Source organism: Nerophis lumbriciformis, linkage group LG34 (genome assembly GCF_033978685.3).
Source record: "Nerophis lumbriciformis linkage group LG34, RoL_Nlum_v2.1, whole genome shotgun sequence".
Taxonomy (NCBI): Eukaryota; Metazoa; Chordata; class Actinopteri; order Syngnathiformes; family Syngnathidae; genus Nerophis; species Nerophis lumbriciformis.
In genome coordinates, this window is record NC_084581.2 from 23,876,392 (window position 1) to 24,009,793 (window position 133,402).

At 40.0% G+C, this 133,402-nt stretch overlaps 4 protein-coding genes across 8 annotated transcripts; 3 read left to right on the plus strand and 1 right to left on the minus strand.

Annotated features, from left to right (window-relative positions):
• Positions 1 to 1,161: 1,161 nt before the first annotated feature.
• On the plus strand, positions 1,162 to 34,117 carry rad51b (RAD51 paralog B). 4 transcript variants are annotated; one of them, XM_061929380.2, is made up of 10 exons: positions 1,162 to 1,353; positions 5,153 to 5,266; positions 9,671 to 9,775; positions 11,301 to 11,437; positions 12,993 to 13,112; positions 15,968 to 16,151; positions 18,678 to 18,720; positions 21,852 to 21,970; positions 25,590 to 25,668; positions 33,907 to 34,117. In XM_061929380.2, exons 1-10 carry the CDS (start codon positions 1,270 to 1,272, stop codon positions 33,996 to 33,998), a joined length of 1,077 nt encoding a protein of 358 aa, XP_061785364.1. In that variant the 5' UTR covers positions 1,162 to 1,269; the 3' UTR covers positions 33,999 to 34,117. The 4 variants fall into 4 exon arrangements, with proteins under 4 accessions (XP_061785364.1, XP_061785366.1, XP_072768294.1 ...); XM_061929382.2 differs by lacking the exon at positions 21,852 to 21,970; XM_072912193.1 differs by lacking the exon at positions 33,907 to 34,117 and having other exon boundaries at positions 25,590 to 25,676.
• A 16,490-nt stretch (positions 34,118 to 50,607) lies between these two features.
• psmc6 (proteasome 26S subunit, ATPase 6) lies at positions 50,608 to 74,220 on the plus strand. Its single transcript, XM_061929024.2, has 14 exons — positions 50,608 to 50,780; positions 51,250 to 51,329; positions 62,605 to 62,644; positions 62,721 to 62,773; positions 62,962 to 63,029; positions 63,169 to 63,283; positions 65,006 to 65,093; positions 65,698 to 65,759; positions 65,820 to 65,943; positions 70,158 to 70,219; positions 72,687 to 72,807; positions 72,875 to 72,955; positions 73,037 to 73,108; positions 73,910 to 74,220. The coding sequence occupies exons 1-14, from the start codon at positions 50,696 to 50,698 to the stop codon at positions 74,026 to 74,028; spliced, it is 1,170 nt and encodes a 389-aa protein (XP_061785008.1). The 5' UTR covers positions 50,608 to 50,695; the 3' UTR covers positions 74,029 to 74,220.
• A 177-nt stretch (positions 74,221 to 74,397) lies between these two features.
• cgrrf1 (cell growth regulator with ring finger domain 1) lies at positions 74,398 to 80,346 on the minus strand. The gene is made up of 6 exons (XM_061929025.2): positions 80,046 to 80,346; positions 78,055 to 78,188; positions 77,815 to 77,983; positions 75,681 to 75,828; positions 75,495 to 75,602; positions 74,398 to 75,387 (listed from the first exon to the last, which is right to left on the minus strand). Exons 1-6 carry the CDS (start codon positions 80,213 to 80,215, stop codon positions 75,079 to 75,081), a joined length of 1,038 nt encoding a protein of 345 aa, XP_061785009.1. The 5' UTR covers positions 80,216 to 80,346; the 3' UTR covers positions 74,398 to 75,078.
• Positions 80,347 to 84,706: 4,360 nt separating this feature from the next.
• ddhd1b (DDHD domain containing 1b) lies at positions 84,707 to 110,659 on the plus strand. 2 transcript variants are annotated; one of them, XM_061929291.2, is made up of 14 exons: positions 84,707 to 85,585; positions 87,152 to 87,328; positions 87,484 to 87,612; positions 90,200 to 90,347; positions 90,428 to 90,537; positions 92,672 to 92,778; positions 92,967 to 93,223; positions 96,288 to 96,363; positions 96,588 to 96,737; positions 103,043 to 103,107; positions 104,887 to 105,065; positions 105,826 to 106,080; positions 109,452 to 109,652; positions 109,917 to 110,659. In XM_061929291.2, the coding sequence occupies exons 1-13, from the start codon at positions 84,937 to 84,939 to the stop codon at positions 109,634 to 109,636; spliced, it is 2,487 nt and encodes an 828-aa protein (XP_061785275.1). In that variant the 5' UTR covers positions 84,707 to 84,936; the 3' UTR covers positions 109,637 to 109,652; positions 109,917 to 110,659. The 2 variants fall into 2 exon arrangements, with proteins under 2 accessions (XP_061785275.1, XP_061785274.1); XM_061929290.2 differs by having other exon boundaries at positions 109,452 to 110,659.
• The last annotated feature ends 22,743 nt before the right edge of the window (positions 110,660 to 133,402 follow it).

Below are 133,402 nucleotides of genomic sequence, written 5' to 3' on the forward strand. Positions count from 1 at the left end.
ATTGATCCACAAGAGAAATTGTTCCACACATTAGCTCAGTTACAAAGGATGGAAAGGATAATGCAGGTATAAAGTAGACTAAAAATGTACCATAGTAGCAATATAAAATATAACACATATGTAATATTTACTAATATAATATATACTGATATCTTATTTTATTATATTATCCATCCATCCATTTTCTACCGCTTATTCCCTTTTGGGGTGGCGGGGGGCGCTGGAGCCTATCTCAGCTACAATCGGGCGGAAGGCGGGGTACACCCTGGACAAGTCGCCACCTCATCGCAGGGCCAACACAGATAGACAGACAACATTCACACTCACATTCACACACTAGGGCCAATTTAGTGTTGCCAATCAACCTATCCCCAGGTGCATGTCTTTGGAGGTGGGAGGAAGCCGGAGTACCCGGACGGAACCCACGCAGTCACGGGGAGAACATGCAAACTCCACACAGAAAGATCCGGAGCCTGGGATTGAACCCCAGACTACTCAGCAACTTCGTATTGTGAGGCAGACGCACTAACCCCTGTTCCACCGTGCTGCCCTTATTATATTATATTTGTATATAATATATACAATTAACAAATTCCAAACAATGTGAACAATGTAGTGAAGTGAATTATATTTATATAGCACTTTTCTCTCGTGACTCAAAGCGCTTTACATATTTGAAACCCAATATCTAAGTTACATTTAAACCAGCGTGGGTGGCATTGGGAGCAGGTGGGTAAAGTGTCTTGCCCAAGGACACAACAGCAGTGACTAGGATGGAGGAAGCGGGAATCGAACCTGGAACCCTCAAGTTGCTGGCACGGCCACTCTACCAACCGAGCTATGCCGCCCCAATGTAGAGTATTAGAAACAGTAGAACATGTTTTATGGAATGTACCAAATAATATAGAAAGACTGGCTATGACGGCAAAACTGAGGGTACTGGGACCTGTGGATGGGTCGCTGAAGAGCCTGATAAATCTTACAGACACTGAAAATGGAAGAAAAATAATATGGGAGATTTTTAATAATACTGGACTCAGGAGAGACTGTAGTGTAATTATAAAATAAAACTGAAGATGGCAGTAATGCAACACATATGGATGACAGCTGCCGTAAAACTGTTAAGAAGAAGAAGAAGAAGAAAATGATAGTTATAGAAGACGAAGAAGAAGCTCGTCACGAACAAGTGGCGGTCAAAATGAAAACAAACCGACCAAGTTTTATTTTTTACCTTTTTTATTCTGTACGATGAATTAAAAAAAGCTAACAATGGCGTCTCGAGCACTGAAGCGAGCTGGTGTGTCCCCTGAGTTATGTCAGCAACTTAAACGAAGTAAAATAGAAAGTTGTAAGGTAAGTTGGAGGCAAAAACAACATTGTCAGTGTTACTGTAAATTGTACGTTTATTCCATTTGCTTACTATTCTACTTCACTGTGTCAATGTAGCTGAGATTTACAAAAAAAATCACTACAGTCAGCACAACCCTTACATTTTAGCAAGCATTTATATATATATATATATATATATACAGGTAAAAGCCAGTAAATTAGAATATTTTGAAAAACTTGATTTATTTCAGTAATTGCATTCAAAAGGTGTAACTTGTACATTATATTTATTCATTGCACACAGACTGATGCATTCAAATGTTTATTTCATTTAATTTTGATGATTTGAAGTGGCAACAAATGAAAATCCAAAATTCCGTGTGTCACAAAATTAGAATATTACTTAAGGCTAATACAAAAAAGGGATTTTTAGAAATGTTGGCCAACTGAAAAGTATGAAAATGAAAAATATGAGCATGTACAATACTCAATACTTGGTTGGAGCTCCTTTTGCTTCAATTACTGCGTTAATGCGGCGTGGCATGGAGTCGATGAGTTTCTGGTACTGCTCAGGTGTTATGAGAGCCCAGGTTGCTCTGATAGTGGCCTTCAACTCTTCTGCGTTTTTGGGTCTGGCATTCTGCATCTTCCTTTTCACAATACCCCACAGATTTTCTATGGGGCTAAGGTCAGGGGAGTTGGCGGGCCAATTTAGAACAGAAATACCATGGTCCGTAAACCAGGCACGGGTAGATTTTGCGCTGTGTGCAGGCGCCAAGTCCTGTTGGAACTTGAAATCTCCATCACCATAGAGCAGGTCAGCAGCAGGAAGCATGAACTGCTCTAAAACTTGCTGGTAGACGGCTGCGTTGACCCTGGATCTCAGGAAACAGAGTGGACCGACACCAGCAGATGACATGGCACCCCAAACCATCACTGATGGTGGAAACTTTACACTAGACTTCAGGCAACGTGGATCCTGTGCCTCTCCTGTCTTCCTCCAGACTCTGGGACCTCGATTTCCAAAGGAAATGCAAAATTTGCATGGTTGGGTGATGGTTTGGGGTGCCATGTCATCTGCTGGTGTCGGTCCACTCTGTTTCCTGAGATCCAGGGTCAACGCAGCCGTCTACCAGCAAGTTTTAGAGCACTTCATGCTTCCTGCTGCTGACCTGCTCTATGGAGATGGAGATTTCAAGTTCCAACAGGACTTGGCGCCTGCACACAGCGCCAAATCTACCCGTGCCTGGTTTACGGACCATGGTATTTCTGTTCTAAATTGGCCCGCCAACTCCCCTGACCTTAGCCCCATAGAAAATCTGTGGGGTATTGTGAAAAGGAAGATGCAGAATGCCAGACCCAAAAACGCAGAAGAGTTGAAGGCCACTATCAGAGCAACCTGGGCTCTCATAACACCTGAGCAGTGCCAGAAACTCATCGACTCCATGCCACGCCGCATTAACGCAGTAATTGAGGCAAAAGGAGCTCCAACCAAGTATTGAGTATTGTACATGCTCATATTTTTCATTTTCATACTTTTCAGTTGGCCAACATTTCTAAAAATCCCTTTTTTGTATTAGCCTTAAGTAATATTCTAATTTTGTGACACACGGAATTTTGGATTTTCATTTGTTGCCACTTCAAATCATCAAAATTAAATGAAATAAACATTTGAATGCATCAGTCTGTGTGCAATGAATAAATATAATGTACAAGTTACACCTTTTGAATGCAATTACTGAAATAAATCAAGTTTTTCAAAATATTCTAATTTACTGGCTTTTACCTGTATATGTTAGAATGGGATGGTTAGGTAAATGTTCCTAGTTAACGCATGTTGGGGGCGGTTTGAGAGAGACACCGTACCGAAAGTGAACTTGGTTAGCGTGTGTAAAAAATGTACCTGCAGTTGAAGTGTGTAATAAAGTTCTAATGAGGAAGTACAGTAAGCAGCTCTAACTGTCCACTCTTGGTTGAGTATGGTATTATAACGCATCTGCACATTAATATAACGTTATATTAAATGTACAATGCCGCGTACATCATGTTTTTTTTAATTAAAGCACACTGGTTTGAGCCCGGGTGCAGCACGGTGAAACAGGGGTCAGTGCAGGGGTCGGGAACCTTTTTGGCTGAGAGAGCCATGAAAGTCAAATATTTTAAAATGTATTTCCGTGAGAGCCATATAATATTTTTTAACACTCAATACAACTAAATGCGTGCATTTTTAAGTAAGACCAACATTTTTAGACTATAGTAAGTCTCTTATTCTTTTTAATAACATTGTTCTGAAGCTCCCACCTCCAAAGACATGCACCTGGGGATAAGTTGATTGGCAACACTAAATTGGCCCTAGTGTGTGGATGTGAGTGTGAATGTTGTCTGTCTATCTGTGTTGGCCCTGCGATGAGGTGGCGACTTGTCCAGGGTGTACCCCGCCTTCCGCCCGATTGTAGCTGAGATAGGCTCCAGCGCCCCCCGCGACCCCAAAAGGGAATAAGCGGTAGAAAATGGATGGATGGATGGATGTTCTGAAGCTAACCAATAATAAATAAAATACTTCTTACCATTAATGCGACTTCTTGAACAGGTGGTAGAAAACGGATGGATGGATTAAAATGCATGAGAATGTTTTATATTTTGAACGTTATTTTTAACACTGTGATTACCAGCGGAATTATTCATTACTTATCGTGTTAAGCAATGTCAGCTAAGATTGATCTGAGAGCCAGATGCAGTCATCAAAAGAGCCACATCTGGCTCTAGAGCCATATGTTCCCTACCCCTGGGTTAGTGCATGTGCCTCACAATACGAAGATCCTGAGTAGTCCTGGGTTCAATCCCGGGCTCGGGATCTTTCTGTGTGAAGTTTGTATGTTCTCCCCGTGTCTGCGTGGCTTCCTCCCACCGCCAAAAACATGCACCTGGGGATAGGTTGATTGGCCCTAGTGTGCGACTTGTCCAGGGTGTACTCCGCCTTCCGCCCGAATGCAGCTGAGATAGGCTCCAGCACCCCCCCCTACCCCCCGCGACCCCAAAAGGGACAAGCGGTAGAAAATGGATGAATGGATGATTTGAGCCCATGGAACACCAGCACCCCCTGCAACCCCAAAAGGGACAAGCGGTAGGAAATGGATGGATGGATGGAACATCATTCATTTTGTTAGAAGGCGGCACAAATTCAAACACCTGCAATTGAATAACTTCATGTTCTGTTAAATACGTTTTAAAAACATGATGACGTCCCACATTTTTTGTGACTTTAAAAACAAAAAGCTCGGTTCTATCTGAAACGTTGCTCGATGCACAAACTAAGTGATTGTTGTAAGTTTTGACTAATTAGATCAGAGGTTCTCAAACTTTTTCTTTTTCTTTTTTACAAAGTACCACCTCAGAAAACACGAGGCTTTCCAAGTACTACCTTAATGACTACCTTAAAATACAGTAGTGTTGTAGGCTCAAGTATTCATTAAAAAAGTATTTATTGTTTATGGCCACTGTAACTATTACACACAATTTGAACAGTAACAATGTGTTTAACAATAGAAAACTAAACCATTTTGATTTTTGATTTTTGGCGTACCATTAGATAGAGCCCGTGTACCAAGCTAGATGAAATGGGAAAATAAATATAACTCTCACGACCCTGATATGACAATGATGTTTGTGCCATTAAATCTACACTGCTACAAAAGCAATACACTGACTATTCTAAAGCATATCAAATTTTACTTTCTATAATATTGTCCCTAGAAATGTTTTGCCCCTGTAAAATGTTCGAACGACACGTCAACCTTAGCTGATAAATCTTTTTTCCCCTCAGGAACTGCTGTCTCGCTCGCCTTTTGAAGTGATGCATGCTGCTGGTTTGAGTTACCAGGATGCTTTAGAGATGTTGGTATCTGTGAGCAGAGTCATCGCTCCCTCACCCATTACGGTATGCGCACAAGCTTCATCACTATATTCTTTACGTCAGTGACCATCAAGGTGAAAGACTTTGCTTTCATACTCTTTCAGATTAGCATGGACACGATTCATAGAGATGTGACATTTTCGAACAACTTATGTCTTTAGAGCGGCGTTTTTAAGTGAACGATGAGAACTGGTTTGCAGTTGTGAGTGGTTCGTTTGGGAGCCGTTTTCTTTGCACATGCAGATACAACGTTGGCAATCGCCCATTGGACTGGTGACTGGACTAGAACATTTGTCAGAGATAACATAACAGCATTTGGATTTACTTTTATTTTTCATTGAACATATATATATATACACATCGGTATACCTTTTTTTTAATCAATTTATTTGTATTTATAAACATTATTTTTGATTCCCTGAGACCTCGAGAGGGACAGGCGGTAAAAGATGGATGGATGGATGGAGGATTCACTTTTATGGTTAATTTTTCTGATAGGTATTTAAAGTTTACACTTATACAATTGTGCATTCACATTTTTATTATGTCCTAATTTTTATTCTGTTACAATAATACTTTTTATATCCATAAATGCACTTAATTCTTACCTATAATGTGTGATCTTTTTTCCCCCTCTATTGTTAAAATGCTCTGGTGATGTCACTGTCAAAGCATGGGGATATGGCGCCACCTTATGGAATGTTTACAATGAAACCATAAAAAATATATAATTATAGCCAATATTTCAGAATATTTTCCACCAATTGTGTGTTATTTGTGTACATTTCTGATCCACAGCTTTTCTTATAACTGATGCAATTGATTGTTTCCTTTATTAAAAAACAAAAACAAAACCAAACCCCCAAAAACTTTAAAACTTAATAACGAGGCAGTTTTTTAACAGCTATTTTAAAGGAATAGCCCCTAAAGATACAAATTCCTTTAAAGAGCCACACGTCCCATCTCTTCACACTTCAGCCTTTCCTCTAGTTTAACAGCTTTGAAGGGGTGCCAACCGTCCTTTGAAAAAGTGAATGGTCCCTTACGTAGAAATAAAAGTACAAGTCCCGTATCAAGCCTAAAAAACCCCAACTTTGTCTGGTATTACTGTGAGAATCACAAATACGTAGTTGTTAAAATTTCAATCAATGGACGACAGGGCGCTTTATCAGAATCAGAATCAGAATCAGATAAACCAATTGTATAGCATTCCCCCAGCTATTTCCTGCTCTGTGAACAATAAGAGAAAAACTACAATTTACAAACTCTTCATGGGTTAATTTACCTGGGGGGCCGATGGAGGTAGAGTCTGGGGGAGGCCAGGCTGCACAAAATATTCACTTCAGAATCTTGTTTTTAACCATATGACTACATAATAATAATAATAATAATGGATTAGATTTTATATCGCGCTTTTCTATTGTTAGATACTCAAAGCGCTCACAGAGAAGTGGGAACCCATCATTCATTCACATCTGGTGGTGGCAAGCTACATTTGTAGCCACAGCTGCCCTGGGGTAGACTGACGGAAGCGAGGCTGCCAGTTTGCGCCTACGGCCCCTCCGACCACCACCTTTCATTCATTCATCATTCATTCACCAGTGTGAGCGGCACCGGGGGAAAGGGTAAAGTGTCCTGCCCATAGACACAACGGCAGCGATTTGGATGTCAAGAGGCAGGTAGCGAACCCACTACGGCATACCGCCCCGAACATTTGTTAACTACTTATACCAACAGTGACCCTAAACTATACTCTGCCTTCAATCATTATAAATGTAAAATTGATTGTAAAAATTATATATTTTGACAGTGTTAAGTTCCCCATGAGAAACTTCAATTTAAATAAAGTTATTGTAGTCAATATTCTTTATAGCAGGACTCGATATTGCAAATTTATATTTAACTATTAGTCGCCCAGGGTGCACAGGCTGCAATTACCCTAAACTCTGAAATTAGGTAGAGGGCTGCAAACTATGCGCCTGCAAATGGCCCATTTCAGACCCCTGTATTAAACTTACTTACATACTTACAGCATGTATATAACACCTTAATGGAGATGTTTGGATGTTTTCTTAAGGGATTTTATAGGCAGAGTAGAGCAGCTCCAATAGGCTCCATTGTAAGTGGACGTTTGATCGCATTTATTTAGTATTTAAAATACATTAAAAAAAAATACACGTGTCGCCATGTCTCTCATAATGATTGTGAACAATAGGCAAAATTCCCAAAAAAGTGCGGTTCCCCTTTAAGCTAAATAAATCATCATGCAGTTGTCTCGTTGTAGTGGCCCTTAATGGTAAAAAACTTGATAGACTTGTTTATTTTATCTTCATAATTTTGTTATTTTGCCCCCCAAAAAATGATAGTTTTCCTGTTTTTTTTTCTTACTCCATAACATGCATCGAATAATTTCTAATTCCAGTCAAATACAAGTAGCATAAAAATTGCCTCACAAATAAAAACAATTCAAACTTTCCACACAGGTGGGGGTTCAGACAATTGTGTCGACTGGCCCCGCCAACAGTGTCCCTTATCTTCTTATTTTTCAATACATTTGCATCACATGTACAAGTGCAAAAATAATCCACTGTTTTGCAGAAAGTTTGTTTTTAAATAATCCATTCATCACAATCTCAACTCAATCAACAATACATTTGCGTTACTTGGCAGTGGTGAAAGTATTATAGAAGTTACAGAAGCATTAGGGCTGCATGATTTTGAGAAAAAAGTAATTGCGATTTTTCCTTCCAAAATTGTGATTGCGATTCGATTTGCGATTTTTATATTTTATACATAAAAATGCATAACATTGCGACAATAGCGAATGGCGGAAAACATGTTACTTTTAGACTCTCAATCAACATATTCTTGTCTCAAGGTGCCACACACAATATGCAAAAAGTTACTTTCTTTCTGCAGACAAACTCAAGCTTTTGTCTACATCAGGGGTGTCCAAAGTGCGGACCAAGTGCGGCCCACCAAAGTCTTCAGTTTGGCCCGGAAGACGTCATGAGTTTAATAAGGGTGTGTTCATATTAATTTTAAATATTTGAATGGGTATTAGATTAGATTGCTGCAAATCTGCAGCCATCTTGTGGACAATGTGGGTAAATCCGGTCAATGAAGAGAACAGAGCACAAAATGACTCAATGCAAACAACCTTCCCGACTCATGGCGCCAAAAAAATGCGATAAACACTAAAAGTCAACACACATGGTCACACATAACACCACCTGCTCACTGAAATTTGTGGGTATTATAAAAATGTCCAAGAACCATAACAAAAATCTAAATTATACATATTTAGTTCCATTTTAATGCATGATTGGAAAAATGCAAAACATTTATTTCCAAATGTGTCCATGTTTGGCGCATTTTAGCTTCTTGATATTTCTGACTGATTATAAAACTGTAAGGAGTTTGTCACGAAAGTAAACAAGGTCAGAGTCAAACTTTCACATACTCTTAATACCTAATTATATTAGTTATTAATAGTATTTCCATTATAATAATATGATATGTACACACACACGTATGTATGTATGTGTGTATATGTATATATATATATATATATATATATATATATATATATATATATATATGTGTGTGTGAAGGGCTGGGCGATTATATGATCGTTGATCGCGATTAATTCATCACGGTGATCAGCTGTTAGCCTATTTCCTCGATCAAACATGGCGGAACTGTCTGTTAGGAGTTATCGCACTAGTATACAGTAGGGAAGCAACAATGCTTGGCATAATCCTGCACGGAACAATCCACCTTTATTGACCGTAATCTGTGTGTGTCTGTGAATTTGGCTGTGTTTTGTACGTTTGCGTGTGTTTTTGTGAAAGTGTTTCTGTCCGTGTATATGCACAACCTCCAGTTCTGCCACGCGAAAAACTGGCTTGTCACAATGTAATACTGCCCTGAATGCGGACTTGCAGGCACTCACAGTAGTTTTTCTAGTCCCGACTGGGAGAATAAACACACCCAGTAATTTAATCAGAAAAAGACATTTTTATATCTAAATATTTTTCAATCAGACTTTTTGTTTATGTGTGGCACACAGTGTGCAATAGAAATAAAGTTGTGCATGTAAACTTTACTTTACAATTATTAAGTTAATTCAACTGTTTTAGTGAAATGTAAACTTGGCGACCCTATCACCTCATCAGTAGAGCAACATTGTTAAAGTCCTAATAAGAACATTTTAATGGTCTTTTTACTCCTTTTAAAGTCAATGACATTAGTAAGTGGATAGACACACTTTCTAGTTACTAAGACCCTGTTTACACTAATCCATTGAATTTCATCCTCTCAGTTAGAAGCACTGCTCATTGAAACAATTAAAAAGGGGCAACATGTAGCAGTAACATATTAATATGTTTGTGTTATACAGTATATGTTCTTTATCATTTCTGATAGGCTTTGGAGTTGTGGAAGCGTCACTCAGACTCTTGTTTCTCAACATCACTACCAGCTTTGGACAAAGTGTTGAGGGGAGGCCTTCCCTGTGGGAATATCACTGAGGTACAACACAAGGAAAACATGTACAGTGGTACTTCGATTTTCATTAGTAATCCGTTCCAGAGGGGCTCTTGAAAACTGAAACAATGTTTCCCATAGGAAACAATGGTTATGGTTATCAGGGCTGCAACCAACAACTATTTTGATAGTCGACTCGTCAACGATTACCTTCACGATTATTCAAGTAATCAGATTATGAAGCATCAACCTGCAATGCAAGTAAATTGCAGTGGCTGCAATTTACCCATTTGCATTTAAATTCAGTTTCAGATAGTTTTGGCTTGTGCTAACTAACAAAGATGACTAATCCATTCAGAAATATATAAATTTACAGTATGCTGTAACTATGTTGCTCTTTTGGCTGTTACAAAAAACTAAATATCTATTCAACTTTGTCCATTTAAAAGCAAGTACAGGACCAGTGCTGACAAAAACAAAGTATATTTTTAAATGAAAACAATGGACAGTAAAAATTGCCACAATAAAAATAAACATCAAAGCTATTTAACTTTCCCAAAACATTTAGTCCTATTTGGTAGTAGTAGGTTATAGCAATTGATCAACATAAGTTTGCTTTTCAACCATGAGAACGGAGAAAGTGCTTTGAAGGACAGTGCTGAGAAGAAAACGCGGATGATAATACATTGAACTAATGAAATATATCATCAAAAACATGACCAGCCGTGTTGCACACTTGGCGAGGCAGTTCGAGCGTAGCACTGCTGGTCTGCAATACATTGAAGCAGAATGAGTCAGCTGATGACATTGAAATAATATATAAACTACAGAGAGTTATCCATTAAAATATCGAGAGGCTGCTGATGGTGTGTTTGACGGAGAAGCAGCTCAAAAGAGATACCGTAAAAGTCCGCTCTTCAAGGTAAATGCGTTATGTTATTATTACATTATTTCATATAACTACTGTAGTCATTTGTAGTACATTCAACTGTGGGGGTTTTTCATACAGTATTTATTATCTAGTTGTTTTCTTTCTAAAAGGCATTATACATGTTAGAATTGTAGTGTTTTTTGGGGCCAAGCACCAATGATGAGAATTTATTTCAACGGCTGACGTTGATTCGAGATATAAGTGTTTTGTCTTGAGAGCTCAGTCATAGAACGAATTAAATTTCAAATATGTTCCATTTGGAGACAAATTGTCACGCATCCAAACAAAACTCCATGGCTTCCTGAGACTGTCTTATGTTTGGAAACTAAAACTAAAATAGAGCTATGCAAACAATTGTTTTGCACACAGAAGGCAATTGTCTGCTGTGACACAGTAGACAGGGTAGACCTTTGTATCTTAGGTTGAGTGAGGTGTCAGTTAAAATTTCATAAGGTGGCACAATGTGGCTAATGTATCCAGGCTAACTGAATTTACGTTCAAAATATGAGCATCTGACGGAAATTATAAAAGTTGTACTGTGTGCATTTGGGTTTTTGTGAGGTTACAAAGGGGAGTTTCAGTCAACTTAGATTTAGTGAGTGCACGCAATAGAATGAAGAAAAGTGCAACTCTTTGCAGGTGGCGGGGCCATCTGGCTGTGGGAAGACACAATTCTGTTTAATGCTGAGTGTTTTGGCCACTCTGCCAAAGGAGCTGGGTGGCCTGGATCGCAGTGTAATCTATATTGACACGGAGTCAGCGTTTTCTGCTGAAAGGTGAGACTCTATTCTACTGCATTACCACATCATCCTACTGGTGTACAACATAGAACTTTACAGACAGAACATTTACCTTTGTTTGCTTATTAAAGCAACATAGTATGCATTCAGAAAGTATTTACAGCACTTAACTTTTTCTACATTTTGTTATGCTTCAGCCTTTTCCCAAAATTGAATACATTCATGTGCGTTTTTTGCAAACCCCAGGCCAGATTTGGCTTTTGTCTGGCCATTCTACCATATTTAATAATAACTGGGATTTATATAGCGCTTTTCTAAGTACCCAAAGTCGCTGTGCCCGGAGACAATCCTGTCTCTGATGTCTGCAGACAATTCTTTTGTCTTGATGCTTAGTTTGTACTCTGAAATATTTTGACTCGGTTGGCCACATTGAGAGAAAAAATGTGTCTGGGGGGCCAAGGTGTATGTGTGTATAAATTATATATACACATTTAGCTGTAAACATCTGCTGTACAGTATGTGTGTTTGGGTCCCTTTTTTTTTTTACAGGAACACTAATACCAAAAGTCACAATGTCCAATAGAATTCTAAAAGAGTTATGACAGACCACCTCAAAAAAACGGAATGGAATTTTACAGTTTTGTACTGAATGGGACACCCAAAATGTGCATTAAAATAAAGAAAGTGGGATTTACAATTATAACTATGAACAATAAAACACTGAATATTAACAACATATAAACATCGCTCCTCTTTTACTTCTCGGACCAGCTCCTCCATAGACATCTTCTACAATCAAGCAAAACACAACAACAATGTAACAAACAGCAAAATATGAATGCAAAGAGTAATAAACACCTACAATATGATATATTATCACTTTTATGCAGAAATTTGTTGTAACAATTTGCTTCCGCATCTGTTCCTCACACATGCGTTTTGGGCTGGCTGCTCTGAAAACAAAAAACCCACCCACTCTGCTTTGTTCCTCGTCTGAGCTGCTGTGACGTAGATTACCGTAATAACTCGTATAACACTCAAAAGCGCAGATTTCAACCACTGAAATACTTTATTTAGTTCAAGACTTATGGTAATTTAAAAACAGCACTGCACATCATAATGGCAGCTACAGTTTTGATGTCAAAGGTCGAAAAAAATTATATAGAACGTCCGGCGGGCCGGATTGAAAATCTTACTGGGCCGCATGTGGCCCGCAGGCCGTATTTTGCCCAGGTTTGCTATACTGTAAAAGTAGGTGTGTGCCTTTCCAACTCCTGTCAAATCAAGTTAATTTAGAACAAGTGGAATCTAGTGAAACTGTTGAAACATCTCAAGAATGGTCAGTAGAAACAGGATTCACTTGGGTTCTTAGTTTATTATTTTCAACACACTTGCAAACATGTATAAGTTATTTTTCACATAGGTATTATGGAGTTGTTTTTTTAGAAGAAGAAAAAATAATTAATTGTATTTTTGAAAATAAAACTGTCTGAACACAACAACATGTGGAAAAAACTGAGGCGCTGTGAATACTTTCTGAATTTCCTTTCGAACTCATTGTTTCTTAAAGTGCGTGTGCATGTGTTACCAGGCTGGTGGAGATCGCACAGAGCAGGTTCAGAGACCGCTTCTGCTCAAAGGAGAAAGTCTTGGAGATGGCAAGCAGGGTCCATGTCTACAGGGATCTCACCTGCCAGGATGTCCTTAACAGGTGTGGTACTACTGGTCTATCAGAATGACATCAAATTTGTCACTACGTAATACCATTAGAAACTGAAGCTTGGTCAAAAATTGTGGGTGCACATCAAAATATAGAGTTCTCTTTTTTATGGTTTGTACTGTAGCTAACTTAGAGGGTTGGTGCTCCGCCGTTTTTTCCAATGACACAGAACATAATTGTATTTTTATCTACAAAAATTACAACTAAATAATCTTTGAATGTACTGCATAAAACTATTACTACTGTTACCTTTAGTATTTCAGTCAGCACCCAATAAAGAATAATATATCAAGTGATATTACACGATAAAAAAAAGTCATAATGTTATGACACTGAAACATAGTCATATTTATAAATGAGAATACAAGTCATTTTTAATGAATTAATGTCTAAATTCCCACTCAACCGTCTGAGACCAGCAACCACTCTCTGTCCTTCTATAAACTGGTAGTCATCTGGTAAAAATGTGAAAACACATCTGCTTGATGGTCAACAGACACGATAAGCGGTTTATACCGATTACGCTGTTGATTTGCCAAAACAAAGAAAACTTGACAAGATCCTTCACATTGATGATGGTGTGGCTCAGACGGTAGAGCAGCCGGCCAGAAACTTGAGGGTTCCTGGTTCAAATCCAGCTTCCGGCATCCTCCTCACTGCTGTTGTGTCCTTGGGTAAGACACTTCACCACCTTTCTCCCAGTGCCACCCACACTGGTGTAAATGTAGATAATTAGTCACTCGAAAAAAAGTGCAATATAAATATAATTTACCTCACATTCCTAATTTTAACCCATGATAAAAATATTTTAAAAAGTGTTTGAATGCGTCCTATACAGATTTGTGCTCGACTTGAAGTCATCCAGTGTTGTAAAGGAAACGTTTAGGAGTTGTGTCATGTGACTATCAGGTAAACTAGCTTATTTCCAAAAGCGTATGTGTTTTTACCATTAAAGCTCATTTTTAAATCCATTTAACTATTTAAATGCTTCAGTAGGGTGTAAAATACCAGTGAAGTTGGCACGTTGTGTAATTCGTAAATAAAAACTTCCGCCCGAATGCAGCTGAGATAGGCTCCAGCGACCCCGAAAGGGACAAGCGGTAGAAAATGGATGGACGGATGGAAAACAGAATACAATGATTTGCAAATCCTTTTCAACTTATATTCAATTGAATAGACTGCAAAGACAAGATATTTAATGTTCAAACTGAGAAACACATTTTTTTTTGCAAATAATCATTAACTTAGAATTTAATGGCAGCAACACATTGCAAAAAAGTTGGCACAGGGGCATTTTTACCACTGTGTTACATGGCCTTTCCTTTTAACAACACTCAGTAAACGTTTGGGAACTGAGGAGACACATTTTTGAAGCTTTTCAGGTGGAATTCTTGCTTGATGTACCGTACAGCTTAAGTTGTTCAACAGTCCGGGGTCTCCGTTGTGGTATTTTAGGCTTCATATTGCGCCACACATTTTCAATGGGAGACAGGTCTGGACTACAGGCAGGCCAGTCTAGTACCCGCACTCTTTTACTATGAAGCCCTGCTGTTGTAACACGTGGCTTGGCATTGTCTTGCTGAAATAAACAGGGGAGTCCATGATAACGTTGCTTGGATGGCAACATATGTTGCTCCCAAACCTGTATGTACCTTTCAGCATTAATGGTGCCTTCACAGATGTTTAAGTTACCCATGCCTTGGGCACTAATACACCCCCATACCATCACAGATGCTGGCTTTTGAACTTTGCGCCTCCAACAATCTGGATGGTTCTTTTCCTCTTTGGTCCGGAGGACACGACGTCCGCAGTTTTCAAAAACAATTTGAAATGTGTACTCGTCAGACCACAGAACAGCCGGCGGCGTTTCTGGGTGTTGTTGATAAATGGCGTTGGCTTTGCATAGTAGAGTTTTAACTTGCACTTACAGATGTAGCGACAAACTGTAGTTACTGACAGTGATTTTCTGAAGTGTTCCTGAGCCCATGTGGTGATATCTTTTACACACTGATGTCGCTTTTTGATGCAGTACCGCCTGAGGGACCGAAGGTCTGTAATATCATCGCTTACGTGCAGTGATTTCTCCAGATTCTCTGAACCTTTTGATGATATTACGGACGGTAGATGGTGAAATCCCTAAATTCCTTGCAATAGCTCGTTGAGAAATGTACTTAAACTGTTGGGACAATTTTCTCACGCATTTGTTCACAAAGTGGTGACTCTCGCCCCATCCTTGTTTGTGAATGACTGAGCATTTCATGAAAGCTGCTTTTATACCCAACCATGGCACCCACCTGTTCCCAATTAGCCTGCTCACCTGTGGGATGTTCCAAATTAGTGTTTGATGAACATTCCTCAACTTTCTCAGTCTTTTTTGCCACTTGTGCCAGCTTTTTTGAAACATGTTGTAGGCATCAAATTCCAAACTAATATTTGCAAAAAATAACGTTTTCCAGTTCGAACGTTAAGTATCTTGTCTTTGCAGTCTATTCAATTGAATATAAGTTGAAAATAATTTGTAAATCAATGTATTTTCTTTTTATTTACGATTTACACAATGTACCAACGTCACTGGTTTTGGGTTTTGTATTTTTCACACCTCTTTAACATTAAGTAGTACAGTAGCATTTTAGAAAACACATTCTCAAATGTTTGCTGTGTATCAATTTACAGTACTTGTTGTGGGTTAAAGAATATATTGTCATAAAATAGTTTTTTTCTTCTCCATTGTGGACCAGATTGTTACAACTTTGTAACATTGAGTTTTGGTGACTTTAGCAAATAATTGTGGTCTACAAACAAACACAATCCTCCCCTAAACATGCTTTTTCTATTTTCACTGTCAGACTGGAGAGACTGGAGGAGATCATCATCTCAACCGGAGCAGGTCTGATCATACTGGATTCAGTGGCTTCTGTGGTGAGAAAGGAGTTTGACACAACATTGCCTGGCAATTTGATACATCGTAGCAACATGCTGGGAAAAGAAGCAACCATGCTGAAATATCTGGCTCATCAATTCAACATCCCTGTAAGTCCTGGCTTGGATGGCTCGACACCACTTTTTCCGATACCTTCTTTTCTATTTTCTTGTTGTAGTAATAGATTTGTATGCTAGTGTTTTATTGGATATAGAATAGGGCTGTCAAAAATAATGAGTTAACTTATCCAATTAATCACAAAAAACTATCGCATTAATGATGTGTGTATGCGGACAAATCACACAACATATTGATCGCACATCCTTTATCTTAACCGTAGCTAATTACCTGAAATATGGCGCAAGTAGCTATACAGTCAGTGATCATGTCGATGTATATGCCAGTGCAAAGATGTGTGAGAAGACTCCGACTGATGGCAAATTTTGCTTCAAAATACACTACAACCGGAGTTTAGGTAAAACTGTTACTAAGTTTTGAGCAAATAATTAACATGCATTCAAGTAAAACATTTTAAAATGTTCCTGTATGACATAGGGACGGCGTGGCGTAGCGGAAGAGTGGCCGTGCGCAACCCGAGGGTCCCTGGTTCAATCCCCACCTAGTACCAACCTCGTCATGTCTGTTGTGTCCTGAGCAAGACACTTCACCCTTGCTCCTGATGGGTGCTGGTTAGCGCCTTGCATGGCAGCTCCATCCATCAGTGTGTGAATGTGTGTGTGAATGGGTAAATGTGGAAGTAGTGTCAAAGCGCTTTGAGTACCTTGAAGGTAGAAAAGCGCTGTACAAGTACAACCCATAATAATAAAATTGCATTTGTGTACAAATATTTGGCTTTTTTTAAAGTTAATTTAAACTATGCCAGTAAGTAATAATCTGGGGTTAATCATGATTATTCCAAATTCAAAAGCGTGATTAATCTGATAAATGTATATTTTTTTAATCATTTGACAGCGCTAATAGAGATTTAAAAAAATCACCGCATTCAAACTGCAACAAATATTCTGCTAGCCTGATGGAAAAAAAGTAATTTTCCAAAACATGACTCAAATTATTGAAAACTGATGCTGCTTTTCATTTAAACTTTAAACACGCATGTCTTTTTATTGGCTTTTAAAATCCTTTTCATTGGTCAACAGACCGAGCAGCACCTTTCAAAGAGTCAAAGTCAAATTGAATAAAGTGAAACTTTGTACAACAATTGAAACAATACTCTTAGAACACATTAAAACTAATTACTAAAATAACCTAAATCATTATGAATTAGCGTAGTATTTATAGTATATCTATTTTAGGGACGTAACGATTATTAATGGTATTTATGTTATTAACGGTATTAATGATAAACTTCTCAGCATAAAATTACGTCACGAGCCCCAGTGTTGCCGGAGGGCGTGTTAAATGTCAAATGAATGCCGGAGGATCAACCCCAAAACATTCGATCTTCTTCGCTAGCATTAGCTTATAACTACAGATCGACATATATTTGTTTCCCGATCATGAGAGCGAAGAAAATGAGTGTGAAAGACTGTGCTGAGAAAAAGAAGAAGAGAATATTCATTGAAATAAAAATAAAAATTAGTATCATGAAAGACTGTGCAGCCGACTTTGCAAGACAGTTAGAGCTTAGCGATGTTAATCGGCAGCTACTGAACTACAAAAGATGCACATTTTACTGTCACTTGTGATGTAATAACAGGGCTAATGCTAGCATATATGCACTCAAGGCAACATGTTTTCTGTAGTTGGAAGTGGAATTCTTGTAGGCTGATATGTGAACATTTCTCCTGACACACTGAATATATATTATAATAGCTATTCTTTTTCCTAGTTTGTAAAGTGAACTTTGAAAAGTTTTGCGGCCTTGTCATGTCACATTTTTCAGTGTGTATTTGAGAGCTAATGCTAATGTGAGAGTGGTCATGTGACTGCCAGACTCTGTTCGATTGGGGAAATGGAGTTGATCGTCCCTAGTGCTTACATTTGAAATGTAGCGATCAGAATGAAACTCAATGTAACCAGGTAGATGTAGCATTTCTTCTTCACAAAAATACTCATGACGGAACTAGTACCCGCCAGGGCAGTAGCAAAGAGTCCAGAAAGAGCAGAGGAAAATGGCTCTGTCTATATAACACATTGAATTGTACATTAACAGCTGGATTATCACTCACCGCAATTGTGTGGACTTTGCAGGCCTTACAGTATGTACAGTATGTAGACTTTTTACCGTGAGGTTAGACTTGATTACCATAACAATAAAGATTATTTTTCTTTTTTAGATTCATGTTTCTTGTAATTAAAATTCATAACTCCATAATTATGTTTTTACGAGTTAGTTTTATGCCATTGGTGTGGATTTAACTCCTACTAAATTAACTCCATTTGATATCAATATAGAAAAAGCTGGTGATTAGTCCATGGTGTTGTCCCTTTGACTCTAAGACAGTCAGTTTTGATTCGGTCTGGCTGTTGTGACCTTAAAAAAGATAAGTGCTGTAGAAAATGTGTGCATAAATGTATGGATTGATGATCTTCTGACCACCGCACAAAGAGGACATGGGTCTCATTCAATGGTTCAATTAGATAACTCTCTGAACTTGCCTTTTTTCTCTCACCAGGTGGTCCTGACCAACCAGATCACCACTCATATTGGACACCAAGGTGAATACTCATCTGGAAAGGGGGGTTGCATAGGTGTCGTAGTCACTAAGGCCCTATCCACGCGGGAATGTTTGTGACTCGTTTTGCCGTTAGGTTGAAAAAGAAACACGTCCAATGGATCAACAGCAAATCCGTCCAGACGGAAAGGGGTGAATGGGTGGAAACAATGTAGTACAATGCCTAGCCATTATTGGTACTGTAAGCAGACAGAGCGTCCAGAAACACCAAAACTACAGAAGGAGAAAAACTTCTCCACACACAAATAATAATAAGACGAACATAGTGGACAGAAAAGAGAAAAAAAACAGACTTGTATGGACAGATAATGAGGAAGCCACAGACTTCCTTTGTGTGCCAAGTGCCATCCCTAAAGCCCATGTCATATTACAAACGTGCTGGGCATTGAATAGCGAAGATATGACAGATGACAATTCTTCATCCACTAAAACTCGCCTTATTCTCCTCCTTCCTTTGAATCCCCTCACACCGGCCTCATGGACTGGTCAACTGACACAGAAATGTGCTTTGGGTAGGTTTGATCATGCTTTCATCTTGACAAGCTATCTGCTGTATGTTATGTTACATCAGAGCTTGGATAGATAGGATAGGCTTTTATTTATCCCACAATGGGGAAATTACGTTGTTGCAGTGCAGGTTTTTTACACACAGTAAAAAATAGAGCTCCTTCTTGCGCTGTGGATGTAACAGTCTAATGCTGAAGGAGCTACTCAGGGCCTCCACAGTGCCGTGCATGGGATGAGAGGGATTGGACATTATGGATGTCAACTTGGTCAGCATTCTTCTGTCAGCCACCTCCTCAATACTGTCTAGTGGGAAGCCTAGGACGGAGTCAGCTCTGTTAATCAGTTTATTGAGTCTGTTCCTGTCTTTGACCGTGCTGCCCCCTAGAACATCGCAGAAGCCACCACAGTGTTGTAAAAGGTGTGCAGCAGTTATCCGCGCACCCGAAAGGAGCTCAGTCTCCTCAAGACGTTTAGGCGACTTTGACCCTTCTTGTACATAATTTTTAAATTGCGAGTCCATTCCAGTTTATTGTTGAGGTGAACGCCCAGGTATTTAAATGAGTCCACCATTTTTATATCTGATCTCTGGATGTTCACTGGTGTGGGTGGTCGAGCTGACCGCCGTAAGTCAATCACAAGCTTTTACTGGCGTTCAAGTGCCGGTGATTAAGTGCACACCAGTCAACGAAGCCTGAGATGACTTCTCGGTATTCCTGCCGGCTGCCCTCAGACACACATCTCACCACTGCGGAGTCTTCTGAGAATCTCTCCAAATGGCAGCAGTTGGAGTCATGCCTGAAGTCTGAGGTATAGAGCATGAACAGGTAAGGTGAGAATATTGTCCCTTGGGAAGCCCCTGTGCTGCAAACTACCACATCGGAAGAACAGTCACGTAGCCTCACGTACTGCGGACTGTCGATGAGGTAATTAATGATCCATGCAGCCAGGTGATGGTCCACTGACGGCCGACTTTTCAACCAAACCCGTCTTAAAGCAAGGACCAAAGTGCGTGAGACAATCATCCAGGATATGCTCTTTGCTGATGATGCCGCCGTCATTTCGCACACTGAACTAGTTAGTGCCTTATGGACAGATTCTCCCAGGCCTGCAAAGACTTCGGGCTTACCATAAGCCTAAAAGAGACCAACGTGCTGAGTCAGGAAGTGCACACCCCACCAACCATCACAATGGATGAGTACCAACTCAAAGTTGTACACCAATTCACATACCTGGGATCCACCATCAGTGATGAGATTTGCATGAGATCAACAAACGTATCGGCAAAGCTGCCACATCCCTAGGGCGCCTTACGACCCGCGTCTAGGAGAGCCGGAAGCTGACAACTCCTACCAAGATGGCAGTGTACAACGCCTACATTGTCAGCACTCTTCTCGATGGCAGCGAAACATGGACAACAAACTCCAAACAGGAGCGCAAACTGAACACCTTCCACATGCGCTGCCTTCGACGTATCCTCGGCATCCATTGGAGTGACGAGGTGACAAATGCCCTGGCCCTCGAACGTGCTGGTCTTCCTACAATGTTCACACTGCTCTGACAACGCGGGCTGCGTTGGCTCGTCCACTTGCGCCATATGGAGGATGGACGTATCCCAAAGGACATCCTGTATGGCGAACTTGCCTCTGGCAAGAAATCTGTTGGCCGACCCAAACTGCGCTTCAAAGATGCAAGCGGGACATGAAAGCCCTGGACATAAACACTGAAAGCTGAGAAGATGCGGCGGCTGACCGCAGCAATTGGCGCAGTGTTCTTCACAAACAGCTGAAGACTGGCGAGGAAAAGATCCATGCCACAGCCAATGAAAAATGAGCCAAGCGGAAGACAAGCACTCTTTAGTGATGTCACTTTGCACATTAGGGAAATCCTTCCGTTAGCTCATGGACCTGTTCTCCTCCAGGACCAGGAGACATGTGGGTCTGATCACAGCTGACTTTTCTCACCCTGGACACAAACTATTCTCCCCTCTCCCTCCAGGCAGGAGACTACGGTCCATCCAGACCGAGACCTCCCGCCACTTGAACAGTTTTTTCCCCTCGGCCATCAGGCACATGAACAATAACAAGATCTGATAGCTCAGTTACAGCTCATGTTATTCTATTCTGTGTTATATGTGTTTTATGTTGCACGATTGCACCAAGTAAAATTCCTAGTTTGTGAACCCGTTCTCAAACAATGGCAATAAAAACTATTCTGATTCTGATTCTGATTATGTCAACCTTACCATCTGTCTATACAAAGGTCTCTTTGTGTGTCCGCTACGCTCATCTTCTTCTTATTTTTGTTTCAAAACAACACCTTAGTTTTGGTGTTTCCTGTGCTCTGTCTGTGTCTGGTTACATTGCCACTTGTTGCGAGACATTGCATTACATAATTTCACCCAGCGGCGCATTTCCGTATGGACGTGAATTGTTGTTGATATGACACCGTGCAGACGCATTAGTTTTTTTTCAACTGTAGCAAAACTAAACACAGCTGTTCGCGTGTGGACAGGACATAAGGGGACAGAGATTATATACAATATATTACCAATTTAACATCTCAATTCTTTAATTCAAAGGCCATGTGAATTCCTTTGTCTTTTTTAAGATTCTCGTCCTACTGCTGAGAAGGACTGTGGCTTTGTGACGACAGCTTTAGGAAACACGTGGAGTCACAGTATCAACACACGTTTTATTGTGCAGTATATGGCTGGATGCCAGAGACAGGTGGGAGACACATTGCAGGTTATTAATTATTGTGCTGTCGTTATGCATACTTGATTCCATGAAATGGTCTTCAGTTATTGTGTTGTTTCTTATACCATTAGTATTTTGGCTGTGACTCTCTTGCCATGAAACCAGGAGTGGTAAAAAAAACATCGATATGGCTTAATATCGCAATACTACAAACCCTGTTTCCATATGAGTTGGGAAATTGTGTTAGATGTAAATATAAACAGAATACAATTATTTGCAAATCCTTTTCAACCCATATTCAGTTGAATATGCTACAAAGACAACATATTTGATGTTCAAACTCATAAACTTTTTTTTTTTTTTTGCAAATAATATTGACCTTAGAATTTCATGGCTGCAACACGTGACAAAGTAGTTGGGAAAGGGATTGTTCACCACTGTGTTACATGGCCTTTCCTTTTAACAACACTCAGTAAACGTTTGGGAACTGAGGAGACACATTTTTTAAGCTTCTCAGGTGGAATTATTTCCCATTCTTGCTTGATGTACAGCTTAAGTTGTTCAACAGTCCGGGGGTCTCCGTCGTGGTATTTTAGGCTTCATAATGCGCCACACATTTTCAATGGGAGACAGGTCTGGACTACAGGCAGGCCAGTCTAGTACCCGTACTCTTTTACTATGAAGCCACGTTGATGTAACACGTGGCTTGGCATTGTCTTGCTGAAATAAGCAGGGGCGTCCATGATAACGTTGCTTGAATGGCAACATATGTTGCTCCACAACCTGTATGTACCTTTCAGCATTAATGGCGCCTTTACAGATGTGTAAGTTACCCATGTCTTGGACACTAATACAACCCCATACCATCACACATGCTGGCTTTTCAACTTTGCGCCTATAACAATCCGGATGGTTCTTTTCCTCTTTGGTCCGGAGGACACAACGTCCACAGTTTCCAAAAACAATTTGAAATGTGGACTTGTCAGACCACAGAACACTTTTCCACTTTGTATCAGTCCATCTTAGATGAGCTCAGGCCCAGCGAAGCCGACGGCGATTCTGGGTGTTGTTGATAAACGGTTTTCCCCTTGCATAGGAGAGTTTTAACTTGCACTTACAGATGTAGCGACCAACTGTAGTTACTGACAGTGGGTTTCTGACGTGTTCCTGAGCCCATTTGGTGATATCCTTTACACACTGATGTCGCTTGTTGATGCAGTACAGCCTGAGGGATCGAAGGCCACGGGCTTAGCTGCTTACATGCAGTGATTCCTCCAGATTCTCTGAACCCTTTGATGATATTACGGACCATAAATGGTGAAATTCCTTGCAATAGCTGGTTGAGAAAGGTTTTTCTTAAACTGTTCAACAATTTGCTCACGCATTTGTTGACAAAGTGGTGACCCTCGCCCCATCCTTGTTTGTGAATGACTGAGCATTTCATGGAATCTACTTTTATACCCAATCATGGCACCCACCTGTTCCCAATTTGCCTGTTCACCTGTGGGATGTTCCAAATAAGTGTTTGATGAGCATTCCTCAACTTTATCAGTATTTATTGCCACCTTTCCCAACTTCTTTGTCCCGTGTTGCTGGCATCAAATTCTAAAGTTAATGATTATTTGTTTATCAGTTTGAACATCAAATATGTTGTCTTTGTAGCATATTCAACTGAATATGGGTTGAAAAGGATTTGCAAATCATTGTATTCCGTTTATATTTACATCTAACACAATTTCCCAACTCATATGGAAACAGGGTTTGTATATGCTCTTATGGTTTTTTGTTTACAAAATGCATCTGTGAACAAGTTACGGACAACCCCTTTATGAATGATTGAATTAATTAATTATTTATATTTATATATCGCTCTTAATAGCAAAAGAGCCACTAAGTCCAATCGGTCAAGGAGTCCATGGTCAATGAGTGTTCACAAACGTTGGGGCCAATCTAAGAAAAAAGAAACGATGAAGAAGGAGACGCATGAGTTGGTCCATCCATCGTTGAGGATAACATTATCAAGAGGATGTGTAAATAATTAAATGAGCATTATAAATATTAATATCTGAGGCTGGGCAGCACGGTGGCGAATGTTGTCTATCTGTGTTGACCCTGCGACTGTCCAGGGTGTACCCTGCCTTCCGCCCAAGTGCAGCTGGGATAGGCTCCAGCCCCTTTGCGAGCCCAAAAGTGACAAGCGGTAGAAAATGGATGGATAGAATATCTGAGGCTAGCTCCTCCTTTCTAAGAATTTAACATTTGTATGAATCTATAGCTATTAAAGACCACATAAACTTGGGGTTACACATTTGGAGCCACTTTTCTTTCAGCCTTGTACCAAATCAAATCAGATAGCAACCCAAAGTCTGCAGATGCAGCTGCATATAAATGTGAATGTATTTTACTTGTATAGTTGTTTTTTTCTACATTTAAAACACTTCCTTGTGGTCTCCATAACACGAAATGGTGGTTCTTTTGTCCAAAATGCTGCATAGATTATGCTTTACAGAGCATCTTCAAGCCACTTTCTGACCGTCTCTTCTCGATGCGCCGTTTTGTGGGCGGTCTTATTTTTGCGCCTTCACTTTGACAGCGTCTTCTCCCGTCACGCTACTTATCTTACAAGTCTCCCGCGTCAAGCCTGTCACTTTTAGCCCCCTCTGCCCTCCTGGATTGCCTTAGCTTCCTTCTAGGCTGGTCGATGGTCTACTCTACTTTTACGATCAAGGCCATTTTAGACGTGTAAAGGAGGAGTGTACTTGGTCAACTGGGAAGGCTTTAGGCCCGAGGAACATTCTTGAGTGTCCAAGTCCCTCATTATCGACCCCGACCTGCTGTCCAAGATTTATCGCTGTTTCCTGGACAGGCCATGTAAGCCACCAGGAGGTGGGGGACTATTCACCCTAACGATCCAGCATTTACCTTTTGTCTGGTTTGCCCAATTGTTTTTGTTTCTTGTTTAGCCCCTGCCTTTTGCAATATGTTATTTTTCCTTTTTCATGGTGTGTAAACTCCCATTACCATTATCACCTTTACTTCTCCTGTTTGTTCCTGCACCAGGAATAAAGGGTTCACACATTTGTTATCTGGTTCCTGCTTATGAGTATTTGGATCCACGCACAAACAAAACGTAATATGTGCATTCAAAGTTAGCTTCAAAAAATTGTATCTCAAGTAAACAACATTTAGTCAGGTTAGATATGTGCATGTGTGTCAATGAGTCACTAAAACTAAGTTAAGAGGAAAAGATACTCTTGCATCCAGCTTGCGTTATATTTTACGATGTGCAGTAAAAATTTCATGAGACAGGTTTCTCAAATAGATTGGATGAGTTTCGTTCTTAGCCAATCAGCAAACCTGGTGAGCATAAAATAACAACCGCTCTTAAATGTTTCCTATGCGTCACTTGGTGACTTGACCACTATATGTTACATCTTACCACATTCAAGTCTTCTTATGGCTTAATTTCATGTTGACATAATGTTCACAATTGTTTTGTCAATCCATCCATCCATTTTCTACCGCTTATTCCCTTTGGGGTCGCGGGGGGCGCTGGAGCCAATATTTCTTTAATTTCATTTTTCATTTATTTCCATCCACACTAATTTTTTTTCAGGTAGCTAATTCTTTTCATCATTTTTCTTTTCAGCTTTTGGTTGCCAAGTCTCCCGTGGCTCCCTTTGCTGTGCTCAACTATGTAATCCAGAAGGAAGGAATCTATATAGTTGGTAAGTAAACATCTGTCTGTGGTGGGGAAAGATAACAAGCAAGAAGTACTGTCGTAATACAAAACCCAGAACCAGTGAAGTTGGCACGTTGTGTAATTTGTAAATAAAAACAATTAATGGTGCCTTCACAGATGTGTAAGTTCCCCATGCCATGGGCACTAATACATCCCATAACCATCACAGATGCTGGCTTTTGAACTTTGCGCCTATAACAGTCCGGATGGTTCTTTTCCTCTTTGTTCCGGAGGACACGACGTCCACAGTTTCCAAAAACAATTTGAAATGTGGGCTCGTCAGAACACTGTTCCACTTTGCATCAGTCCATCTTAGATGAGCTCGGGCCCAGCGAAGTCGGCGGCGTTTCTGGGTGTTGTTGATAAATGGCTTTCGCTTTGCATACTAGAGTTTTAATTTGCACTTACAGATGTAGTGACCAACTGTAGTTACTGATAGTGGTTTTCTGAAGTGTTCCTGAACCCATGTGGTGATATCCTTTACACACTGATGTTGCTTTTTGATGCAGTACTGCCTGAGGGATCGAAGGTCCGTAATATTATCGCTTACGTGCAGTGATTTCTCCATATTCTCTGAACCTTTTGATGATATTACGGACTGTAGATGGTGAAATTCCTAAATTCCTTGCAATAGCTCGTTGAGAAATGTTGTTCTTAAACTGTTGGACAATTTGCTCACGCATTTGTTCACAAAGTGGTGACCCTCGCCCCATCCTTGTTTGTGAATGACTGAGCATTTCATGGAAGCTGCTTTTATACCCAACAATGGCACCCACCTGTTCCCAATTAGCCTGTTCACCTGTGGGATGTTCCAAATAAGTGTTTGATGAGCATTCCTCAACTTTTTCAGTCTTTTTTGCCACTTGTGCCAGCTTTTTTGAAACATGGCTTCAAATTCCAAATGAGCTAATATTTGCAAAAATAACAGTTTTACAATTTGAATGTTAAGTATCTTGTCTTTGCAGTCTATTCAATTGAATATAGGTTGAAAAGGATTTGCAAATCATTGTATTTTGTTTTTATTTACGATTTACTCAACGTGCCAACTTCACTGGTTTTGGGGTTTGTACTTGTAGGGTACGGAGAAATCAAAAGACAATCAGGCATATACACAAGATTAAACTGCATGGCTTCCTTGGCCTTTTGTGATATTAAACAGTGTTTACTATACTATGTTAACTAAAACTGTCTTCACTCTTAGAGGGATAATTTAAATACACCTGGAAAACCTGTATGGATTTTAATATCCTGTGTTCTAATGGGTCAAGGAAAAACAAATACTATATACTGATACTACAAATTTCACTCTTAATATACAATCATATTCGATAAAGAACCGTTTGTGTTCCTGTTTGCACCTGGTCAAATTATACTTTTTCATGCACACAAAATTGTGGTACGGGTTGATATTGTGCTATAGACAAGGCATGTTTGGATCCACAATAATGCTGTTACAGTTACATAAAATACATTACACAGGGCTGCACAAAGCCATGGTGTATGATAAATGTTTCTAAAAACATTATGTTGGCGACATGCTAACAATCAGAAACAAGAAGGCACTGTCAAAAAAGGGAAACTAAGAAGAGAGAGTCGCGACAGCCTCATCTCAGGTTTCTGCCCTGTATTTGCTCAGGAAATGTGCAAATTCAACATTATGAATTTTTCATCATACCTACAGTACCTCTGCCTCCCCTGACCGCATGTGACTGTTCAGGAGGGATTTTGGTGAGAGAAACATTACAAAGCGGAATGATTGCACCTCCATGTTTGACAGTAGTGAAGTTTTGTTGGATTCATTTTGAACATTTCTCCACAAACAAACACATACAGTCCAGTTGATGACAAACATTTAATTTGCTGTCATGTGACCACTTCACATTTTTTTTATTGGTCTTGTGTGACTCATTCAGGTGTCGATTGTCAAACTTCAGAATGTACATGTGTGTTCTTGAGCACTGCAGGATGTCAATCCATTACTGCAAAGTGTGTTACAAAAGAATCCTAAGGCTAGTATCGCCACTTCTTCACCAGCTACTTAGCTTTGAGTTTATCAGTTCCTAACCATTTGCCTCATCAGGTAAAACGTGGAACTACACAAGTGTTACGCCGTTATGTTGAAAAAGACGTTAGAACAAAAAGGGTTGATTTTACAAATTGTCATTTTGAAACCTGCGTTTCAGTCTGTTTTGGTGTAAATACCAAAAAGAGCGATGGTAAGAGAAATATGCCTCTGACCCTTACAATATATTAAAACTTCCTTACACTTAGGCTACGGGCCTCATGCGAATGCGAGCATTTTTCTGATTAAATTTCTGCTACTCAGTGGCCTTGTGGTTAGAGTGTCCGTCCTGAGACTGGAAGGTCGTGAGTTCAAACCTCGGGCGAGTCATACCAAAGACTATAAAAATGGGAACTATTGCAGACACATCAAGGTTTGGAATTGCGGGTTAATTCACCAAATGATTCCCGAGCATGGCCATCGCTGCTGCTCAGTGCTCCCTTCACCTCCAAGGGTGTGTACATGGGGATGGGTCAAATGCAGAAGATCATTTCACTACACCTAGTGTGTGTGTGGCTATCATTGGTACTTTAACTTTAACTTAAAGTTGAGATGTGTCAAGAATGAACTGAACGTTAAAAAATGTGTGGTGCCTCACGCCATTTGGCGACACTCAGAGGTGATTCCAGGTAGCTGTTTGAATAAGAAATGTCAAACAATTACTCCTGAGAATGACTGATGTGCGCATCAGAAATATATGACCAATTAACACTTGAGGTGGCTAAATTTTAGAAATGTCTGCATTACTTTTTAAAAAAATATATATATATTGATTATTGACGTTCACTAATCGATTTTATAATTGTTCATGTCCGAATTGCGATGCATCTAAAAACCGATTACCGGTATTTCCCCCACCTCTAATTAACACACCCTTGTGTGTGCAATTACACAAATGAATATAAAAGCACAGGCAAAGTGGTGCAAACAATTTGTTATTGTTATAGCCAGACTTGCGTGTTTATTTCCGTACCTGACGGTTTCGTCTGCAACTGTTGCCTTCCTCAGAGGTTGTCACGTGACTGTCAGGTATGGAATTAAACACACAGGTCTGGCCATAAGAATAAATAAAACATATAATTTTGTGTATGATTGCTTTGTATTTCAATTACTTACTTTTAAGTAAAAGAACTGTGACCAAATATTTTACATGGTGTCAGTATAGAAATATAGTAAACCACATACAGTCGCGATCAAAAGTTGACATACACTTGTAAAGAACATAATGTCATGGCTGCCTTGAGTTTCCAATCATTTCTACAACTCTTAATTTTTGGTGATAGAGTGATTGGAGCACATACTTTTTGGTCACAAAAAACATTCATGAAGTTTGGTTCTTTTATGAGTTTATTATGGGTCTACTAAAAATATGACCAAATCTGCTGGGTCAAAAGTATACATACAGCAATGTTAATATTTGGTTACATGTCCCTTGGCAAGTTTCACTGCAATAAGGCGCTTTTGGTAGCCATCCACAAGCTTCTGGCAAGCTTCTGGTTGAATTTTTGACTCTCCTCTTGACAACATTGGTGCAGTTCAGCTAAATTTGTTGGTTTTCTGACATGGACTTGTTTCTTCAGCATTGTCAGGACTTTGGGAAGGCCATTCTAAAACCTGAATTCTAGCCTGATTTAGCCATTCCTTGACCACTTTTGACGTGTATTTGGGGTCATTGTCCTGTTTGAACACCCAACTGCGCCCAAGACCCAACCTCCGGGCTGATTATTTTAGGTTGTCCTGAAAAATGTTGAGGTAATCCTCCTTTTTCATTGTCCCATTTAAAGCACCAGTTCCATTGGCAGCAAAACAGGCCCAGAGCAAAATACTACTACCACCATGCTTGACGGTGGGTATGGTGTTCCGAGGATTAAAGGCCTCACCTTTTCTTCTCTAAACATATTGCTGGGTATTGTGGCCAAAGAGCTCTATTTTTGTTTCATCTGACATCACATGGACAAAGATAAGACCTTCTAGAGGAAAGTTCTGTTCAATTTTGTCTCAAGAGAAGTAGTCAGAAATTCAACCAGAAGCTTGCCAGAAGCTTGTGGATGGCTATCAAAAGGGCCTTATTGCAGTGAAATTTGCCAAGGGACATGTAACCAAATATTAACATTACTGTATGTATACTTTTGACCCAGCAGATTTGGTCACATTTTCAGTACATTATCTTCAAAACCAGCCTGAGCAATCGTATCCAAAACAGCTGAGTGTCGCAAAGCCTATTTTGATGCATCTTTTTTGTCAACGTTGAGTGAAAAGGGAAGCCTATTTACTTTCAAACACACAGTAAATCCTCTTATAGTGTGTTTAAAAGCAGCAAGGCAGTGTTGTTGAGCTTTGAAAATGACAGCGCACAGCCATTACGTCATCAAAGGAGTACAAGTCTCCGTTTGTGGCGTGTACACACATAAGCTGAGCGGAGAGTTTTGGAACTCCACACCTTGGCCAGTGTTTGCAAAAGTCTGCGTTTTTAAGGACAGAAGTATGCGTTTGGGTGTGGATAAAAGGCCTAAACGCAGAGATAAGTATGCGTTTATTAATTATCTGTGTTCGTCTGGACATGGCCTTATACAGGAAGCTATAGATCCAGGAACCACAGATTCCACGAACCAAAGGTTTCACTATATGGGGATGGGGTAGCGCGGTTGGGAGAGTGGCCGTGCCAGCAACCTGACGGTTCCTGGTTCTATCCCCCCTTCTACCAACCTCGTCACGTCCGTTGTGTACTTGAGCGAGACACGTCACCCTTGCTCCTGATGGGTCGCGGTTAGGGCCTTGCATGGCAGCATCCGCCATCAGTGTGTGAATGTGGAAATAGTGTCAAAGCGCTTTGAGAACCTTGAAGGTAGAAAAGCGCTATACAGGTATAACCCATTTACCATTTACAAACTTTTTGGTGTCTTTACAGCATCAAGTCTGTGGTTAAAGTTAGTGACTTGCTATTTTTTTCTAGGAAAACTACATCTTAGGATATTCCAAACAAGCCTCTGATTGTCTCTGTGTGTCAAGTACAGTATACTCATGTTAAATTCTGTGCGTAAAGTGTGAAATACGAAACCACACCTTTTCCCCGGCGCATGCACTAACTTGCAACAATAGTGGAATAGAGTACATTTTTACACTCCAGCAAGAAGTTCAAAAAAGTGTGTGCATGTGTGTGTAAAACATACATTTTATTTACAATTTACTTCAACATGTTTTCTCTAGTTAGAAGTAGAATTCCTGCAAGCTTAAATGTGAACATTTCTACAGACACAAATGACAGCACATGATATACATTTTATTTTTACTAGTTTAAAAGTCAGTACGTTTCTATGTACTAAATTTGTCAAATAATTCAGTTTTTTTTTATTTTCACAGCTACATGTAAAGTTCTAGTTTCCATGCTCTTATATCTGATGTGACTGTTGCCCATACGCAGTGTGCCTCTCGAACACTAGGGGGCGATTGTGGTCATTTCAGCTTGTTTAGCTATCCATCCATCCATTTTCTACCGCTTGTCCCTTTAGCTATGATAGATGTAAATACAGTTCAGTTCATTTATTTATTTCATTCATAAAAAATCAAACAAAGGAATAAAATAGAAATAAATCAATCAACATAACATTAAAGTAAAATATGAATGAAAAGGAGCAGGACAATTTTTTAAATGTATATCTGCCCCGTATTTTCACAAATACAACAATTGACTTTCAAAGCCATATTTTCATTTTACAAGATTTAAACCAAGAATGAAGAAACAATTCTACTGAGTCATACCTTTTCATCGTCATGATTTTTTATTTTTTTTTAACAGAAAGAGATTTACATTGTTCCTTTGATTGAAATACCGTATTTTTCGGATTATAAGTCGCTCCGGAGTATACGTCGCACCGGCCGAAAATGCATAATAAAGAAGGGAAAAAACATATTTACGTCGCGCTCGAGTATAAGTCGCATTTTTGGGGGACATTTATTTGATAAAATCCAACACCAAGAATAGACATTTGAAAGAAAATTTAAATTAAATAAAGAATAGTGAACAACAGGCTGAATAAGTGTACGTTATATGACGCATAAATAACCAACTGAGAACGTGCCTGGTATGTCAACGTAACATATTATGGTAAGAGTCATTTAAATAACTATAACATAGAACATGCTATACGTTTACCAAACAATCTGTCACCCCTAATCGCTAAATCCCATGAAATCTTCTTCCTCTGTGTCGCTTCTAAACAACTCTGCCAACTCCAAAGGTATGCGCCGCTTCCTCTTGCCGTTTTCTGCTGCATATTTCACTACGTCCAGCTTGTCTCTTATAATATTATTTGATATTTTACGGTAATGTTTTAATAATTTCACACATAAGTCGCTCTGGAGTATAAGTCGCACCCCCGGCCAAACTATGAAAAAAACTGCGACTTATAAACCGAAAAATACGGTACTTATTTCCATTATCACTGTTCTAAATGTAGATTTATTAGAGATCTCAGTTCCTTTAAGATTATAATTGCTATCTTTTTTTATGTGTATGTGCTTTGTAAATGATTTTCAGGATATTATACTCTGCCAGTTCATTAAAATGTAATACATTTAACTGTTTGAATATTGGTTTTGTGGGTTCCTGGTATGCATTTCCAGTACGGCTCTTTTCTGCAGAAGGAAGATTGGATTTAAATATGTTTTACAGGCACTACCCCACACTTCAATACAATATCTTAGATATGGAACAATCAGTGAGTTATACAAAATATACATTCCTTCACATTGTGTAAATTAGCAAGAGTTTTAGATACTTTAGCCTTTCTATCATTTACTGCAGGGGTGCTCACACTTTTTCTGCAGGCGAGCTACTTTTCAATTGATCAAGTCGTGGGGATCTACCTCATTCATATATATAATTTATATTTACTTATTTATGAAATATATGTTTTTGTTAACAAGTTAAAGGTGTTTAATGATAATGCAAGCATGTTTAACACATATAGTTAATATTGTTAATAAATTAAAGGTGTTTAATGATAATACAGGTATGTTTAATACATATAGTTAATATTGTTAACAAGTTAAAGGTGTTTAAAGATAATGCAAGCATGTTTAACACATATAGTTAATATTGTTAACAAGTTAAAGGTGGTTAAAAATAATACAAGCATGTTTAACACAAATAGTTAATATTGTTAACAACTTAAAGGTGGTTAAAGATAAAACAAGCATGTTTAACACATATAGTTAATATTGTTAACATCTTAAAGGTGGTTAAAGATAATACAAGCATGTTTAACACATATAGTTAATATTGTTAACAAGTTAAAGGTGTTTAAAGATAATACAAGCATGTTTAACACATATAGTTAATATTGTTAACAAGTTAAAGGTGGTTAAAGATAATACAAGCATGTTTAACACATATAGATTCCTTTCCTTCATGAAGACAAGAATATAAGTTGGTGTATTACCTGATTGTGATGACTTGCATTGATAGGAATCAGACAGTGGTGATGATAATGTCCGCATTTTCGAATGGAGGAGAAAAAAAGTCCTCCTTTCTGTCCAATACCACATGAAAGTGGTTGGTTTTGGCATCTTATTTGTCCAGCTTCCGTACTCCTTTGTATACACAAGAAATACATTGTCGGCAAACTCCGTAGCTTGCTAGCTTGTGCACGCCAGCTTTCTGTGACTCTTATTTTGGTAGCGCAGGCAGGATGAAGCAGAGCTTTTATTGTGCAACTGTGCAGTCGGTCTTTGGAGTTTTGACGACATGTACGGCGCCAGAGTCTGTTGAAATAAAGTGTTTCTTGCCTTCCAGTCGGTAATTTTAATGAGCTGGCAGCAGCCAGCGTCATCTCAGAAGACCCTCGGGTGCCGTGAATGTCAATCAAGTAACGAAAGTGACGTCATAGTGAAGATTTATGATCGCTCATTTTTAGGACTATTTTTTTAATGCTTGGCTGGTGATCGACTGACACACCCTCCGAGATCGACCGGTAGCTCGCGATCGACGTAATGAGCACCCCTGATTTACTGTATATGTGATTTCCATGACAAATGTTCATCAATCAGTTTTTAAACGACAGCATAGGGAAACTTAGTGTTATATGTTTTATGTGAAAAACAGGACGGTTGATAGGTAGCCTGAAGTAAATGAATGTGAAATTTCTGTTTTTTCTGTTTTAGAAAACGATGGTGAGGACATCTTGTATGAGGGCATGGATCCCAGCCTCCAGCCTATTAGGGTGAGAACTGAGCTCAACATAGATTCGAACTGACTCCATTTTACTAAACCAAAAGCGTAGTGGAAATTCTTGGAAGCTGTTTGACTCTTTAGTGTTTTGTCTAGATCATTTTGATTCTATATTCACCATAGAAAATAAAGGAAATCTAAGTATTCTGTTCCAAACACTATCTTTTGTCACCATACAACTTTTAAATTCAGGCTAATGTTAGCCTCTTTGAACTGTACACGTATTATTAAATGTAGACAAAACAAAAATACCGTAAGTGTTTATGGTTGTGAATCTCGTCTTACCTTTGATGTTTCCTCTTAATAAATCTCCTTTTTGTGTTAGTCAATTCTTTAGTGTTACGCTGAAATGATTTCCACCACAAACAATGACGCTTGATTAAAACTAACTTCCTGTGATGACATTGTCCTGTGGTTTCTTCCTTGTAATTTTTTTGTAAACCTATTGGCCAATTTGAAATTTGGAGGCCAAGTCTCAGTCCTATTGGCTTTAAGCTTTGTAATGGCAATATTGTGACAAAATGTCCTATTTGGTGTCAAACGGTTACTAACATATGTCAAAATATGTTACCAGCTTCATTGAATAAAAAGTGGATTTAACCAAATAGTTTTTTCCCCATGTGTGTATATAGGGCATCTCTATCCTCCTTCAAAACCGCAATAAAAGTACACCTCCAGGCAACTTCAACCCTAAACTAACACCCTCCCCGGATTGTTAATAATCAAATGTAAATAATCAAATGTAGATACTCTTTCTTATGCCTTCTGATCTCTCTCTCTCTCTCTCTCTCTCTCTCTCTCTCTCTCTCTCTCTCTCTCTCTCTCTCTCTCTCTCTATGTCCATTACTTGCTGTACATATCCTACCAAGTCAGACCTACACTGTTTCAATGTCCATTTCTCTGTTCTCAATTGTTGGTGACTGAAGTGATGATATCAACCAAACCCAACCCCCCCACACACACCCCACACCCCGGACTGCAAATAATGTAAATAATTCAATGTATATACCCTGATGATTATCTTGTGTGATGACTGTATTATGATGATAGTATATATCTGATAGTATATATCTGTATCATGAATCAATTTAAGTGGACCCCGACTTAAACAAGTTCAAAAACGTATTCAGGTGTTACCATTTAGTGGTCAATTGTACGGAATATGTACTTCACTAATAAAAGTCTCAAACAAAGGTAAGTCAAAAAAAAAATCGATTAAAATCCGAATTGTTTATATTTTATTACGATTCTGGATTGATTCCATATTTTCAAGAATTGTTTTGTTAAAAATACATTTTTAAAATGACGTTTTTAATCCATCTCCATGCTTACTCTCTGTGCTTATACATCTCATGTCAGCAGCAAAGAGGAGCTGAAAGAGCCTTGCAATACAGGAGTGATTGGGGTGGGTTCTCCTTGTTGAAGGGACAGTTGATTAAACCGGTGCCCTGCTTGAAATAGCTCCTCTGTGCCGCTGAATATGTGCATTGCTGACTAAAGGACGTCTTCTGCCTCTATCTGTTCGCTAAAGTGTGTTGGATCAATGTTAATGTACCCGTATATTTCAAGAAAGTTACATGGAAAATTTGCTGTGGGGAAAATAAAAAAATATTTTTTAAGTCTAATCAACCAAAAATTTCACGACCCCACACCTCCAGCAGTACTTAACACATTCCCTGTTGAAGACCTCTGCCAAGATCACAGTGTGCAGCCAGCATATTTATGGATTTAACAAAATACTTTTGTACAATCTACAAAAAGGGCTTGAGCTGCCTCTCCTTCCTGAGGAGGCTGAGGTCCTGCAGGAAGATGCTGTGGTGGCCAGTGTAATCCTGATTGCTCTGACCTGCTAGGGCAGCAGGCTGAAAGTCACAGACTTGAACAGGCTCAATAAACTGATCTGCAGGTCCGACGACATCATTGGGGTGGAGCTGGACTCTCTGACGATAGTGTCAGAGAGAAGGATGCTGCCAAACTAGTGATATGTATTTCTGGTCTTGTCATCTTCGTCCTGACAGACGGGTGACACGGCAGTACGGCTGGATCAAAAGAGACGTCAGAGACGCTTAACTGAAACAAAAGTCGCTTTATTACAAGTGAGCATCAGGCGCTCCTAACTTGGAGAAGCTAAACCATCATATTTATATTCCTACCCCTGTCTCTGGGTGTGTGCTAAGTCAGGACAGCATACCCTGACCATAAAAGGAGATGTTTGTGTGTAAGTGTCTGGAAAGACAACTGACGCAGGTCATATCTTAGATGCTGTCATTAAGCTAAATATGTAGTCTCTTCTCACGGATAGGGCCATCGCCTTTGCATACCAAGGTTCAATTTTATTGCTTTTTCTTCCGCGAGAACTCATCCAATCCACACACAAATGTCAGTACTAGAGGGCCCTATGTTATTATGTGCCCAAACTGAAATGCTACTATTTACTTAAACCTGGTGGTTTGCTATCTCCAAGATGAATATAAACATTCACCATATGCAAAACATAATATGAGTTAATTAATTCACTTCAGTAGCATCTTGGAAAATGTCCCTCACCCACTCCATGACATGCTGGTCAAACACAAGAGCACTTTCCGTGCTGGACTTATCCCACCACGATGCAAAACTGAACACCACAGAAGGTCATTCTTTCCTGTTGCCATCAAACTCTACAATGCATCACTTTAAGAGTCTTGGATACTGGTCTATTAATCGGGACATACTTAATAAACCCCATAACCATGCAATATTTCCACTATATAAACATGTTTAAAAATGTGCAATACCTGCTTCACGCAGCCAATCTGGTTATTTCACCATGTAAACATTGTCTATACCATATGTGTCAAAGTCCAGAAATGAATTATCTATGGCCCCCGGGATGATATTTAATTAGTATTAGAACCGGCCCGCAGGCCACAGCCACCTGCTGCTGTTTTGCACGCACCAATACTCCATCAGTGTTGGCGCTAGGAACTCCATCAAGTCATACAAATGGGGTTCCGCAATACATTTTCGAGGTTCTATTTTTTTGTAACCGTATTGAAAACAAATGATAAATGTATGCATTATCCTGTTATATCTCACATTCTAAACGTTACTTAATGCATTAAAAAAAGAAATCAAATTGTTATGCACATTTAAATGTATTCTATTATAAACATTCATTCACTTTCTTCTTTCCTTCATGGATCTAAACCTCTACCGCTGCCGGTATTTTTTTCTATATTCTTATTGTAATATTTTCAGAATGTGTTTGTTCTATTTTTGGCCAAAGTAAGACAAGGAAAACAATGTGAAGTTGTCTTTATTTTTTGTCGTTTTAATGCCATGATTTGAATAGTCCGGCCCGCGTGTGCACACATTTTCTTCCATGCGGCCCCTGAGCCAAAGAGTTTGACACCCCTGTCTCTATACTGTCTATGTAGTACATATCATAGTAGTCCTACTTGGTACTTTTTGTTAATTGTATTGCTATTTTTATGATATGATATTGCTTATTTCATTATCCCTTCTTTATTTCATAATTACCGGTACTGTATGTATGAAGAGCAACGCTAACACCCAAATTCCCCCCCCAGGGGATTAATAAAGTGATTCTGATTCTGATATTACTGAGCAAATTAAACGATATGGCATTAGGATTGCGGTCTTGAACTAGGTAAAAGTATGCTAAACAAACAGTAAGTTATATGGGAGGCTAAGAGACCACACATTGGAACACATAGAAATTAATTTTGGCGTAACTCGGGGGTACATTTTAAGACCAAAGTTGTTTAAAGTTTCTATAAAAGTCACAAAAGCCTAAAGCCAGAACTAATTGCACATGACAATAAGGTATTTTGCTCAGACGAAATATTTAAAAAAACTGCAGAGGAAATAATAAACAAAAAAGTTGTTTGAAAAGAACACAGTATCCCTAAATTTAAGTTTTGTAACAGTAGAAAAACACTCAAAGGCAAATAGACATAGACAGTAGTAATTGAAAGAGTGAAGAAAAACACATTTTTAGGGGACATAGTAGATGATAAAAAAGATCACTTTAAAAATATACAACATAAAGTGGCAAGACATATTAAGTAAAGCAAACATCTCTGCATATAATCTTGTATTAACTGTTGATGTTTACAAAGTATGAAGAGTGACAGTACGGATCGACGCTGTGTGATAGCTCATTCAAACTTTTCCTTTTTTCTCTTTAAATAAAAAGACAAACTATTATGTATTAATATCTGCTGTTACACACTAACTGTATATGCTCTGCTGTGAGCTCATGATGTTTATTTTCAGATCAATTTGAATGAGAACAAACATGTTATCTACACAACACAAAACAAGTGAAGTTGGCACTTTGTGTAAATCGTAAATAAAAACAGAATACAATGATTTGCAAATCCTTTTCAACCTATATTGAATGGAATAGACTGCAAAGACAAGATACTTAACGTTTGAACTCGAAAACTTTATTTTTTTTGCAAATATTAGCTCATTTGGAATTTGATGTTTCAGACAAGCTGGCACAAGTGGCAAAAAAGACTGAGAAAGTTGAGGAATGCTCATCAAACACTTATTTGGAACACCCCACAGGTGAACAGGCTAATTGGGAACAGGTGTGTGCCATGATTGGGTATAAAAGCAGCTTCCATGAAATGCTCAGTCTTTCACAAACAAGGATGGGGCGAGGGTCACCACTTTGTGAACAAATGCGTGTGTCAGGTTCAAATACAGGACATCTGTTACACAAGACAAAAGGCAAGGAATCAAACAGAGACAGAATTCAATTTGGACTCAATTGAGGAAAGACATGGTCACTGTACTCTCTGCACAGTCCTGCACCACGCTCTGACCAAGAAGGTCCTCGTCTCCTCTTTTAATTCAGATCTTCCATGTTCACGCACCAACATATGTCACAATAGGAATGGGGAGGTATGTAAAACAGTCATTGTTTTTGGTCGCTTTGAAGTCCAAGAAGAGGACTTCTCGGGCTTGGCTCTTCCTGGATCCAGCTGGGGCAGGTGTTGGAGGACAATGGACAACCCCTCCCGTCTCCTGTCCACAGTGACTTCAAGAGGGCAGCGTCTCGTAAATAGCGTTGACCAAATAGTTGGAAGAGAGTTGTGAATTACTTCAAAGAGAGTTCGTTTAACACTTCAAAGAGAGTTCCCCCAGGAGTTGAGCACATCCTGCCATCTGTCCGTGCTGAGCTCACAGTGGCGTTTCCCGAGACTTCATCCTTTTGTTAGGCCTCGAAATACAGCATTCATAATACAACATTTGAAATACAGCATTCATAATACAACATTTCTTTTGTGATAACTTACAAACAATTATTCCAACATTTCCCCCCTGTTTATCACAAAAACCTCCCCAGATTCTCTTCATCCCCAATAACTTCTTCTTGCGATTTTCAGTTAACGGTTCATTTTCCTAGGGCCAAGTTATGTTTACACTCAGAGTTCAACATCAATTTTTCTCATCGTTACTGGGTCTGGAAACAGATCAGGAACACCATCCAGGTAGGTATCCCCATCATCAGATTCATCTTCCTTATCGTCCGCCAGGAAGTGCATCTGAACAGCTTTATCATCTGCTGGGCTAATCGCTGTGGTAATCAGACGGTTAAACAGAGAACGCAGACAGGGAATACAACAACATCCACACAACGTCAGTATTGCTACAAACACGGCCATAGATACTAGAATTGATGATACCAAAGACTTGTATTTGCCGAAACCGTCCATCCACCCATCCCACATAGATGTATCTATGCCTGAGTGCTCTTTTATTTTACCGTTGAGGGTGCGAAGGCCTTCCAGTGCTTTGGTCAGGCTACCTTCTGCATCGGTGTTGTTTGGTATGAACGTGCAACACTGTTCACCAAATATTGCGCACACACCCCCTCTTTCCGCTAACAACATGTCCAGCGCCATACGGTTTTGAAAGGCCATAAGGAAGGTGGCGGCGAGTTGATCAGCGACTGCTTCAAGTCCGGCCTGTGTCCAATTTCCCAATCTCTGTACGTTGTAGTGGACATAGTTTATTCTGTCAACATTCTTGTTAATCGTACACCACCAGTAGACGGATGATTCAAATTCAGCTGCAACTTGATTTACCAATTTATAGTCGTCAGATACACCTCTTGGACACCCATCAATATAAGTTGGATCTACAACACTTTGCCAGTTTACATCATGTCTAATTATTTTCCAATGTTCAGATATCAAACTGTTCAGGCGTGTTAACAATTCTTGTACAAATATTGATACTTTTACTATGTGTATGCAGTTATCTGATGATACGTTTCCTAACTGTTGTACAGAGCCTTGCATGTTAATGCAGGTATAATTAGCTTTTTTCACATATTTATCAAATATTGGTTTCTGTTTTGTCTCTTTAGCTACAGGGTCAATTTTGTTTTGCTCATTACTTCAATTCAACTTTTTTTGACTCATCTTGAGTAATTGTCTGGGCTTATACATACAACACAATCAGTTTTTGTAGCCTTTCCCACTTGCTCCGCCATAAGGAACAAATTAATTACCAAAACAGGAACCAATTATTAACAAACTTTGACACACCATCAAATGGTATGCTTACAACTTTGTCACAGTGGAATTTGTAGTGTGCTAGTTAACATGTCCCTTTGATAACACAAATACAATTCCAAATACTTTTTTTCCATTATATGACCTTTTTAAATACAATCCCAAATACTTTTTCCCATTACTGTTTTTCTGGCATGGGTTTTCTGGCATTTTTTTTTTTTTTCCACTAATGGGGTTACTCCGAATCCTCCCATTGCCCGTCTTCTAATACGACCTCCCCTGTGAGTGTATTTTACTTCTTGATTCTGCCAGTGGTTTGGGTTTACTATGGGTGCAGTATCATTTTGTTTCCTGAGTTCTACATTTTCCTCAGATTCCCAAGTGAACCATATTAGGGGGGCAGGGCCGACCGGTACCAATATCGTTAACCCATATGTTTATGGACCGTCTGAGCCATTGGGGTGTCATTTCTGCTGATTCACTCCTCTACCAAGGTCAGTGGTTTGGCTCAACTCTAGTCATCGTGTGCGTCCACACTATTACCAGACTTTGCTTCCCTTTCCTTATTGGATGATTCAACAGAAATGACCTTTTTACAATGTACTAAGTGTACCCAGGTTGGTCTTTCCACTATCTTTCAAATGGTGTTAGTCCTGTTGTACTTGTAATGTTAATGTACATTTTTACTAAATATTTGCATAATGCTTTTGCTACTGTCAGCACATCTGCTTTTCCTTTAGGAAATATTTCTAACTACTTTGAAAATGCATCTACTATGACCAGACAATAATGTTTTCCTTCACTCTTATTTAGTTAATTGCATAGATGTTTTATACAATTTTTTTTTATAAGAATTAAACTATAGGAAGTATAGTACTTCTGTATAAGGGCATTCATATCCCTCCTGTTGAGCCATGAGTTCAACCTTGGCTCAATATTGCTGCTCACTTATACCGATTTTTCTTTGTAAGATTGGTTTATTGTCTGGACATACATAGATGTCCTTTTTGTTCAACATCATCCTCATAATTTCTTTGTATTCCTTTCATTGCTTGTCTCAATATATTGGTCAACTTGTTTTTGTAGTTCTTACAGCGTTTTTCAGCATTCTCTGTTCTTGATTTGATAAACGCCTTACAAAGTCTATTTTTCTTTTTACATGCATTTTTCAAACTGTTTATCATCCAAGGTGCATTATTTTGCCTTTGTTTAGATCTGCATGGAACCTCAGGACAATGCTTGTTATACATATTACTTTATGCATTTTTTAAGTAATGTTTTAAACTCACTTAACTGTCTATATGCTACTTAATCTATACTTTTAAACTCTGAATTTACATTCTTCCCATAATCTAATTTAAGAATGTTATACTACACTTCAAAGTTAAACCTACTTTAAATTTACATGTAATAAATTCACTTCCACACCTCCCCCACTGCGCCACGCACACACACACACACACACACACAAGGTGGTGTGTGAGGGCGTGAGTGCACTTCTTAGGGCAAAGGTCAGCAACACTTGAGCTTCTCTCCTTTTTTTTTTTTTCTTCCCTCAGCTAATAAACATGTAACCCACTTTATCATTTTATCATACTATACCTCTCAACTCTTATTATAGTTATTAATCTAGGTTTTTATTTGTTCCATTATTTAATTATACATATATATATTTGTATATATAAAAGCGCTCTTTATATATCCAAACATACATGTATATCTTCAGTCTACCTTTTCTTCATCTCTTATTTCAATAACCCCATTATCTCTCTTTCGCATTAGTTTATTTCATTTTGCATTAATTCTTATTGATTTTTCCCCATTTCTTCATTTCTTTTTACTTTTCTCTCACGTTAGCACTTTGAGATTATTCTCCTATTTGCTTTTTCCTTTAACCTATTTTTATTTTTATTTGAACCTCCGGGGTTTTTACACAATTTGTACCTGGAAAGATACACACTTAAACACACACTAACAAACAAACAAACAAACACATTTGCAGCGATCTTACCACCAATGGCATACGCTGACAACATGACTAATTGGTGTCGTCTTTTAACAGTCATGCTGAGTTACTTTGATTTTTTTTTTTTTCCCAGGACATTTTCTTGCAAAATGTCCTTCTCTGCTTCAACGCGAACATGCAGTAGGGTCTAACCGCTGACGTTGTGGTTGTTGTCTTCTATTTTGGTTTAAATAGATTGTAATAGACCATATTAGATCTGCGTTTCTTTGTGTCCCTCTTTCCATTTTGAGAATTTGGAGTAATCCGTCGCCTCCTACAGAGCTGAAACTTATAAGGATTACTTTTGTCTTTGTTGTAAGATAGTGGTTTAATTTATTATTGTGGTACACGTCGCTTCTACTGGAGATGGTTCCCCAGTGGAGGTGTCTTGCCTAGAGCATCCACAATAACCCACTATTTACTTCTCACAACTTTCATATGGAGTGATAGCCTAATGGCGATTACTCCCACACACTCTCACATTCACACCTTTCAATATATTGATCTACGGAAATTTCAATGTATATTACATGAGGACTCCGTCGCCCTCCAGGTTATTGTTTTTTCACGGACAAAATTCAGTTTTTTATTCTGAATAGACCATTTTAGGTCTGTTGGACTCCGACGTCCCCAGGATAATGGTTCACGGATATTTCAAATTATTGTGGGCTCCGACACCCCCTAGTATGTTTGTTTATGGATATTACGGATTCCAGTTTTCGCGGTTCCGTTTACCTGCAGTCTTTTTGCCTCTTCAGTTTTTATCTTAATTCAGTTTTTATTTAAAATTTTAATACTCACGGACGTTGGACTCCGACGTCCCTCTAATTTGGCCTTTTTACCTGTTAGAGCCTAGGATTTACAGGGTTTGTTTTACCTGTTAGAGCCTAGAATTTACAGGGTTTGTCTATGCGTCGTAACCCTCAGTCACACGCTTTCTCTCAGTCGTTTCTTTCTTCGTCAATTTAAAACGTACTCACTGCTCTCTGCCTTCCTTCCTGTTGTCCTCGGATTTTCCGTCAATCTTTCAATTCCAGCCCGAAATGAAGAAAAAGCAGTTCCTCAATCAGGATTTGGTTGCCATGGTCCTCTGGTTTCACTCACTCATGCTGGAATCGTCAGACGTGTTGGACTCCGGCTCGAAGGACCAATTAGATGTCAGGTTCAAATACAGGACATCTGTTACACAAGACAAAAGGCAAGGAATCAAACAGAGACAGAATTCAATTTGGACTCAATTGAGGAAAGACATGGTCACTGTACTCTCTGCACAGTCCTGCACCACGCTCTGACCAAGAAGGTCCTCGTCTCCTCTTTTAATTCAGATCTTCCATGTTCACGCACCAACATATGTCACAATAGGAATGGGGAGGTATGTAAAACAGTCATTGTTTTTGGTCGCTTTGAAGTCCAAGAAGAGGACTTCTCGGGCTTGGCTCTTCCTGGATCCAGCTGGGGCAGGTGTTGGAGGACAATGGACAACCCCTCCCGTCTCCTGTCCACAGTGACTTCAAGAGGGCAGCGTCTCGTAAATAGCGTTGACCAAATAGTTGGAAGAGAGTTGTGAATTACTTCAAAGAGAGTTCGTTTAACACTTCAAAGAGAGTTCCCCCAGGAGTTGAGCACATCCTGCCATCTGTCCGTGCTGAGCTCACAGTGGCGTTTCCCGAGACTTCATCCTTTTGTTAGGCCTCGAAATACAGCATTCATAATACAACATTTGAAATACAGCATTCATAATACAACATTTCTTTTGTGATAACTTACAAACAATTATTCCAACAGCGTGGGCAAAAGAATATTTCCCAACGAGCTATTGCAAGGAATTTAGGGATTTCCCCCATCTACGGTCCGTAATATCATCAAAAGGTTCAGAGAATCTGCAGAAATCACTGCACGCAAGCGATGATATTACGGACCTTGGATCTCTCAGGCAGTACTGCATCAAAACCGACATCAGTGTGTAAAGGATATCACCTTCGCTCAGGAACACTTCTGAAAACCACTGTCAGTAACTACAGTTTGTCGCTACATTTGTAAGTGCAAGTTAAAACTACTATGCAAAGCGAAAGCCATTTATCAACAACACCCAGAAACGCTGCCGGCTTAGCTGGGCCCGAGCACATCTAAGATGGACTCATGCAAACTGGAAAAGTGTTCTGTGGTCTGACAAGTACACATTTCAAATTGTTTTTGGAAACTGTGGACGTCGTGTCCTCTGGACCAAAGAGGAAAAGAACCATCCGGATTGTTATAGGCGCAAAGTTCAAAAGCCAGCATCTGTGATGGTATGGGGGTGTATTAGTGCCCAAGGCATGGGTAACTTACACATCTGTGAAGGCGCCATTAATGCTGAAATGTACATACAGGTTTAGGAGCAACATATGTTGCCATCCAAGTAACGCTATCATGGACACCCCTGCTTATTTCAGCAACACAATGCCAAGCCACGTGTTACAACAGCGTGGCTTCATAGAAAAAGACTGGCCTGCCTGTAGTCCAGACCTGTCTCCAATTGAAAATGTGTGGCGCAATATAAAGCCTAAAATACGACAACGGAGACCCCGGACTGTTTAACAACTTAAGCTGTACATCAAGCAAGAATGGGAAAAAAATCCACCTGAAACGCTTCAAAAATTGGTCTCTTCAGTTCCCAGACGTTTACTGAGTGTTGTTAAAAGGAAAGGCCATGTAACACAGTGGTAAAAATGCCCCTGTGCCAACTTTTTTGCAATGTGTTGCTGCCATTAAATTCTAAGTTAATGATTATTAGCAAAAAAATGTGTTTCTCAGTCTATTCAATTGAATATAAGTTGAAAAGGATTGGCAAATCATTGTATTGTGTTTTTATTTATGAATTACACAATGTGCCAACTTCAGTGGTTTTAGGTTTTGTAATGACACATGACAATAATACATTTTGCTCTGAAGAAATATTCAAAAAAACTGTAGAGGAAAGTAATAAACGAAAAAGCTGTTTGAAAAGAACGCATCATCTCTAGATTTAAGCACAATGTGGTTTGGTAACAGTAGAAAAACACTCAAGGGCAAATAGAAATAGACTGAGAAGTAATTAAAAGAGTGAAGAAAAAGGGGACATAGTAGATGATGAAATAAGATCACATTAAAAATATCCAACAAAATGGCAAGTTATGAGCTTATGATGTTTATTTTCAGATCAGTTCGACTGAGAACAAACATGTTATCTATATCCATTCATTAAACCGTACTAAGTTCTGTCACCTGTTACCATGAATTGATTAACATGGACCCTGACTTAAACAAGTTGAAAAACTTATTCGGGTGTTACCATTTAGCAGAGGTGTGGACTCGAGTCACATGACTTGGACTCGAGTCAGACTCGAGTCATGAATTTGATGACTTTAGACTCGACTTGACAAAATGTAAAAAGACTTGCAACTCGACTTAGACTTTAACATCAATGACTTGTGACTTCACTTGGACTTGAGCCTTTTGAATTGACATGACTTGACATGACTTGCTACTTTCCCCAAAACCCAAAGATGAAAAAGTTATTCGGGAGCGCTCCGTATTTTTCATCGTGTACTTGTCTATCAGCGTTGCGTGTGTCAGCTGGTGTGCTCTCAGTACAACAGCCAATCAAATTAGATCTACTTTGTTTTCATCACACAGCATTCATCCAATCAAATTGCAGGACAACCAACGAAGAAGACATGTCCAAACCACACGCCAGTGAACAAAAAATGATACCTAAAATAATTTCGTTTGGGTATAAAAATTACGAGGTGGTCAACACAAAACGGTTTGCAGTATGCAACACATGCGGTTCGAAAATTACTGATGGAGAGGCAACAACTTCCAACTTCGTCCGGCATTTGAAGTTGCACAAAGAACGGTAAGTTTTGAATGTAAGATAACGTTTATTGGCTAAGTAACGTGACTTTTATTTGCTGTGTAGTTAAATCAGTGAGGCTGTAAACTCACTGCTAACGTTATAACGTTATTGCAAACACGGCAATCTGTTGCAGTTCACTACCTTATTAATACTTTTTGTTCAGTGATTTTTTTTAAGCAGGGTTACGTTAGTCAATATATCACACGTAACGTTAGACGGCGGTCAGCAGCACCGCGTATTTTAGCCACCTAAAAAAAGACAAAAATAGTAAAATAAAGGTCAGTTAAAATGTATACTATATTATGAATATGTGTACCGTTTTAGCTAGCTTTCTGACATACTGTTGGTTGTTTACCTCAGTGGTCCCCAACCACCGGGCCGCGGCCCGGTACTGGTCCGTGGATCGATTGGTATCGAGCCGCACAAGAAATAATTTTTTTTCTTTTTCTTTTTTTCTTTTTTTAATTAAATCAACATAAAAAACACAAGATACACTTACAAGTAGTGCACCAACCCAAAACAACTCTCTCCCCCCTTTTGTTCTGGGCATTGAACATGAAGACTCTTCCTTCACTGTTCCGAGTGGCCATGAGAGTCTTGGCAGTGCCTGCCTCCAGTGCTCCAGTGGAGCGAGTTTTCAGCCATGGTGGCATCATACTACGCCCCCATCGTGCACAAATGACTGACAGACTCTTGGCTAATTTGGTCTTTTGCAAATGCAATGCAGCATAGGGCCCTGACATATAAAAAGTACAACTTTTTTGTTATGTTCACGTATATGTCATGTTTTTTCAATGTTAACACTTTTGTACAAATAAGTACATTTGCAATTTATTTTTCAATGTGTTTGTTCTGTAAAGGAATGAGTTAATGTTTAAAATGACTGGTTAATAGTGCTATTATAAAGTGCAATGTCAGCACAATTTTCTTTCCTGCAATTTAAAATGCACTTGTTTTAATAAATAAATACAGCGTTTGAAAAGCATACACAATCTGTGTTAATATATTAGTCTGTGGTTAAAAGGACTTGAAAGGACTCGAAACTCAAAATGCAGGACTTAGGACTTGACTTGAGACTTTCCAGTCTTGACTTTGGACTTGACTCGGGGCTTGCCTGTCTTGACTCGGGACTTGACTCGGACTTGAGGGCAAAGACTTGAGACTTACTTGTGACTTGCAAAACAATGACTTGGTCCCACCTCTGCCATTTAGTGGTCAATTGTACGGAATATGTACTGTACTGTGCAATCTAAAAGTTTTAATCATTCAAAGCTGCCACAAAATTATTGGAGCATGCGGGAAGAGCTTTGGACACTTGTGATTTTGGATCACATTGGACTGTCTGCCCCGCAGGTTTGAGGAACAGTCATAGACAGTTTAGAGTGAAAAGCAAATTTTATTTTCACTCTTATACAAAACATTCTAACTTGGATTGTTTCCCTGGCTTTGAGACTCTCCCGAAGGACAGTGCAGCGAAGACACAACAAACTCCCTCCTTGTCTCTCATGGACACACACCTGTTGTTGTTGACTTTGGACTAGCGACTGCACGACATCAAGGCCGTGGAACAGAGACACACTGCAGGCTTACACACAAACATGCATCCACAAAAATATACGCCACACACATACATACCCTCCACCCCCCCAATCCAACGCCCTCGATGCAAATCCCATAGGGGTGATGAATGGATGGTCAGCGCCTGAGAGCTGCGGCCAACCACCATGACCCCGCACTCCCTTCCCTCTGTTGCTAGATATCTCGAGATGTATTTTGTAATATGTATATGTGCTTTGCTATGTAGGTTTTTTCCAACTCCAGACTGGACCCCCTTAGGAGCCCAGTCTAGATTGTATTTTTTTACTCATCCATCCCTAGCCTTTTACCTTTTTCCCCATCTTTTACGGGGCGCCTTGTGGCGACCCATCAGCGTTCCTGTTCTGTAACCCTGTACACTGTTTGTTTGTCTAATCTTGAACGGGTTTGTGCTGAAAACAAAGTTTTGTTGTACTTGTGCAATGACAATAAAGACCTATCCTATCCTATCCTATCCTAGTCAATCAAAAGTCATAAAGTACAGGCCAAAAGTTTGGACACACCTTACAAATTCAATGCGTATTCTTTATTTTCATGACTATTTACATTGTAGATCGTCACTGAAGGCATCAAAATTATGACACCTGTGAAGTGAAAACCATTTCAACCTCTTGAAGCTCATCGAGAGAATGCCAAGAGTGTGCAAAGCAGTAATCAGAGCAAGGAGTGGCTATTTTGAAGAAACTAGAATACAAAATATGTTTTCAATTATTTCACCTTTTTTTTTGTTAAATACATAACTCCACATGTGTTCATTCATAGTCTTGATGCCTTCAGGGACAATCTACACCAGTGGTTCTCAAATGGGGGTATGCGTACCCCTGGGAGTACTTGAAGGTATGCCAAGGGGTACGTGAGATTTTTTCAAAATATTCTAAAAATAGCAACAATTCAAAAATCCTTTATAAATATAAATAAAAACCTATCTTTTTTCCCAAATAGTTCAAGAAAGACCACTACAAATGAGCAATATTTTGCACTGTTATACAATTTAGTAAATCAGAAACTGATGACATAGTGCTGTATTTTACTTCTTTATCTCTTTTTTTTCAACAAAAAATGCTTTGCTCTGATTAGGGGGTACTTGAATTTAAAAAAAAATTCACAGGGGGTACATCACTGAAAAAAGGTTGAGAACCACTGATCTACACTAGTCATGAAAATAAAGATAATGCATTAAATGAGAAGGTGTGTCCAAACTTTTGGCCTTTACTGTACGTATATGACATGTATATATGTATGTTATTGTTATTTTTAACATTTATTACTCATTACTGTGCAACATTTGTTCCACTATAACCAGAGGTGGGTAGAGTAGCCAGAAATTGTACTCAAGTAAGAGTACTGTTACTTTAGAGATTTATTACTCAAGTAAAAGTAAGGAGTAGTCACCCAAATATTTACTTGAGTAAAAGTAAAAAGTATGTTGTGAAAAAACTACTCAAGTACTGAGTAACTGATGAGTAACATACACACACATATCATATATATATATATATATATATATATATATATATGTATATACATATATATATACATATACATATATATACACACACATATATATATATACAGTATATAATTTATATTTATTTATTTTGCCGTTTTTGTTTACATGTTAAAGGTGTTTTAATGAATATACATGCATGTTTAACACATATAGATTCCTTTCTTTCATGAAGACAAGAATATAAGTTGGTGTATTACCTGATTCTGATGACTTGCATTGATTGTAATCAGACCGTAGTGCTGATAGCGTCCACGTTTTCAAATGGAGGAGAAAAAAAGTTCCTCCTTTCTGTCTAATACCACATGAAAGTGGTTGGTTTTTGGCACCTTATTTGTCCAGCTTCCATATTCGTTTTTATACACTTTACAAGAAATACATTGGCGGCAAACTCCGTAGCTTGCTAGCTTGTTTGCGCTGGCTTTCGGAGACTCTTGTTTTGAAAGCGCAGGCGCGATGGAGCGGCACTTTTATTGTGAAGACAGGAACTGTGCAGTCAGTCTTTAGGCTTTTGACAGGATGTACGATTGAAATAAAAAAGGGTCTTTTTTCCTTCACACTTTTGATTGATTGATTGAAACTTTTATTAGTAGATTGCACAGTACAGTATATATTCCGTACAATTGACCACTAAATGGTAACACCCGAATAAGTTTTTCAACTTGTTTAAGTCAGGTCATGTGACCGCCTGGCTCTGTTTGATTGGTCCAACGTCACCAGTGACTGCATCTGATTGGTGGAACGGAGTGAACGTCACCAGTGACTGTATTTGTTGAAACGCAGGCACTATGACAGACCAAAACAAACAAAGCGTGCATTAACAGATCGATACAAATTAGTAGCGAGTAGCGAGCTGAATGTAGATAAAAGTAGCGGAGTAAAAGTAGCGTTTCTTCTCTATAAATATACTCAAGTAAAAGTAAAAGTATGTTGCATTAAAATTACTCTTAGAAGTACAATTTATCCCAAAAGTTACTCAAGTAGATGTAACGGAGTAAATGTAGCGCGTTACTACCCACCTCTGACTATAACCTCTGTTTGACGTTACTACGAACACAATCGGAATAAGACACAAACAATTACCCGTGGTAATGGTCTGGCGCCACCGGATGGGGCAGTAGTGCCCCACGAAAGATGCCAACCTCCGTTAAAGCCCACAAAGAAGAAGAAGCAGCTGTTTACCCACAATTCCCTCAGCAGTATGGCGGATAACAGGGAGCGAGCCCTGCAAGATTACCGGAAAAAATTGCTTGAACACAAAGAAGTAGATGGCCGGTTAAAAGAACGTAAGACGGGATATAACTTACATTTGAACACTCACGGATGTGTACAAACTGTCTATTGAGCTCTTATAAATTGTGGCACAGTAACGGGAACCTGTTAGCCGGCTGGCTAGCTAGTGCTTTGTCATGCAGTGAGCATCCTCGTTCATTTCAATGGAGGCGCAGCCTTCTATCACATGCTAACATCGCTAACTGCATTAGACAACACGCTGATCTTTAAATACAAATATTGATGAAAGTGTGACTAACCTGTATAGGTACGACCTTGTCCTGCTTACACGTAGACAGCCGCGCATAGGCGTCATCTGTGGTTGTTGTAGTTCTAGCGAAGCTAATAATATCGCTGCTAAGCGGCTAGCGAATTCCTGTACATGTAAGTTTTAGTGGCGATTATTGTTATCAATTCATTTCGATTAGGGCTTGTGTGATAATCTGCAGATTAACGAATGCTTTAAAATGTTTTGGTTTTCAGTAAGAGAGCAACTACGAGAACAAACAAAACAATATGAGAAGTCAGAAAACGACCTCAAGGCTCTACAGAGTGTTGGCCAGGTAAGACTTTCCAATAAAGACTCCCTTAGTACTTGGTCATTACCATCCACACTCATTCCGATTATGAAAATGTACTTACTCAGATTTGTACGGCTAATATGTTTCAACGTGTATCCTATTTTAGCGTTGACATTTGATACAAAGTTATCCTTCTCATCTCTACACATGAATAACGTCTCCAATATGACAGAAGACACATTTTACACTTCCAATATTTTACATGTCTTGTTGATAATCTGTCTGCTCTACACAAATTGTTTAATGGGGATCCATTCAATAAACAATAAACAATTTGTGTACCGTATTTTCCGCACTATAAGGCGCACCGGATTATTAGCCGCACCTTCAATGAATGGCATATTTCATAACTTTGTCCACCAATAAGCCGCCCCGGACTATAAGCCGCGCCTACGCTGCGCTAAAGTGAATGTCAAAAAAACAGTCAGATAGGTCAGTCAAACTTTAATAATATATTAAAAACCAGCGTTCTAACAACTCTGTTCACTCCCAAAATGTACGCAAATGTGCAATCACAAACATAGTAAAATTCAAAATAGTGCAGAGCAATAGCAACATAATGTTGCTCGAACGTTAATGTCACAACACACAAAATAAACATAGCGCACTCTCTGAAGTTATTCTTCATTCGTAAATCCTTCGTCTTCGGTGTCCGAAGTGAAAAGTTGGGCAAATTTACGATCCACTGGCAGATGTTGGCGTCGTCTGGCGCTGCCTCCTCGTCTTAGTGAAGGTGTGTTCGCCTTCTGTCATCCATTGTTCCCACGCAGTTAGCAGTCTAGCTTCGAATGCCCTGTTGACACCAATATGTAGCGGCTGGAGGTCTTTTGTCAATCCACCCGGAATGACGGCGAGTATTGAATTAAGCGCGTAAGCGTGTCTCTCAATGTGCTGTTATGAGCTAGCAAATATAACAACTACACTACCCAGCATGCAACGATAGTTACGAGCATGCGCGGTAGCCCTGAGAAGCGTTGTATGCTGGCAGTTAGCACGCTGTGAGTAAACGTTGAGAACTCAGTTAACACGCCTCGTCTGCATTATTTATAATTAGACAGACAACACACTTAATAGGAGCCATTTTGGGGTCTTTACATAAACACACAAATGGAAATGAAACGTCACATATCCCAGCATGCACCGCGCGCTTCTTCTACGGGGAAAAAAGATGGCGGCTGTTTACCGTAGTTGCGAGACCTAAACTTTATGAAAATGAATCTTAATATTTATCCATATATAAAGCGCACCGGGTTATAAGGCGCACTGTCAGCTTTTGAGAAAATTTGTGGTTTTTAGGTGCGCCTTATAGTGCGGAAAATACGGTACTCAGATTTGTACGATCAATTTGTTGCAACATGTATCCTATTTTAGCGTCAACATTTGATACAAAGCTATCCTTCTCATCTCTACACATGAATAACATGTCTCCAATAGGACAGAACACACATTTTAAACTTCCAATATTTTACATGGCATGTTAATAATCTGTCTGCGCTGCACAAATTGTTTATTGTTTAATGGGGATCCATTCAATAAACAATTTGTGTAGAGCAGACGTTTATTGGGGACGGGGTGGCGAAGTTGGGAGAGTGGCCGTGCCAGCAATCTGAGGGTTCCCGGTTCTATCCCCACCTTCTACCAACCTCGTCACATCCATTGTGTCCTTGAGCAAGACATTTCACCCTTGCTCCTGATGGGTCGTGGTTAGGGCCTTGCATGGCAGCTCCTGCCATCAGTGTGTGAATGTGTGTGTGAATGGGTGAATGTGGAATTAGTGTCAAAGCGCTTTGAGTACCTTGAAGGTGGAAAAGCGCTATACAAGTATAACCCATTTACCATTTATTGTTTAATGGGATCCATTCAATAAACAATTTGTGTAGGGCAGACGGATTATCAACAAGCCATGTAAAATATTGGAAATTAAAAATGTGAGTTCTGTCATATTACATGTTATTCATGTGTAGAGATTATAAGGATAGCTTTGTATCAAATGTCAACGCTAAAATAGGATACACGTTGCAACAAATTGACCGTACCAATCTGAGTAAGTAAATTTTCATAATCGGAATGAGTGTGAATGGTAATGACCAAGTTGATGATCCGTCTGCTCTACACAAATTGTTTATTGTTTATTGAATGGATCCCCATTAAACAATTTGTGTAGAGCAGATGGTTTATCAACAAGCTATGTAAAATATTGGAAGTTTAAAATGTGTCTTCTGTTATATTGGAGACATGTTATACATGTGTAGAGATTATAAGGATAGTTTGTATCAAATGTCAACGCTAAAATAGGATACACGTTGCAACAAATTGACCGTACCAATCTGAGTAAGTAAATTTCCATAATCGGAATGAGTGTGAATGGTAATGACCAAGTTGACAATCCGTCTGCTCTGCACAAATTGTTTATTGTTTATTGAATGGATCCGCATTAAACAATAAACAATTTGTGTAGCGCAGACGGATTATCAACAAACCATGTAGAATATTGGAAATTAAAAATGTGTGTTCTGTCATATTAGAGACATGTTATTCATGTGTAGAGATTATAAGGATAGCTTTGTATCAAATGTCAACGCTAAAATAGGATACACGTTGCAACAAATTGACCGTACCAATCTGAGTAAGTAAATTTTCATAATTGGAATGAGTGTGAATGGTAATGACCAAGTTGATGATCCGTCTGCTCTACACAAATTGTTTATTGTTTATTGAATGGATCCCCATTCAACAATTTGTGTAGAGCAGACGGATTATCAACAAGCTATGTAAAATATTGGAAGTTTAAAATGTGTCTTCTGTTATATTGGAGACATGTTATCCATGTGTAGAGATTACAAGGATAGCTTGTATCAAATGTCAACGCTAAAATAGGATACACGTTGCAACAAATTGACCGTACAAATCTGAGTAAGTACACTTTTATAATCGGAATGAGTGTGAATGGTAATGACCAAGTTGACAATCCGTCTGCTCTGCACAAATTGTTTATTGAATGGATCCGCATTAAACAATAAACAATTTGTGTAGAGCAGACGGATTATCAACAAACCATGTAAAATATTGGAAATTAAAAATGTGTGTTCTGTCATATTAGAGACATGTTATTCATGTGTAGCGATTATAAGGATAGCTTTGTATCAAATGTCAACGCTAAAATAGGATACACGTTGCAACAGATTGACCGTACAAATCTGAGTACCGGTAAGTACATTTTCATAATCGGAATGAGTGTGAATGGTAATGACCAAATTGATAATCCTTCTGCTTTACACAAATTGTTTATTGTTTATTGAATGGATCCCCATTAAACAATTTGTGTAGAGCCAACGGATTATCAACTACTCAAAATGTAAATATATTCGCAACTTTAAAAAAAGCAGAGCAACAGCTCATATCGCAAAAATAGTCCAAAGTGATTTAGCATGTAATGTTGTGTGCATTTAGGCAAGGGTGTGTTTTGATGTCAGACAGCGACTAGAGACCTGTCAGCGGATGCTATCTTGCTTCAGAGCAACTTTATGAATTATTATATTACTTAAATTTTCACTTTTTTGAGTTGATTAAAGGCCTACTGAAATGCAATTTTCTTATTTAAACGGGGATAGCAGGTCCAGTCTATGTGTCATACTTGATCATTTCGCGATATTGCCATATTTTTGCTGAGGATTTAGTAGAGAATATTGACGATAAAGTTCGCAACTTTTGGTCGCTGATAAAAAAGCCTTGCCTGTACCGGAAGTAGCAGACGATATGCGCGTGACATCACAGGTTGTGGAGCTCCTCACATCCGCACATTGTTTACAATCATGGCCACCAGCAGCGAGAGCGATTCGGACCGAGAAACTGACGATTTCCCCATTAATTTGAGCGAGGATGAAAGATTTGTGGATGAGGAAAGTGAGAGTGAAGGACTAGAGGGCAGTGGGAGTGATTCAGATAGGGAAGATGCTGTGAGAGGCGGGTGGGACCTGATATTCAGCTGGGAATGACTAAAACAGTAAATAAACACAAGACATATATATATACTCTATTAGCCACAACACAACCAGGCTTATTGTTTATTGTTTATTGAATGGATCCCCATTAGCTGACGCCAAGGCGACTGCTAGTCTTCCTGGGGTCCATATAGGAGCATACAAAATGAAAAATGCAAAGAATACATGCAATAACAGACATTATACAATGGAAAAATACAACATAAGATAAAAAGCTAGTTAAAACCAGTATTAAAAATTCTCGTCATGTGGGCAGCTGCAATAGGTGTATCTTCAAAGCTGTCTTGAATGACAATTTACTTTGTGAGAGATTAATGTGAGATGGCAACCCATTCCAAAATGATGTACATCTATACATGACTGTATGTTTGAGGAGATTGGTCCTGGGAGCAGGAAGTGCCAAATAGCCATTGCTGGCATTCCTAGTGTCATGAATATGTGTATTAGTTGATTTTAAAAACTGTTTGTAAAAGTAATCTGGTGATTGATCTAAAATGATAGTTCTAAAGAACATAATGAGACTACAATGCATCTTTTGTTCAACAGACAACCAGGACAGGCGTGAATGCATAAATGCAATATTAGTGTGCAAAGAACATTTAAGTACCAGTCTAGCCGCTCTGTTCTGAACAAGTTGCAGTTTGTTCAGGTCAGACTTAGTCGTAGCAGACCATATTATAGGACAGTAATGAAGATGACAGAAAACCAAGGACTGTATGACTTGAGCCATTGTTGAGGATGTCAAGAAGGTGGAGCACTTCTTGACCATGGCTAAACCTCTTCCCATTCTCATTGAAATACCATTAATATGATCGGACCATGACAGTTGACTGTCTAATAGCACACCAAGCAATTTTGCTTTTTTGACCTGCTCAATATGTATGTCTGACATTAAAATATGAAGCTGTGGGTCATCAACAAGCATATGCCTGGATCCAAAAAGAATGCTTTTTGTTTTGTCAATATTCACAACAAGTTTACTATCATTTACCCAGCGGGACACTCCCTCCAGGTCCTGATTTAAGTTGTTTTCTAGGTCATTTAAGGTAGAGGCAGTACTGTATAGAGTTGTGTCATCTGCATACATAACCATATTGGTGTTTGTTGTAACACAGGGAAGATCATTAGTAAAAATAATAAAAAGTAAAGGACCTAAGCAGCTTCCTTGAGGCACGCCGCAGTAATTGTACTTGCGTTCAGATAGGCTACCATTAAAACACACTCTCTGTGATCTTGCTGATAGATAGCTCAACATCCAAGAAAGTGACATACTATTAAAACCATATTTTCTCAGTTTGGAGATCATTATGTTGTGATCTATGACATCGAATGCCGCACTAAAGTCAATCAGGACAGTACCAACCATCTTCTTGACATCCATTTGTGACAGCCAGTCATCAGTCAGCTGAGCTAGAGCAGTAGATGTTGAGTGACCTTGCCTATAAGCATGCTGGGAACCCGACATCAGTTTGTTGTAGGTAAAGTAATCTTGAATTTGTTTGAAAACAACTTTTTCCATCAATTTACTAAGAACAGGAAGTATGCTTATTGGTCTACTGTTTTTACCAGTAAAATCTTTATTTTTGTCCTTGGGTAGAGGGATGACCTTAGCCTCCTTCCAAACCCCAGGAAAGACTCCATATCTTAATGATTTATTAAATATATGACAAATCGGAGTTGATACATGGCATGCCGCAATTCTTAACAATTTGCCATCTAGCATGTCCGTCCCAGCAGGTTTATCAGATGGCAGTGATAACAACAATTTCTCAATATCAGAACTACTAACTGGTACAAAATCGAACCTGCAGTTTTTACCCTTCATTATATGATTTTCAATTAATGTGCATGAGGAGGAGCCATCAGAAGGCGTCATATTCACTCTCAGATTTTCCACCTTGTTTGTGAAGTAATTATTAAAATATGTGGCAATTTCCATTGGCTTAGTCAGGTAAGCTCCATCAACTTCTATATACGAATTTGTTTTACATGATGCTGATCTTCCCATTATTTGATTTAAAATTTTCCACAATTGTTTTCCATCATGTCTAAAGTCATAGATCTTTGTCTGGTAATATACCTTTTTATTACTTCTATTTATTTTAGTTACACGATTTCTTAATTTACGATAGATCATCGCATCAGAAAGTAGACCAGAAGAGTCTGCCAACTTTTTAGCCTGGTTACGTTGCTTCATAAGTGCTTTGAGCTCATTCCCTAACCAAGGGGCGCCATTTGCCTTGACAGTTGTTTTCCTGACAGGAGCATGCTTATCTACAATCTGCAAAAACAACTTCATGAATGTGCTCAAAGCAGCTTCTGGATCCTCCTCAAGACACACAATTTCCCAGTTAACATGTTTCACATCATCTATAAATTTTACTTCATTAAAATATTTATAAGATCTTTTATGTATAGTCACACTAGGAGCTTTGGAGAGCTTGGTCTTCCTCCTTATTGCAATTAAGTTGTGATCCGTAAAGCCAAGAGCTATTGATACTGTTTTAGTGCATTTATCAGGAACATTAGTGAATAGGTGGTCAATGCATTTGGATGACTTTAGCCCATTTCTATTTATAGTTGATCTGGTTGGTAGTGTAATAGTCTGTGTGAGGTTACAGGCATTAGTTACAGCAATAAGTTTCTTTTTCAGCGGGCACATAGCAGACCAATCAATGTTTGTGTCCCCAGTAAAATATATCTCTCTGTTCTCATCACTAGATTCATCCAACATCTTGCATATTAAATCCAGGTATTTTATATCGGCACTAGGTGGTCTATAGCAGCACCCAACCAGTATGGGTTTGGTCTGTGGCAGGTGAACCTGGATCCACAGGGCCTCAATATCAGCCAACATTAAATCATGTCTTACTTTCACAGGAATGTGACTCTGCACATACACAGCTACACCTCCACCATATCTTGTTCTATCCTTCCTAAAAATTGTATATCCATCTACAGCTAATTCATCATCCTCAAAAGAGGAGTCAAGATGGGTTTCAGATATTGCCATAATGTGTATATCATTAGACTTCATTATCATACATAAATCAGGGATTTTATTTCTTAAGCTACAGATATTCAAGTGAGCTATCAGTAGGCCTTTGCCGGGTAGTTTAAGGTTGTATGAAACCATGATGAAGAGAGAGAGCGATTGATGACTTATATTGCTTTTTACAATTGACCCTGAAACACAGTAGTGTAGGCCTGCTTTGAGGCATACAAAGCCGTACAGGTAGACATATATAACAACGCCCAACTAGTACATAGGCATGACATCTGCAACTGCAGCAAACAACTAAAGAATTAAAAAAACTAAAGAATAAAAAAGGGAAACAATGAGTGACAGTCATGATGTGTGTGTGAAAAGTGTCCATGAGTTGACACAGGGGTCCTACCTCGTTGCAGATAGTTCCTCAGATATCGAATTTGTCCAAATCACTGATGTCGTTGATGACCATGACTTTCTCCTCTTCTGGGGTGGTACCATTCAGCTTGATAAACACTTTACAGCTAGCAGTCCATGTAGACTGAATTTTGCTTTGCTTCCTCAGGATTCGTGCGCGCCTGGCGATCTCACCATTCCTTTTGGTGAGGTGTTCGTTAATGTACACCTCCGTTCCTTTTAATTTGCGACCCTGTTTTAGGATCGCGATCTTGTTCTTTCTGTTGGTGAAGCGAATGATGATCGTTGGTGTTGCTCCTTTGGTTCTCGTAGGCAGGGTGTGACAGGCTTCAATGTCGCTCCTGTCCACGGAGATCCTCCTGCTCCCCAAAAAGCTGACCACCTGCTGCTCCAGTGATTCCACCTCTGACTCCGATTGAACTCCCTCCCGCCCTACGGGACCGTTCTCCCGGGCTGCCACACTGGCGTATGACCGATGCTTGGTCTTAAGTCCGCTGACGATCACGTTGTTCATGCGGGAGTACTGCTCCAAGTCGGCCACGCGACATTCCAAAACTTTTATAGCTTTGTCTTTCTCCGTGTTCAGTCTTTTGAGTGACTGAATGTCACCCATCAGATCCACAATTTTCTTTTGCTGGTCAGCAATTGTTGCGATCTCAGCCGACAAGAACTCAAGAGATTTCTTAATTTCTTCCATGTCGTCCTCAGGGGGGCTAACCACTCTCCTTGGCTTCGGACCCATGCTAACCTGGGCCACGGCTGAAGGTGAGCCGAGCCCGGCTGCAGTGCAACTTGGATCTAGGCTAGAAACGAGCCACACCAACGTAGACACTTAGCGACGCCGGAATTTACTATTTTACCGGGCACTCAAGGGCTAATGCCCGCCCGAGTGGCACAGCACACGCCGCTCTGGTCTCTCTGTTGCTGCACGCCGTGAGAAAGTTTCGCCCTGCTTCCTTGACTGCAGGTTAGAATGGTTACGGAACATATATTATATATATATATATATATTATACAGTATTTAATATGCCACAAATTAATCCCGCATAACAAACACCTCCCCCTCCCGTCCATATAACCCGCCAATACAACTCAAACACCTGCACAACACACTCAATCCCAGAGCCTAAAGTACCGTTCACCTCCCCAAAGTTCATACAGCACATATATTTCCCCAAAGTCACGTACGTGACATGCACATAGCGGCACGCACGTACGGGCAAGCGATCAAATGTTTGGAAGCGTACTCACGGTACCGCGTTCCGTATCCAACTCAAAGTCCTCCTAGTAAGAGTCTCTGTTGTCCCAGTTCTCCACAGCCCAATGGTAAAGCTTGACTGTCATCTTTCGGGAATATAAACAATGAAACACCAGCTGTGTTTGTGTTGCTGCATGCCGGCCGCAATACACCGCTTCCCACCTACAGCTTTCTTCTTTGCTGTCTCCATTGTTCATTGAACAAATTGCAAAAGATTCAACAACACAGATGTCCAGAATACTGTGGAATTTTGCGATGAAAACAAACGACTTAATAGCTGGCCACCATGATGTCCCAAAATGTCCTCTACAATCCGTGACGTCACGCGCAGGCGTCATCATACCGAGACGTTTTCAGCAGGATATTTAGCACGAAATTTAAAATTGCACTTTAGTAAGCTAACCCGGCCGTATTGGCATGTGTTGCAATGTTAAGATTTCATCATTGATATATAAACTATCAGACTGCGTGGTCGGTAGTAGTGGGTTTCAGTAGGCCTTTAATATTAGCCTGTGGATTACTGGATCGGTAGGCGGATTGTTGATAAAGCAAGTTAGCGGCAGTCATGAGTAAAAAACGTAGACTTCAAACTGATACTAACTCTTACTAGCGTGCGTGACTTTGAGGGACTTTTGTGGAGGAAATATTGTTCCAAACTTTCTTCGTGATTATTCCAAGCTGATGATCAGACCCTACCCGTGTCTCTTTTTATGCATTGCAGTGGCACCTGAAGTGAATGTGGCAGTTTGTCATAATTAAGGCAGTATAACAATAATGAAAGCCGTATTATTTGTCCAGAATCTTACTGGTCCTTCTGCACCAACCCAAATAGGTGCCAAAAATACCGGTACTCCGTATGCATTCCGAGGCACTACTGTATATTAAAACAAGCATTCACACTCACATTCACACCGCACTATTTACAATGTACATCATTGCTGTTTGTGCAGCCCTTTTAGGCACCTGTTATTAAGGGCTGTATTAATAAACTTTGATTGATTGATGCCATTCATGCTTTTAATTGTTTTTGGGATGTGGGAGGACAGAGAAAATCCACACATGCAAAAATCCAAACTCCATATGGAGACATTTTTTATGGAGAGTTGAAGCCTTGGTCACCCAACTGTGAGGCTGACATTTTAACCACTAGATCAGGGGTCTGCAACAAGCGGATCTTTCATGTCTCCGCCGTGGCTCCCTTTGGCTTTGAAACAAAATGTCAACAAATAATGGCTACTTAATTTATTAATTTTTTTATTGCATATTATTTAGTTAGTTTATTTTAATTTAACAGTTATTATTTTGGAGAGTTCTGGGATCTTGTCATATGAAAATAAAACATATTTTGGGGTTGTATAGCTCGGTTGGTAGAGCGGCCGTGCCAGCAACTTCAGGGTTGCAGGTTCGATCCCCGCTTCCGCCATCCTAGTCTCTGCCGTTGTGTCCTTGGGCAAGACACTTTAACCACCTGCTCCCTGTGCCACCCACACTGGTTTAAATGTAACTTAGATATTGGGTTTCACAATGTAAGGCGCTTTGAGTCACTTGAGAAAAGCGCTATATAAATGTAATTCACTTCACTTCACAATTTGAACATATTGTCGATCGAAATGTATGCCCCTATGCGTCATCTCTTGCTGCCAAACAATTGTATTGTTTTTAGCGGTCAACCCCTGTTAAGTTAGCAACGGACGGATCAAAAAAGAGGAACATTTTATTTGTTTGCATTTTTATTAATTAGCTTTCATTGATGACGAGGTTGTTGTTTTCCCTTTTTAGTCAAATAAAATATGCTGCAGTTACCGGTATATGCCTTCAGAATATTGGAGCGAGTTGATTTTTTTGAAATTCATTAATAAGCGAAGGACTAGTGTATTTTTTTCTAATGTTCAAAATAATTCGGTGATTTGTTTCGTTATACCCAGAAAAGCCTGCACAGTGGCCTTGTGGTTAGAGTGTCCACCCTGAGATCGGTAGGTCGTGAGTTAAAACCCCGGCCGAGTCATACCAAAGACTACAAAAATGGGACCCATTACTTCCCTGCTTGGCACTCAGCATCAAGGGTTGGAATTGGGGATTAAATCACAAAAATGATTCCTGAGCGCAGCCACCACTGGTGCTCTATGCTCCCCTCACCTCCCAGGGGGTGGAACAAGGGGATGGGTCAAATGCAGAGGGTAATTTCACCACACCTAGTGTATGTGTGACTATCAGTGGTACTTTAACTTTAACTTTAAATAAAATGTGTCTCGCTTTTAGTCAAGTGTTTGATTTCATAAATTCTATAGCACAAGTGTAACAAAACTATAAGTGGTGTTATCGTCATTTTAGGAATCGAACAGAGTTTGCTGCTCTCGGTGAGTTTTATTTGGGGGGAAATGGGCTCAAATGGCTCTTTGTATGCATGAGGTTACCGACCCCTGCACTAGATCATCATGCAGCCCTAATATATGTAAACATGTGTTGTATTGTTTGGAAATGTGGTTACGTACAAAACATTACTTGTTGTAGTATAGCCAGTAATTCAGAAACAAAACATGTATCATGTTATAGTTGAACATCCTGACCACATTGATGCTTCAATCTCTGTAGATTGTTGGAGAAGTCCTCAAGCAGCTAACCGAAGAGAAGTGTAAGTTTATTTATGGTTAATCACATATACCACCCAGTCAGCCATGTCATGCTAATGTGTGTGTTTAAAATTACAGTTATAGTCAAGGCCACTAATGGTCCTCGATATGTGGTTGGATGCCGCAGACAGGTAGGTTCAACACAACACGTATCTTTCACTAAGTCATAGAATGAAAGGTGTGGACAAATGAACGTTCTTTGAATGTGCCTGTGATTTGGATATTGTTATTTTCAAGTCTTTTTTTTATATTTTGGTTCATGGTGGTCTAATTTTTAAGAATTTTTTTTTTTGTTAAACGTGTTTTTGTTTAAACCCAGTTGGACAAGTTGCAGCTAAAGCCAGGGACCCGAGTTGCTTTAGATATGACGACGCTAACCATAATGAGGTAAACTGAAGATGATCATTTCACGATCATACCAATATGTACACATGTCACACAATATTAAGTACACGCCAAAATAAATCATATTTTAGTTTGAAGCTGGTCCATGTTTTAATGCTCCGCCCACACTGATCTTTTGAAGGTATCTGCCACGAGAGGTGGACCCTCTGGTGTACAACATGTCCCACGAGGACCCCGGCAGTGTCTCCTACTCCGAAATTGGTGGATTGTCTGAACAGATCCGTGAGCTGAGAGAGGTAATAATCTGACACACAACAAGATACAATAATGAACGCATGATTTGACTTGTAAGCCGTTAACACCTTAATAAGATTGTGTTTTACTTTTTAAAGATTTGGTTAACATTGCTAGATTATGCGATTGGAATCCTGTGCCCTCTTGCATAAACACTCTTTAATCGAGCTACTGTATCATATGCGCCGTTTTCCATCGGGGACCATGGCGCCGCGCTTAAGAATACATTCACAAGCGAAGAAGATGAAATCAGAAGGGGCACTGTTTCCACCAACTAGCAGACACGTTAAATATACAGAAGCTGTAATAAAGTCAACCTTTTTAAAGCATATGATCAAATAAATAAAAAAAACTACCTGCGTAATAATAAGTGTCATAAGTTCTGGAAAAATTCATGACCTGATGTTTAAACACATTCCCGTGGCTCATAACTTATCAAACTTATTTGACTCTCAAATTTTATCTTTAATTGGGATTTATTGGTATTTAGGATTATAAGAAAAAAATATGTTATATTTGTGCATGACTTCCTATCCAACACAAGCAGAGTTTAGCTAACTTGAACAAACTTGTTGCAGCGTCGGGCAAATAATAAAAGCTCTGCGTATATTTAGCGCTGAAATGCGGCGCATCAATGGCATGTCAGGGATGTTCGGCAGGCGGTAGAAACAGACACATTGACTTGAATAAAAACAGAAAGAGTCCGCCGCTGTGTGGGTGCCGTTCTGCGCTCGTTTTGCGTTCAGTGGAAATCCGGGGTAAGACAGTTGGCAAACAGATCTCCACAAAATTACAAGACGCGGTACTCGGCAGATATTTGGAGCAGTGATGTCACATAATTATCAATGATCATCTTAACAGCACACTGGGTCGGCCAGGGGGCTATAAAATCTAATAAATAGAAACCATTGGTAAGTTTTCTTGCATTTTTACAGAAATTCTATGTAGGAATATCCTTCCAAAGTATCTTAAAAATGGTACAATATCTTGAACCCCCAATAGGGCCCCTTGACCCATAGCTAATATTTTTTAATTCCTCTATTTTTTGTTTACCCCACTGGGATCCCTGCATAGTACAACTGTATACTAGACCTATGCTATTAGTATGTCACATTCTCCTGCTCAACACACAATCCCACATAGCTAAAGGAGCTCAAATTACCACAATCACGCACGTACGAGAGGTTCACATCATTTGGCCAATGTTATGATTAGATAGTACTAGGGCTGCAACAACTAATCGATTAAAATCGATGATAAAAATAGTTGGCGATTAATTTAGTCATCGATTCGTTGGATCTATGCTATGCACATGCGCAGAGGCTATTTTTTTTATTTTTTTATAAAACTTTATTTATAAACTGCAACATTTACAAACCGCTGAGAAACAATAATCAAAATAAGTATGGTTGCAGTATGCTGTTTTTTTTCTATAAAAAACTGGAAAGGATAGAAATGTAGTTTGTCTCTTTTATCCGATTATTAATCGATTAATCAAAGTAATAATCGACAGATTAATCGATTATCAAATTAGTTGTTAGTTGCAGCCCTAGATAGTACATACATTTATTCCATCCGAACATACTGTCTACTCAGCATTTGCAATACTTGTGAGCTAAACAGCTTGGATATCAATTGTATAACATAGCATGTTAAACAATTAATGTCCTGTGTCATCAGTCATCTTTCAGAGATCTTATAGTTTTGCTTTCCATCCCCTGCAGGTGATTGAGTTGCCCTTGACCAACCCTGAGCTTTTCCAGAGAGTTGGAATCATCCCACCCAAAGGCTGCTTGCTCTATGGGCCTCCAGGTTAAAAATCAAATCATTTCTTAATTCACAAATTTACTGTACCTCATTGTAGCCAAAGTGAAGATATGTTGTATACACAATGTGATTCATCTACTGCCACTTTTTCATAATATGTTCAGTTTACTTGTCTTTGTTTGCAAGTATTTGTGAAGTTTGAACATTTTACTCGGCGGCTTGGCTCGGTTGGTAGAGCGGCCGTGCCAGCAGCTTAGGGGTTCCAGGTTCGATCCCCGCTTCCGCCATCCTAGTCACTGCTGTTGTGTCTTTGGGCAAGCCACTTTATCCACCTGCTCCCAGTGCCACCCTCACTGGTTTAAGTGTAACTTAGAAAATGGGTTTCACTACGTACAGCGCTTTGAGTCACTAGAGAAAAGCGCTATATAAATATAATTCACTTGACTTCACTTCACTACTCTCATAAGGTTATTGCATTTGTGCCAAATGATCCAACTATTATTGTATAGGAAGGCTATGTCAAACAAGCCAACAATACACAAGTCCAAATGCTTCATGTATCTTGCTTTCACGAGTGTTAGTTCCCCCGTCCATTTGTGTTATTTCATCACACCGTCTGCATGTTGATGAGCACTGGTTTTCTCTGCAGGAACTGGAAAGACTTTACTGGCGAGAGCTGTGGCTAGTCAGCTGGACTGTAACTTCCTTAAGGTAAGGGTGCACATCAAGTGTCACGTTCTGGGAGAGCCAGCTGATTTGTTATTGTTGCAGGTGGTGTCTAGCTCTATTGTTGACAAGTACATTGGTGAGAGCGCCAGGCTCATCAGAGAGATGTTCAACTACGCCAGGGACCATCAGCCTTGCATCATCTTCATGGATGAGATTGACGCCATTGGTGAGTGACACGCGCCTTTTTCACACTGACATTTTAAATGTACCTTTCACATACAACGCAGCAAAAGTGTATGCTTTTCTTTGTCTCCCAATTATATTTTTTTCAATTACCGTACATTTTCTACAAGTGATTTGTAAAAAATGGTGTTGCATCAGCAAATGTTCAGTATACATGTAAACTTGCGCCAGTATGTATCGCTGTAATCCTGCAACAGAGTAGGACAGTGAGTATATGCTATGTGCAAACTCTAAACATACAAAGAGGATATTTGATGCCAACCAAAACAAGAATTTAATGATTTGTATGGACTTTTGGGCCAGTTACTTTTTTAGCTGTCTGTCTCCCGCTGTATGTCAAGCAACCTGCTGGGTTGTTTTTATGTTCTACTACTTCTACAAGCTCAAATTTCACCAAACTCTTCTAAAGTAAACTTTTAAAGAGGCGAGAGAGTAAATGCTTCTGTTGTATTTTCTCTTACATAAATCTCTACTTCCCCAAAATAAGACGTTTCTAATAATTTTTTTTAAGACTTTTTATAATCTGGCTAAATTATCGCTTTATTTAAACTCACTAATTGGTAGGAGTGACCCAATATTACTTCTTTTTTTTTTAACTTACGATACAATACGTATAAAGGCTTCAGTATTAGCCGATACTGATATAAATCCGATACAATATCAGCATAAGTCATTAGGAGTGTCAAAAAAAAAAAAGTTTTTCAAATGAATTGTGATTCTTATTTGTAACGATTCTTAATCGATTCCAAAAAAATCAAAATTAGATTTTTAAAAACATTTTTTAATCTATCCTGTCCAGCCACTTAGGCAACCGACACCAGAGTCAATAAGGTCCCTTTGTCCCTCTATTCTCTTGTTGTGGGGCATTCATTCTCCACTGTTGCCATTTGTAATATAAAGTAGCATTTTTCTATCTGCGGTAGACTCGCTATGGAAGCGCTAAAAACTACCGGTACAACAAAGATGATGGGCAGAAGACACTGTTGAAGTAGAGCCACGTAAATAAGACGGCCTATAAAACGGCGCATCCTGAACCATGTCACTAGTCCATCGCACGGCACATATAAACAGACAGTCTTTCACATTCACACCGACTGACAATTTAGACACTCCAATTAACCCTAATATGCATATTTTTGTAATGTGAGAGGAAGTCAGAGTACTCAGAGAAAACCCACACAAAGGAAAGCACATAATTAGCATCAAGTGCACATTCATGTAGGTATCATATTAAATTGACAATGCAGCGTGGCAACGTTCCCTCTAAGGTGCGCGCCTGCGCAACGCGTCCTCTGCGCACAGCAAATTAATGCCGCGCAGAAAATCAAAAATCTCATCTGAACTTTAAACAAAATAAACACATTACAATTTATTCTGTATGATTTTGCAATGCAACTCTGAGTGACAAGTGACAACAAGAGTGGCCCTAATGAATAAAACAATCTTTGTCAACACAGTTCAATTATCGTCTGTCGAGACACTTTACAGACAGGAATTCTATCAATCACTTTATTGAGCAAAACTGTTTTGTAACCACACCAAAAACATGAGTAAAAAAAACTTTCATCTATAAAAACTGGTAATTTTCTGCCATACAAACCAGGCTTAAACCAACTTTGTCATCCGTCGTTTCAACAGAAGCCGCTCGCTCTGTCTCACCTGCACCAACACACGCACTCATGGCACTTAGCCAGTGTTGCGTTTAGGGCCAAACAAAAAGTCGGACAACCCCAACGCCACACAATGTGTAAATGCCAGGTTGTAACACTCTGACTCCTCAATCAGATGTGTGCTTATTTTACTGCCATTTATTAAGAATGTTAATCTAAGGATATTATTCATGAAATATTGTCACTAGATTTCATAAATGCTAATAAAAAGATGTATTTTACAGACAGAAAGTAACAGGAACTAAATGTAATCTCTGAACTCTGAAAGGGGTAACATTTCTTTTAAAGGCAGGACCCGCAGCCAGACATACAATACTAGCACATAGGTCATGAAAAACATGTTTTTTTTGTTATTGTCATCGTAAGAGGGCAAAATCACTTATATCAGAAAATTATTTTAATAAAACATTTAAATTGTTATGATGTCAGGTTTGGACAGGTGTGACGCTGGTGTGGCCACAGTGTGCACGTCTGATGTTGCTCACATGTGCTCCACTGAATGCTCAGGGAGTTTCTGCGTTTGCTCACAAACATTGCAGCGTGGTATAAACTGAAACAATAAATGCAACCATACAAGATCAATGTTGGCACTTATAGTATGCCTTTAACTTAATGCTGACATACAATGGAAGATCAAATTGATAGGCAAACTAAAATTAGCATCACCGTCGCTTTAAACTTGGACACACAATATTTATGATGATCCTTCTTTTTAATTAATTTCCTTCCTCAGTTTTATTTCTTCACACTTTTTTCTTCAATTAAGTCCGCAGGAATGTAAGTCTAAACATGACAAAAGTATAATGTCCATTATGACTTTGACACAAATTAAATAGAAAGTTTGCATGATAGACTGCATATGTTACTCACATTTAGAATTTAAACACATTATAAAAAGGCAGGTTCGAATGGTTGGTTCATGTTTTTTCTCAAGTGGTGGTAAACCTTGTTCCAACAATGGCACAAAGTCTTTTTCAACGGGTTTTGAACACAGCGCTAATGCAGATTGGCGCGCCAGTACTATGGATCTCCCTGAAAGCGGCAGAGACCTCCACCGTCTACTCAGTGTCTCAATGTAGCCCATGATGCTTCTGTTTAACTCTGCACTTACCGTGTTCACATTGTGAAGGTCCGGGAGGAAATTGGCTGGCAGATTATTGCGGTGTTAACACAGTATATTATAATCATGAGTACAAATACAGATGGTGCTGGTAATTACACGGTGAAAGGCGTTTAGAACACGCCCCATTTCAAACAGCCAAAACTAGGGATGATGTTCGAAAGCCGGTTCTCCCGATTTCTCGATAAGAAAAGAACTAATTGCATGGATTCGAATCCCTTTTTGAGTACTGGTTCCCGTTATCGAAGCCACTATACTGTATTTTCGCGACCATAGGGCGCCCCGTATTAAAAGGCGCCGTGTCAGTTTCGGGTGCTATTTCCTTATTTAACGCATAAATAAGGCGCAGCATATTTTGGGGCGCAGGCATGGTTAAACATACGCTAGCATGCATGGACGCTATTTAAAAAGGCAGCAGGAGCAAAGCTGAGTTCGGTTGTATTTTATTGAATCAATGTACTTTTTATTTATCAATGTACTCACATTATTTTTTGATCAATCTTCATCAACAAATCCATCAAAGTCCTCATCTTCTGTGTCCGAAATGAATAGCTGGGCAATTTCTCCATCAAACACGCCAGATTCCCTCTCTTCATTTTCAAAGTCAGTCTCGTTGCCGTGGGGTTCCTCGGAAAAGATGCCGGCTTCTGCAAAAGCTCGAACAACAGTGCAAGCAGACACGTTAGCTCAAGCATCCACGATCCATTCACAAATTGTGGCGTTACTCGCCCGACGCTGCCTCACAGTTGTCGTGAAGCTGTGTTCGTCTTTCATCCATCGCTCCCATGACGCTCACAACTTCACTTTGAACGTCAGTTTCTGCCCATTAGCATAGCAAGCTAGCACCACAGTAAAAGCCGACTTCTCTTGCCCCATTGTGCGTATCGATTCACTACCGTGCTGGTCCCCTTCTTCTCCACAGTGAGCTTCACCGGGATGTTGAAAGTGAGCAGCACCTCGTCCATGTTGGTGATGTGTTTGTCGGCAATTGTTTTATTTACAACGCACATAGCAGCACTATATGCTCACTGGGGGCGTACCTTTAGCGTCCTCTCTCACCTGAAACCTTCACCCTTTAACGTCGGCATGCTGTCCTCAGTCACGTCCGCATTTCCTCCATATAAACAGCGTGCCGGCCCAGTCACATAACATCTACGGCTTTTGGAACTCAGTGCACACACAACAACCTATCTGGATTCGATAAGAGATTCGATAAAGAATCGGTTCGATAAGAGGATTCGATAATGGCATCGACATCGATAATTTCTTAACGAACATCATCCCAAGCAAAGACCACCACAAAAATGTGAACATGTTTAATTTTTTTGTCACGTCCCTACCGCCAAACATATTCGTAGCACTGTATGGAAGCTAACACTGTATTTGTTTGTATTTTGTACATTGTAGGTGGTCGGCGTTTCTCTGAGGGAACTTCTGCTGACCGAGAGATACAGAGGACTTTGATGGAGGTACATTCGTCTTCACTGTTGCTGTAATTTAGAACTGCAAATAAGTATAGTGTAGTACAGTCCATCCGGAAAGTATTCAGAACACTTCACTTTTTCCACATTTTGTTATGATATAGACTTATTACGAAATGGAATACATTAATTTTTGTCCTCAAACTTCTACACACACAATACCCCATAATGACAAAATTAAAATGCTTATTTAGATCAATTTAAAAAAAAAATATATATTAAATTAAAAACCTAAGAAATCAAATGTACATAAGTATTCACAGCCTTTACCATGAAGCTCAAAGGTGAGCTCAGGTGCATGCTGTTTCGACTGATCATTCTTGAGATGTGCATACATCTTAATTGGAGGCTACTTGTGGTAAATTCAGTTGATTGGACTTGATTTGAAAAGGCACACAGCTGTCTATCTATAAAGTCCCACACTCCACAAACCAAGCATGGAGATGAAGGAATTGTCTGTAGACCTCAGAGACAGCATTGTCTCTAGGCATCTGGGGAAGGGTTCAGAAAAATATTTGTTGCTTTGAAGGTCCCAATGAGCACAGTGGCCTCCATCATCCGAAAATGGAAAAAGTTTAGAACCACCAGGACACATCCGAGAGCTGGCCTGTCGTCTAAACTGAGCGATCAAGGGAAAAGGGCCCTAGTCAGGGAGGTGACCAGGAACTCGATGGTCAGAGCCACAGCATTCCTCTTTGGAGAGAGAATAACTTTTCAGCAGGACAATCATCTCTACAGAAATCCACCAATCAGGCCTGCATGGTAGAGTGACTAAACAGAAGCCATTACTTAGCACATGGCAGCCCGCCTGGAGTTTGCCAAAATGCAGCTGAAAGACTCTCAGACCAAGACAAACAAGATGATCTGGTCTGATGAGACAAAGATTGAACTGATTAGCGTGAATGTCAGGCGTCATGTTTGGAGGAAACCAGGCACCCCTTATCACCAGGCCAATGCCATCTCTACAGTGAAGCATGTTAGTGGCAGCATCGTGCTGTGGGGATGTTTTTCAGCAGCAGGAGCTGGTAGGCAAGTCAGGATAGAGGGAAAGATGAATGCAGCAATATACAGAGACATCCTGGATAAAACCTGCTCCAGAGCGCTCTTGAACTCCGACTGAGGCAACGGTTCATCGCTTAGCGGGACAGCAACCCTAAGCACACAGTCAAGATATCAAAGGAATGGCTTCAGGACAACCAAATTGAAAAGATCTGAAAATAGCTGTGCACCGAAGCTTCCCATCCAACCTGATGGTGCTTGAGAGGTGCTGCAAAGAGGAATTGGCGAAACTGCTCAAAGATAGGTGTGCCAAGCATGTGGCATCGTATTCAAAAATACTTGAGGCTGTAATTTCTGCCAAAGGTGCAACAACAAAGCTGTGAATACGTAATCATTTCTTAGCTTTTTGTTTTTAATACACTTGCAAAATTAAAAATATATATTTTCACATTGTAATTACGGGGTATTGAGTATAGAATTTTGAGGACAAAAATTATTTTATTACATTTTGGAATAAAACTAACATAATAAAATGTGAAAAAAGTGAAGCACTGTGAATACTTCCCGGATGCATTGTACGGTACATTTGCAGTGCTGTCACTGCTACGTGTCTTTATAGCACAAGATCATTTATTACTGACTCGTATGGCCACCACCTCTACCACAGTATGTGTTAAATACAATAAAGCTAGGACAGAAATGATGTACCAGATTTTCGGGACTATAGCGTGCACCGGTATATAAGCCGCACCCACTAAATTTGAGATAAAACATTTTTTTAAACATTTATTAGTCTCATCGGACGATATGCTGCAGTTATATATTACTGTATGTTGTGAGATTAGTAATTTACACAAATACTTAAAATTGTTTCCAAACCGTGTGTTTAACACGGCAGTAAAACGGCTGATCAAATAAAACAAAAGTCATCATCATGGACCCACTAACTGCGGAAGCTAGCTCTCCAATCAGTTTAACAGACTCAATAACTCCACTGTGATGTCTTGGTGACTTTAAACTGGAACAATACAAACAGAATGCCATTGTAAGTTAATAATTGTAACGCTCGTGTGAGCATATTGGCTAATACTAACGACGCTAGCTTTTTTACATTACGAAAGCACGTACAAATATGCATGAAAACACTTCTACTGACATCACACATGGGATGGTTTAGTGAGCATGAATCGTTTCAGTTTACAAATGTTGCATTGAATGCCCTGAGATTACAATGACCTGGATGAATGAGAACATTCAGACATTTTCTAAAATGGTACTTCCTAATGTGTTAGTTGAACCATCAGAATATTATTAGGAATTCATTTGGCCTGATTTGTTAACTGTTTTTCAAAAAAGTCCAGTTTGATAATGAACATTGTGATAATACATGTTATTAATGTCAGGTAATTGTTTAGACTACAAAGAGATGATGATGATGATCTTTTTTGCTGGTCAGCTGCTCAACCAAATGGACGGCTTTGACACACTGCATAGAGTTAAGATGATCATGGCGACCAACAGACCAGACACTCTGGACCCCGCTCTGCTGCGGCCCGGCAGACTCGACCGCAAAATCCGTAAGATGAGCTTGTGGTTGTAAGTATTTTTAGTACGACTTAATGTCATTAAATAATTCCTTGCCAGACATTGAACTGCCCAATGAACAAGCTCGTCTGGACATCCTGAAGATCCACTCCAGTCCTATCACCAAGCACGGAGAAATAGGTAAGAAAACATTTTATGTTTTCGCCTCTTATTGGTCGAAACAGCAACTCACATCAGCTGTTTACTTTTTTGTCCTTGCAGATTATGAAGCCATTGTGAAGCTGTCAGATGGATTCAATGGAGCTGATCTGAGAAATGTCTGCACAGAAGCAGGTAAGACATGCCTCCTAATAATAGCAATAATAATAGTTTATTTCAACAAAAAAATCCAATACTACTCTGCATGTCAATTACGAATTATTTCGCCTATATGTGACCTGTATAGGATTTTTTCATGTTAATGTGAACAGTGCGATTCCAATTTTTATTTTTCCAAATCCAGTACAGGCTTCATTCGTATGTGGATATAAATCAGATATTCGACTGCAGCCTGAACGATCAGATCGCGTTTATCCGACCAATATGTCATCAAAAAGCGGTTCGCCTAAATAGAAGGTTGCATAATAAATAGTTGACAAATGTGCAGAAAACAGGCGAAAATATGTTTTAAGAACTCAGGTCAATGTTGCACCACAAAACAACAGCACCGTGTCGACACTGCAGAATGAACTCTAAAACACTCCTTTAAAAGGCTAACGCGTCAAAAGCGACACCACTGCGGTTCCAGCTGGACACATATTTACTTAACCGCTGAGAACGCAGATACACAAATTCTCCAGGCTAAAAATATGACAGTAGTTTAGTGAAACAGGGAGCGCTTGATTTTATTTATGTCAAATTGTGTAACAGCAGAGTGTACAATATATTACTCGTTTCAAAACCAGTATATTTCTCGTTTTATATGCATTTCTAAATATTTGTTCATGTATACAATGTGATAAAAGCAAACCGCTATGTGACCGACTAATAATCACAGGCGATTACGAGACATGTAAAGAACTTTAACGTTTCACTGCGGAGCAGCGGCAACAAGGAGCCCCTAGAAGTTATTTACTTCTCCATACGTGTTTGCAGGCTTGTTTGCCATCCGCGCTGACAGAGAGTACGTCACTCAAGAGGATTTCATGAAGGCGGTGCGAAAGGTGGCAGATTCAAAGAAGCTGGAGTCCAAGCTGGACTACAAGCCTGTATAGATCGAACCTACATTTTCTTACATTTGATGTGTTATATAACTTCAGGCCAGCTGTTTGGAGAAGGTTGATTGTAGTCTCTGCCAAATGTTAGTCTGACCTGCCCACAGTACGTATGAGGATAAAAACAGTTTGCTTCATGTCCTACAAAAACATTCACTGTATGGCAATAAAATGTTCTACTGAAAGCCCTCAGCACTGTTTGATTGCGTGATCATTTTTCATGTGATAACCAAACTAATTCTTGATGGTCAATATTAATTTTATCAATATGTATTGCTAACAAGTTACAACAAATCAAATATTTTGTAAATTGCAATAAAGTTAAAAATACTTAATGGTTAATGTGTTGCTCCTGTAAAAAGATTACACTTATTTTCACACATAATGATAATTTATACATCAATATACAGTTAGCATATCCATTTTCTATATTACACATCTTGAAAGGGAAGCTGGAACCTACCCCAGCTGAGTTTGGGCGAAAGGTGACAGGACACAAGCAATACAATTAGTCTACAGCAGAGGTGTCTAAACTGTCAGCCAGCATGGCCTGGTAGACGTCATGAATTCGACAAAGCATCGCATCTGGGAGTGCTTTCAAATTACTTTTAAATAACAGCCGGTCTCTGAATACCTAATATTTGCTGCCGTCTGGTAGACAATGTGAGTCATTCAGATCAACGACCCGTGAAAGTGAAGCGTCGGCACAGCATTTACATATATGACACAATCCAAACAACCTTCCTTTGTCATGGCGCAGAAAAAAAGATTCAACCAGCACAAAAAGTCAACACACATGGTCACACATAACTGACTTTGGATAAGCGGAGGAAGATGGATGGATATTATAGTTTATAATACAACAACAAACAATACCTTGGCCACCACCAGGGGGCGTTTAAAGAGGTTAAACATTGACCACATTGGAATCGCTGTTTTGTAACACAAGCTGCGTCACAGAACCATGTCAACTCGTATCTTGAGGCACCGCTGTATACACGTCTTCAGTGTGCACAAACATTCACAAGACCAAAGTCCAAACGTTTGATGTCAGAGTTGAGGCGGAGGCAGAGTGAGGGCGAAGGACTCCAGGATGAAGGCCCTACAGATGGGACAGTGTTGGAAGCGACACGCACAGCTGTTGCACACGCACGCGTGTCTGCAGGGCAGCAGGACTCTGTTGACGGACGCATTCTGACACACCACACAGTCTCTGCCGCGCCCCTCAGACCAGTCGTCCTCTTCCTCTTCCTCAAGCACCGATGATGACACCCTGCTAGCCTCCTCCTCGTCCTCAGGCGCACCGGGGAGCTCGGTCGGGTCAGAGTCCCCCATGGAGTTAGCTGACATGAAGAGAGGCTGTAGGAGCAAGCATTTTCATTTGGTTATTTGGATATGAACAGTTTTTACGGATCATCACAAAATTGTGACAGGACACAAGAAAAAGTCTCTACCGGGAGAAATACCTTTAAGTCATACATGCTCCCTTGAGAGGTGAGGAGGTACTGAAAGAGGATCCTTGCAGACATTTTGTATTTCTCATCAGGCACGTGAACAACACTCACACTGGACACCTGCAACAACAAACATGTCTTGAACATGTATATATATTTATATATTTTTTTAACAATGCTGACATGTAAAGAACTGACAAAGTTGTAAGTATCTCGGGCTTCTTGTCCCGCCAAGGTCAGCACCGCCACAAGCGGATAGCGTTGCCTGGGCAACGGGCCCAAATCAGTGATTCCCTGATCAGCGGGTATGTGTGTGTGATGTTCCTCTTGGTCTGCACTGCTGACGCTAACACAACCGTGTCAAAGAAGACAACAACGTAATGCGGGGATCATTCACACAGTGGATATTACATACAGTAGTTGTGTATGAGCCACATCTGACAACACAACTACTGTCCCTAAAGCCAGGGTACAAGAGGAAAATAAATACTCATTTACAATCAGTCGATCGAGCTACCGGTCAATCGTGGAAGGTGTGTCAGTCGATCGCCAGCCAGGCATTAAAAAATATACCTAAAAATTAGAATTCATCAATCTTCACCAAGACGTCACTTTCGTCACTTTATTGACATTCACGGCACCCGAGGGTCTTGTGAGATGACGCTGGCTGCTGCCAGCTCATTATTAAGAAAAAATGACCGACAGGAAGGCGAGAAACACTTTTTATTTCAACAGACTCTCGCGCCGTACCTGCCCGTCAAAACTCTAAAGACCGACTGCACAGTTCCTATCTTCAAAATAAAAGCGCTGCTTCATCCTGCCTGCGCTAACAAAATAAGAGTCTAAGAAAGCTGGCGCGCACAAGCTAGCAAGCTACGGAGTTTTCCGCCAATGTATTTCTTGTAAAGTGTATAAGAAGGAGTATGGAAGCTGGACAAATAAGATGCCAAAAAACAACTACCGGTACTTTCATGTGGTATTGGACAGGAAGGAGGACTTTTTTTCTCCTCCATTTGAAAATGTGGACGTTATCAGCACTACTGTCTGATTCCTATCAATGTAAGCCATCAGAATCAGGTAATACACCGACTTATATTCTTGTCTTCATGAAAGAAAGGAATCTATATGTGTTAAACATGCTTGTATTATCATTAAACACCTTTAACTTGTTAACAAAAACATCTCTTTCATAAGTAAATAAATATAAATTATATATATGAATGAGGTAGATCCCCCTCGACTTGGTCAATTGAAAAGTAGCTCCCCTGTATTAAATCATATAATTCTATATATTTAAAAAATAAGTTTTTGTCTGCATCCAGAGTTTTGGAACAACTTTTAAACTCCTGATCCGAATGTCAAGACCAGTTGAAAAATTGCATGAATTGACATTTTGCAATGTTGGATCTTAAAAGGGAACTGCAGTTGTTTTGAGTATCATCCACAGTCCGTGTGTGTGTACGGAAATTACTCAGACCCCTCTAAATTGTTCACTCTTTGTTTCATTGCAGCCATTTGCTAAAATCAAAAAAGGTCATTTTATTTCTCATTTATGTACACTCAGCACCTCATCTTGACAGTGAAAAACAAATGTAGACATTTTGGCAAATTTATTACAAATAAAAAAACTCAAATATCACATGTGCACCTTTGGCAGCAATTACATATACTGTATATGTATATATATGTATATGTGTGTATGTATATATATATATATATATATATATATATATATATATATGTATATATATATATATATATATATATATGTATGTATTTATATCTATATACAGGTATATACAGTATATGTATGTATATAGAAATATATATATATGCATACATAGGTCAAATATATCTCTTTAGCTGCATTATCACACACACACTAACTAGCAGTTTTTCCACTAATAAGAATGCACAGAAAAGGGACGAAGTGTGTGCTCTTGTCTTATATAATGATTGGGTATGGTGGGCAAAATTCCAAAGAAAGTGCAGTTCCCCTTTAAGAAGGTTCTAAGTAGAGCTTCAAAATGCAAAAAGAAGAAACGGGAGTGAGACAAAGAAATCTGAGTAAGCAATTTATTGCAAACAAACAAACTGAAATAGGCTGTTCATCATCTGATCAGAAGTTTCAGACCACAGCTCAATTTATTTCTTTTTTTTTTTTTGCATTTTGAAGCTTTAATTGGAACCTTCTCAAGATCCAACAGAGCAAAATGTAAATTCCTGCCATTTTTCCACCGGTCTTAAAATTTGGATCCTATGCACAATCTGATCCATCCAAGAAGCAATAACCTATTTTTAGACAGTAAGTACATATATTATGGAAGGATACTCGAAGCTCTGGCAGTGGAGGTAACGGTGACGCAGTGCTTCCTGGAAATGTTGGGGTGTACTGAGCCTGGCTCCCCCCTGCAGGGCTTCCTGTAGGGCACCGACCTCGCAGCCCCAGAAGCAGCTAAGGACACAGGGCTCCAAACAACAGGGCTTCAACTGCACACCGTCTGTAGGGTTCAAACATCTGTTAAATATTCACATTCAATAACATCTTTTTACATTTTCTTAGATTTTTTACTGGCAACAGAGGCACGTCCAGAGCCCATCTCCAGGGAAAAGGGGTTGGTGACCTGAACCATTTGCTTTTCGGGGCTAGGTAGGAAGTCTGTGTCCTCAGAGCTGCGTAAAATCACTGGGACGTCAAAGCCAAACCTGCAGTGCATGGAAGTCAAAAGAAATGAGCTTAGAACATCTGGAAGGAAAGGACACACGTGCGGATGTTGTTTCTGGACTTCAGCTCGGCGTTCAACACCATCATCCCGCAGCATTTGGTGAGCAAACTGGCCCCCCTTGGATTCAGTACCCCCCTATGCAACTGGCTGCTTGACTTCCTCACAGACAGACCCCAATCTGTGAGAGTGGGCAACAACACCTCCAGTGCCAACTCCCTGAGCACCGGCTCCCTCCAGGGCTGCGTCCTGAGTCCGCTGCTGTTCACACTGATGACCCATGACTGCTGCACCTACCACATTGTGAAGTATGTGGACGACACAACAGTATTGAGCCTCATCCGTGACAACAACGACATGGACTACAGGGAGGAGGTGAAACATCTGGTTGACTGGTGCAGAACCAACAACCTGGTCCTGAACTTCTACAAGACCAAGGAGATCATCGTTGACTTCAGGAGGCACCAGTCCAGCCACACTCCACTCTTCATCAACGGCACAGCAGTGGAGATGGTAAGCAGCACCAAGTTCCTGGGGGTGCAGATAACTGACAATATGACCTGGTCCCTACACAACAGAGCTCTTGTAAAAAGAGCTCAGCAGCGCATGCACTTTTTGCGTCGGATGAAAAGAGCACAGCTTCCTCCCCCCATTCTCACCACATTCTACAGAGGCACTATAGAGAGCCTGCTGACCAACAGCATCTCTGTCTGGACTGGAGCCTGCAATGCCTCAGACTGGAAGTTTCTCCAGACAGTGGTGAGGACGGCGGAAAAGATCATCAGGACTCTTCTTCCTCCTATCCGGGAAATCGCAAAAAAGCTGCTGCCTGGCCAAGGCTCAGAAAATCTGCAGAGACTCCTCCCACCCCCACCAAGGACTGTTTTCAATGCTGGACTCTAGAAAGAGGTTCCGCAGCCTCTGTAGATGAACCTCCAGGTTCTGTAACAGCTTCTTCCCTCAGGCCATAAGACTCGAACGCATCATAATAATCCCCTTAAAAAACGGATTAACTCGCTGGACTATAAAGACAACATAACATACATCCATAAACGTGGATGCATATGCAAAAGTGCAATATATTTATCTGTACAGTAATCTTTATATTTATATATGCACCTTATTACTCTTTTATCTTTCACTACAACGAGCTAATGCAACGAAATGTTGTTCTTATCTGTACTGTAAAGTTCAAATTTGAATGACAACAAAAGGAAGTCTAAGTCTTGTCTTCAGATTGGTTATCTGACACACTTATGTTTACAAAAACACACATTTTGCACAACACCAGTGTTGTTTTGCAAGAGAGATCGGTAGGTTGTGAGTTCAAGCCCCGGCCGAGTCATACCAAAGACTATAAAAATGGGACCCATTACCTCCCTGCTTGGCACTCAGCATCAAGGGTTGGAATTGGGGGTTAAATGAGCAAAAATAATTTCCGGGCGCGGCCACCGCTGCTGCCCACTGCTCCCCTCACCTCCCAGGGGGTGATCAAGAGTGATGGGTCAAATGCAGAGAATAATTTCGCCACACCTGGTGTGTGTGTGACTATCATTGGCACTTTAACTTAACTTAAATGTGTGTCCACATGACATCACATTGACAGGAAGTCAGTTCATTTTGTCCAATAGGAAGCCTGGAAAATCAACTATAGTTGATTTTATGTTATTTTAACACCTGTGTTCATCGACATAGTCATCTTTTTTGTACAATGACATGACATATTTGTCTATGAGTACGCTTTCTTTTACACTGGTGAATAAGTATTTTAATATTATATGTATGTGTATACATATATAAATGTGTATGTATGTATATTCAAATGCAATATAAGACTTACCAGCCGAGCACCATGGCGGCGGTAACTAAAAAGCACAAAGAAACCACGCTAATATAAAAGAGTGGTGAGTACTCATACAATGTTACTAGGAAGCTTCCTGCCATGTCCAAATAATGATATACTACAGTAAAAACATATGTTGTACTCCAAATACTCCAAAATGACACCATAGGACCGCCATGACAGAAACACGTACTCTACGGTGGCTCTCGAGGTCCAACCCGCTTGAATCCCCACCATATATAACTTCTAATACAAGTCAAATAAATTATTACTTTGGATTGAATATTTGTAGCAATAAAATATGTAGTTATGTGTTTTATCTCCAAAAGGAATGCACTGCACAGGAATTGTTCTTAGTTGTTGTTTACTCAATGTCTTGTGGCACACACATCGAGAGCTTTGAGACAATCTTCTTCTAATACCAAGTGACGTATACAGGAGCCAACCTAACAACGAGTGCGCCCTCTATTGGCCTATCTAATATAGACTTAGACAAACTTTAATGATCCACCAGGGAAATTGTTCCACGCAGTAGCTCAGTTACAAAGGATGGAAAGGATAATGCAGGTATAACGTAGACTAAAAATGTACCGTAGTAGCAATATAAAATATAACATATATGTAATATCCATCCATCCATCTTCTTCCGCTTATCCGAGGTCGGGTCGCGGGGGCAGCAGCCTAAGCAGGGAAGCCCAGACTTCCCTCTCCCCAGCCACTTCGTCCAGCTCCTCCCGGGGGATCCCGAGGCGTTCCCAGGCCAGCCGGGAGACATAGTCTTCCCAACGTGTCCTGGGTCTTCCTCGTGGCCTCCTACCGGTCGGACATGCCCTAAACACCTCCTTAGGGAGGCGCTCGGGTGGCATCCTGACCAGATGCCCGAACCACCTCATCTGGCTCCTCTCGATGCGGAGGAGCAGCGGCTTTACTTTGAGCTCCCCCCGGATGACAGAGCTTCTCACCCTATCTCTAAGGGAGAGCCCCGCCACCCGGCGGAGGAAACTCATTTCGGCCGCTTGTACTCGTGATCTTGTCCTTTCGGTCATAACCCAAAGCTCATGACCATAGGTGAGGATGGGAACGTAGATCGACCGGTAAATTGAGAGCTTTGCCTTCCGGCTCAGCTCCTTCTTCACCACAACGGATCGATACAGCGTCCGCATTACTGAAGACGCCGCACCGATCCGCCTGTCGATCTCACGATCCACTCTTCCCTCACTCGTGAACAAGACTCCGAGGTACTTGAACTCCTCCACTTGGGGCAAGATCTCCTCCCCAACCCGGAGATGGCACTCCACCCTTTTCCGGGCGAGAACCATGGACTCGGACTTGGAGGTGCTGATTCTCATCCCAGTCGCTTCACACTCAGCTGCGAACCGATCCAGTGAGAGCTGAAGATCCTGGCCAGATGAAGCCATCAGGACCAAATCATCTGCAAAAAGCAGAGACCTAATCCTGCAGCCACCAAACCGGATCCCCTCAACGCCTTGACTGCGCCTAGAAATTCTGTCCATAAAAGTTATGAACAGAATCGGTGACAAAGGGCAGCCTTGGCGGAGTCCAACCCTCACCGGAAACGTGTCCGACTTACTGCCGGCAATGCGAACCAAGCTCTGACACTGATCATACAGGGAGCGGACCGCCACAATCAGACAGTCCGAAACCCCATACTCTCTGAGCACTCCCCACAGGACTTCCCGAGGGACACGGTCGAATGCCTTCTCCAAGTCCACAAAGCACATGTAGACTGGTTGGGCAAACTCCCATGCACCCTCAAAGACCCTGCCGAGAGTATAGAGCTGGTCCACAGTTCCACGACCAGGACGAAAACCACACTGTTCCTCCTGAATCCGAGGTTCGACTATCCGGCGTAGCCTCCTCTCCAGTACACCTGAATAGACCTTACCGGGAAGGCTGAGGAGTGTGATCCCACGATAGTTAGAACACACCCTCCGGTTCCCCTTTTTAAAGAGAGGAACCACCACCCCGGTCTGCCAATCCAGAGGTACTGCCCCCGATGTCCACGCGATGCTGCAGAGTCTTGTCAACCAAGACAGCCCTACAGCATCTATATGTAATATTTACATGTTATGTATACAGTTTGCATGTTCTCCCCGTGACTGCGTGGGTTCCCTCCGGGTACTCCGGCTTCCTCCCACCTCCAAAGACATGCACCTTGGAATAGGTTGATTGGCAACACTAAATTGGCCCTAGTGTGTGAATGTGAGCGTGAATCAATCAATCAATCAATCAATCAATCAATCAATCAACCAAAGTTTATTTATATAGCCCTAAATCACGAGTGTCTCAAAGGGCTGCACAAGCCACAACGACATCCTCGGCTCAGATCCCACATCAGGGCAAGGAAAAACTCAACCCAATGGGATTATGGGAATGTTGTCTGTCTATCTGTGTTGGCCCTGCGATGAGGTGGCGACTTGTTCAGGATGTACCCCACCTACTGCCCGAAAGCAGCTGAGATAGGCTCTAGCACCCCCCGTGACCCCGAAAGGGACAAGTGGTAAAAAATGGATGGATGGATGGATGGATATATACTGATATATTATATTATATTATATTATAATATAATATATACAATATATAACAATGTTTTGATTGATTGATTGAAGCTTTTATTAGTAGATACAATTGACCACTAAATGGTAACACCCGAATAAGTTTTTCAACTTGTTTAAGTCGGGGTCCATTGATTCATGATGCAGATATATACTATATATATATACTATCATCATAATACAGTCATCACACAAAATAATCATCAGAGTATATACATTTAATTATTTACATTATTTACAATCCGGGGTGTGGGATTTGGGGGGGGTAGGTTTGGTTGATATCAACACTTCAGTCATCAACAATTGCATCATCAAAGAAATTGATATTGAAACAGTGTAGGACTGACTTGGTAGGATATGTACATCAAATAGTGGACATAGAGATCAGAAAGCATAAGAATAAATATATACATTTGATTATTTACAATCCGGGGAGGTGGGATGTGGAAGGGGGAGGGTGTTAGTTAAGGGTTGAAGTTGCCTGGAGGTGTTCTTTTAGTGCGGTTTTGAAGGAGGATAGAGATGCCCTGTATTACCATACAAGTGTAATTATCTCTCAAGGAAGCCAACACAAATGTGTACATCCATCTATCCATCCATCCATTTTTCTACTGCTTGTCCCTTTCGGGGTCAAGGGGGGTGCTGGAGCCTATCCCAGCTGCACTCCGGTGGAAGGCGGGGTACACCCTGGACAAGTCGCCACCTCATCGCAGGGCCAACAAAAATAGACAGACAACATTCACACTCACATTCACACACTAGGGCCAATTTTAGTGTTGCCAATCAACCTATAGAATTTTTTTAATTATGGTGCTTTTTTTTCTTTCTTGCTTTCCTTTTTTCTCACGTGTGTACCGTTTTGGCATGGCGTGGTCTTGCGCTTCCAAGACGCGGAGGACATCGGGCAGCTTGCAGGCGAGAAAGTGTTTTAATCCAATGCACAGGGAAAAATTACAAACAGCCTGCTGCTGGGAAACTCCCAAGAAGCTTGAGACTAACTTAATAAGTTGGTTAATAAAAGATTCTCCACAATACCACATTATGCAATTCCAAAAGAGCAATCTGGAACTTGTTGTAATTTTTATTTCTATTTTTATTTTATAAACCTTTATTTATAATATGAACATTTACATACAATCAATAAATAATAATAAACAAAACAAGAACAGAAACAGTACAAAAACAGTACAAAACAGCGCCAGGGGGTTGTAAACTCAATAAAGTAACTAAAATAGAATGCAATATATATATATATATATATATATGTAACAAAGTGTAAAAGCCATAGGCTCACACAACACAAGTACCATAAATAATCCAAATTTGGAACACAGCATCATAGTTTTCACAGCTATTTGGTTGTTAGAGGTAGAGAGCGTTTTAAAGTAACGTTCTAATTTCTTTTTTAAAGGTACAAAACACAGGTCGGGTATTGAGAACAGGGGCGCCGCTAGGGATTTTGGGCCCCATGAAAAGAATCTTTACAGGGCCCCCAACACAGTGTCATTATTTTTTCTGTATTTTAATTTCATCATCATTAGGGGCCTCTCTGGGCCCCCCTCCATCATGGGCCCCTAGAATCCGTCTCCTTTACCCCCCCCCCCCCCCCTTTTCGGCGCCCCTGATTGAGAAACTTACATTTATGAATATAAAACTTAGCCAATAATATAATGAGGTTGCAAAGGTAAAATTCATTTTCAATTTTTTATTTTACAGTGTAAATCCAAATAGCACATCTTTAAAACAAAGCACACATGAATATTGTCCAGGATGTAACGACAGATGCCCTGCCATAGTGATTCTTAATTGTTGTATTTATACAGCTATGCGCTGGACCATTACAAATCTAAATTTCAAAGTAAAAATGTGCAGCTAATTCGAAGCATTTTAGTTTTTGGAAATACAGAAGTTTTTCATAAATTAGAAATGTTGATACATTTCACGGCTTATGTGTACGAGTGTGAGTTTTCACCAGTGGAAATATTACTATTGACACATGTGCATTTGGTTAATGCAGCTTTTATTTGGATGGGTCAAACAGGAACCTCTCTTGTCATTCACGGTATTTCCAGCGCTGACGACGTTCAAATCCAGCATCTTTCCGTCATTACAACAAAAGTAACGTTAGTAGACATTTTATTTCCTCCAACGTGACAAGTGAAAAGGCTCAAAAACAGAAGATGATTTTGTTTTATTGGAATCACGTGCGAGCCAATGACGTCAGAGGTTCCAGATGTTAGCAGCTGTGTAGCTGCACGTTGTTCCACATTGTGACCTCGACTTGTGCGGAAAGAGTTCCGGGGCGACGAAGAATGAGCAACATGAAGGACAAAGCGAGCCTCCGCCAGCAGAGCTCCGACAACAACTCGGTGAGTAGTAACGAGTGGGACATGGCGAACGATGTGTTCGTGTCGGGCTACGACGACGACCCGTTGGAAGCGGAGCCGAGCTCGGGCGACCCGGTGGAGCCCGGCATGGACAGCAGACACCTGCCGCTTGTACCTCAGGACGGCATGATGCTCGGCCTGGCCGGGGACGAATATCCGGCTGCGTCCTATCTGGACATCGAGCCGAACTACGCCGAGAGTGACGGCGGCGTGACCGCCAAGAAGCGAATACGGTCCAACAGCTCCCGGCACCGGGGGGAGATCGTCACGGAACTGGGCCCGGAGGAGGTGCGGTGGTTCTACAAAGAGGACAAGCGGACCTGGAAGCCGTTCGTCGGACACGACTCTTTAAAAATCGAGACTGCCTACGAGCAGAACCGGTGTGATCCGGTCGAGGCCGAGGGCAAAGGAGCCGCCAGGAGCGGGGAGGTCCAGTCCGCGGAGAGGGTGGTGCATGCGGACTCCGCTTCGGAGGAGAGGAAGGACCACGTCAGCGGAGATGCGGTGTGTGTGAGGGGAGGACTTTATGAAGTGGACATCCGGGATAAGGAATGCTATCCCGTTTACTGGAACCGTAAGCACATGATTTTAAATTTATGATTACAACAGATTACCTTTTTTTTTTTTTTTTTTTTTGGAAAATACTAAGTCAGGAGTAGTTCAGTTACCATAAACAATGTTGTAACCCCATGATAATTTAGAATAGCCACTTTCAAGTGAATGCAGAGAAATCCATGCATCACTGCATATCATAGCAGTCTATATATATATATATATATATATATATATATATATATATGTAAGGTGGCGACTTGTCCAGGGTGTACCCCGCCTTCCGCCCGATTGTAGCTGAGATAGGCTCCAGTGCCCCCCGCGACCCCAAAAGGGAATAAGCGGTAGAAAATGTATGTATGTATGTATGTATGTATGTATGTATGTGTGTATATATATATATATATATATACAGTATATATATATATATGTATGTATATATATATATATGTATGTATGTATATACATTCATATATATATATATATATATATATATATATATATATATATATATATATATATATATATATATATATATATATACTGTGTATATATATACCCACACATAAAAATGTGTATAAGTGTGTGTATACAAACGTTAGGTCAGGAAAAAACACAGAGGCTATAGCATCCTACAAGCCTGTTTCGCAGGTTTCCCTTTTATGTGTGTGTATATATAAGCGGTAGAAAATGGATGTATATATGTATATATATATATATATATATATATATATATATATATATATATATATATATATATACACACAGTATATATGTATATAAATACGTACAGTACAGGCCAAAAGTTTGGACACGCCTCATTCAATGTGTTTTCTTTATTTTCATGACTGTTTACATTGTAGATTGTCACTGAAGGCATCAAAACTATGAATGAACACATGTGGAGTTATGTACTTAACAAAAAACAGTGAAATAACTGAAAACATGTTTTGTATTCTAGTTTCTTCAAAATAGCCACCCTTTGCGTTGATTAATGTTTCGCACACTCTTGGCATTCTTTCGATGAGCTTCAAGAGGTAGTCACCTGAAATGCTTTTCACTTCACAGGTGTGCTTGAAGTTCATCGAGAGAATGCCAAGAGTGTGCAAAGCAGTAATCAGAGCAAAGGGTGGCTATTTTGAAAAAACTTAAATATAAAACATGTTTTCAGTTATTTCACCTTTTTTTGTTAAGTACATAACTCCACATGTGTTCATTCATAGTTTTGATGCCTTCAGTGACAATCTACAATGTAAATAGTCATGAAAATAAAGAAAACACATTGAATGAGAGGGTGTGTCCAAACGTTTGGCCTGTACTGTATATATATATATATATATATATATATATATATATATATATATATATATACTGTATATATATATATATATATATATATACTGTGTATATATATATATATATATATATATATATATATATATATATACTGTGTATATATATATATATATATATATATACCGGTATATATATATATATATATATATATATACTTACGGTATATAAAGTAATTAAGCATCAAGGCAAAATAAGTAAGTCTAACAGAGTGTTGGCCATCATATTATCGTAGAACAAGAGCGTATTCCTGTGATGAGGGGTCAGTGGTTCACTGATGGAACATGGCTCCCTTTGGAGGAGGATGAGAGTGACATGATAGAGCAGGATCATCTTGGCCGTTTCCGAGGACAACAGATGAGAGATACTTATGAAATGGAGACAGTGGCCACCACAGTGGACAGTAAAGACGGTAAGATATGAAACATCATCTCTTACAGTGGTTTGATATGCTAGCAAGTGATTTTTTTGAAAGTGTACTTTCATTATTAGTTTTTTCACACATACACTTTTTAAAAAGCCCTACATGCAGCATACTACATATACGACTGTGTTCTTTCATGTCAGCCATTCACAGTCTGAAGCTGAGCCGGAGCCATATTGACTGGCACAGTGTGGACGAGATGTACCTGTATAGTGACGCCACCACCTCCAAGATTGCACGAACCGTCACTCAGAAACTGGGCTTTTCTAAAGGTACATGGCGAAGGTTGTGATGCATGAATATTGTTACAAAGTAGTGCTATAAATCTGATGTGTGGTAGTGGTGGTGATTGCAAAACGTCAACATTTGTGTGTTACTAAACAACCACTGATTAATAACATTGAAGGAAAACAAAGTCAAGATCACGAGTCCCGTGTTCCTCTCTTTTATTTTAGATTCCTTCACCTTATTGGATTCTTTTTCCTCCCCAGATTGCCTTACTTCCAGCAACGAGGCACACACGCAACAGCTCTTGAATTAATGTTACTCTTAAACACAGCGGCTCAAAGGGGACACATTTATAAAACATTCTTGCCTTCCTTCATACTTCTGCTAAAACAATCAGTTTGAGATTTGCCCCATTAGGCACGTTTTTCCCATTGGTGACGTTAGCGAATTATTCATACAGTATATGGTGTAAATTCACCTAAAGTGCTTGGTGCTAGTTCGCCATTGTTTTTCAGACGCTTTAGTCATATCCTCTTGTTGTGGGGCAGACTAGTTCGTACATGTACATACATGTTAAAATCCTCCACTGTTGCCATTTCTAATACAAAGTAGGGTATAGTTCTAACTTATATCTGTCAGTAGACTCTATAGCAGACCTGGGCAAAATACGGCCCGCGGGCCACATGCATGTTAAGAATTTCAATCCGGCCCGCCGGACGTTCTACATAATTTTTTTAAACCTTTAACATCAAAACTGTCGCCGTTCTATGACAATGTAGTGCTGTTTTTAAATTATCGTAAGTTTTGAACTATAGAAAGTATTTCAATGGCTGAAATCTGCACTTTTGGGTGTTATACCAGTTATTACGGTAATCTACGTCACAGCAGCTCAGACGAGGAACAAAGCAGAGTGGGCGGGGTTTGTTTTCAGAGCAGCCAGCCCGAAAGGCATGTCAGAAACAGATGCGGAAGCAGATTTTTACAACAAATGTCTGCATAAAAGTGATAAAAAATCATATTGTGGGGGTTTATTACCCTTTTTATTTATATTTTGCTGTTTGTTACATTTTTGTTGTGTTTTGCTTGATTGTAAAAGATACACAACTATCGAGGAGCTGGTCTGAGAAGTAAAAGAGGAGCGATGTTCATATGCTGTTAATATTCATTGTTTTATTGTCCATAGTTAATATTGTAAATCAAACTTTCTTTATTTTAACGTGCATTTTGGGTGTCCCATTCAGTAAAAAAATGTAAAATTCCATTCCGTTTTTTTGAGGTTGTCTGTCATAACTTTTTTAGAACTCTATCGGACATTGTGACTTTTGGTATTAGTGTTCCTGAAAAAAAGGGACCCAAACACACATACTGTACAGCAGATTTTTACAGCTAAATGTGTTCGTATAATTTATACACACATACACCTTGGCCCCCCATACACATTCTTGCTCTCAATATGGCCCCCGAGTCAAAATATTTGCCCAGCTCTGCTATATGGAAGCGCTAAAAGTACAACATGACTGGGAGAAAACACTGTCGAAGTGGAGACACGTAAATAAGACCGGCCACAAAACGGTGCATCCTGAAGAGACAGTCAGAAAGAAACTTAAAGATGGTCTGTAAAACATAATCTATGTAACATTTTGACCAAAAACCCATCATTACATGTTATGTAGACCACAAGGAAGTGTTTTAAATGAAGAAAAAAAAATACAATCGTAATATGACCCCTTTAAGCAGGAAGACGCCAGATTGTTCCTCATTCTCCTCCCCCATCTTTGTATTTTGCCTGCAGCATCTTTTATCGCACTTGAAGTATTCCTATTCTGTTTTTTTGTCGAGTCACAATGTTTGTGCATAGTCCTTTTCTCATTTCCTTGTCTTCCTGCCAGCCTTGTTTCTTCGCTCCATCTGCCCTTCGGTCAAGCTTCTTTTCCTTTTGTAGACAGATTAAATAGTCAAATTACTTTGCCTTTTTGTATTTACCCCCGCATGGTTTGTAGTTTCCTAGTTATCTGAAAGTATCACGATATTTGCTGGACTTCACGCTCGTTATAAGCAGCCATTAGAATCATTTAAAAATAAATATTACCTCCTTTGGGTCCAATACATAGTGTTCACTTTGAATGTATGTTAGTTTGAATTCTACTGTATGTCAGTTTTTTCTGCTGTTTTATGGGTTTTTACTAAATAACCTGAGGAGCTCACAGGTTCATGTTTATTGTCCCAACCTTATAACCGCTAGAGCAGGGGTGTCAAACTAATTTTAGCTCAGGGGCCGCATGGAGGAAAATCTGTGCAAAATCTGTATAAAAATCATGGCATTAAAAAAAAAAAAAAAAGTGGGACCCCAAACATTTACCGTGGGACCCCATTTTTATGACTTGAAGTGGTCCCTGGGACCTCATTTTGAAAATTCTTATCACCAACACTGATGGAGTATTGGTGCGTGCAAAACAGCAGCAGGCGGCTTTGGCCTGCAGGCCAGTTCTAATACTAATCAAATATCATCCCGGAGGACATAGATTTTTCATTCGCGGGCCGGATCTGGCCGGCGGGCTTTGACTTTGACACCCCTGCGCTAGAGCATCCATCACCTCAGGACAGGAGCTGATGTGTCTTCTGTATCCACAGCGTCGAGCAGCGGGACACGTCTCCATAGGGGGTATGTGGAGGAAGCAGCGCCCGAGGACACGCCACCTGAAACCACCCACCTTGTATTTGTGGTGCATGGCATCGGCCAGAAGATGGACCAGGGTCGCATTATTAGGAACACCAGCATGTAAGACAATTGAGAGGTCTCCAGTCCAAAACTGGATGCTGACAAGATCGTTGTGGACAGTAATTTCGTTCTCTTGGCAGGATGAGAGATGCCGCAAGAAAGATGGAGGAGAAACACTTTCCTAATCGCACCACAGAGCATGTTGAGTTCCTTCCTGTTGAGTGGAGGTCCAAACTGGCTCTTGATGGAGGTATGCATCACTCATTTTTAATGCATTGTGCTAGCAGCACATACAGTCTCATCCTTGTGGAGATTATGTGTTTTACCAGCACCCGTTAGGGTCTGCAATATTATTTCTTATTTTTAAGTGATTTATGGTTACAATAAACTACAATACTTAAACTAAAAGAAACTGCAATACTTTACAACTATAAGTAACTACAATGCACTCCTACAACTACAAGTATCTCCAATACATTACTACAAGCATAACAACTACATAAAATTACAATACACTACTACAAGTGTTACAACTACATTCTTGTACATGTTAAAGAATGGACAATAATAAAGCATCCTGAATCCTGAACTACAAAAAACTGCAAATACACTACAATTACTACAACTACAAAAAATTACAATAAATGACTACAAGTCCGACAACTACAAACACTACAACTACAAGGAACTACATTTGAACAGCTTTAAGAGTACTACATCTACGAGAAAATATAACACATCACTACAAGTACCACAAAACCCAAAACCAGCGAAGTTGGCACATTGTGTAAATTGTAAATAAAAACAGAATACAATGATTTGGGGCATTTTTACCACTGTGTTACATGGCCGTTCCTCATTAAACTTTTGGGAACCAATTTTTGAAGCTTTTCAGGTGGAACTATTTCCCATTCTCGCTTGATGTACTGCTTAAGTTGCTCAACAGTCTCTGTTGTTGTATTTTACGCTTCATAATGCGCCACACATGTTCAGCGGGAGACAGGTCTGGACTACAGGCAGGCCGGTCTAGTACCTGCACTTTTTTACCATGAAGCCACGCTGTTGTCACACGTGCAGAATGTGGCTTGGCATTGTCTTGCTGTAATAAGCAGGGGCGTCCATGAAAAAGACGTTGCTTGGATGGCAACATATGTTGCTCCAAAACCTGTATGTACCTTTCAGCATTAATGGTGCCTTCACAGATGTGTAAGTTACCCATGCCTTGGGCACTAATACACCCCAATATCATCCCAGATGCTGGCTTATGAACTTTGCGCCTATAAAAGTCCGGATGGTTCTTTTCCTCATTGATCCGGAGGACACGACGTCCACAGTTTCCAAAAACAATTTGAAATGTGGACTCGTCAGACAACAGAACACTTTTACACTTTGCATCAGTCCATCTTAGATTAGCTCGGGCCCAATAAAGCAGGCATCAAATTCCAAATGAGCTAATATTTGCCAAAAATAATGAAGTTTACCAGTTCGGACGTTAAGTATCTTGTCTTTGCAGTCTATTCAATTGAATATAGGTTGAAAAGGATATGCAAATCATTGTATTCTCTATGCCACCCAAACGCCTCCCTAGGGAGGTGTTTAGGGCACGTCCAACCGGTAGGAGGCCACGGGGAAGACCCAGGACACGTTGGGAAGACTATGTCTCCCGGCTGGCCTGGTAACGCCTCGGGATCCCCCGGGAAGAGTTGGACGAAGTGGCTGGGGAGAGGAAAGTCTGGGCTTTCCTGCTTAGGCTGCTGCCCCCGAGACCCGACCTCGGATAAGCGGAAGAAGATGGATGGATGGATGGATGTATTCTCTTTTTATTTACGATTTACACAACGTGCCAACTTCACTGGTTTTGGGTTTTGTACATTTACGAGGAACTACAATACCCTACTACAAATACTACAACTCTAATAAACTTCACTACGACAAGTAGTGGACTACAACTACAAGAAACTACAAGTACACTTCTACAAGTACTACGACTACAAGAAAGTACAATTCTACAAGTACTACGACAACAAAAACTACATGTACACTACTACAAGTATTAAAACTACAAGAAACTACAATACACTCCTACGACTACAAGTAACTTACTTGTACATGAAACTAATATATAGACCATGCTCTTGCACACATAATATTAAAGGGCTTGAAAGTGTGATGTGGAAACACATTCTATTGTGGGTCTTGCTGGACTCTGAATCGCTTATTTACATGCTTGAATGCAGACTTTGACCATGTTCTTGCAGACACAGAAGTATATTGTTTGTATTTTGACCATGCTCTTGCAGACACAGAAGTATATTTTATGCATTTTGACCATGCTCTTGCAGACACAGAAGTATATTTTATGCATTTTGACCATGCTCTTGCAGACACAGTGGATTCCATCACTCCTGACAAGTTAAGAGGTCTCAGAGACATGTTGAACAGCAGCGCCATGGACATTATGTACTATACAAGTCCGCTTTACAGAGATGAGGTGAGTTACATCGTGAGTTTATGCAGAACCTAAGGTATACTTCCTCTGTTCTGTTGATAGTTAGGAGATGTTTGTCTCGAAAGGAGTAAAGAAACATGTCGAAACAGTCCAGTGGTTATCATAAATACACATCAGTAGACAGTGTTCATCTTTCATACGCAAAAAATATTTGTTGTTATTGTGCATAGATTACCCGAGGTCTGACTCTGGAGCTCAACCGTCTTTACTCGCTCTTCTGCTCGCGAAATCCAGACTTTGAGAAACATGGGAAGGTGTCCATTGTCTCTCACTCGTTGGGCTGTGTTATCACCTTTGACATCATGACCGGCTGGGACCCTGTGCGCTTTCATCATCTAGAAGTTCCGGACCCAAAAGAAGCCGAGGCTCGCTGGCCGAACGACGAAGAGCGACACCTTCAGGAGCAGCTCAGACTCACTCGCCTCAGGTATCTTTGTTTTGTATGTTTGTTAATGGGCAGGGCTCAGCAGTACTACTACTACTACTACACCAATGTCAACACAACTTTTACAATTTACCATCTGACCATCCTGGCTGCAGCGACAAATCAATTAAATCGATTAGAAAAACGCTTCGATTTGTATTCTGTTGCTTCGATTAATTGTTTAATGAGTGTTACTAATTAAAATATATCAAATCCAGACTGCAGGGCATGGACATAGTTTCCGCACGGCTGTTGCAATAGAGCACAAATACACATGGGTGCCATGATCTGTGTTGCGATGGACAGCTAAAATTAGAATAAAGTTTTTTCTTCTAATAAGGCACACATTTAAATAGTAAAATTTCAATGTTGATGACGTGCACTTATTAGGAAAAAAGGAATGAAAGCTATGGTAATCAGAAAAAAATCATTGTTTATTTCAAGGGGCCCTATCATGCAAAACCAACTATTCTTACTTATTGGTACCTGCTGTTGTGCATTTGATATCTGCATAAGTCCCGAAAAATTGAAATCAATCCGTGGAGGGATTACGTAGATATTTACAAACAATCTTGCCTTCCTATCTACTTCCTCCAAACGGTCCGTTTGGAACATGCACGATATAGACGATATACATTATTTGGCAGACAAAGGGATTGTAATTCTGTTGCCCTATCGTGACAACACATTCTAGCCATGTACCGGTAATATGACTATGATGGACGTATCCTAAGTGTAATGTAACGTCCTTGAGCGCAGCTCGCAAGTCACTTCTAATTCACTGACCCTCCCCTCCATCATGCATTTCTTACATGTAACTTTATCACTGGAGGACTAGCGGAGGAGGAATAGCTAAAATGCTACACTACACTCCGTAACGGAATACAGGCAGCAGGGTTTCCCCTTAATGTATTCGATCGCGGTGCACTGGCACAGCAAAATAAAACGCGCCACACTTTAAAAGTTAGGGTTTTTTATGTGAAAACAAATTAAAGTAATATGATGTATTGTAGCCTCCAGAAGAAGTCACAACAAAGTCTTGAGCGCTTTTTAACTTTTATTGCCAATCTTATGCCCAATTACATCACGTATTCCCTCTGTGCATACAAGTCCGTCTCTGTGCAGACACACAAAACTTCCTCATTCTCTGCCAATCCCATTTCACTTCAGGCACAGTGTTTTCACAATCATTGGAAAATGAACATCAATAACACACAAACATAAACATTTAACACCTGGAGGTCCTTACAGTATGACTGGATATATATAGCCTATTATTGCGCACAATTGACTAGTGATGCACTGAAAATTTGGCCCCCGAAAAAAGACTTTGATCACGGAAACAGCACTGCCGAAACCGGATGTTGTGATGACGTCGGCAAGATGCATGGGATTGACTGAAGCGAAGGCAGGAGGTCTGGGATGTGGAAGTACTTTAATATATCCTAGATATACCCACGGAAAGCAATCTACAAAATGTGCAGTGTGGAAATAATAAGCAAGTGTGACGTCAGTGAGTGTTTTGGGAGAGTAGAGACTCGCTGCAGAGCACACTATACGTCAAGGACATGGACGACATAAGTACTGTAGTCTGAACACATGTAGATGCTTCAATAACACCAGAAAAAGATGATAGATTTGTTGCTTGTTGTTTTTAATAAAGAAAAAGTCACAAAAAATCTCTTGACACTTGAAACATTCTCAACAAAGAACATTGTACAATAAACGACAACAAATGAAAAATAGAGCAAAACGATATAATATTAAAAATATATATGTTAATACTAAGTAATAATAACACTGATTTGTTTTTAAATGTGTGTGTACGTTGTTTTAGCATTAGTAAAGAAAATATATGCATCATTGCAGATTATGCAAATTGTACGATGCCGTCATGATGACCTCACCCCCACCACACCCTCTAGCCACGCCCCCACGCCCCCACTGCCACAGGCTTTTTGCCAATTTGGGGGAAACACTGAGAATCCATATTAGCGCCAAGATAGAGCTCTTGAATGTAACCAGAGATGGGTGGATTGAAACAAATATTGACAGTAAAGATAACAAGTATAGTGTCAGTATGTGGTTCATACGACAACGGTCAGTTAGATATTTTGTATTATCACAAAATTTTTTGTCGTTTTTGTTATTGTTTACAAGCTCAGGGACTGAGTCTCTCTGGACACAGGAGGACTTTAAGGGAGAAACCATAGGCTTTAAATGTGTTTTTTAGTAGTTTTTGCTTATGTTTAGTTATTTTGTACCATTGACTTTATTTCGCTCAAAATATTGTATGTAACAAAAGTGAATAGGGAAATAATTCAAGTATTTCATTGATATTATATTGATATTGTCATTTGTGATCAAAAATGTTATCATTCAATGTGCTTGAAAATTTAAAGTAACGGTACCAGCATTGATATGGCCAATGCTGCCTTTGTAACTACTTGGTATTGGATCAATGGCTGAATTTGTAGTATTGCCCAAAATTAATGTAAAGTATCCAAACAATGTAAGAATAAGTGCTTATTACATTTTAACATAAGTGTAGATAGAACATGTTACAACAGAAAGTAACCAGGTATTAATGGTAAATTAGCTAGTAGATTTATAATAGTTTTGACACAATAATACAACTAGAAATGTTGTATTATGTACAATGCATGTATGTATGTTACCGCACACGTCAGCAGCCAAATTAGTAGCCTTTGTAACCCGTTTTAAAATGGTTCTATTATCATCTATATTCCAATTAATTCGTCATGGTATATCGTTATTGCAAGAGGGTGCAATATTTAATTATCGCCATATAGATTTTTGAAAAGAAACTTACTGCAGGGCCCCACTGGGAACCAAATTGATTTTAAAATGACCCTTTAATGGTGGGAATCGCCATAAAACAGCATTATCTCTGTGCTTGTTGTACTAGTTCAATAGTAATCACTTTTCTACCCAAACCTGTTTATTAAGGCAAAACATGTGTGCAGGTCCCTAACCCTTTGACCTCACACACAAAGTTTTTAAAGTAAGCATAACTTTTAAATAGTTTTTGCCTCTTTCTGTACAGGTTGAGGGACTTGGAGGACCAATTTCAGGGTCTGCAGACCTTGTCATGTGTAGCGGTTCCAGCTCTAAAGTTTAAGGTAATCTTTTCCTGATGAAAGGTAAACACAGCAGTAAACCCTAACACTTCACAAACATGCATGAAGCACCACGTGCATGGTGCCTGCAAAAATACTTGATTATGACTGCTGATATACTGTATTATATTACAATTAGTGAATGGTGATAATCATGACCTATCCTCTCTAGCAAATCAATGCCATTTAAGAGCATTGTTTAATGTTACCTTTTCTTAATCTGCCAGGTGGAAAATTTCTTCTGCATGGGTTCCCCTCTGGCAGTATTCTTGGCATTGCGAGGCATCCGTCCGGGAAGTAATTGTGTCCAGGACCATATACTTCCTACCTCAATCTGCAATCGTCTCTTCAACATATTTCATCCTACAGACCCTGTGGTGAGCTCACTCTCGTTATACCATGCAAAATCATAAAAAATAGAGTTGCAACTAACAATTATTTTGATAGTCGACTAGTCAAAAGATTATTTCTTAATTGATTTGCTTTACTTTGAGTCCATGACTTGATTTTGACTCATTTTCGAAAGCTATTACAGTAAATTGGAACAAAGGAAATTACTAAGAAATTAATTGTTTTACCTTAATACACAAAGTAATCAACCACAGTGAAAAATAAATAAACTTAAAGTGTAAAATATCCTGTAAACCTAAATTTCAGTACAAATAAAAACAATTTTAATCCTGTACTGTTAGGATTATTTAGCTGCCATCAGTCACCTAAAGGAATAATACTGTAAACATGAATATTCATTATCAAAGTAAAAATCATCAATAAATCAATCAATGTTTATTTATATAGCCCTAAATCACGAGTGGCATCCACCGAACGCCTCCCTAGGGAGGTGTTTAGGGCACGTCCAACCGGTAGGAGGCCATGGGGAAGACCCAGGACACATTGGGAAGACTATGTCTCCCGGCTGGCCTGGGAACGCCTCGGGATCCCCTGGGAGGAGCTGGACGAAGTGGCCGGGGAGAGGAAAGTTTGGGCTTCCCTGCTTAGGCTGCCGCCCCCGCGACCCGACCTCAGATAAGCGGAAGAAGATGGATGGATGGATGGATAAATCACGAGTGTCTCAAATGGCTGCACAAGCCACAACGACATCCTTGGTTCAGATCCCACATTAGGGAAAGGAAAAACTCAACCCAATGGGACAATGAGAAACCTTGGAGAGGACCGCAGATGTGGGGACCTGTCCGGGGCATATGGTACAATACAATCAGCAAGATAGGATGGAGCTAGACCGTGTAGTATTGTATACGTAAGTAGTAAAACTTTAAAGTCACATCTTAAGTGCACAGGAAGCCAGTGCAGGTGAGCCAGTATAGGCGTAATATGATCAAAAACATTAGCGTTACTTTTTATTTGCTATTATTTACTATTGGGAACCAAAATCTGAATATAAACATTGTATTTCCACTCCTCTTTGCTTGTTGCTTCATAACAGACAAAATAAAACGAGTACATCTCTATGTAAGATTCACCACTGGCCTCTAACACGCTACTTAAATATTTGTATATCCCCTCAGTGGCAAAAGGACTGCTGGTATTGGTTGTAAAAACAAAAATGTGTTGTGTAAATGCTACAAAAATAATGATTTTATCCTTGCTTCATAGTTTAACGTTAGCTAAAGCTTACTCCGCTTCTGCAGTAAAAGCTGGGATGTATTGCCCCTGGAAGTTCCCGTGTGGGTTGTTAGCGGTACAAGAAAATAAAAGTACAATACAATTTTATTAAGTGACGTGACGACAGTAACAAATATTCGTCAACAATTTTACATTGTCAACATTGAACCTCAGAATATGAAGGGGACCTATGATGGTTTTAATTTACATTTAAAACACTTCCTTTTGGTCTAGATCATATGTATTGGTTGTGCTTTGGTGTACATTTTGCTTTAAAGTTAAAGTACCAATGATTGTCACACACACACTGGGTGTGGTGAAATGTGTCCTCTGCATTTGACCCATCCCCTTGATCACCCCCTGGGAGGTGAGGGGAGCAGTGGGCAGCAGCGGTGCTGCGCCCGGGAATAATTTTTGGTGATTTAACCCCCAATTCCAACCCTTGATGCTGAGTGCCAAGCAGGGAGGTAATAATTTTGCTTAACAGTCACATTTAAAATCCACCTTTTGCATGTGTCTACAAAATGTTCGTTTGTGGAGGCGTTCCCTTTAGATTGTATTTCAAGCTCTCCCCACCCAGCCATCTCCAAAAGTGTCAAAATTAACTTTTGAAAATGTACACTGTTTAAATATATGTCTAATAGATGAACATCACTGCTATTTGTTTTCCAGACACGGTCAAAAATAAACTTAACAAAAGTGTATAGATTCACTCGGTCACAACATTAGGTACACCTGTCCACTCATAGACAAAACAGCTGCTTTTTGTCTCCCTGCTTAAAGCAGACTGGGGAAGGATTTCCTACCCTCTGGCTCATAGTATACATATTCATTCCTAATGTTCAAATAAGTACGTCCACCTCGCTGTGACGTCACAACTTAGCCACACTTGAAAAAAGACTACAAAACACTGTGGACAGAGGCATCCAAAACAGCATGAAAGTTCACACCCAAATGCAGGAACATTGTGATTTGATGCTTTAGTTTTGTTTGACACAATTATCCAACATTGTAATAACATTTATAGGTCAGAAAAGAGGAAAATCAGTATAGGTCCCCTGTTGAATGCACCTCAATTAGGGATGCTCCGTTTGATCGGCCACCTATTAGTATCTATCGATTTTTCTGAAAAAGTAAATGATCAGCCATAGGGATGATGTTGGATAAGAAATTATCGAGTTTGAGCCTATTATCGAATCCTCTTATCGAACCGATTCCTTATCGATTCTCTTATCGAGTCCAGATAGGTTGTTGTATATGGAAAAAAACACACAATATTTGGTTTAACAAAAGCTCACTTTTATTATATAAGAAAACAATAAAATGTAATAAATAAATAAATATTGACTGTTACCCCCCCTAAAAAAATAAAATAAATAAATATTGACTGCTGTTACCCAAAGTATATTAAGTGGGATTTTTCAGAAAAACAAATATATACATTAACACAAAAACAACCTGTCTCTGTGATCACTATAGGTGTATAAATAATAATATAGTGTTAAATAAAATCAGTCCCTTGGACACAACACTGAAAATAATACAGCTCTCCAAAAAGTGCACTTCTACTGCTATTTGACATAACTGTTTGTTATGATGTTTTGACATTTTTGCACTTTATTGTTTTATTGAAAGAAAATTCTATGAAGAGAAAAGTTGTTTGCAAATGTGGTTACAATGCTAAAAAATGAAAAGTTAAAGCTAAAAAAAGAAATACACTTTATTGAGTTAACATTATTTCTTTATAGGGGGAAAGGTGTGATGTTATGAGCTATGCTAGGGAATATAACAACTGCACTACCCAGCACGCAACGGGAGTGACGAGCATGCGCGGTAGGCCCGAAAAGTGTTGTTGCATGTCGTCACGCCGGCAGCTAAGAATGAGGTTCACGCTACTTTCACGCTGTGAAAGTAAACATCAAGAACTCAGCCAACACGCCTCGTCTGTATTATTTATAATTAGACAGACAACACATATACAGTGTGATTTTGTTTTGTTTACAAGGAAAGAAAAACAAAAGTTAAAAAAGGGAGATCATGTCATATATGTGCTGCGGTTGCTTTAAGAATGTTGCGACAGCTGCCGTAAAGGAGGTGCGTTGCTAGCCTGGTTGCTATGTTTCTGGTTGGTCGTAAAAGTGTTCGTCATGTGTTTGTACCCTGCTCAAATGTCTCAGTAAAGTTATTCATTGGATTATACCTTTTGTTTTGAACTTTATTACACCTTGGAGCGCTTGTCCATTGTTTTTCCTGCTTTCCCTATCTGCGCCTAATGACTGAGCTACGTGACGTCATTTCTTGTGATGTCTCAAAGGGCATTTCTGGTCGGGACGGGATTTGTTCCCAGGGATTCGAATAAAGAACCAACTCTTTTTCTTTACTATAGTGGTCTCGATAACGGGTACCGGTTCTCAAAAAGGGATTCGAGTCTGAGGACTCGGTTCTTTTCTTATCGAACAACCGGGAAAACCGGTTTCGAGTATCATCCCTAATCAGCCACAACGAATTAATGTCTTCCAATGCCGATCACAAAAGTCGATCCCCTCTGGCTGACATTTTATTTATTTTTGTTCTGTGGCTGACAGCCGGCTAACAGCTAGTTGTGTATCTCCATACACAATGTGAGGCCGCTCCCTAAGTTAATAATCATCACCTCTATTGAGGCAAATAAACGGCATTTCTTAGTATCTTAGGTAGCTTTATCACGTAACAATGTCACTGGAGGGCGAGGCTAAACGTGTTACACACCCAGAACAAGTCAGGAGCAGGCATGCTAATCGCTAAGCTAACTTCTTAGTTAGCTTGAAACAATACGAGAAATTAGTGTTTTTTTTGTTTTTTTTTCAAGATGGCGCCACTGTAGTGGCTGCTGATTACAGGAGCTCCGTACTCTTATGTGTCCTCCTTTTAGGTTATTGATGTTCCTCTCTTGTTTTCATGTGTTTTTTGCCTTGCGGTTTGGGCCCCTTCGAGACTGCCCAACATAGTGTGCTGGCACTTCTGCAGTGTTTTCTGGTGCTTTTTTGTGAAGTTTTGGATCTGCCTGGGGGGAGTTTTGGCCATGGCCATCTTTGCACTGTAGACCAGCTGCTGGCTGTCTGCCAAACCGGAGTCCACTTGAAGAGACCAGAGGAGATGCAAAAGAAGAGACCAGGCTGCGGAGCTAGCATTGAGCATCTGATGGACGAGCTTCCCGGAGCTCAATGAGCATGTATCAGACACTTTGGTCTCACTGGACGGATTCTCGCTCATCCGCGCGGACTGGACAATGGCCGAGGGCTTGTGGGCAACCTAGGACGGAGTCGGCTCTCTTTGTTGCTTTGTTAGGTCTGTTTCTGACGATGACATTGAGCACTGCAGAGGCCACCGCGGTGTATGTGGGTGTTGAGATGGTGTATCGTGCAACGTATGTGTGCAATATGTATTATTATTGCTCTTTTTTGTGTGTGTTTTACTCTGTAGCTGTATGTAGAAATGGCACCGCTGAAGTGGCAGCTGGTTGTATGAGCTCTGTGCTCTTTTGCTGTTTTACATGTCCTTTGTGTTAATTGATGTCTCCTTCTTGTGTTCATGTGTTTTCGTCTTATTTTTTGTGGACTTTTTGTGTCTGCACTGCAACCACATATTTTCCCCATTGTGGGTTGAAAAAAGTATATCCTATCTTATAAAGTGTACAACTATTAACAGAAAATAAACAAGTAGATTAATAAGGGCTAGAGAGAGGATAATATAATGTTGTCTGTTGCTGTGTAGCGGCGAGGCCTACGTAAGGAGAGGGCAGATCGATCCATAAATGATACTGTTGAAATGCAACCATTATAGCACTACAGACAATATACAAACTCATATAAGGTTTCCCCCATAAGTTATATTTGCAAATTATAAATATTTCCATCACAAACTTAAACTACAATAAAGACATTGTTCTCAATGTTACAATTAGCGGGCACTGTGCATACGTTACTCTCTCCTGGCTCTAAGGAAAGGCGGTCGCACTCTTTCCCCTCTAAACAACGGAATTGATTAACTGTCCTCTCAACAAAATTGACAAGATCTTGGGCTCGGGGGAACCTGCCTGTCCTGTCGGAACGGTTATTGCTGGACACACGACAGACTCTTGGGGGAAGAGGAGTGCGGAGTGCCTGGCGAATTTTTTAGTCAAGAACTTTGAAGACATCAACCTATCGTGATAACAGGACATCAGCTGATTGAAGTTGCCCTGGCGTATCGACAAATTGGAAGATGCAGGCAGCTGTTCAAGGTACCCCATAGCTGCCACAAATGACTGAAGGATGCGGGCAGAGCGTGGACACTCAGGTTTTTAGTTTATGACTAAATTGCAAGCTGGACAACATCGAAGACTGATGAATTTGAGGACAAATAGAAATCGACAATCAGAGTGAAAAGTGTAAATTTGTTTTCGCTCGCTCAAACACAAACATTCTAATCTGGATTGTTTTCCCTGGCAAATGACCTGGCAAGGTCGTTGCTTCAAGATTCCCCTCGATGACAGTGCAGCGAAGACGAAACAAATTCCTTCCCAGTTAACACCTGGGGAGCTGAACTCTGTTCGCTGAGCCTGCAGAGCGACTCCAGCCAGGCCTACAGACAAAACACACACACACCATGGACCATGGATATATACGCACATGTACCCCAACCTCCACCCCACGCCTTTGCCACCGCTTAACTCCACTGGGGCGAGGAACAGCTGGAGCAGCGCCAGAAGGGCAGCAACTTCGCCTCCGAATGTACCTCCTCCCATCCCCTACTGTTACAAGTCTAGTGGTTTCTGTGTCGTAACATGTGTATGTGTGCTTATCGTGGATATTGAGTTTTTTTATTGCACCCGGTTTGAGATTTACTTTTTTACTAAACCCCCAGTCCACCCCCGTAAGTGGTAACCCATCAGCTTTCCTGTTCTGTCTCCCTGGACAATGTATGTGTATTAAAGTTTGTTCCTTTCTTCCTTCCATACTTCCTACATAAAAATATTTGATGTATTTAAAATGTGTTTTAGACCCAACCATTTGATTCTGTTTTTCCTCTGCTCTGTTAGGCTTACAGACTGGAGCCGCTTATCTTAAAGCACTACAGTAATATTGCACCTGTTCAAATCAATTGGTAAGTCACATCATGAAGTTATGTTTTTGTTTCGTGAAATTGACAAATAGTGGGGAAATAGAATAGGCTAAATGTGTTTGTCGTCATCGTAACAGGTACAACCACATTGAGGGTGTGTTCTCCTATGGTGCCTTAAAAGAGTATACAAGAATATCACTAGATAAAAATACAAACGGGATTCTTGGTTTTAAGTATAGTCTCAGTTAGTTGCAGAGTGATAGAAAAAAAGGATATGAAATAAATGTAAAGTTGATGGCAATTTAGAAGACAACTACAGCTCTCTCGCATTAAAACTGTTTCTAAGCTACAGTATGTTTACACTGTAGGGTCTGATGCCCAATTCAGATTTGTTTTATGTCATCTAATGTAATCTATTTGTGTCTAATGTAAATGAAATGCGTCCGTTAAGTCACCCGCATTTATGACTTCACATGCTCTCCAGCATGTTTGCAGAAGTAAGGTCTCAGTCATGGTGCATTTGTGGCATTTTCAAAGATTTGTACAACCAGAAACAACCTTTTCTTAACCAAATGATCTTACTCTCATTGACTGGAGCTGAGTCAACAACACGAACGAGTTTGCATTGACCACTTTGTCAATGTCTGTATGAACTTAAAATATTTTTTTTACATTTGGCTGTGCGGTATTCTCCCACTCGACTCATCCAAGATGCGTGGAGCAACCCTGTCAAATCTGACCTTCTGCGTATTTTGCCATCGACTTAAGTACTTTTGTACTTGTGTGCCTCTGAGGCTGGAAGCGTAAACATTATATTGCACTTCAAGTTTGGATCCAGTGTACACCATATGTAATGAAATGATAAAATAAACATACAAACAAAACAATTGTTACACATATACAAAAAAACAACTGTTACACGTATACACTATGTCATTGTTATGGTACATGGTAATGGGTTGTACTGTTATGGTTGTAATGGCTACTTTGACACTATTTCCACATTCACCCATACATTCACACACCTGAACCACATACCATTAGGAGCAAGGGTGAAGTGTCTTGCTCAAGGACACAACGGACGTGACTAGGATGGCGGAAGCCGGGGAGCGAACCAGGAACCCTCAGGTTGCTGGCATGGCCGCTCTACGAACGGAACCATACATATACAGTACCCAATACAAACAATAGTTACGCATATACACTATAATGGGATGGATATGATAGGAAATACTTGTGGTTGCAGTGCATATTTTTATATACAGTAACAAAAGTCAAATGTAATAAAAAAAAAAAAGTAGAAAATATTAAATAAGACATATTACACACTAATGATTGCACTATGTATACATAAATAATAAAACAAAGCAATATATGTTTGCAACAGCTAGTATATATCCAGTAAATGTCCACCACATTTTCTTCTGATTGTGTGTGAATGTGAGTGTTTGAGTGTGAATGTTGTCTATCGGTGTTGGCTCTGCAATGATGTAGCGACTTGTCCAGGGTAAACCCCGCCTTCCGCCCAAATGCAGCTGGGATAGGCTCCAGCCAGCCCCGCGACTCCGAGAGGGACAGTTGTAGAAAATGGATGGATGGATGTTAATATTCTTGTACATCGACAATGAAGATTCTTTGAAGTTAACAGAGTCCTATTAGAATCTTGAGTTGTTGCCAATTTTTTACCCATTTTGATAAAAAAAAAAAAAAAAAAAATCATGAAGGTGTCAATGTACAGCCAATTGTGTCTTTGTGGACTTGCATGAAAATAATGTGTTTCCGGTCAAATTATAAGCTGATTTGTGTGACTGTGTTGTTCAGGTACAACACCGCGAGTCCCACGCCGTACGATCAAATCCGTCCCACGCTTCTTAACTCCAACAAGGACACAACAACTATATCAGATTCAGACAATCTTCCCAGCCCCTGCACCTCTCCACCCCAGGCCCGCCGTCACTATGGAGAGTCCATCACCAACCTGGGCAAGGCCAGCATCATGGGTAAGCACATTCCAGGTTAAACATTAGCGTTATGTCAACTTTTTCTCAGGCTTGCCGTCTGGATTTTACTGCAAACGAACCTTTGATGAGAGGTTGGGCACCCTCTGGATTGCTCATCAGCCAATCACGCAGTACTTTTAAACAAACAAGCATTCACACTAATGGATAATATACATCACGGGTGTCGAACTTAAGGCCCTGAAGGGAACACAAAAAACAGTGGTTCCATTTTTTCATTTGCACCTGTTCAAATTAATTGGTAAGTCACATCATGAAGTTGTGTTTTTGTTTAGTGAAATTGACAAATAGTGGGAAAATAGAGTAGGCTAAATGTGTTTGTCGTCATCGTAACAGGTGCTGTTGTGAGTTGCTAGTTCTATCTACATATTGTTTTTAACAGTGTACATCAAAGAAATATAATAATCACATGCATAGGCAATTGGATAACAATAGAATGAGACAAATCTTACTTTTATATTGATATATTAATCACTGTTACAAGCGGCACTCTAAGGACAGATAACTGCAATGTGACCCTCAATAAAAACAAGTTTTACACCCGTGATATACATGATACCATTAACATTACATGCATGTTTTTGGGATGGGCGAGGAAGCTGGAATATGTGTAAAAAAAACTCACAAGTATGGGGGAAGCATGCAAATTAAAATGATTTGTCATAATTCCAACCTTGATCCTTAATCAAATTATGTGGTCAAGATGACAGTTGATACCTTCATCATACCTTCTGTTCTTCAGGGGCTGCGAGTCTTGGAAAGGGTATTGGGGGAATCCTGTTCTCCCGCTTTTCTCGATCCAGCGGACAGGTGGGCGCAGTCGAGGAGGAGCCATCAGATATCGAGAGTGGAGCCATTGAAGGCGAAAACGCATCTTCTGAAGAGAAGTCAATGGTGGGCGAAAGTGATGAAAAGGAAAAACCAGTGGAGTTGGAGCGCGTGGAGGTGGAGCAGACCTTGTCGCAATCCACTTCAGTAGTCATTGACCACACCTCATGTAAGTCCAAAAGACCCCTCGACGGTATGTAGGTTTTTCGGAACAGCAACTCTCCAGGTGTACAAAAGTTAATTGTTCGGTAACGACTATTAAAGATGTCTATGAATGCTCTCATTCATCCAGGTCATTCTAATATCAGGGCATTTAGTCAATCGCAACTGGATTGTTTGGTTTGTCATAGAAGACTTTTCGCCTCCTCAAGTGGGCATCATCAGTTCATGCTCAAAGACTTAGATTGGTCAGATCTAGTCTCAGACAAAGATTGGTCAGATTTCACCAATATGGTGAAGTCTAGTTGGATGAGAAGCGAAACATCTTCTGAGACAAACCAAACAGTCCAGTTACGATCGATTGAATGCCCTGAGAAGGCTAATAAAGAATTTATCGAACAACACCTGCCGCACTTGAAGTCAAAAACTTTCAGGCAGGAACGCACCAGGCTTACTCTTAGAAGACAGTTCCTCCTCCTTGTTCCTTAACACCTGTATTCATGATGCATGAAGGTGATTTGTCTTGGAAGGATGTCCAAAAGATCCCAGGTAGCCTGGAAGACTCTGGTCACTTCCTCAAACGCAGTCCAAATCTGTTTCTCCAAGATGAAAATTTGTACGCTACTGTTCAAAAAGCCCAAAACAAGAATGAAACAAAGAGTGAAAAGCAGTTTTATAGTAAGCTCCATGTCCAAAGATCACAGTGACAACGTTACCGTGCACTAAATTATTCTGATTTCTCAAACAGTTTTTTATTTTTATTTTTACACCTACATTTGAAGGCCCAGTGACCATGCACACGCTCTATCAGAATCAGAATCTGAAATACTTTAATAATCCCCGAGGGGAAATTAAGATTTTCAGCACAATCCCATTCAAGAGCTGACAAACATTACAGGGAGACAGAACAGGATCGCTGACGGGTCTGCCAACTTCCGGCGCCCCTTACAATAAAGGTGAGAAATAGGTAAACGCTGGGGAGGAGGGAGGGGGGTGAGAAAAAAAAAATTCAGTCTAAGCCTGTGCCCCTGAAGAGGGGGTCCAGACTGAGGCCAAGGGGGGAAAAAACTCATAGCCATTGCACACATAAACATGTGTAAGAGGGAAACATCAAATAACATTAAAGACATTAAAGCAGAGCTGATGCAACCAGCCACTTCTACACACAGCCACAAAAGTTAAAAAAAATAAAAAATAAAATCATATACACTGTGGTGGCCTCTGCGGTGTTCCACGTCATCGTCTGCAGGGGTGGGGGGAACATTGCCAGATACAAGAGCAGACCCAACAAAGCAATCCAGAGAGCCGACTCCGCCCTTGGCCGCCCACCAACTCTTGGCCGGTGTCCAGTCCGCATGGATGAGCGAGGATGCGTCCAAAGAGACAGAGGTGTCCGATACCTGCTCATTCAGCCAAGACACTGTGAAGCTTGTCTGTCCCGGCGCTCAGCGCCAGCTCCTCAGCCCTGTCTCTTCATCCGCATCTCCTCCAGTCTCTCCAAACGGACTCTGGTGTGGCAGAGACCCAGCAGCTGGTCTCCATGGCCAAAAGGCTACCGGGAGGCAGATCCAGAAGTTCACAAAAAAGCACCGCAGAAGTCACGAAAGTGTCACCCCTTGTCACACAGTCCCAAAGGGTCCCAAACCATGATTCAACTTTGTGTCTACCGCCATGTTTGTTGCCTGCCCTTGCTGTTCCATGCGCCGTTTACGAGTAGCGTGTTTCCCCGTCTTTATCCAAAGATAGATGTCAACATTGGGTATGTGCTGAAAGCTTCATTTATGATTGATGTCTTTGTTAAAAGCTTAAACTCTTTTAGGTTTTGCTCACATGTTCTTTCTTTTTTTTAGACTCGCCAAGTTGGTGCTTTTTGAAACACTCGCAGCAAACGTGTTTTAAGAAAAACAAATAATATGAAGATAATACTTAAATGGGAAACATTAAATGTTAAAAGTATGTCAAACAAACTTTTAACAAAGTGATCACTGCAAACTTGTTGTTCGGTTTTGTTTCATTGGACTGGAGAGCGTGTAATTTTTGTCATCGTCATTTCTTAAAATCTTGCACTCTTTCACCCTTCTTGATTACCCTTTGAGGAACTCTGAAGAAACGTTTATCCTTTTCGCAATTTAAATGGTGCCAACAGCCTAAAACAACGCAAACACGGTATTTTTCTTTGAGAAGGCTAAACGCCTAATACCCTTTGAGAACAGATGCTGGTTTGACCATCACACATATTTAATGAGCTGGACGTGAGCCAGACGTGACGTCATTTTAAATCCAAACAATTGGTCATACGCCATACACTGGGGGGGGGGGGCGCTTATTTCCTTTTAGTGCAGATAAATATATTGATTTTCCAGTTGACCTATGATGTCACACTAGCCTCTGCATCTCCTTACAAGTCAACAGCTTAGATTTTTTTGTACCTGATGTTCGCTGTAGTATTGGCACAGATTGCAAATATTACGTCTCTAATGGCTATGCTGATGTGCATCAAGAAATGATCTTAGATTGCGCTACGAACATGACACTACTACCAAGAATGTCTAGGAGTGGATGCAGGTCCTAAGCAAAGAAAGACCGGTGGGAGAGAATTGTTTCGAAGGAATTTTCGGACGGAGAATCATGGAAAGAAAACTTTAAAATGTTCATTCAAAAGTCTCTGTGGATTGATGAAAGGAGTTTTAAGTTCGAAAGAAAATACTGTTCGTGCCCCGGCCGATACTGTTTCAGTATAGTCCGCGCGTTGAGACTGACGCATGTGCGATAGGAAGGTGTCCCCTCCAGCAGCACTCACCCACTTGAGAGATCTGGTTTCCAATCACATAATGCGGGTGTGTTTGTCCGATTTCTCAAAAGCCAAACATGATTAGATTAATGTGTTTCCACAGGTTGTAGGATGCTTCTTTAGAGCCAAACTATTTGAGAAATCAGACTAATTTGATTTTAGCATGACCAAACAGTTAAACAAGTGATTAGTTTTTGGAGGAAATCAAGATCTTTGTTCTGGATTTTTAAAAGGCTTCCTGACTATTGGGAGATACGGCCTACGAGTGATTTTCTTGTCAATAATATGCCTATTCATCAAAATCTGCTGTTCATTGCAAGCTGATGAGACTATTCAGCAAATTGGTTAATTCTCTGTTTCAATGTTGGTCCCTTACATTATTTTATGAAAATTGTTTAATTTTTCTTCAATGAATGTTGTCTGTGTTGGACCTGTGATGAGCTGGCGACCTGTCCAGGGTGTACCCTGCCTACCGCCCAAATGCAGCTGAGATAGGCTCCAGCACCCCCTGCAACCCCAAACGAGACAAGCGGTAGAAAAATGGATGGATAATATTTAATTCTAATGAATTTCTAATCTTTGTGTTTCAGTGGAACTGGAGCGGCGCATTGACTTTGAGCTACGCGAGGGCTTAGTGGAGAGCCGCTATTGGTCAGCTGTGACGTCACACACGGCCTATTGGTGCTCTTATGATGTGGCGCTCTTCCTCCTCACTTTTATGTACCGACCTCAGGAGACTCCTGACACTGCAGAGGACAACACAGACTCCTTATAGCACACATGTACAAATGGCACGTGCTGTTCGTTCACTTTCTATTTCCAAAGTTTTTCATTACAAAATGATTGCTGCCAAAAATAGTTAAAAGATAAATGCTACTTTATGTACTATTTCTAGTGTGAAATGTTAATATACCATACATCTTAATTTGATTGTACATACTCAACTTCAACATTGCTACTTAAATGCAGTTTGACTTAATTTTAACAGGCTTCATATTACATCAAATGATAATGAGGTTTTAAGAGAAATTAACACAACACCTTTCATTGAACAGATGAGCTGTGCCCAAAACGTAGTTTCCTGCGACAACCGCTCACTTGGTGAGATGTTTGTCATCAAGTGGCCTGGACGCCTTTGTTTGCAGAGAAATGTTGAATGTGAATCCAACAACATCATCACTCTGTCACACATGAAGGTGCAAACATCCTGCTTTGGGTACAGGAAACTTTCACCGCATTGAGAGACTGATAAACGAGGGGCGCGTAACGTCGAATTTTGGGTGAGTACCCCCTCGCCTCAGCCAGAACATTGTGACAATGACCAGAAACATATGGCGAAGGTATCGAAGGAGTGTCTCAAAAAGGAGCACATTAGGATCTTGGCATTGCCTCGCCAGTGTTTGGACCTTAATCCCATTTTTTGGGATCTTCAACTTTGAATTGCCAAGGAACAGCCTCTAAATATCAGGATTTCAGGAGTAAATTTAAGAGGAATGGACAAAGAGATTTGTGCAAGCACAATAAATCTCACCTCTGTGCTGGCCAACAAGTAGTTCGACACCAAGTACAAAACAAAGTGTTGTACTGGAATGAAATACTCCTAAATATTTTGCAAACCATTAAGGGCCAAAAAGGACTATCCCTTCTTGTGATTAATGTAACTTGTACAAGTAAATGTGTCATCCTGTACATTTAGCTTAGTTTGTTTTACATGTTCTCCATTGCAGAATTTGTCTGATAGTTGCCAATGAAATGCTATGTATAAATATGTGTAGGATAAAGTTGCATTAGGAAACATCCCACTTAAGGTCAAACCTTAAGAGTGTGCCAGTTTAAAAATGTAACAAACTGCACGGTTGACGAAAAGACTGTCAGCTTAAAAAGCAAGTCAGCTCCATCATTTGCCTGACTACAATGCACTTTTTCTAAAGCAGGTGGGAAAGTGGGGACTATCAGTTTTCTGGCATGTTTGACGTTGGAACTGCCAAATGCAGAGACTCGGTCAATTATGAACAACAGTGAAGGTTTTTCAAAATGGCTCCTCATATCCAGTCAGATCCATTCTCCTTAATATGTCTCCAACTTAGAATTTGGTACTTCCTGTCAGAGGAAAACCTGTAGCAGTCATGTACACACCCAGCTGTGAAACCAGCAAAGCAACATATGTATTACCACTGCCTTTTCCGTACCTGTAAAACTTTAGACCTCTGAGGTACAGGATAGGGTTGTACACTTGTGTTTACTGTATAGTTTACCTTAAAAACTCTTCATTTTTGTTTTCATTTGTAGTACAACCTCACGTGTGTGACTGTAGTTGTTTTTTCTTAACACACTGTCTGAAACCAACTAAAAACCTAAAATCCGAGTACAGAAAAATTTTGTTTTTACATGTGTGTCAAACTCTTCTTTTAAAGGTGTCATATCATGATATTTTTGTCTACATTTAAAACACTTGTGGTCTACATACAGTGCAAGTATTCATCGCGCTTCACTTTTCCATATTTTATGTTACAGCCTTATTCCAAAATGGAAAAGAAAATCAATTGTGTTCAAAATTCTACACACAATACCCCATAACAACAATGTGTTTATTTTTTGCAAATGTGTTTAAAAAAAAACAACAACTAAAAAATCACAAATATCACAACTTTTGCTCAATACTTTGTCGATGCACCTATGGCAGCAATTACAGCCTTAAGTCTTTTAGAATAAGATGCCACAAGCTTGGCACACCTATCTTTGGGCAGTTTCGCCCATTCCTCTTTGCAGCGCCCCTCAAGCTCCATCAGGTTGGATTGGAAGCATTGGTTTTCATCCAGGATGTCTCTGTACATTCCTGCATTGACCCAAAAGGCGGCTCGGAGTAATTCAGGCAGGATACTAATGTGTATTTCTGGTCTTGCTATCCTCGTCTGGACAGAAAGATGACACGGCAGTGCGGCTGGATCAAAAGAGACGTCGGAGACGCTTTATTGAACTAAAAGTTGCTTTATTACAAGCCAGCGTCATTATACAGGACTGCAGTACCTGGAGGAGGTCAAGTCAAAAATGAGGCACTCCTAACTTGGAGGATCTGAACCACAGTCTTATATTCCTTCTTTCTCTGTCTGGGTGTGTGTTAATTCAGGAGAGTACAACCTGACCGTGTAAGGAGATGTTTGTGTGTAAGTGACTGGGAAGACAACAGATGTATACCATAACTTGTGGGTTGACGTTAGATAAACATAGAGTCTCTCCTCCAGGATAGAGCTATAACTTTTGCATTCCGGAGCCCGGTTTTATTGCTTCTTCTCGTGAGAATGCGAATGTCCAAATAAGGCTCCTTATTTTATTATGGGCTCAACCACTATTTACTTAAAAGGGAACATTATCACCAGACCTATGTAAGCGTCAATATATACCTTGATGTTGCAGAAAAAAGACCATACATTTTTTTAACCGATTTCCGAACTCTAAATGGGTGAATTTTGGCGAATTAAACGCCTTTCTAGTATTCGCTCATCGGGAAGCAATCCGCCATTTTCTCAAACACCGAGTCAAATCAGCTCTGTTATTTTCCGTTTTTTCGACTGTTTTCCGTACCTTGGAGACATCATGCCTCGTCGGTGTGTTGTCGAAGGGTGTAACAACACGAACAGGGACGGATTCAAGTTGCACCAGTGGCCCAAAGATGCCAAAGTGGCAAGAAATTGGACGTTTGTTCCGCACACTTTACCGACGAAAGCTATGCTACGACAGAGATGGCAAGAATGTGTGGATATCCTGCGACACTCAAAGCAGATGCATTTCCAACGATAAAGTCAAAGAAATCTGCCGCCAGACCCCCATTGAATCTGCCGGAGTGTGTGAGCAATTCAGGGACAAAGGGCCTCGCTAGCACGGCAAGCAATGGCGGCAGTTTGTTCCCGCAGACGAGCGAGCTAAACCCCCTGGATGTCTTGGCTCACACCGTCCCTTATGCCACCGAAGATGATCAAGAGAAGAATATCGACCCTAGCTTCCCTGGCCTGCTGACATGAGGGTATGTCTACAGAATATATTAATTGATGAAAATTGGGCTGTCTGCAGTCTCAAAGTGCATGTTGTTGCCAAATGTATTTCATATGCTGTAAACCTAGTTCATAGTTGTTAGTTTCCTTTAATGCCAAACAAACACATACCAATCGTTGATTAGAAGGCGATCGCCAAATTCGTCCTCGCTTTCTCCCATGTCGCTGGCTGTCGTGTCGTTTTCGTCGTTTTCGCTTGCATATGGTTCAAACCAATATGGCTCAATAGCTTCAGTTTCTTCTTCAATTTCGTTTTCGCTACCTGCCTCCACACTACAACCATCCGTTTCCATACATGCGTAATCTGTTGAATCGCTTTAGCCGCTGAAATCCGAGTCTGAATCCGAGCTAATGTCGCTATAGCTTGCTGTTCTTTCCGCCATGTTTGTTTGTGTTGGCTTCACTATGTGACGTCACAGGAAAATGGACGGGTGTTTATAACGATGGTTAAAATCAGGCACTTTGAAGCTTTTTTTAGGGATATTGCGTGATGGGTAAAATTTTGAAAAACACTTGGAAAAATATAATAAGCCACTGGGAACTGATTTTTAATGGTTTTAACCATTCTGAAATTGTGATAATGTTCCCCTTTAAACCTGTTGGTTCGCTTTCTCCAAGTTGAATATAAACATTCACCATATGTAGAACATACTATGAGTTAATTAATTAACTTCAATACAAAATAAAACTAAAATTATTCTCTATCAAATGTGTTTTGTGTTCATAGTTTTTAATTGTATTTACATGATTTCTTATATGGAAAATGCTTTGGTTTCCATACAGTCTTTGTTGGACATTTCAGAACAGGTTACTAGCAAAAACTTTTGTTACTATTTTGACACACAAAACTAATAGGAATGCCTTGGATGTGGCCTTTTTTCCGTTAGGAGAATATAAAACAATGAATACACCCTGTGCTTATTCTACACTCACACATATATTATTTCTACTGATGCCAGATGATACCATTCTGCAATGGAGGAGAATGTGTGTGTTCTCTAAGCACACACGTTGAGATAAGTTTCACTTTTAAAACACGTGAAGTGTTGCGACGGAGGTCAAAAAGAGATGAATAAACTTGCCATTTTCAGAGATTGCTTTGACCTTTAGACAGCTCGAACCACTCTCTCTAAACAGCGGTGGTATCTGTGGTTTGTACCTATTTCCTGTTTTGTAGTGTTAAATATTTGTTGGTCGTGCGATGGGTGATGAGCCAAGAAGACGCCAACAAGGAATCGTCGAACAAAAAGCTTTATTTGTTTCAGCAAGCCTCAGACTGGAGCTGCAGCTTCCATGTGAAAGAGTGGACCTGGTTACTCGCTTCTGCTTTTCTCTCGGACAACTGTCCTTTAAAAACCTTTTACAAAAAGACCCTTACTCTTTATAGTTCTAGCTTTGGAGCCGGTCAGTCTCGCTAGTCTGTCTTTCCTTGACATTATTTCTTTGATCAGTTTGATTTCGGGTGACCTCCGACCCCTAACCTCTACTCCTATCTGTGGGGGCTTCCTACCAGATGCTGCTAATGTTTTTATTATCACTCCTAAAATCCAAGCCTGGATTCCAGTTCTCATGGGGGCAAAAGCCACCACTCTCTAGAGAGCTTTTGATGGACATCTGCACCTTTGAAGTTATCTAAGGGCATATTTCCTTAGTAGAATAATCCTCTAAAGGATTCTGTGACCAAATACAAACACATGCTAGCTTCCGAGTCATATACGAAAATTGTACATGGTATAATTCACCTCAGTAGAAAAAAAGGTTAACATTCTATCATTTTTATTTGCCCTCTATTATAGAAGGAAAATAAAGGTGATAGAACGTCAATTCAGATGATCAATAAACAATGGCAGTAAAGGGGAAGAGTCAAGGGGATATTCCAGATAGGAGGTTCAACAAACTGAAGTCTGAAGTTAATTTAATGTGTATATTATTCTCTTTATAAAGCAAGGAAAATAATTTTAAAGGTATTACTCAATCACCATGGACATCCATATTCCTGTCCCCATCTCCAAAGCTAAAGGGATATTAACTTTCCAGAATACAAAATCCATCTCCTTAACTGCCCTCTCTACCCAACTCAATTCAATTCTATCAGCCTCTCCTCCCCTTGAGTCTAATAACCCACCTGATCTCATCATTTATCACCATTAAACACTGTCCACCTGCCTCGACCTCCTGGCCCCCATAAAATCCAAAACAGTCTACTTCATTCACTCTGCTCCCCTGGTACACTCCTGAATCCACAGAAGACAACTGAAAATACTACTGAAAACCTCTCTATTGACCAGCAAGCATGTACAGACTTCATCCAACAATACAAAACTGCCCTCAACATAAGCCCAGTCCACTTGCTGTTCCAATATCATCCATTCGAACTCCTCAAACCTGCGGACTCTGTTCAGTACATTAAACCCTCTCCTCAAACCCATCAACAACTCCACGTCGTCCTTCACCACAAAAATTGCAATTCATTCCTGTCATTCCTTCAAACCAAAATCAAAACCATCTACAGCACCTTGACCTCCAACCATCACCCTTAATGATAAATCATCTGTTCCGCCTCTCCTCAACTCTCAGCTTCTAACACATGTTCTACCAATGTCCCAATCTGATATGGTTAATCTCATAAATGAATCCAAACACTCCACTTGTGCACTTGATCCTATTCTCACATCACTTGTAAAAGATTGCCTCCCGTCCATCACTCCACTGATTACTGATATCATTAGCTTTTCCCTCACCTTTGGTTTTGTTCACCCCTCATTCAAAACTGCCTCAGTAACATCCATCCTCAAAAAAACCTGGACTTGACACTTGACACTGAAACCATTAGCAACTTCCAGTCCATCTCCGACCTCCCTTTTCTGTCAAAAATATTGGAGCGTGCAGTGGCAAGCCACGTAACAACTCATCTCAACATCAAAAACAGTCTAGATTGCGTTCCCACCTCAGCACTGAAACCGCCCTCATCAGAGTCACAAATGACCTCCTCCTCGCATCTGAATCAGGCCACCTAAATCTTTTCATTCTTCTGGATCTCACAGCAGCTTTTGACACTATACATCACTGCATCTGAAAACTTCCCTCAACATGCACTGCACTCTCCTGGATCAAATCATTCCTGACCGACAGACAGCAATTAATAGCCATCAATAAATGCTATGAAACCAAGGTTTGGTACTTGGACCTCTCCTCTTCACCCTGTATATACTCCCACTTGGACAAATAATACATCAACATGATATACAGATCAACATTTCAACCCTTGTCCATCACCAACTGCCTCACTGACATTGACATCTGGATGAACAATAACTTTTTCAAACTCAACTACTACAAAACAGATATCATAATTTTTGGACCAAAATATCTCACCGATTTTGTCAAAGAATTTAACATATCCTTAAACGCGTAACTCTGGACCCATCTACACACATCCGGAACCTTTGTCTCATCTTTTGAAGTTTGAAGTTTAAAGCAGCCATATGAAGAAATTTCATGTCAAGTCATCATTTAATGGCCCTGATATGTCAAATAGCATTAATAAATCATGTTCTTTTCGAATACCTCTATAACTGGTAACAGTAGTTCAGCCGGGATATGCTCATTTCAAAATTAGATTAACAGCCCCAAAATCTTGTTATTGTTTTCATTTTGATGTACCGCCCTCCACCGTTTTAACCAATTAGAAAGTTTGTGAATGTGTTACATCCAGGTTGCCAGTTACGCACCGCCATCTTCGTCTAGCTACTGCCACTGGTAAAATTACTAAACATGTCAGACCTTATTAAATCCAAAAGGCCTCGTTACGATTCTCAACTTATTCATGACAAAGCCAGGAACAAAACAAGTATTTGTATCGAGGATGCCTTTGATAGATGGAGACAATAGAAGGCGGAGAAGTTTATTTCATTTGATGCCAAACTTGCTAATTTCCTCCTTGATAGGTAAGTAAGGCATTTATGTTTTCTTATTACTTGTAATAAATGGAAATGGGAATTTTGTATGTAAACTATATTGTCCAATACAGTCTATGACCTTGTCTAACAAAGCAAGTATGTTAGTGCAACGAATGCTTAGCATGCTAGCCCGGTCAATGGGAGCATACGTATAGCCCAGATCAATGACACATCGACATATAGACTAACGGGGGAAATATATGCCCTTCAGCATGCATGTCGATGTGCAATCCAACTGACAGGGCAAAATATATTTCCGACAAATAAAACCTCTGTGGATATGGGTAGTGTCAGTGCCTATTTCCTTCTCAATATGCTGATACACTGAGGAAATGGATTCCAATGTTAGCATGACTGTCCTGGCAATGTGAAATGTATGGAGACAGCCAAATCACATGATAAAATAATTCCTCATTTGTGTTTGCATATTGTGGACAGAGGTGGGTAGAGTAGCCAGAAATTGTACTCAAGTAAGAGTACTGTTACGTTAGAGATTTATTACTCAAGTAAAAGTAAGGAGTAGTCACCCAAATATTTACTTGAGTAAAAGTAAAAAGTATGTTGTGAAAAAGCTACTCAAGTACTGAGTAACATATACACACGCACACACACACATACATATATATATATATATATATACACACACACACACACACATACATATATATATACACATATATATATATATACATATATATATATATATACACATATATATATATACATACATTGATATATACAGTATATAATTTATATTTATTTATTTTGCCGTTTGTTTACATGTTAAAGGTGTTTTAATGAATATACATGCATGTTTAACACATATAGATTCCTTTCTTTCATGAAAACAAGAATATAAGTTGGTGTATTACCTGTATCTGATGACTTGCATTGATTGTAATCAGACAGTAGTGATGATAATGATCGTCCACGTTTTCAAATGGAGGAGAAAAAAAGTTCCTCCTTTCTGTCTAATACCACATGAAAGTGGTTGGTTTTTGGCTTCTTATTTGTCCAGCTTCCATATTCGTTTTTATACACTTTACAAGAAATACATTGGCGGCAAACTCCGTAGCTTGCTAGCTTGTTTGCGCTGGCTTTCGGAGACTCTTATTTTGAAAGCGCAGGCGCGATGGAGCGGCACTTTTATTGTGAAGACAGGACGGGATGAACGGTTGAAATAAAAAAAGGTATTTTTTTCCTTCACACTTTTGATTGATTGATTGGAACTTTTATTAGTAGATTGCACAGTACAGTACATATTTCGTACGATTGACCACTAAATGGTAACACCCGAATACGTTTTTCAACTTGTTTAAGTCAGGTCATGTGACCGCCTGGCTCTGTTTGATTGGTCCAACGTCACCAGTGACTGCATCTGATTGGTGGAACGGAGTGAACGTCACCAGTGACTGTATTTGTTGAAACGCAGGCACTATGAAGGTCTGTCTGACAGACCAAAACAAACAAAGCGTGCATTAACAGATCGATAAAAATTAGTAGCGAGTAGCGAGCTGAATGTAGATAAAAGTAGCGGAGTAAAAGTAGCGTTTCTTCTCTATAAATATACTCAAGTAAAAGTAAAAGTACGTTGCATTAAAACTACTCTTAGAAGTACAATTTATCCCAAAAGTTACTCAAGTAGATGTAACGGAGTAAATGTAGCGCGTTACTACCCACCTCTGATTGTGGACTACATGTACCAAGTTATATGGCAATCTGAAATGTTTAAAACAGTAGCCTATACATGGTGTTTACGTGACGTCACACATCCGGGTTATCCCGGGTCATCCGCCATCTTGGGAGGCAAACAAAACACACCTGGCCTAGTTGACACGCTTCACGATTATTGACAATAGCTTCGAGCAAACACTGGTGAAAGGCGCATAATGGTTATTTCCTGTTGGGTGAATGGATGTACAAATCGACGGGATGGATCAGTGCAGCGAGGATTTTTCAGTATTCCTAAAATTAGACACAACGAAGGAGAACAGACAAGGAAAATCAGCGAGGAGAGACGACGCTTGTGGTTGGCAAGCATCAACAGGAAAGAGGAGCCATCTCAACATTCCAAAATATGTTCTGATCACTTTGTAACAGGTAGGATTACGTCTCAATCTGTTTATTAAACATTTTAGAACGATGTATTGTTTATTTTTTTGTCAATTTGCTATTCTCGAAGCCCTTTATGGGATGGACCACGAAAGCGAAAGCCCCCCCCCAGGATATATAGCGCCCATCTCAGCCCCTTATCCTAAGGAGTCCGACGTGTCCTCGCTAAACACATGGTTTTAATGTACGTTATATATACATACCCTGCCCACTACAAGCACTTTCTCGTTTGCAGTCATGCTTTTAACGTCGCTGACCCATCCGTTAATAAACTGGTTGTACGCCTCCAGAGACTTGAATGCCCTCAATTCCTCCATTGTATAGGCACTGGTGTAATTGACGAGGTAGTTCAAAATGTCTATGTACGTTATGGCCGGGAGGCATTTGTGGTCATACGTGAAACTTTGTTTCGGCACTTCGTACGGGTCAACGCCTATGCATTGTGTCTTCTGGTTGTATCTTTCCAACGTCTGGTTGTCCAAGCCTTCTTTATACTTCTTTTTTGCTGGTTTCTCGGCCATTATGCATACGTTTGTGAACGGGTTCGTATATATGAATTTGCTGATGTTGTACCGGTGCGCTTGCCTTTCAAAATGGCGGATCGCGCGGAGCATCATGGGAAATCAGTCGGGCGTGAAAACTATGTATAGGCATACCTTGGTCAAATGTATCCTCTTTCATTTTGGGCGTACATTAGGCTGCTAAACATGCTCTACTTATTTTCACCTGTATAACCATTGCTCGCGTTGGTTGTAGTTAGTTTTAGCCTGTTTTCTGATAGTACTGACAATAACCATATGATTGCCATTTGTTGTGATATTGTACGGAGGCAAGACGTACTTCCACCTGAAAATAACCAACTTTTTGTGTAAAATGTCTTGGTTAGAGATTTGTTACTAACAAAACGCTTGTATATTCAGCTCTTATGGTCCCAGCACCTCAACCCTTAGTAAGAGGGAGTGGAAGTTTGAAGTTCCTTGGAGTAACCCAGTCGATCGAGCTGGATTCGGCTGCATTTCTGGCAACCTCAGTCAGGGAAAGGGGATGGGACTACAGAATTTTGACCGCGATTGCAGTACCATTTCTGGCCAAATTCTTATATGTGGCTCCCATAAGTTTATTTTGAACATGTTTAAAGTTTCAATATGATACATCACATACTGTACAAATGTTCTTTTTTCCCCCCTTCCAACATGTCCGAAAAGGAGTAGACGCAAAGCTTATTTAATCCTACCCCTTTTACTTGTACCATAACTTTTCATTTGAAGCTTTAATCAAACACATCACTAAACCAGGCTACCTATACCTCAGGAATATTGCCCGTCTCCGACCCATCCTCCCCCTCTCTACTGCTGCAACACTTATTCATGCATTCATCACCTCCAGACGGGATTACTGCAACAGCATCCTTTAGGGTTCATCTTCCAAAGTCCTCCTTAAACTTCAACTCATCCCAAAAAATTTGAATCTTTCTCCTGTTCCATAAAGCCCTCCACAGCCTGGCCCCCTCCCAGCAGGCACAAGACATGCAAACAACCTTGAGAACTTGTTGAATTAGGTCCAGCAACTTGAAACCGTTGAAACAACATGCTTTTTGACGATGTTTAATCAATGTTGGGTTCAGATGTTGATTTGACCATTGAAATTCGGTCATTTCCCAACTTACAACGTGGATCCAACGTTGGACATCAATGTTGTCACAATTTACAAATACAATGATTTTGCAATGTTGTTTTAAAGTCAGTTTTAAAAGACACCCTCTGTGCCTTTCCCCACCTTTTCATTAGTTCATATCATAACCCCATAATGTTCAAAAGTCTGTTAAAAACCAACCTCTTTAAAACTGCTTTTTATACTGGACAAACCATCTCATAACATAATATTCTCTTTCATTGTGCTCATGTATGTTGATTGAATGGTTGTTTTAGTACTATACTGTAAGTGCTTTTATAATTATGATCATGTTTTCTTTTTATAATGTGTCTCTGCGAGTACTTTTTAAAAGTGCTATATAAATAAAATGAAATATTATTATTATCATTATTATATAATAACAGTTTATTTAACTAAGAATTGGACTCAAAATTAAATCCCATGTAAATCTTTAGGATTTGATAACATCTACTGGTTACAAATTAACTGACACATCATGTCTGACAGCTTGCTTTAGATTTATTCGGCGGGAGGAGAGATGGAAAAACTCAAGAAAACCTGTCAGCTAACAGGTTAGGTTCACTACGGTAACTGATTCCTTTCTGAAACAGAAAACTCTGAATTCCCCTCATTTCGAGGTTAACATAATCAATGTTTTCATTTAACCTGTTTTTAGGGATGTCCCATAGAACTATCCCAGCAGGCACAAGACATTGATACAACATCAAATATACATACTATACATGAAACAACCTTGCAAAATAATTGTATTTGTAAAAATTGAGACAACACGTGGCAGCACGGTGGGAGAGGGGTTTGTGCATCTGCCTCACAATACGAAGGTCCTGAGTAGTCTTGGGTTCAATCCCGGGCTCGGGATATTTCTGTGTGGAGTTTGCATGTTCTCCCCGTGACTGCGTGGGTTCCCTCCGGGTACTCCGGCTTCCTCCCACCTCCAAAAACATGCACCTGGGGATAGGCTGATTGGCAACACTAAATGGTCCCTAGTGTGTGAATGTGAGTGTGAATGTTGTCTGTCTATCTGTGTTGGCCCTGCGATGAGGTGGCGACTTGTCCAGGGTGTACCCCGCCTTCCGCCCGAATGTAGCCGAGATAGGCTCCAGCGCCCCCCGCGACCCCAAAGGGAATAAGCGGTAGAAAATGGATGGATGGATGGAGATAACACGTATGTCCAACGTTGAATCCACGTTGTTGGTTGGGAAATGACCAAAGTTCAATGGTCAAATCAATGTTACAACCCAACATTGAATAAACGTTGTCAAAAAGTGTTTTTTTTTAAACGTTGTATTTGTGTTGTAGAATATTGGTTGGTGAAATGACCAAAATTCAATGGTCAAATCAACGTCAGAACCCAACATTGATTAAACATCGTCAAATAGCATGTTGCTCAACGTCAGGACCTAATTCAACATGTTCTCAACATTGTTTTAATGTCTTGTGCAAGTCTTTAAAAACATGACTTGTCTCAGGTGGCCACATGGTGGCAGTGTTTACTTCCCCTTCTTGCCCTTCCTTTAGCAACCAAATGGCCTGTAATGCTTTGATTGGTTAAAAGGAAGCACACTTCACTAGAGATGACAAGGGAAACTTGTGAAAAATTTCTCTCCTTTTTTAACGACAAGGTTGCTACTATTCGGGCAAATCTTTCTCCTTCTCCATTTAGTTTCAATGTGGCCACTCGGTGCTCGGCTGTGTTTTGTCAGTTTGAGCCTGTGTCCATGCCTGAGCTTACAGGAATAGTCGACAAATTAAAACCCTCGTCCTGTCCCACAGACCCAGTCCCCCCTCGCTTTTTTAAAGAAGTTTGGGACTCTATTGACTTATCTGTTAGGGACATCATCAACAGCAGCTTGATTTCTGGCAGTGTGCCCTCTTTTTGTAAAGGAGCTGTTGTTGAGCCTTTGATCAAAAGAACAGGTCTTGATCCTACAAGTTTGTCAAATTATCGGCCCATTTCTAAATTACCTTTTGTGTCAAAAATTTTGGAGAAATGTGTTTTGGCGCAACTACAACATTTTTTAGATGAAAATAGCACTTTAGATCCATTTCAGTCTGGATACAAAGCTTTGCACAGTACTGAATCTGCACTTTTAAAGGTTTTTAATGATTTGCTTTTAATATCTGATTCTGGCAGCTCTGCCATTTTAGTGCTTTTAGATCTTACAGCTGCCTTTGACACAGTCGACCACACAATTCTTTTAGATCGCCTGAGAGACTGTGTGGGTGTCAGGGGGACTGCATTAGAGTGGTTTAGATCCTACCTGTCAGAAAGGTCTTTCTCTGTCAGGCTGGGGGACGCCACTTCTTCTTCTGCTCCGCTTTACTGTGGTGTCCCCCAGGGATCTATTCTAGGCCCCATCCTGTTTGCACTGTACCTTCTTCCTCTTGGAGAGATTTTTAAGAGGCATGGAGTGTTTTATCACTTTTATGCAGACGACTGCCAAATTTATATGCCTATTTCAAAAGGCCACGGCCCCCTGACACTCCTTCTCAACTGTCTATGCGACGTCAAGGCTTGGTTAGCCCAGAATTTTTTAATAATGAATGAGGGAAAAACGGAAATTTTAGTGTTTGGTCCGGCCCTCACTGACTTGGGACCATTGCAAAATTATGTGCGTCCCAAAGTCACCAGCCTTGGCGTCACTATAGACAGCGATTTTAAACTGGACAAACAAGTCAATGGCGTTTTAAAATCGTGTTTTTATCATCTTCGTCTTTTAGCAAAGGTAAAACCGTTTTTATCTTTTAACCTTTTTGAACAAGTCGTGCATGCTTTTATTTCAAGTCGCCTGGACTACTGCAATGCACTTTATGCTGGCATTAGCCAAAAAGCTCTCTCCCGGTTGCAGTTAGTCCAGAATGCGGCAGCACGACTTTTAACAGGGGCCAGGAGACGCCAGCATATAACCCCAATCCTTGAGAGTTTGCACTGGCTCCCTGTTCATTTTAGAATTGATTTTAAAACCTTGCTGTTTGTTTTTAAAGCTTTACATGGACTGGCACCTCAGTATATCTCGGACCTCATCCAAACTTACAATCCTGCGCGCGCTCTGAGGTCCGAGAGCCAGCTCCAGCTCGTGGTGTCCAAGACGAGACTTAAAACCAGGGGAGACAGGGCCTTCTCTGTGGTCGGCCCTAAGCTCTGGAACACTCTGCCCCTCCATGTTCGAACTGCTCCCACAGTGGAGTGTTTTAAGTCTCGTCTTAAGACCCACTTTTATTCTCTGGCTTTTAACACTACGTGAGTTGTGTGGTCCTCTGTTGTCCTCTGTGTTTTTAAAATTTTGCTTTTGCTTTCTATTTACTGTTTTAATTGGTTTTACCCTTTGAAATTGTTTTTAATCACATTTATTTTATATTGTTTTTAATTGTGTTTAATATTGTTGTGCAGCACTTTGGAAACATTTTGTTGTTTAAATGTGCTATATAAATAAAGTGGATTGGATTGGATTGGATTCAAATGCGACGCAAAGACTAGCTTGTGACAACAGGTGAACATAGGTAGGAAGTATGGACTACCTGTTTTAATTAATTTTAAATAATTCCTTGTCATTACAATATAGCAGTTGATCTGCCGTCTTCGTTTTCGTTTGTTGTCCTGTTGGTTGGCTTGTCAGGTGTCTGCCACGCCGTGCTTCGTGCCCAGTGTTGTCGTCTAGGTGCGGGCTTGTTGGCGGTTGTCGCTAGAGGGGGGCGCACATGGCCAGACCTGTGGGGAGGAGGGTGGGTGAAAGATCAGCTAGTTCTCGGTGGACAGTGGCTGTATCGCTGCCCCGCTGGCCTGTGTATGAATTTGTTTGTTTATATAAGTGTGTGTGTGTGTGTGTACATACAAATTCACATACATAAAATTATTCATACATATACACACACATACATATATTAATTCATTAATATACAATCATGTTTCATCAAACATATATTAAAGATGTTCCCCTAGAGTAGTGGTTCTCAAATGGGGGTACGCGTACCCCTGGGGGTACTTGAAGGTATGCCAAGGGGTACGTGAGATTTTTTTTCAAATATTCTAAAAATAGCAACAATTCAAAAATCCTTTATAAATATATTTATTGAATAATACTTCAACCAAATATGAATGTAAGTTCATAAACTGAACATAAAATCAAGTAGGCTATTCCATTCATTACCATAAACCCAGAGTTTCCCCCATGCCATGATGGTTTGACCCTACCTGGCGGTGCCACACGGCACCAACTGTCAATCAACTATCCATGTAGAAAACAATGGAGGCTTGGTTAAAGCGTAGCAGTAATGCAGCTGAGACATGAGGACATGTTCCATAAATATTGATGTTAAAGATTTCTTTTTTTGTGAAGAAATGTTTAGAATTAAGTTCATGAATCCAGATGGATCTCTATTACAATCCCCAAAGAGGGCACTTTAAGTTGATTACTTCTATGTGTAGAAATGTTTATTTATAATTGAATCACTTTATTTGTTTATTTATAATTGAATCACTTGTTTATTTTTCAACAAGTTTTTAGTTATTTTTATATCTTTTTTTCCAAATAGTTCAATGGGCCAGTATAGCTCGTTTGGTAGAGCGGATGTGCCAGCAACTTGAGGGTTGCAGGTTCGATCCCCGCTTCCGCCATCCTAGTCACTGCTGTTGTGTACTTGGGCAAGACACTTTACCCACCTGCTCCCAGTGCCACCCACACTGGTTTAAATGTAGCTTAGATATTGGGTTTCACTATGTAAAGCGCTTTGAGTCACTAGAGAAAAGCGCTATATAAATATAATTCACTTCACACTTCAAGAAAGACCACTACAAATGAGAAATATTTTGCACTGTTATACAATTTAATGAATCAGAAACTGATGACATAGTGCTGTATTTTACTTCTTTATCTCTTTTTTTCAACCAAAAATGCTTTGCTCTGATTAGGGGGTACTTGAATTAAAAAAATGTTCACAAGGAGTACATCACTGAAAAAAGGTTGAGAAACACTGCCCTAGAGCAGTAGTGTCAAACTCCTTTTCATTGAGGGCCACATCACAGTAATGGAGGCTTTCAGAGGGACGCTTTTTTTTAAATTAATTTACATTATGTCTGCGGGTAATAACCTGTGATTAATCATGATTAATCTAAATGCATATGCATCTGATTATACAATTTTTAATGTATAACTTGCTTTAAAATCATAAATAAAAGTGACAAGCAGATATTTAACTATTTGTTTGTATCTCACAAAAATAGTTTTGCAATACAGTATATTAAGTTAGTTAAAGTTAAAGTACCAATGATTGTCACACACACACTAGGTGTGGTGAAATTATTCTCTGCATTTGACCGATCACCCCCTGGGAGGTGAGGGGAGCAGTGGGCAGCAGCGGTGGCCGCGCCCGGGAACCATTTTTGGTGATTTTACCCCCAATTCCAACTCTTGATGCTGAGTGCCAAGCAGGGAGGTAATTGGTCCCATTTTAATAGTCTTTGGTATGACTCCGCCAGGGTTTGAACACACAATCTACCGATCTATGATAATATAATTGGCATGATCAAATAATATTAAAGTTTAAAATATGCATTTTTTTTCTGTCAAAATTGTAAGAACGAATGCATTTAGTAAAAAAATAAATAAAGTGATTTTATTGAAGCCCATTTTTTCCAGGCTTTCGCGGGCCACATAAAATGATGTAGCGGGCCAGAACTGGCCCCCGGGCCTTGAATTTGACACCTGTGCTATTGAGCAGTGCTTCTCAAATATTTTCTGTTACGCCCCCCCTAGGTAGAAATACATTTTGCGCCCCCCCTTTCTCCACTGTGACTATAAATAGTACAATTTGTCTATAAAATTGTTCTAACTATACCTCTGTATAACATTGTAAGTTTATTGACATTAAAGGAAACAACACACCGGTCTTTCCTCATCTCCCACCGTGGTTACAGTGAAGCCAATGCTACATACGCTTCATCATATTCTGTTATGGCAAAAAAAAGCATGTTCCTCGGATCATTTACTTCTCTAACTGCTTTTTGCTATCACTTTTCATATCATATTTGTACATATCGTATTTGCTGATGCTGGTCTGTTGTTGTTGTTGTTATTGTTGTCTCTCTGTCTTATCCCTCTCTGTCTTCCTTTTCTTCTCTTTTTATCCCATCCTGCTCCAGTCCGGCTTTGCCAAACATGAATATAAATCCCTTTAATAAAGTCAAATACAAATAAGGCAACAAGAGAAGTATCCCACACTTCTCTTTTGTTAAGTAAAACTGTAGAGCAAATATGGGCATCGACATCAGCAATATGATTTGCCTGAGTAGCTGGAGAGGACAAAAAAATAAAAAATAATAATTATTCATTTCAAAATAGAACACATCTATCTCTGCACACACTAAATTGAGCAAAACACTGGAAAAGTATTATCTCAAACAATAACACTTGTTTTTACTTCATAAGGTGCATACAGTCAAAGTACACAAGGGTTTAAAATACTGGCTATTGTTGACATTACAAAAACTGCAGAGACTTTTATGTTTCAGTTTTACAGGTATTTGCAAGCAAAACATACATTCCGGCTACTTAACTACTCTACAAACTGAGTTTACCTACTCAGTGGCCAAGTGGTTAGAGTGTCCGCCCTGAGATCGGTAGGTTGTGAGTTCAAACCCCGGCCAAATCATACAAAAGACTATAAAAATGGGACCCATTACCTCCCTGCTTGGCACTCAGCATCAAGGGTTGGAATTGGGGGTTGAATGACCTAAAATGATTCCCGGGCGCAGCCACCACTGCTGCTCACTGCTCCCCTCACCTCCCAGGGGGTGATCAAGGGTGATGGGTCAAATGCAGAGAATCATTTTGCCACACCTAGTGTGTGTGTGACAATCATTGGTACTTTAACTTTAACTTTACGAAGTGTGCATGTTGTCACGTTTCAAACAAAATCGGCACGTAACTACAATAATAATAATACTAATAAATTGTGGATTATAATCAAGCTTATCTAGAAGGTAGACTTTTACAAGATCACTTAGAAACTCCTCTCAGTCCCTTCAATATCCTTGTTATCGAGGTCATTTTAAAACCCAAATGAATATTAATGTAGGCTACGTGTTAAGAGATTAAATGATTTAATTTGACTTAGTATAATAATAATAATAATAATAATACTTACTATTATTATCATTATTATTACAGGTAAAAGCCAGTAAATTAGAATATTTTGAAAAACTTGATTTATTTCAGTAATTGCATTCAAAAGGTGTAACTTGTACATTATATTTATTCATTGCACACAGACTGATGCATTCAAATGTTTATTTCATTTAATTTTGATGATTTGAAGTGGCAACAAATGAAAATCCAAAATTCCGTGTGTCACAAAATTAGAATATTACTTAAGGTTAATACAAAAAAGGGATTTTTAGAAATGTTGGCCAACTGAAAAGTATGAAAATGAAAAATATGAGCATGTACAATACTCAATACTTGGTTGGAGCTCCTTTTGCCTCAATTACTGCGTTAATGCGGCGTGGCATGGAGTCGATGAGTTTCTGGCACTGCTCAGGTGTTATGAGAGCCCAGGTTGCTCTGATAGTGGCCTTCAACTCTTCTGCGTTTTTGGGTCTGGCATTCTGCATCTTCCTTTTCACAATACCCCACAGATTTTCTATGGGGCTAAGGTCAGGGGAGTTGGCGGGCCAATTTAGAACAGAAATACCTTGGTCCGTAAACCAGGCACGGGTAGATTTTGCGCTGTGTGCAGGCGCCAAGTCCTGTTGGAACTTGAAATCTCCATCTCCATAGAGCAGGTCAGCAGCAGGAAGCATGAAGTGCTCTAAAACTTGCTGGTAGACGGCTGCGTTGACCCTGGATCTCAGGAAACAGAGTGGACCGACACCAGCAGATGACATGGCACCCCAAACCATCACCCAACCATGCAAATTTTGCATTTCCTTTGGAAATCGAGGTCCCAGAGTCTGGAGGAAGACAGGAGAGGCACAGGATCCACGTTGCCTGAAGTCTAGTGTAAAGTTTCCACCATCAGTGATGGTTTGGGGTGCCATGTCATCTGCTGGTGTCGGTCCACTCTGTTTCCTGAGATCCAGGGTCAATGCAGCCGTCTACCAGCAAGTTTTAGAGCACTTCATGCTTCCTGCTGCTGACCTGCTCTATGGAGATGGAGATTTCAAGTTCCAACAGGACTTGGCGCCTGCACACAGCGCAAAATCTACCCGTGCCTGGTTTTCGGACCATGGTATTTCTGTTCTAAATTGGCCCGCCAACTCCCCTGACCTTAGCCCCATAGAAAATCTGTGGGGTATTGTGAAAAGGAAGATGCAGAATGCCAGATCCAAAAACGCAGAAGAGTTGAAGGCCACTATCAGAGCAACCTGGGCTCTCATAACACCTGAGCAGTGCCAGAAACTCATGGACTCCATGCCACGCCGCATTAACGCAGTAATTGAGGCAAAAGGAGCTCCAACCAAGTATTGAGTATTGTACATGCTCATATTTTTCATTTTCATACTTTTCAGTTGGCCAACATTTCTAAAAATCCCTTTTTTGTATTAGCCTTAAGTAATATTCTAATTTTGTGACACACGGAATTTTGGATTTTCATTTGTTGCCACTTCAAATCATCAAAATTAAATGAAATAAACATTTGAATGCATCAGTCTGTGTTCAATGAATAAATATAATGTACAAGTTACACCTTTTGAATGCAATTACTGAAATAAATCAAGTTTTTCAAAATATTCTAATTTACTGGCTTTTACCTGTATTGCAATCCACCATTTTTCCACTACATTTCTTGGTGGGAACTGTATGTCCACATGGAATGACCACAGTCAAAAACATTACAGGAAAGAAGCAAATCATTTTTTTTCTTTTACTGTTTACTACACGAGGTAGAAATACTGTTTACATTATGATACAACAGAAAATGTTTTACAATATTGCTTACTGTGAACAAAATGGTAACACACAACAACATTCTGAACAAAACAACAGCAAAAAACCCATCTACTATTACTGTATGGCCTTATTGACATGTCAAGTGGGAATAGAAACAATCCATGCAAAATGCAATACTGTACTTACTTGGTGGTTTGTTGAAAGATGCGTATAACGGAGGCAAATTGCGCTGCACTCTTTCACCAGCCTCTCTATGTGAAAGAGCATGGTTGATCACTTGGTCAATGATTGTGGCACCAACTTGATTACTGACCGCTGTTCTTGCAGCCCTTGGAATGTCACCACCACGCATTTTTACACCTCTACCTTAGACTTAGACTTAGAATTAGACAAACTTTAATGATGCACAAGGGAAATTGTTCAACACAGTAGCTCAGTTACAATGATGAAGAGTGTAAGGTAGAGATGCGCGGTTTGCGGACACAACCGCGGAGTCCGCGGATTATCCGCGGATCGGGCGGATGAAATTAAAAAAACTAAGATTTTATCCGCTCGCGGGTCGGGTCGGGCGGGTTAATTTTTTTTTTTTTGCGGGTGGCAGTTAAACCAATTCGGAAATATATATACATAGTTAAATGTTGTTACCCACATACGAAAAACGAGCAGGCACCTGCAGCATATGCCACAACAGAAGAAAAAAAAAGAAAAGAGATGGACACTTTTACGGAGCGGAGAAGGGACGCCTCGCCGGGGTCCTGGACCGAGGCCCCTTCCCCCGAGAGGGCCCCACCGGGAGCCGTAGCTGAAGCGATCCGCGAGAAGGGCCCGACGCACGTCCAGGGTCACTACCGCGCCCACCGCACCGACACCCCGCCTCGTCCGCTTTCGCCGCGGCCGGCGTCACGCGCAGCAGGTAAGCAGCTTACCTGCCCGCCACCCCCGTGGCCGGGGGCTCGTAACATGGGTCACTCCGCGCGTAGTGCGCTCATGAAAGGGGTGGGGATCACCCTGGTTGATATAGAGAGCAGGACGGTGGCCATGGAAGTTGGAACCCGCTAAGGAGTGTGTAACAACCCACCTGCCGAATCAACTAGCCCTGAAAATGGATGGCGCTGGAGCGTGGGCCCATATCTGGCCGTCGCCGGCAGCGAGACGCGCTTGGAGGTGCGCTCAGCGCGGCTCCCATATGATTGCGCACTGGTGTGCGTCTGGGTCGTGACAGCGTGGCACGCGAATGTCTGTGCATTGGATCAGTCTCCTTTCTTTAACAGGCAAAAGCTTTATAACCTCACCATACCTGCCAACTTTTAAATCAGAAAAACCTAGTAGCCAGGGTCCAAGGGCCGCAGGCCCCGGTAGGTCCAGGACAAAGTCCTGGTGGAGGGTTCAGGGCTTCGCCCCCCGACGCAAAATGACTATTAGCATTCAGACAGGTTAAAATGTTGCTAAAACCATCACTTTTCTATCAGTCACAGTGACTTTTCAAAACAAAAATATTACAGCAAAAATCATATGGGTTGATTGACATGTTTATTCTGTAAGCTAACTTCAATAGTTTGAAATTATTTTGACAGTTAATGCCAGTTATCCTGTCAACCTTTCACAAGACTTCAATTTGTTAATTGAAAGTATAAATAGTATAAACACTTTTTACAGTATGTCGTGCTGTGAAATACAGCCGACAGGATTGCGCATGCATGGTGCAGGAGAACAAAGGACTTCTTTCATTTAAGGTTTGTGATAAACCATCAAACTCATTCGTTAAAAGGACTCTATAGTAATATAAAGCGAATTTTTCTGGACATTATCATGCAAGAAAAGTTTATTTTTGGGATCGCGATCACCGCGTAATGATTTTTAAAGGTTGCATTACATTATTAACTGTCCCATGTGATCAGCCAGTGCGATTGGAAGTCCATGCTCAATTATTGCCTCCGTAAATAAAACTTCGGCATTTATCACATCCAAAGAATCTGTTTGGGCGACGAAAAACGTTGAAAGTTTTCCACTTGTATCGCTAGCAACGGCATTAGACTTGTGTTTTTTTGTCCCAACGTGGTCTTTTACATCGCTAATTCCTCCGTGTCCGATCGAAAAATCTTGTCTGCACAAGGTGCAATTCGCGTAGTTTTCACCCTTTTTTTAATTTTTTTTATTAATATTAGATATATAACAACGGGCGGATGGTGGGCGGGTGAAGTTCTGATCAAACGTTACATCGGGTGGATGGCGGATGGTTGACGACTTTCTGACGCGGTTGCGGATGAAATAATTGCCTATCCGCGCATCTCTAGTGTAAGGATGGAAAGGACAATGCAGGTATAAATAGACTAATATAGCGATAAAAGATCTAACATATATATATATACGAATATATACATAATATGTGTACAGAATAATATATATACAGATATATTATATTATGTCTATAATATATATACAATATATACCGATGACCATGTACAATATTACAGTATATACAGTATATGTGACAGCAGCAGCATAATAGACATTATAAACATAATACCTTACCCTCTCCTTGGGCCTGCTCTTCTCCGTTGTCCCCCAGTGTTTTTCTTTTTCCAAAAACATCACTTCTCAAAGTCCTCCTGACCACTGCCATTGAGTCCAAATCAGACTTGAGTTAGCTGTGGTTGGCCCTATTTACCCAACATAAATTAATTATCTGTGTGTCAATTATTCTATTATTTAATATCAGCTGAGATATATTGTTTTTGAACTGATATCATTGCAGAAACAGCGGGGGTTTTTTATAACGTATCTAAGGTTTGGAATATTGTTTTTGTTGTGTGTTGACATTCGTAAAAAATACAACAACAATCCATCATTTTGTTGAAATATATAGCTTGTCTGTTAAGAAAATGTGAGACTTGTGGAAATATGTGAGAACGACATGAAATGTGAAGTGAAGTGAATTATATTTATATAGCGCTTTTCTCTAGTGACTCAAAGCACTTTATATTGTGAAACCCAATATCTAAGTTACTTTTTTAAACCAGTGTGGGTGGCACTGGGAGCAGGTCTTGCCCAAGGACACAACGGCAGAGACTAGTTCGGCAGAATCGGGGATCAAACCTGGAACCCTCAAGTTGCTGGCACGGCCACTCTACCAACCGAGCTATACCGCGGATGGTTTGGCCACAAAAGGCCGATGCTGTGCTAATTGCGTTCAGAGTTTTGAAAATGTCACAACTGGTTGGAAAAACACTTGTAGCGACTGAAAACAACTGTAAGTCAGGGTCAGGGATGTGTATTTCTGGTCTTGTCATCTTCATCCGGATCAAAAGAGACGTTGGAGACGCTTTACTGAACAAAAAGTTGCTTTATTACATGCGAGCGTCATTATACAGGACTGCAGTTCCTGGAGGAGGTCAGGTCAAGAAAATGAAGCACTCCTAACTTGGAGGAGCCGAACCACGGTCTTAAATTCCTTCTTTCTCTGTCTGGGTGTGTGTTAATTCAGGAGAGTACAACCTGACCATGTGTGTAAGTGACCGGGAAGACAACAGATGTAATCCATAACTTGTAGGTTAGATAAACATGGAGTCTCTCCTCCTGGATAGAACTATAACTTTTGCATTCCAAAGCCTTGTTTTTTTGTTTTCTTGGGAGAGAGCTAATTCCAGTCCACATGCGAATGTCCAAATAAGGCTCCTTATTTTATTATGGGCTCAACCACGATTTACTTAAACCTGGTGGTTCGCTTTCTCCAAGTTGAATATAAACATTCACCATATGTAGAACATAATGTGAGTTAATTCATTCACTTCACTACAAAAAACACTAAAACACAAATTAATTGAATCACAAGAGACTGTAATGATAATTAAAAAATAAG

Coding starts and splice junctions, on each gene's coding strand:
- rad51b (XM_061929380.2), top strand. CDS start 1,270: ATGGCGTCTCGAGCACTGAAGCGAGCTGGTGTGTCCCCTGAGTTATGT. Junction 11,438..12,992: donor TCAGCGTTTTCTGCTGAAAG/GTGAGACTCTAT, acceptor ATGTGTTACCAG/GCTGGTGGAGATCGCACAGA. Junction 18,721..21,851: donor CACTCATATTGGACACCAAG/GTGAATACTCAT, acceptor GTCTTTTTTAAG/ATTCTCGTCCTACTGCTGAG.
- psmc6 (XM_061929024.2), top strand. CDS start 50,696: ATGGCGGATAACAGGGAGCGAGCCCTGCAAGATTACCGGAAAAAATTG. Junction 62,645..62,720: donor GCAGCTAACCGAAGAGAAGT/GTAAGTTTATTT, acceptor TTAAAATTACAG/TTATAGTCAAGGCCACTAAT. Junction 65,944..70,157: donor GGATGAGATTGACGCCATTG/GTGAGTGACACG, acceptor TGTACATTGTAG/GTGGTCGGCGTTTCTCTGAG.
- cgrrf1 (XM_061929025.2), bottom strand. CDS start 80,215: ATGGTGTCATTTTGGAGTATTTGGAGTACAACATATGTTTTTACTGTA. Junction 78,189..80,045: donor GCCGCCATGGTGCTCGGCTG/GTAAGTCTTATA, acceptor CATGCACTGCAG/GTTTGGCTTTGACGTCCCAG. Junction 75,829..77,814: donor CTCCACTGCCAGAGCTTCGA/GTATCCTTCCAT, acceptor CGGTTGTGTTAG/CGTCAGCAGTGCAGACCAAG.
- ddhd1b (XM_061929290.2), top strand. CDS start 84,937: ATGAGCAACATGAAGGACAAAGCGAGCCTCCGCCAGCAGAGCTCCGAC. Junction 96,364..96,587: donor TTCCAGCTCTAAAGTTTAAG/GTAATCTTTTCC, acceptor TTAATCTGCCAG/GTGGAAAATTTCTTCTGCAT. Junction 103,108..104,886: donor GCACCTGTTCAAATCAATTG/GTAAGTCACATC, acceptor TGTGTTGTTCAG/GTACAACACCGCGAGTCCCA.